Genomic DNA, 144,179 nt, shown 5'->3' on the forward strand with positions numbered 1-144,179 from the left:
GCTTGACACGAAGCACTGAAACAGGCTGCCCAGGGAAGTGGCTGAGTCACCTTCTCTGGAGGTGTTTAAGGGGCAGGTGGATGAGGTGCTGAGGGGCATGGTTTAGGAATTGTTAGGAATGGTTGGACTAGATGATCCAGTGGGTCCTTTCCAACCTAGTGATTCTATGAGCTGGCAATGTGCGCTTGCAGCCCAGAAGGCCAACCGTATCCTGGGCTGCATCAAAAGAAACATGGCCAGCAGGTCGAGGGAAGTGATTCTGTCCCTCTAGTCTTCTCTTGTGAGACCTCATCTGGAAGACTGTGTCCAGTTCTGGAATCCTCAATGTAAGAAGGAGATGGAGCTGTTGGAACGGGTCCAGAGGAGGGCTACAAAGATGATCAGAGGGCTGGAGTACCTTCCATATGAGGACAGGCTGAGAGTTGGGCTTGTTCAGCCTGGAGAAGAGAAGGCTCTGAGAAGATCTTATAGCAATCTTCCAGTACCTGAAGGGGGCCTACAGGAAAGCTGGAGAGGGGCTATTCATAAAGGCTTGTGGTGACAGGATGAGGGGGAACGGGTATAAACTGGAGAGGGGCAGATTTAGACTGGGAATAAGGAAGAATTTCTTCACAATGAGAGTGGTGAGGCACTGGAACAGGTTGCCAAGGGATGCCCCATCCCTGGAGGTGTTCAAGGCCAGGTTGGATGGGGCCTTGGGCAGCCTGATTTAGTGGGATGTCCCTGCCCATGGCAGGAGGTGTTGGAACTAGATGATCTTTAAGGTCCCTTCCAACCCTAACGATTCTATGATTCTATGCCTAGCAGAGCCAATTCACATGGGAGCTTTTCATTCTGTGTTACATGAAAAGATAAGTGAGTGACACTACAACTTAGGTTTATCCTAAGGATTGTCAGCTGTTGGAGTCAAATCTTGTGGATGTGCCCTAAAGTCTAGAGTTGGTATGAATTTTTTACTTTCACAACTTTATAATTATATTACTTAAAGAGGAACATCTTGTACAGTCCTAACTAGTGGTATTCCCATTGAACACTGCATTTATTTAAGAATCATGTTTCACAGATGTTACATTGTTCACAACTAAATGAATCCATATATTTTAGGCAACTATGATAGACTCTAGCCAGCAGGAATCACATTTTTGTCAATTTAACAGCACATATTTTAACTATAAAGCTCAGGCCTCCTGGAAGAGAGGAATATGGATCTCTTAAAATGCCCATAGGCCAAAGTAATCCTATCTGCTCTAGGAGATGACACAGAGCAGAACAAAATAGACTGGTTCAGTTGGAAGGGACCTACAATAATGATCCAATCCAACTGCCTGACTAATTCACGGCTGACCAAAAGTTAAAGCCTATCATTAAAGGCATTGTCCAAATGTCTCTACAACACTGACAGGCTTGGGGCACTGATCACCTCTCTAGGAAGCCTGTACCAGTGTTTGACCACCTTCTTGGTAAAGAAATGCTTCCTAATGTTCAGTCTGAACCTCCCCCATTGCAATTTTCCCACATGTTCTGTCTCTGGCTACCAGGGAGAAGAGCTCAGCATCTCCCTCTCCCCTTCCCCTCCTCAGGAAGCTGCAGAGAGCAATGAGGTCACCCCTCAGCCTCCTTTTCTCCAAACCGGACAACTCCAAAGTCCTTAGCTGCTCCTCATAGGACATGCCTTCCAGCTCTTGCACCGGATTTGTTGCCCTACTCTGGATGCATTCAAGAACCTTCACATCCTTCTTAAATTGTGGGGCCCAGAACTGCACACAGTACTCAAGGAGAGGCTGCACCACCACTGAATGCAGTGGGATCTCCAGCCACTCCTCTCTGCATTTATACTTGTGCCCAGCATTATTCTGTCGAAGGTGCAAAATCCAGCATTTGGACTTGTTAAATTTCATCCCATTAATAACTGCCCAATCTATCCAGATCCTTCTGCAAGGCCTCCTGTCCCTCAAAAGAGTCAATAGCACCTCCCAGTTTGGTATCATCAGCATATTGGATTTGCATGGCAAGGTTTTGGTAACAAAGGAGGGGCTACAGGGGTGGCTTCTGTGAGAAGATGCCAGAAGCTTCCCCCATGTCTGACAGAGCCAGTGCCAGCCAGCTCCAAAATGGGCCTGCTGCTGGCCAAGGCTGAGCCAAATAGAGATGGTGGTAGAGCCTGTGGGATAACTTATTTAAGAAGGAGAAAAAAACTGCTGCACAACAGCATTTGGGAGAGAAGAATGGGAATATGTGAGAGAAACAACCCTGCAGACACCAAGATCAGTGGAGGAGGAGGAGGTGCTCCAGGTGCTGTAGCAGAGATTCCCCTGCAGTCCATGGTGAAGACTATGGTGAAGTAGGCTGTCGCCCTGCAGCCCACGGAGGTCCATGGCAGAGTAGATATCCACCTGCAGCCCATGGAGGGCTCCACACCAGAGCAGGTGGATGCGCCCGAAGTAGCAGACACACACTGGAGCAGCCTCCTGGCAGGACTTGTGAAGCTTGAAGAGAGAAGGCCACACTGGAACAGGTTTGCTGGCAGGACCTGCGACCCCATGTAGAGCCCACTGGAGCAGTCTGTTCCTGAAGGACTGCACCCCATGGAAGGGACCCATACTGGAGCAGGGGAAGAGAGTGAGGAGTCCTCCCCCTGAGGAGGAAGGAGCAGCAGAGACAACGTGTGAGCTCTGCCCTTCAGCCAGTTCTTCACCCAGTGCACTGTGAACCCACTCATCCCACAGTTGGACAACTTGTCCAGAAGGATACTGTGAGCGACAGTATCAAAAGCCTTACTAAAATCCAAAAGCCCCACATCCACTGCCTTCCCTTCACCCACTAGGCAGGCAACCTTGTCATAGAAGGATATCAAATCAGTTAAACAAGACTTTCCCTTTGTGGACCCATGTTGACTGTGCCCAATGACCGCATTGTTCTTTAAATGCCTTTCAATAGCACCCAGTACAATCTTCCCCATAATTTTTCCAGGAACTGAGCTTAGACGAACAGGTCTGTAGTTTCCTGGGTCTTCCCTCACACCCTTTCTGTAAACTGGAACAACACTGGCTAGCTTCAAGTCAGCAGTGACCTTGCCAGACTCCCAAGACCTCTGGTAGATGATAAATATGTGGAATATTTTGATACTTCACCAAGTGGAATATTTTGATTTAAGCTAAAGTACAGTTAAGTTTTGTCTAAGCAGTTGTGGTTTTTTGAAAGTTAGACTGAATGTCCCTCTGATAGCATGCTTCCTTTAAAATGGTGTTTTTCCAGACACTGTTCCTTGAAGATAAGAGTGCCTTGTGTGACGCATGATCTGTGCTGAACAGATGTCTCTCCTTCTGTAATACCCCCCTTTTGGGAATGAACTCTATTCCCTTTATGAGGGCTGAAGGTTTGACAGCCCAGCTGAAGTGCATTTACACCAATGCACACAGCATGGGCAATAAGAAGGAGGAGTTGGAAGCTGTTGTAGGGCAAGGTGACTATGGATGTCGTTGCCATCACAGAAACATGGTGGGATGACTCATATAATTGGAGTACAGCTATGGGGAGGTATAAACTCTTCAGGCGGGACAGGAAGGGTAGAAAAGGAGGTGGGGTAGCCCTCTATGTTAAAGAGTGCTTTGATACCCTTGAGCTGCATTACGGTGAGGAAGGGACTGAGTGCTTATGGGTTAAAATCAGAGGAGCCCACAAGAAGGCAGACATTGTGATGGGAGTCTGTTACAGACCACTCAGCCAAGAGGAAGCAGCTGATGAGCTCTTCTATAAATAGCTGGGGATAGTCTCTAGATCTCTATCTCTTGTCCTTGTGGGTGACTTCAATCTTCCGAATATCTGCTGGGAGTACAATACAGCAGAAAGGAAGCAGTCTAGGAGGTTCCTGGATTGCGTGGAAGACAACTTCCTCACACAACTGGTTAGTGAGCCGACAAGGGAGGGTGCCCTCCTGGACCTGCTGTTTGTGAACAGAGAAGGCCTTGTGGGGGATGTGGTGGTTGGAGGATGCCTGGGACAAAGCGATCATGAGATGATAGGGTTTTCAGTTCTAGGTGGGATAAAGAAGGGGATTAGTAAAACAGTCGCATTAAACTTCCAGAGGGCACTTTGGACTGTTCAGAAGGCTGGTTGATAAAGTCCCATGGGAGACAGTCCTTCAGGGCAAGGGAGCCCACAAGTGCTGGGTGCTCTTCAGAAATGAAATCCTAGCAGCTCAGGAGTAAGCCATCCCTATGTTCCAGAAAAGGAGCCAGTGGGGAAAAAGCCAGCTTGGTTGAGCAGGGATATTTTGGGATGCATCAAAAAGAAGAAGAAGGTCTATGAGCTTTGGAGGAAGGGGCAGGTGTCTTGGGTAGACTACAGGGAGGAAGTGAGATCGTGCAGGGAAAAAAACAGGAGGGCTAAGGCCCAACTAGAAATCAAATTGGCTAAGTCTGTGAAAGATAATAAAAAATCTTTCTACAAATACATCAACAAGAAAAGGAGGACTAGGGAGAATATTCAGTCCCTCTTGGATGCAGAAGGAACAACAGTGACAGGTGATAAGGACAAGGCTGAGGTACTTCATGTCTTCTTTGCCTCAGTCTTTAATAGCAAGGAAAGTAGTTCCCTCTGTGTACAAACCCAGGAGTTAGAGGAGCAGAATGTGTCTCCCATGATCCAAGAGGAAGCGGTTAGAGACTTGCTTCCCCAGCTAGACATGCACAAGTCTATGGGGCAGGATGGGATCTCCCCAGGAGTATTAAAGGAGCTGGCAGATGTCCTTTCCAAACCCCTTTCCATCATCTTCCAGCGGTCCTGGCTGACTGGGGAAGTTCCACTAGACTGGAGGCTGGCTAATGTTGTGCCCATCTACAAGCAGGGTTGCAGGGAGCATCCGGGGAACTACAGGCCTGTCAGTCTGACCTCAGTGCTGGGGAAAGTCATGGAACAGGGCCCAGAGAGTGGTGGTCAATAGAGTGAACTCCAGCTGGAGGCCAGTCACAAGTGGGGTTCCTCAGGGCTCGGTACTGGGTCCAGCCCTGTTCAATGTCTTTATCAATGACCTGGATGAAGGCATTGAGAGCACCCTCAGCAAGTTTGCGGATGACACTAAGCTGGGTGGAAGTGTGGATCTGCTGGAGGGTAGAGAGGCTCTGCAAAGGGATCTGAACAGGCTGGACCGCTGGGCTGAGGCCAATGGCATGAGGTTCAACAAGGCCAAATGCCGGGTCCTGCACTTGGGGCACAACAACTCTATGCAGTGCTACAGACTGGGGGAAGAGTGGCTGGAGAGCTGTACAGAGGAGAAGGACCTGGGGGTAATGGTTGACAGCCAACTGAACATGAGCCAGCAGTGTGCCCCGGTGGCCAAGAAGGCCAATGGCATCTTGACTTGTATCAGAAATGGGGTCACCAGCAGGTCCAGGGAGGTTATTCTCCCTCTGTACTCGGCACTGTTGAGACCACACCTTGAATACTGTGTTCAGTTCTGGGCCCCTCACCACAAGAAAGATGTTGAGGCTCTGGAGCGTGTCCAGAGAAGAGCAACGAAGCTGGTGAATGGGCTGGAGAACAAGTCTTACGAGGAGCGGCTGAGAGAGCTGGGGTTGTTTAGCCTGGAGAAGAGGAGGCTGAGGGGAGACTTTATTACTCTCTACATCTACCTGAAAGGAGGTTGTGGAGAGGAGGGAGCTGGCCTCTTCTCCCAAGTGACAGAGGACAGGACAAGAGGGAATGGCCTGAAGCTCCACCAGGGGCGGGATTCAGGCTGGATATCAGAAGAAAATTCTTCACAGAGTCATCAGGCACTGGAACAGGCTGCCCAGGGAGGTTGTCAAGTCACCTTCCCTGGAGGTGTTTAAGGAACGGGTGGATGAAGTGCTTAGGGACATGGTTTAAGGGAGTGTTAGGAATGGTTGGACTCGATGATCCAGTGGGTCATTTCCAACCTAGTGATGCTATGATTCTATAATCTCAATTGCCTGAGGTTGGACTGTTTTGGCCTGCACTTTCATGCCCAAATACAACCACGGTTGAACACGTTGTACCTTTTCAGGGGCAATGACCAGGCCATAACATTCCAACATTTGTCTAGTGTCCCTTTGCAATTCTCCTAATTGTTCTGACATTGCAGCAGCCAATAAGATGTCATCCATATAATGACAGCAATAGCATTCAGGATATTTCTGCCGCGCAACGCTCAGTGCCTGGGCTACAAACCATTGACAGATGGTAGGTGAGTTTTTCATCCCTTGGGGTAAAACCTTCCAATTATATCTTTTTGTGGGTTCTGCATAATTAGTCGAAGGAACTCTAAAAGTAAATTTTTCGACATTATTTTCATCTAAAGGAATTGTAAAGAAACAATCTTTTAAGTCCATGACCAATATGTCCCATTGCATTGGAATCATTGTTGGGGAAGTTAGTCCCAGCTGTAGTGCCCCCATGGTTGCAAGCACTTCATTGATTTTTTGCAGGTCATGTAATAATCACCATTTTCCTGATTTCTTTTTGATTACAAAAACCGGTGTGTTCCAAGGACTGTGTGACTCTTCAATATGGCCTGCAGCTAACTGTTCTGCCACTAATGTGTGCAGGGCTGTGAGTTTCTCTTTGTTAAGGGGCCACTGATCCACCCACACTGGCTTATCTGTGAGCCATCGCAACCTTAGAGTGTTTTTTTTAGTGCCCTGCAGGATAGTGACCCCCATGGAAAATCCGTTGTGATACGGACTCCCCATTGTCCCAAACAGTCTCTTCCCCAGAGGTTTAAGGGGGCTGGAATAATGTAAGGTCGTACAGTGGCATTTTGCCCTTCAGGGTTCGTAATAATTACAGGTTTTGCTGCAATGAGACTAGTAGCCATACCTCCTAGTCCCATTACTCCTGAAGTTGCAGGTACCACGGGCCAGGAATCAGGCCAGTCCCTTCGAGCAATGATAGTAATGTCAGCCCCTGTGTCAAGCAGTCCAGATATTTGAATGGAATGTGGAAAAGCAGTGTTCATAACAAGGATACATTTCATTTATGGCCTTGTGTCTGAGAGAGGTTGTGACCAACAAATTTGAGGTGGTCCAGTGGAGGTGGTCCTGTAAAATCCTCATCAATTACTCCCACATGAACTAGAATGTTTTGTAAGATAGCACTGGAACGTCCGGTAAGTAAGGCACTGAGTCCATAAGCGATGGGCCCCCACGCTTTCAGAGGGACCTTGTGTACTCCCTGTGTATTAATAGTTACTGTCTGGGCGGTGGATACATCCATCCCTGCTGCTCCGCTGTTTTTTCCTGATAAGAGGTTGCAAAGACCTGGGGCCGCATTGCAGGAGACCAAGCGTTCTTCATGGGCACGGGTATTTGTGTCTGGGCACGCCCCCTCGCACTCTGTCTCCCGTTTCCCGGCTGTAGCAACTCTCCATTTATGTGATATTTGGACTGGCATTGCTTAGCAAAGTGTCCAGCTTTCCCACACCTGAGACATCTGCTAACAGCTGATGTGATCACTGATCTAGCAGTGCCATTATTCTTTTTTTTTGTCTATTTGAACAGGCAGTTTTGAGATGTCCAGTGTGGTTACATTTACAACATCCTTTGTCAGGTGTTCCCATGGCTGCCATAGCAGCAGCGAGAGCAGCCATTAAGCAGGGGTCCTCAGCCCGCTGTGGACCCCCACACTATAATATAATAAACAGCTCCATATCCTTCTTATGTTGAGGATTCCAGAACTGGACACAATCCTCCAGATGAGGTCTCACAAGAGAGGAATAGAGGGGCAGAATCACCTCCCTCGTCCTGCTGGCCATGCTTCTTTTGCTACAGCCCAGGACGTATTTGGCCTTCTGGTTTGCGAGCGCACATTGCTGGCTCATGTCGAGCTTCTCATCAACCAGCACCCCCAAGTCCTTCTCTGCAGGGCTGCTCTCAATCACATCACTCCCCATCCCATATTGAAACCGTGGATTGCCCCAACCCTTACACTTGGCCTTGTTGAATCTCATGAGGTTCTCACAGCCCCACTTTTCCAGCCTGTCCATCCTGTGTCACTCTGGAGAGGTTGCAGCACATTTGCCATGGCCAGGACTTTCTCTGTTTCCCTTCAGTGCTGGTGCCTGGACACTTACTCCCAGCTTTTGGGACAGCTTGTCCCACCCAACAGAACTCCTGTGGCCGGGAGAGCACGTTAGGTGTGCAGATCCTTGTCCAATTGCTCCTTTCAGGGACATGGACAAAACCCATCCCTGCAGCAGGGAGGGCCACCCCAATCCTCCCTCCTCCCTGATGGGTGACACTGGATGACCACGGGACAGCAATTACCGGGTGTGCTGGTAGCCGGCATCGCCTCTGCTCCTTTGGCAGGGACGGGCACTTGTAGCAATTAAAGACACGGACTCTGTGCATGGTGCAAAAAAAAAATCAGTTTATTGTGTGCAAGTAAAAGCTTATATACCATTGTCTACCCCGTTAACAGCTATCCCAGTAAAATTGCACTGCTAAAGTCTCCATGGTTATAGAGATAATGTACAAGGACTAGTGCTAGAGATGTACCCCTTATCTTCTTATTTGTCTTTACTGTTTTCTCAACTCCTACATTCCCACGGGCACTGTTAGTGATCCCAAGGTCTTAAGCTAGCTAGCAAGCTTCAGAGAAATGGCCGCTTGCTCTGTTTTTGCTGCTAATATCCAAGGCATGCCAAGGCATCGACCACCTGCATTGGCACATGCACAGCAGTGCAATCTTTTATGCCTGTACTGATTCAGGGACACAGTCTTTTCTCATCAAATTCAAACCCATACATGCTTTCTCCCGTATCTCCTCCTTTTACTGTTTACAGTCATCACAGCCTTCAAAGAATTATGAATTGCTCATTGTACCATTCGCAGAAAACACAGCAAACGTGATTATGTATAGAAATATACTAATACAGAGTACAGCTATTTTGGCTAAAGATTTTAGAAATCCCGTTAATCCCCAGCTGTTTAGTAAGTTTTCTAACCCAAAGAAACCATCTTCTATTTCTAAATTTTTTGTTCTGTCTATAAGTGTCGATATAGCCTTGTGAATAGACCGAGAATGATCACTTAAATTCATACAACACATTCCCTCAAAGTCCTCACATCCATGTCCATGCACTAGCAACAAAAAATCGGTTGCTGCATGATTCTGTAACGTTCCATGCCTTGCAGAATCGACATCATTTGCCAGTTGTGTCAAAATCTCTGATGTCATGTTTGTCTGTTTGGCCAACCAACATGCCATTCTGTTCAGCTGGGTTAGTGCCTTTGCTGCTGCTGCGTGTGGAGGAAATAGGCTTGCTGCAAATGTCTCGCTGTGATTCCACAGCTGTATGTTGTTGTTGCAGTTACTGGCAAAAGCATGTAAAGAGTATCTTTCTCTCTGGTGGCTCAAAACACAATGATTAAATATCATTGCTGTATTAGGCGTAAGCATGGCTAATTGCACTAGAGCACACAGACCTCCCATAATGCTTGATGGTAAACCTGCCCAAGCTTGATCACCACATACAAAAAATACCCCTGGTGGGAGTTGTCTAGGCTTCATTTCTCCAGGGAATGTTGGTAAGCTCTTATTACACCACAAACTTGCATTTTTATAAACATCATTCTCTGCATTAACATCATTAAATAACTGACAATTATACTGACTCCAATCACCTGTATATGAACTACAATTGAAATTCATACAGTAAACCATTTTTACCGATCCTAAAATCTCTAGTTCTTGCAGCTCTACTTTTGATTCCGGTAGCCGATATGCATTGTGCCCTATGGTTTGCAAACATTTTTCTGTTGTCTTGTCTCCAGCGAAACAAACTGTGGGATCCCAGCCTTTAATTATTCCAACCATGTGATCAAGAGGAAGTGCTACTAGACAAGTATGAAATGACTGAGCCATTGACACACAAAAATTTGTCTGATTCAAAGTTTTCGCTAAAGATACCCAAATATTGTTACTGTGGATAGGAAGAATCAAACCTTTACTTATACCCAGCATCACTGCTGTCCATGTTAGCATTGCCTTCATCTTCATCGTGATTACCATTTCTGTTCAAATATGGACGGACACATCGCGCTGGCACCCACCTTGTTTCAGAATCTGTTAAAACACAAACATAACCTCTTCCCCAAGTGAGTAGGTCAAATGGACCTTCCTAGTGGCCAGACTGTGGTGATTTCACAAAGATCTTGGCTTTGTGCAGTGTTAAGGTCAGAGCCTTAGACTGCAAAGAGGCAAAATGTGAAAAAATTATAGGAGTGTCTGCTACTGGAAGAGAAAAAAAGTTAAGGACATATAATGTCTTATTTAACCTGTTCTGTGGGGGTTCTCCTACCATTCCTCCTTTTTTGTTTTTCAAGCATCTCTTTTAAAGTGCGATGGGCACATTCTACAATAGCTTGTCCTTGCAATGAATGGGGGATGCCTGTGATGTGAATGATTCCCCATTGCTGGAGAAACTGTTGTGTTTTGTGAGCTATATAACCAGGGCCATTGTCTGTTTTAATTTTATGTGGTATGCCTAGAGCTGCAGAGGCTGAGCGCCAACGTTTAATAACGTCACAACTTTTTTGTCCTGAGTATAAGGTGGCCCATATGGTACCTGAAAAAGTGTCCACAGAGACATGAACATATTTTTGTTGACCAAAAGCAGGGATATGTGTAACATCTGTTTGCCAAAGCTGTAATGCCTGAAGCCCTCTGGGCTTAACACCACTTTGAGGTATAGGAGCAAACTGTTGACAGTCAGAACAAGAACGTATTATTTCTTTAGCATCTGTCCAGGAAAGGCCAAATTGTTTGCCCAGTGCTCTGGCACTTTAGTGAAAGAAATCATGAGACAAATGGGCTTGTTGCATAATGTTAGGAGTTGGAACAACATGTACAGATAAGGTAAGTTGATCTGCATGAGCATTGCCTTTCGTCAAAAATCCTGGAAGATTAGTGTAGCTTCTAATGTGAAGCACATAAAAGGGATGTTTTCTATAAGTGAGTAAAAACCATAATTGTTTAAAAAGCAAGAAAAGTTGTTCATGAGTTATATGTTTCAGCTATGATTACTCTAATCTTTGTACTACAATAGCCACATATTGTGAATCTGTTACTAAATGAACAGGGCTGTTGTTCAATAATGTAAAAACTCGAACAACAGCAAAGAACTCAACAACTTGTGGTGATCCTACAGCATAAAAGATCCAATCCTGCCATTGCATTCCATCATGCCATGTGAGCACTGCCTTTCCAGTTTTTCCTGAGCCATCTGTGAACACTGTAGGTCCTGAAACAGGAACAAGATGACACAAAGGAAAAGAAACAACGATTAAGTTGTTACGAAGTTGTAAAACCTTATGTGAGGGAAAATGAAGCTTAACCTCTCCTGAAAATCCTTCAAGAGCAACCTGCAATTCAAAACTGTTAGCTAAACAACAGTGTAAGTATTGTATTGTAATAGGGACAAAAATGTCAGATGGCTCATTTCCAGTTATTTGTACTATTCTTTTCCTGCCTTTAATGATGGCACCTGCAATTATCTGGATTTGAGTAGATATGGTTTTCTTAGGTTGACATGGTAAAAAAATCCACTCTAATATCACAAGAGGATCTGAAAGCGCAGGTACCCATTATGTTATTAGACTAAATGTCTGACAATGAGTAACAAAAACAAACAAACATATTGGGTGATCATCAAGTCGTCTATGGGCTTTCCTCTGTATAATGGCTTTTTCAACCTTGCCCAGAGTTTGTTACGCTTCACTTGTAAGAGTACGAGGTGCTGTCAAAGCCATGTCTCCCTTAAGAAGATCAAATAATGGACTTAGTTCTGCATTAGTAATACTCAAATAAGGTCTAACCCAATTGATTGTTCCTAGGAGCTTTTGCAAATAGTTTAAAGTTTTAACTGCTGTTTGCAATTTGACTTGCTGAGGTTCAATTGTAGCATCCAAAATTTTCCACCCAAGGTATTTCCATGGTGGACAGACTTGAATTTTTTCAGGTAAGACTTGAAGGCCAGCTTTCTCCAATACAGTCTTTGTCTCTTGTACAATCAGATGGAGCTGCTTGGTCTCTTTCCCTGCAAAAAGAATATCATCCATATAATGATAACAAAAAAAAAATCAGAATATTTTTGCCTTATACTAGACAAGACTTGTGCAACAAACTGTTGACAAATAGATGGACTATTTTTCATTCCCTGGGGCAGAACCGTCCAACGAAATCTTTGTAGGGGCTCTGAATTATTTGTAGAGGCTCTGAATTATTTGTAGAAGGCACAGAAAATGCAAATCTAGGGGCATCATCTGAGTGTAAAGCAATGGTAAGAAAAGACTCCTTTAAATCCAGTATTACAATGTCCTAATCTTGTGGAATCATAGTTGGGGACGGCATTCCTGGTTGAAGTGCTCCTATGTCTTTTATTACTTCGTTGACTTTTCTGAGATCATGTAACATGCGCCAAGCACCATTCTTTTTTCTGATTACAAAAACTGGAGTATTCCAAGGGCTATTAGTAGGGACAAGGTGTAGGAAATATATTGGAACAAACTGGACATGCTGTAATCCTAGAAGCCTGCTTGCACAACCCTGCCTATGATGATCAGTAGAAAGGAATGTGCTAAAGTATCAATGTTTAGACACAAAGGCCTATAGTCAGTTCTTAGATACAAAGCCTTAGTATAAGGCTTCAAGGTTGTGATGTTTTCTGAGAGCTTTGCTATCTCATGAGAATGAGGAGGCTGGCTTGATAAAGTCAGAACCAGGCATGGGAACCGGGTGCGTAGTTCAACAGTGTGACTTTACGATTAGAATATGTTGTAAATATTCTGATTCCATGGAAACATGCACTCTGATTATCTGTATAAATAGACCCTCAGATGTTACAATAAACGAGCAATGATTCACACCTCGAGGAGGACTCGTTCATTGACTCCGGGGCTCCCCTCCCCCAACAACAAGGTGTCCTTGCTGTAATTGTTCCTGTACTAATACTTGCAAAGCATGGCTTTTCTCCTCTGATAAGGGCCACTGGTCTACCCAAATAGGTGTATTGGTCAGCCACCTAAGCTTAGGTGCAGTTTGAAGGGCAGGCCGTGCTTCAGTGGCCCCTAAATAAAACATTTTACAGACATAGTAGCTCCCCAAGCACTTAAAACATCTCTTCCCCGTAAATTGAGAGGGGCTGTTGAAATAAAAGGTCTAATAGTTGCTGTTTGTCCCTCTGGCCCAAGAACTTGCAAAAAATGACTGCTTTGTTTTGCTGCCACAGCACCTCCAATTCTTGCTAAGGCACTTTGTGCTTCTGTTGTTGGCCACTGTTCAGGCCAATAACGGGAAGACAAAACAGTGACATCTGCTCCCATATCAACTATTCCCTACAATTTGCCTTCTTTCAAAAATAATTGACAAATTAACAAAGGACAAGTGTCATTTAACATTTGTGCCCAATAGATTTCGGGCAATCCTGTAGAACCTTGGTTCCTCCTTGTTCTGTTTTGTAATGCGGTATCAATACAGGCTCGAAATGGTATTAATTGAGCAATACAAAAAAGTCCTTGCAAAGTAGTACTGGAACGACCCACTAACCAAGCACTTAAACCATCACCAACAGGACCAAAAGCTTGGAGCGCCACCTTGTGGACACTTTGATCCTCTTTTGTGACTGAGGAGGCTGTGGTGACATCCAAGCTGGCACTCCCGACTGTGGCGGGGTGGAGGGTGTGGAGAAGATCCGAGCAGGGACATTTACTGTCATCACGCGCCTCTGCCGCATGCTGGGTTGCTGGCTTCCCTGTTTCCTTGGTGTTAGCAGTCTCAATATCATATTTGGAACGGCAGTGAGTTGTAAAGTGATAGCCTTTTTGACACTTAGGGTGTTGTGGAATTCTGGACCCCTTTTGTTGATTTGGGCAGTTTTTTCTAAAATGTCCTTCTTGACCACAAACAAAACATTTCTTATTGGTTCTCATAACTGCTGCAACTTCAGAAGTGACTGCAGAGGCAACGTTAACAGCCATAATTTACATCCCTTGTGTGACTGAGTTCATTTTTTCACAAGCCTCTAACATTTGTACTACTGCAGGATTTTGTAAGGACATAATATTTTTTTACAATCAAGATTAGCATTTTCAAATGCCATTGTACGTAGCAAAGTTTCACGTGCATCAGGATTTTCAACCTGTTTATCAGTAGCATCTTTTAAACAATCTATGAATTGTATAAAAGTTTCTGAAGTACACTGTTAATGTTGATAAAGGATTGCGTAGGTTTTTTCAACTCAGGGACTGCTTTCAAAGCTTGTATAGCTAGATCTTTATTCTGGCAGCGAATTTCCCGATGCCATCCCACCTGAACATTGGGATCAGTATGTTCACCTGTACCAAGCGATTGATCTGCAGTAACATTCCACAAGAGCACTGGAGGTTAGCAACTGCAGCATTCTGACAGAGCTGGCGCCACTTGGCATCATAAACAGCTATTTGCATAGGTGTGAAAATATTTCCTATAATGTTCATGTCAAAAGGAGTCAAGTCTTCCACAAACACGGATTTTATAAGAGTCTGTGTAAATGGTCACCTGGGGGTGTTGGTTGACAGCTGACTGAACATGAACCAGCAACGTGTCCAGGTGGCCAAGAAGGCAAATGGAATCTTGGCTTGTATCAGAAACGGCATGACCAGCAGGTCCAGGGAGGTGATTCTCCCTCTGTACTCAGCACTGGTGACACTGCACCTTGAGTACCGTGTTCAGTTCTGGGCCCCTCACCACAAGAAGGATGTTGAGGCTCTGGAGCGTGCCCAGAGAAGAGCAACGAAGCTGGTGAGGGGGCTGGAGAACAAGTCTTACGAGGAGCGGCTGAGAGAGCTGGGGTTGTTTAGCCTGGAGAAGAGGAGACTGAGGGGTGACCTTATTGCTCTCTACAACTACCTGAAAGGAGGTTGTGGAGAGGAGGGAGCTGGCCTCTTCTCCCAAGTGACTGAGAACAGGACAAGGGGGAATGGCCTCAAGCTCTGCCAGGGGAGGTTTAGGCTGGATATCAGAAAAAAAAATTCTTCACAGAAAGAGTTATTGGGCACTGGAACAGGCTGCCCAGGGAGGTGGTCGAGTCACCTTCCGTGGAGGTGTTTAAGGGATGGGTGGATGAAGTGCTTAGGGACATGGTTTAAGGGGGTGTTAGGAATGGTTGGACTCAATGATACAGTGGGTCCTTTCCAACCTGGTGATTCCATGATTCTATGAAACGAAGTAAATGAAATAAATAATCTATCCATCAATTTGGGGCTGACTGTGAGAGTACAGTCACTTTTTTGGGAACCTGGAGAAATTGTAGCTCCCTCAGCTTTGGCTCCTGGGATAGCAACTGCAGCAGCCTTGACAAAGCTGACAAATTTTGGATGTTGGTTGACTAAGCAGACTAATGCTACTTCGATTGCTTTGAGTGGCTTGTTAACTGACGTTGATAGTGTTAGGCATGCTACATTGCAAAATAGAGCTGCAATTGATTTTTTAGTGTTAGCGCAAGGACATGGGTGTGAAGATTTTGAGGGAATGTGTTGTATGAATTTATCAGATCATTCAGTGTTAATTCATAAACAATTGCAACAACTGAGAGGTCTGACAAAACAACTGCAATATGATAATAAAGGTCATTGGTTACGGGATTTGTTGTCAGGATGGGGATTGACAGGTTGGATACAGGAATTGTTGATTCTTGGTGATATGTTGTTGTTAGTGATTTTCATTATCATAACAGTGACCCCCTGTTTGTTACAATGTGTACAAAAAATGATTCAAAAACAGATACAACAAGTGAATGCATTGATTGTCAAAAACAAAACAGGGGGAGTTGTGGAAACATTCTTAGAAGCTGGAGGCCACAATGTTTTTAAAGGACCTTGAACGGTGAGATAAGAGAGAGTTGGAGGTAGGAATAAGAATTGGCAGCACGCCCAGAGTGGAAGAAAGAAAACAAGGCTTAAGAAAATGAAAGTTATGATGATAATGTAGAAGAGCATGTAAATATGCGCAGTCAGTCAACCAATTAAGTGTTTAGAATAGGCGTGTGAACAGTAGTAATTAACCAATAAGATTGTAAGCTTGAGCACATGGACAGTCAAGAAAACATATATAAGTTTAGCCTTCTGATTAAAAAGGGGTCTTCGATTTGCACTTGGAGTCCATTATCTTCAATCTTCTCACTGGATCACCTCCCTGTGAGGTGGAAGTGAGGGCTTCGTGCAAAGACTTCCTTGAGACTGGAAATATAAAGCCTTGGTGTTTCCATTTTTTCTTCAAGTGAAATTTAAGGGAATCCTTTCTGTCAGGGTCTGTGCTGTCAAAATATGAAATTCCAGAATGTGTGTGACCAATCTCAGAGCCCTCAGGCCTTACAGCAAGGCAAGGGATGAGGAGGAGAGTGTGGAAGTGCAGAGAGAACGGCTCTGGGGCATCAAGTGCTGGTGCTGCCTGGCAGTGCTGCCATGCCAGGACTCTTTTCCTCCCTCATCTGTGCCCACAGGAACTGTCCCTGCAGCTCCAGAGAGGCCTTGGGGGAAGGAAATGTGGAAAATGGAAGCCACTGAAGTGCCCTTTATTTGCTTAAATACACAGGAGCTCAGCTCCTTATTTAAGCAAACACCAGGCTAACAAATAGAAGCAGAAAGTGAATGAGAAAGGGTATAAAGATTTTAGAATTAAGAAACCAACAAAAAGACTGCCTGTGCATGGGAGGTGTTACATGACAGCTGCTAGGCAGAAGCTGAGGATCAGTTTATTCCTTCATAGAAACATTCATCCATGAGTTTCCAGACTACATCATTGATCACCTTGTTCCTCAAGCTGTAGATGAGGGGGTTCACCGCATACGGAACTGCCACCACCAGATCCAGCATTGGGGAGGAGATGGAGTGGCGTTTCAGGTGGGCAAACATGGCAGTACTGACAAACAGGGAGACCATGGCCAGGTGACGGAGGCACGTGGAAAAGGCTTTGTGCCATCCCTGCTCCAAGGGGATCCTCACCACGTCTCTGAAGATCTGAACATAGGACACCACGATGAAAAGAAAACAGCTGAATACGAGAAAGAGAGTAACCACAAGAAGCCCAACCTCCCTGAGGTAGGAGTGTGAGCAGGATAGCTTGAGGACCAGGGGTATTTCACAGAAGAACTGGTCCACAGCATTGCCCTGGCAGAGAGGCAGGGAAAAAGTATTGGTCGTGTGCATCAGAGCAGTGAGAAACAGAGACAAGGGGAGAAACAGGGAGGAACAGAGTGAGGGTCTAGCTGAGAGGCTAGGGTAGAGGCAGATGGGCACGCAGACAGCATGATCCAGTGGGTCCTTTCCAACTTGGTGATTCCATATTCTATGATAGCGCATAAAGTCCATTCTCAGCAGCAGTCTTTCTAAGATCTCTTTAAAAAGCCCACACGACAGGTTCATATTGAGGATTACCTTACTGATTGTGAATGACTGGGAAGACATCCATCGATTTCCCTTCCAATTGTGTCTGCTCTCTTATCTTAGCCCAGGTCTGAAAAGGATTGCGAGTAGGTAGGGAAATATAAGCAAAAGGGAGGGGAAGGCGCTCTGCTTTTGTAAGCCAGAGTGAAGTAAGATACAGACGTGACAAAATAGGCTCTATTAAAGGCAGTACCAGTGCATTAAGTAGGAATGGATTTCCCTCAGGTGACCGAGGTGCCTTGAGTTGTGCATCGAGGCCATCAAAAGGGTCTCGTGGCGGTGCCGAAGGTTGTAGTGCAGCACAAATTAATTCTTTCTCTTTTGAGTCAGAGGAGGAGGAAGTGGCTGCTACAGTGGCAGTAACAGTTTTACGATCTTGTTTTAACATTTCGAGAGTGTCTTTAATCAATCGCCATGTTGTAAGGAACGACTGTGCACTGCTATCACCATGCATAGCAGCGTCAATCGAAGTATTACCCCCCATTTCCCATGTACTTAATTCAAAAGCATTTTCTGCCATGCATGCTGTTTCATTTCTTCGTAGCCAAACCAGCAGCGTACAACCTTTATGCTCATAGTAAATAACCCCCCTTGACTTTAAAATACGCATTTAAACATCTAAGATAGAACTTTCTTCTTTGGTCATATGCTGACCCATTTTCCTATAATCCCCAGCTGCTCACCTCAGCTCTTCAGAGGCATTATTAAAAAGGCATTGCAACTGGCAGCTCTCTTGTCCCCTGCATTATCTGCTTAGCTGGGTCACCACAGGCTGCTCCTTCGACTTACGCATTTCCTTTCTAGTATACCACAGGCCCTGTTAGCGATTCCAAGGTCATAAACTCACTAGCAAGATTCAGGGCAATAGCTGCCTCCTCTGTGCTTGCTGCTAATATCGCAGGCATGCCAAGGCATCGGCCACTTGCGTTGGCATACGCATGGCAAATGAATCTTTAATGCCCATCTCATCAAGGTCAAACCCATACATCCTTTCTCCCATAGGATGAGTTTCATAGTGTGAGGATCAAGTGCATTTGGACACCCCCTGCTAGACTTGGGAATGTTTGTGCTGGTTGAGTTAAACAGCGCCCAGGCAAGAGAATGGGATTCCCTGCTCTTGTGATCTCTGCAGTTTTTCATCTCTTTTTGACTGCTATAGCAGGAAAATTGTAGCAGTTTGGTATCTGTTGTAATGCCCTCCTCTGTCTGTGTCTGTGGTTGCCAAGTGGCTGTGCCTTTGCTCTTGAGATGCTTCCTCAAATCTCAGCCCACCCAACTGGTCTGACTGAACCAGAAAGCGTTCTCCTCTTCTGCTGTGGAGAAATGCCCTTGCCGTGTCTCCAGGGATTCCCTTACTTCCCTGAACTCTCTTGTGGTGGCCTCAAAGGGTTCTTGCTGGCCCTTAGAAAATAACCATACAGGGCATCAGATCTCAGGACACCCTTCCTGAGCAACAGTTCCTTGGTTGTTGGTGGTTTGGGTTGTAAGGGAACTTAAACATCATCCAGTTCCAACCCCACTGCCATGGGCTGGGGCATCTTCCACTGGACCCACAATCCCATCCAACCTGGCCTGGAACACTTCCATGCGTGGGGCATCCACAACTTCCCTGGGAAACTTGGTCCAGTATCTCACTGAGGAGAACCATTATACTTTCTGAGGGCCTGAAAGGGTCAAAAGCAGAATGATGAAGCCAGAGGCCTTGAGAGCAGTGTTCTGTAGGGCCTGGAAGGGTCAATAACAGAACACTGTGCTGAGATCAAAAGCCGCTCCTCCTGGAAGGGAGGATGTGGACACAGAGGTTCTTGGCAATATAATGGGTTTCTCCCCATTCCAGGGCCCAAGTTAAATGTATACACTCCAGGAACACCTGCAGATTTAGTTAAGGATGTTATGTGAACTCTGGCCAGACACGTAGACCCTTGTTTGTAGAACTTATAGAGCCTGCTTTCTCACGACAAGAATAGTAATAAAGTATGTAAATAGTGCATACAAGTACGATGTTATCTTAACTAGAAGCACTTAATCATTGTCCGAAGAGGAACCAGAAGAGTATAAAAACTCTGTTTGGAGAATAAAATATTACTACTTGCCACCAGAGCGGTAGTCCGTCTGTCGATTTCAGGCGTCCCTGTGAGCTGGTCTCCGTCATCTCACTACACTAAATGTGAAGAATTTCTTCCTAATGTTTAATCTAAATCTTCCCTCCTCTAATTAAAAGTCATTCCCCCTCATCCTATCATTTCATGGCCTTGGAAAAAAGTCCCTCCCCAACTTTCCTGCAGCACCCTTCTGGTACCAAAAGGGCACTAAAAAATCTCCCCAGTCTTCTCCAGGCTGAACAACCCCAACTCTCTCAGCTTGTCCTCATATGGCAGGTGCTCCAGTCCTCTGATCATGTTCGTGGCCTCCTCTGGACACGTTCCAACAGTTCCATATCCTTCTTATATTGAGGATTCCAGAGCTGGACACAGGACTCCAGGTAGAGGTCTCACAAGAGCAGAGTAGAGAGGCAGAATCCCTTCACTCGTCCTGCTGACTACGCTGCTTTGCATGCAGCCAAGGACATATTTGGCCTTCTGGGCTGTGAATACACATTGCCTGCTCATGTCGAGCTTCTCATCAATCAGCACCACAAGTCCTTCTCTGCAGGGCTGCTCTCAATCACATCATCCACCAATTCATGGTTGTTATGGTTGGTACAGAACTCTTTGCACTTGCGGCACTGGGTGTGAGGCAGGCACCTACTTCGTGCCACCTGGACCACTTACAGAAGTGTTTCTGACACTGATCAGAGCTAGCCTGTCTTGCAGCATCTCCATAATAAAATGGGATCTCCCTGGTGCAACACCTTCAGGCTGGGCTCTTCCTCCAAAGAAGCCTGAGGAGCTGCAATCCTGAAATTCCTCTTCCTTCATGTGTTGGGGAGTGAAAGATCAGTATCTGTTTGTGACATTTTGAACACAGTATGGATTTAGGAGTCACCAGCTGGTGGAGATCAAGGCTGCTACTCGAGCGTGAATGGCAGTATCTGAGCAACATTCATAATAACTGTGACTTTAGCAAGAAGAGAAATTGAGAAACGACAGCTGATGGCTCAAAGGAAAATTCAACATTGTTGGAGGAGGAAAAAGGCAAAACGAGGAGCAGAAAATAAGCAAATTCCATCAGAGTTTAATTTACAGCAAGAGAAAAGGCTTCCCTGCACCACCCCATCCCTGGGTACTAACCCTTGTCTGTGCCCAATTACAGCTCAAAGAGGGAGGTGGCTCTGGGAGGTCAAACACCAACTGTTCATCCTGTCTGTGCTACAGTTCACCTTGGAGAAGGGCATGGAGAGGAAGCTTAGGCTGGAGATGCATGGGGAAGTGAAAAGGACTGTCATGTCCCTCCACTGTGGGGATCTATATTTGTACAGCCTGGTGTGGCCCCAGTGCCTGAAACGCTGGAGGACTGATTCTGACCAAGGAAACCTTCAGCAACAGCCACTAATGCAAACAACCCTTCATGCCCTTGGGTGAGGCTCATGCAGTCCTGATTTCCTACTCTGAAACCCATCAACCTACAGTCGGTCCTTTTAGGGTGTCCAAGAAAGCCAGAAGAAGGATAGCAAGAACTTTTCCCACCACAATCCTCAAATCGGAAAGGCTACGAAGAGGCAACAGCATGAGTTAGAGCAACCATGGGCAAATCCAGGCAGTGTGAGGTGATTCCTTCTGTGAGACACGTAGGACTATCAGTGTGGGGAGAAACAGAGGCTCTACTCCACAAGGAACTGCCCAACTGCAGCCTGGGTATCTGTCACAATCAAATGTCAATAAAAAATGAAAAGTTCATTTGACCCAAAACAGTAACTTAGGTGGCACCAAGTGGTGCCTGCAGATGGTGAGGAAGCAATGAGCAGTTCCTTAATCTCCCAGTTCTTGAACTGGAATGACATCAGCCCCAGCTCATCCAAAAAAATATCCAGCCCGTAGGGGAGAGAGGGGTAAAAAACCATCTCCCTCAAACACGTTGGAAACTGTTTTTTTTAGCACCGGGGGTGCAGATGCTGAGAAGCCCTTTTACATTAGGAGCAGTTTTAACTGGAAAATTAGAACACTAGGTCTGCCCACACCATCCCCATGACCCCCTGCAGCAGAGAGGGCTGACTCCTCACAGCCAGCGGGCAGAGGCCCTGCTCCTTCCAGCACATTCAGCAGGCACGAAGCATGGCTTCAGGCACGGAGCTGAATGATGGTCACCTGGGAATGGAAAAGCAGTGGAGAGTGTGCATTGTGAGAAATGGCTTTGATGTTCCTCAGAGACATCTCCCCTAACTTCTCACTGTTCTTTCTTCCTGTGACAATGCCCCATGGCAGCAGATGTCCAACAGCAGCTCCATCACCCAGTTCCTCCTCCTGGCACTCACAGACACATGGGAGCTGCAGCTCTTGCACTTCTGTCTCTTTCTGAGCATCTACCTGGCTACCATCCCGGGCAATAGCCTCATCATCACCACCATTGCCTGTGACCACCACCTCCACACTCCCATGTACTTCTTCCTCCTCAACCTCTCAGTTCTTGACCTGGGACCCATCTCCACGACTCTCTCCAAATCTATGACCAACTCTCTCTGGGACACCAGGGCCATCTCCTATGCAGGATGTGCTTCTCAAGTCTTTCTCTTTCTGTTTTTCATTTCAGCAGAGCATTCTCTTCTCACCGTCATGTCTTATGACCGCTACGTTGTCATCTGCAAACCCCTGCACTATGGGACCCTCCTGGGCAGCAGAGCTTGTGTCCACATGACAGCAGCTGCCTGGGGTGCTGGGTTTCTCTGTGCTCTGCTGCACACAACCAGTACATTTCCCCTGCCACTCTGCCAGGGCAATGCTGTGGACTGGTTCTTCTGTGAAATCCCACAGATACTCAAGCTCTCCTGCTCATAGTCCAACCTCAAGGAAGCTGGGCTTATTGTTGTGTCTCTTTAGTTTTTGGCTGTTTTCATTGTGGTGTCCTGTGTGCAGATCTTCCGGGCTGTGCTGAGAATCCCCTCTGAGCAGGGATGGCACAAAGCCTTTTCCACGTGCCTCCCTCACCTGGCCATGGTCTCCCTCTTTGCCAGCACTGTAGTGTTTGCCTACCTCAAGCGCCCCTCAATGTCCTCCCCATCCTTGGACCTGGTGGTGACAGTTCTGTACTCAGTGGTTCTTCCAGCGTTGAACTCCCTCATCTACAGCTTGAGGAAAAAACAGCTCAAGGATGCAGTATGGAAACTTATGACAGGACTTTTTAAGCAGTGATAAGCTCCTCATGGTCTTCTGCCTGTCACTCACAATAAAACGCACTGTAGAAACCTCCTATGTTCAGTATCTGATTTGGTTTGGATTTTGGTTCTTCGTTTTTATGATGACATTGTCCACAAAGAAATGTCTTTGTTCCTTCCACTGCTGCATCAGTAGCAGTCTTGTGTGACCCAGAGACTATGGAAATGAGGAGCCATTCTCTGTTCTTGTTTAAAGAAAATAAAGACCCCTGCAGCCATTTGTTTTTCCATGGTCCTTCCTCCAGGATTTTCTCAGGAGCTGCTGAGTCACCTCCAGATATATAGAGGAAAAGAGTCTCAACACAGCAGCACTGCCAGGGAGAACCAGCACCTGGTCTTTCTAGAGCTACTCTATTGGCACCTCCATGATCTTCTGAGCCCTTGTGCTAGTGGAAGTGTTTTGCGGAATCAAATCCTATAACCCAAAATGAGTTATAAAGCAGGTATGTTTATTTCCAGCACTGGGGTGCAAGGGGGTTGTCTTCCTAGCTTGCACACCGTATAACTTAACGAGCAGCTATTTATAGTGTAAGACATGCATACTTATAAGCACCTACTACATATTCATAACTTTCCTCGCTTCATATTATAATTAGTTCTGGAAGGTTTGCTCCAGTCTTCTGCCTGTGTAGTGCCTCCTGGTGGTCATGGGCCAGGATCTTATGGATGAAGTAAGAAGTATTCCTCAGGATGAAAAAAGTTTTTCCCCTTGAACTGTGTACAAGCACAGTCTCTTCTGGTTGTTTTCCAGCTTTCTGTATTCCAATGCCCACTTATCAGTAAATTTCTGCTAGCTGGCTCCTTCGTTTTCAACTTCCAAGGTCTTTAAGGCGAACAGCGCCAAGTTCAAGTGAACATTCCCAACCTCCCTGTCTGCTTTCGCTCATCAATTCCCCCATCTTAACATTCGCAAATTCATTTGCCATCTGTGTAATTTGTCTCTCGAAGGGGAATTGGATGATATTTTGTTGAAAAATGACCCTTTTAATGTATTCTCATGGGCACTAGCCATGGAAGTAAAAATTGTTAGTCATTGTAGCATTCTACAATTCCAAATAAATAACATAGCAGAGAAAACAAAGCTAACTAAAACTAGCATCAGAAAGACAGTAATGGGGTGACACAACTTATTTAGAATGCCAGTCGCGATAGGGGATCATCCAAACAACACGTCCCACCAATGATGGTTCACATTTTCTTTTAGCCTTTTTAGGACCCTCTTTCTTTCCTCTAACTCGTGGTGGACTGTTATCAGGGTCTTTTCCCTGCTTTCCTGGACCTGGTCCAGAATTATAATCAAGTCCTGAGGTTTCATTAACTGTTTCATTAATTATTTAACAATGTAAGAATCATTCCAGTAGTTATAGGTGATAGCTGATGGCAGATGACTGGTGCTAGATAAGAAAAGTCACACCCAACAGTCATAACAAGATTACAAATACAGAAATTAGAATTAGAGTGATTCTTACTATACATAATTATCTCATCTATTACTACAGAGGTACAAGCAGTTCTCAAACACACACAACCCTGGCCCATATATACAAGTACAGTCTTCTGATTAGCATCTGGATGGATGTCAAAGTGACAGATGCTTTGCTCAGTGTCGAGGCAGATGTCTTGAGCATCGATTGCATTATTTCGCAAATGAATCCTTGTAGTTCTCGTGTAATGCAAGATTCTAAATTTACAGTTTGTCATTTCCCATTCACTATTCTATGTTCTATGTTCGAAAGTATAGAGCACAGTTTTATCAAAGCTTAATCTTAATACAATAATGGGGTGGATTACGTATATTGAAGCATTAAGTATGACCAGCAAAAAGGCTGTGGCTGTATTAGTGATGGGGTCATAGGTAAAATTTACCAGAGTCTAGCAGGATTGAAGCTTCCTCTCTAAGCCAGTGGCACTGTCTCAAACCACTTTCCAGATTTTGGTGGGGAAAATACCCTCACCACCTTCTCTTATAATTAAAGTGGCCACTGATTGCATCCATAATTGTGCCTGTATACAACTGAGGGCCAAAGAAATGTTTTCTTGGATCACACCGAGTGCATTTACTATTAATTCATGGTCTTGTTCCTCCACCTTTTCCCACTTTGGTAACATTTCTGATAACTGATTTGTTCCTAAAGCTAATAGAGAAGACTGTAAAGGTTGTCTTAATTTGTTAAATCACTAGTTGTGGTGGCCAATTTGTTCATTAGTATTTCTGAGTCAACTGCATTTAAGACCCCCAATCCTGTCTCTAACACTCTGATTAGGCCCCTTTGTGTTCTGCCCCTGAAGGGCACTTGCTTTCACAGCCAAGTTATCCAGCCCTCGAAGGATGTTTTTAGGAAATGAGAGCATGCTGGTTGAATTTCAGAAATATCAGCTTGCATTAGCAGTTCAACACATTTAAGAGACCACTCTGGGTTGAACAGCATTTGCTGTTGGCCTGTATTCCTGATTATATGTGGACCAATCTCATAAATTCTCGGTTCTAACAGGCTTAGCTATAATATTTATTTAAAATTTGAATGAATGTCATTGGGAATAGAGGTCTTTGTATTCTTATCTGTAGGTGTAGTTGAGATAGTAATTTGGGATGCCTTTTTATGGATAGTCCTGTTAACCACTCGGCATCCCACTTTGATTTCTCTTCCTACAATCCCCTGAAGTTGCTGAATCCCCTGTTCTCTATCCACATTCCATTCTTGCCTCATATATACTTGATTTTCATGCATAACCACAGTTAATAGATTTAAACCCTTCGATCCAGAATTTTTCCCAGAGCTCTAGTATATGCAATAAAAGCTTGAGACCAAGGCCACTCAGTATTCTTTAGGCTAGAGGTGCCTGGATTATAATTATAATCATGAGAAAATTAATTTTCCTGGTTGGACTTGCGTGACCTTCATGGAGATCTATGTGCCTTTTTCACTCGGGTGCGATGGATCCATGCACTCTGCTCCTTGATTTCAATTGCTGTGAAAGAGACAAGGAACATCTGGAATGGTCCTTCTCACTGTGGTTCCAGAGTCTTCTCTGTAAGAGACTTGACATATACATAATCTCCAGGTCTCATGTTATGCACATGTTCATCCAAACCCCTACTTCACATCTCAACCTCATGTTTTTCAGTCTTTTGGAGCTGTTTTTCCAGTGCCACCATGTAGGAGGTCATGATTTCATATGCCAATAGTGACTGATCTGTTGTACTACTTTTGAGATAAAATGTGGTCGCCTATCAGGAGACAGTTGCTGGAATGCCAAAGAGTGATATTATCTCCTGTATTAATGTTCTGGTTATCTACCTGTTGTGGTAGGGAATTCCCCCAGCCAACCTGAAAAGGTGCCAGTTAATACCAATAAGTATCAATATCCCCCCCCATTTTCTTGGAAGTTACAAAAAATCAATCTGCCATTATTGTCCAGGCCCGTTTCCTCTTCCAATTTGGCTCATTTCTGGTTTGGGGTAATTTAGGGATTAGTCTGGAGGCAAAGGTCACACTGCTGAGCCACTTATCTCACAATGGTGTATAAATTTCTAGCTGCAATCCCTTTAATTAGGTGTTTATATAAAGCTCCTGCCCCTCCCCCCATGTCTCTTCCTGTGTTCTTCCCTCATCAAAGGCCATGTTAAATAAGGAGGAATGATTAATTTCACTTGTGGAGTGAGGACCCACTCCTCTTTAATATATGACCATTCCAGGTATATAAGTTTCTGATTATCTGATCTTCCTCGGTATATTCTGGCTTACCTTCTAGGGAGATTCACCTGTCAGGGATCAAAGCCCCTTTTGTTTTTACCTCACTTTGGCTGCCAGTTTTGCCTCTCTGTCCGCCAGCTCATTTCCTCTCCCCAATTCCCAATTCACTTTCTGGTGCGCCTTGATGTGCATGATTGTTGCTTTCTCAAGTAGCTCGATTGCTTCCAGCAGTCTCAGGATCCCTCCGCATGCTTGATGTTTTTGCCCTGGCATGTCTTTTATTGCTTAAGACATAGCTGTTTCCATCCGTGAACGAGCCTTCCACATCTTCCATGGGACTGTCTTTCGGGTCTGTATGGCTCAAATATGTGGCCTCGATGGTCTCTAAGCAGTCCTGGCTCGCTGGTTCTCCTGTATTTCCACTGAGAAAAGAAGCTGGGTTGATATTGTTAGTAACCACAATTCCCATATAATGTTCCAACGTTATAGCTTGGTATTTTAGGAACCCTTGTGGAGAAAGCCAGTGCCCACCTTTCGCTTTCAGACTCTAACAGTCATTTTCTGGCCCAGGGTAAATCTTTGTGCCTCCTGGATGTTTAGCACGACAGCTGCAACCGCTCGCAAACAGCCAGGCCCTAGGGCAATCCCTTGCTTCTCATGAGAGAAAAGGAGAAATGGCTTACTCACATCTTGAAGTCCTAAGGCTGGGGGTGACATCAGGGCTTTCTTCAGCTGTTCAAATGCTTGCACAGCCTCTTGTCTCCATTAAAGGTATTTCTTTTTGGTGGTGGTTAGTGCATACAGGGTTTTAACAAGCGGTACATAGTTATAGATCCACAGCCAACACCACCCAGTCATCCCCAAGAAAGTTCATAACTGTTTCACTGTTTACAGTCTTGGGATCTGGTATATGTAAGGGTCAATAACATGATCGATTTCTTTCTCAACATTTCTCATCAGATATTTAGCTGCAGTGCCTGACTGAATTAATTGCAGATGTTGGCCTTAGGAGCTTATGAAAGAGGGTGCAGGGTGCTCATTCTGTACCAGCTTTGGAATGCTTTGTACCAGACAAGGCTGGTGCATAGTGAATATTTTGTACCTGTCTCCAAGGCTCCCTGGTCCCCGTACCTACCTCCCTACTCCCCACCATTGTAAAACAAGACAGGCAAACTAATGATGGGACATAGCACAGACCCACGCTCCAACAGAGCCTGTGGAAGGACTAGTTCATTCATAGTTCAAGTGATGACATCTACTAGTCTTCATCGGGGACCCCAAGTCGTCCACCGCCACCGTCCACTCCCTTGCCTTGTTGAATTATTCTTTGCTTTTTTTTTGAACTCCGAGATCATAGCTGAAAAGAACCATCACACATCCCCTATGAGTGGACCATGACAGTATATTGCCTCTTTTCAGGCCTGTCCCAAAGTCCTTTGTCCAGTTCTTATTTCAAATCCCAAATAGATCACCTTGCGTTGCATTATTTGGGCCTTCTTTTAGATATCCAGTATCCCTGGAGCCCCAAAAAGTTTAACAGAGTCACCATCCAGGTCATGCAAGCGTTGTCTTGGTGGCAATCAAGGTATCATCTACATACTGCAACAGTCTCCCTTCCTCAGGTGGGGCTTCCAGGCCTCAAGATCCTTTGCAAGTTGATTACCAAATATCCAGGTGAGTTGAGTTCTGCACCTGCTTTCAGGGTTTTCCCATTCAAATGCAAATATTTTCTGGCTGGCTTCATGGAGAGGGAGGCAAAAGTAGGCATGCTTCAGGTCTAAAACAGTAAGCCAGGTTAGTTCAGGTATTAATACAGTTAACAGGGTATATGGATTTGCTAACATTGGGTAAAGGTTTTTTGGTTATTTTATTTACAGTCCATAAGTCCCGGGCACAGTGGTGGCCCATACCTCGTGGTATACCTGGTTCGTGATTTCTTTGCTCATTTTTCCTTCCTTGGGAACACTGCCTAAGGATAAACCCATTATTGGTGTATACTGCTGGTCATTTACCTCCAGAGTAATCTCTCCCTTTTCAAATTTGATTATTGCACCCAATTGTTCTAATAGATCTCTCCCCACAAGTGCTTTCGGGTAGTTGGGCATATACAAGAATCTGTGGATGCCCCATTCAATTCCCAGTTTAGATTTTAGAAGTTCACAAAATACACCTTTTCATTTTGGCCAGTTGCCCCTTTTTCCATGATGTAGTCATTTCCTAAGGACATCAAAGCTTGATTCAAAACCAAATACGTTGCCTCTGTGTCAACTAAAATTCTACTTTCTTCTCCTCTTTCCCTGGCTTCATTATAACTAGTGGATCCACTAGGGTGGATTTCCCAGGTCCCCGTCAGTCTTCCTTCACATGAGCCACTATTCCTTTCTTAGAGTAGCCCTAACCCAAAAACCTAGTTGTTGCATTCCTTCTCTTGACCCAGGATCCAGCGGTGTGTTGTGGCACATTATATCCTGGGGACATTGATGACACAGACTCCGATATCTTGGATCGAAGACCTTTATTGCTCTTTGTGAGCTCCTTATATACACAATGTTATGTTGCATCTAAAACTTGGCATCATTTGATTGGTTACAAACAACTGTTCACGCATATAGTTTTTAATACTATTGGTTAGTTGCTACTGTCCACGTGCCTAGATCAAATGCTTACTTGGTTAATTAGCTTTGCATATTTTACATGCTTTTCCCTTAAGTTAACATGATTTCTACTTTTCTAACTTACACCTCCCTCTCAGCTTCTGGGCATATAGCCATAGCTTACTGTTGCTGTCTGTTGTTTCTTCTTACTACACTGTTCATGGTCCTTCAAGGCACCGTGGCCTACGTTAATATAAAATGTTTCTACAATTCCCCCTTTCTTTTCTTTGACAACTAGAGAATGTAGTTGTTGATATTGTTTTTTTATCATTCTTTGGACACATTGTAGTATGCAAGGAATTATCCTTAAAATCACAATGATCACCAATAAAAGGATTCCAACTTTCATAGCTAGTTCTTGAAGCCAACCTCCGAAGCCCCATCCAGACAACAACTGCCTTAACCAATCTGGATCATTGTTATGTTGTAATTGTTTTGTCAAATCCTTCAACTGTTTCGATTGATGGTGTATTGATTCAGAACGATCCGATGAATTCATATAACACATTCCTTCAAATCTTCACACCCATGTCCTTGCACTAATAATAAAAATCTATTGCAGCTCTGTTTTGTCATGTGACATGCCTAACACTATCAACATCAGTTAACAAGCCACTCAAAACAATTGAAGTAGCATTAGTCTACTTAATCAACATCCCAAATTTGTCAGCTTTGTCAAGGCTGCTGCTGTTGCTACCCCAGGAGCCAATGCTGAGGCAGCTACAGTTTCTCCAGGTTCCCAGAAAGGTGACTGTACTCTCACAGTCAGCCCCAAATTGATGGATAGATCGTTTATTTTGTTTACTTCGTTTCTTGTTATAAATCATAGTGAGATTGGGAGTTAGTAACGTAAGCCATTCAAGGCTACATAGCCTGCAATTAAATTTTGACAATACTCCTCCGCACACTTTACCTCCATTAATCAGAGAAAAAATTTCTACAGGCAAAGCAACTGGAAAAGAAAAAGAGTGTGATACTTTAGGAGAGATATGACTATACAAGGCTGTAGCGTTTCTATACACAGGTAAAGTAGCATTTACATTCTGACCTTTCTGAGTGATGTTATAGGTATAATTATACATTACACAAACATCTATTGTTACTGGCCCATTTCTCTGGAACCTATCTTGGACCGCTGTCTGTAATGACACAAGCATATCCTCGTCCCCAGGTTAACAATGGAAATGGACCTTCCCAATTTCCTTCCCGAGTTCTTACCATGATTTTCACTTGATTTTTATGTTCAATCATTCCTGTTGACATGGTTTGCATATGTTTCACTATTGGAGGGATTAAAGTATCTCCTGGCAATCGTAATAAATTCATAACATATTGTACCTTAGCTAACGTATTTGCTGGTGTTTCTCCCTGTTCCCCCGGTTTTGTTTTTGCAAGAGTTTTAATGGTGCAATGCGTTCGTTCTACAATTGGCTGTCCAGCTGGGGAATGTGGAATGCCAATAAGGTGTTGCACTCTCATCTGTAAAAACTATCAGCCCATCTACCGGTGTGGTACTACACTTCAATTTTTCCTCTAGACATTCTTGTTGCAAAAAGGTTATCAACCGATGGCCTGGATGATAAATTTTAATTTGTCCAATAAAATTCGCCAAGGCCACTTGTAATTCTGAACTATTCTGCATACTCCATTGTAAATATCATTCTCTCATTGGAATGACTGTTGTTTCAGGCTCTTTCCCATTCAAATCTTCTATCCGATCTTGACCTTTCATGATTAACTGTGCAAACATTTCTACTGTTGTTACAATCATCTTTGATGGCTGATTAGATAAAAACTGCCATTCTATATATTTAATTTGTCCAAATCGGTTTCAACCCATTGCATTATTAACCCAACAGCCTGATAAGCATTATTGATGATCAAAAAATCGACAGGCCACCCATACACTACACAATGTGCTTGTCTATTGTTTACTGCATTTTCTGTTTATTTCAACATTTGTTCTGTTTCCTTTGTTTGTTTCCTTGGTGCTAATATATCTGTATCTCCTTTTAATAACTCAAACAAAGGTAACAATGTTTGATTATCTACCCCATCAAATTCCTCATCCAATTGATATTACCCAGCAAGATCTGCACATTGTTAAGTGTTTAGATGTTAATTCTAAATGATACCCTTTGTGGTTTGATGGTTTTATCCAAAATTTTTCACCCCAAGTACATCCATGGTGCAACACTCTGCACCTTTTCTGGTGCGATTTGCAATTGATGTTTTTGCAACGTGTCACATAATTCCTGTTTATACCTTTCCAAATTATCTTTCCCCGCCCCTAGTATATTATCCATATAATGATACAGTAATAGCTGTGGATATTTTTTCTAAAAACCTTGTTAGACTTGGTCAACATAAAGTGGACACATTGTTGGTGCATTTTTCATCCCTTGTGGTACATCACCCATTGATATCTCTGCACCGGTCCCTGTCTGTTTGTTGTCAGAACCGAAAAGATAAATTTTTTCACTATCGCTAGGGTCAATAGGTATGGTAAAACCCCAATCCTTTAAGTCAACAACTAAAATGTTCCAGTCCCTATAAATCCTTGAGGACTGACCAACGGCCATCCTTCAGGCCAGTCTTTTTCTGCCATGATGGTGACATCCGCACCGGTATCCACCAACACAGTTATTTGAATTGTTTGATTTTCTAATATCAATGTCACCTTTAATTGTGGTTTTGATATTTGAATTTCTAATGCCCATGTTATCTGTTTATCTTGTCCTGTAAATCCAAAGTCTCTACTCTTCCTTTATTTGTTTTCAGTTTGGGGAGCTTTACTTTTAAAAGGTACTAATTGTGCTATTAGACCAAATGCTGACACAGAGTAACAAAACCAAACAAACATATTGGATGACCGTCAAGTTGTCTATGGGCTTTTCTCTGAGTAATGGCTTTTTCAGTTTTGCCCAAAGTTTGTTGTGTGTCACTCATAGAGTAGGAGATGCTGTTAAAGCCATGTCCCCCTTAAGAAAACCAAATAATGGACATAGTTTTGCATTAGTAATACCAAAATAAGGTTTAACTCGATTGATTGTTCCTAGGAGCTTTTGTGAATCATTTTAAGTACTATTTGCAATTTAACTTGCTGAGGTTCAATTGTGGCATTCAAAATTTTCCACTCAAGATATTTCCAGGTTTGAATTTTTTCAGGTGCGACTTGAAGGCCTATTTTCTCTAATACAATCTTTGAAATGGTATTAATTGAGCAACACAACTGCTTTGGGTGATATACACAGGTGGGAAAGGAATATAAACCATAGCTTGTATTTGTCCAGTAAAATCAGAATCAATAACACCAGGTTACACAAAAAGACTTTGCAAAGTGACACTCAAATGACCTACTAACCAAGCACTTAAACCGTTACCAATAGGTCCAAAAGCTTGGAGCAATACCTTGTGAGCGTTTCAATCCCTTATTATTGAGGAGGCTGTGGAGAAGATCCAAGCAGGAGCATTTACCGTTGTCACACGTCTCCGCTGCATGCTGGGTTGCTGGTTTCCTTGGTTCTTTAATGTTAACAGTTTACCCCCAATATCGTATTTGGAACGGCGTTGATTTGTAAATGTCACCTTTAATTGTGGTTTTGATATTTGAATTTCTAATGCTCATGTTATCTGTTTATCTTGTCCTGTAAATCCAAAGTCTCTACTCTTCCTTTATTTGTTTTCAGTTTGGGGAGCTTTACTTTTAAAAGGTACTAATTGTGCTATTAGACCAAATGCCTGACATAGAATAACAAAACCAAACAAACATATTGGATGACCGTCAAGTTGTCTATGGGCTTTTCTCTGAGGCATCCAGAGCTCCACACTGGGTTTGGATTATCCCAGCTGATCGTCTCTAGTTCAGAAGTGTTTTGTCTGCCGGACTCCAGGACAGGCCTGTCCATCCTTGGGTGTCCAGCTGCTGCCTTCCTGAACCACAGGATGCTGAGGGAAAACTGTGCAGCTGGTGCAGTTGAAGAGGGCAGTGGAAAAGAACAGGGCTCTGCTCCATCAGAAACTTCTGGGAGGGGAGTGACGGGACCTCCGTTAACATCACTTTGTGGTTGGGCTGTGAGACAGCTCGCAGGGTGCTCCTGCAGGAATTCTGACCATGTGAGTGGGCAGCAGGGAGCCCTCACAGGAAGGAGGGGAATTGTTTTAAGCATCAAGGTGAGGTGAGAGTGATGACTGCCCTGCTGAGCAATGTCTGGGTATCCCTGGTCTCAGGTGAGGCTCCTGCTGCATGTCCTGTTGGTGGAGCAGAGATGGGGATGTACAGAGCGGGTGGAAAACCAGTCTGTCCGTGCTCACAGAAATACCTGAGAGTGTTGATGGAACTTTAGGCTTCCCGTTCCCTTCCCTGTGACCATTTGACCACAGTTTCTCTTTCTCCTTCTAGGGATAAACTGAGGTTCTGCAGCATGGCTTTACACTTTTGTGATGTTCTGTTCTATGCCATTCCTGGAGCAGTGGGACTTCTCAGGTGCTGGTGGATCTAGAAGAAAGAAGCAGTGATCCCTAAAGAAGGGCAGGAGAAGCAAGTGTGAGAGAAAGATCCATCAGCCAGACCAGCAGTGTGTGTTACTCAAAACCTGCCACTCTTAGCCAAAGAGGAATGCCAAGAGAGTGAAACCTCGGCCTCCCAGTCAATACATCCCCAGTGAGGATGAAGGAGAAGGAGAAGGAGCAGGAGAAGGAGAAGGAGAAGGAGAAGGAGAAGGAGAAGGAGAAGGAGAAGGAGAAGGAGAAGGAGAAGGAGAAGGAGAAAGAGAAGGAAGCCTGGGAGAAGGAGATTGTGGAGAAGGAGATCAGGCTGGCTCAGCGAGAGCAGCAGCTCCAGAGATGGTGGCAGGATCTGGAGTGGGAGCACAAGGACTTCAGAAGGAAAAGGCCTCCTTCCAGCTTGAAAGGCAGACCCAGGTAAATGCTGCCAGGGTTCACACTGTTGGGGAAGTCATGTCCTTGGGGAACTCCTGGATGTTCCTGGGCCAGCTGCACACTAGCAGTGATTGAGAGATGCCAGCCAGGCAGGGTCTGGTATTTCTGGCTCTTTCTTTGCCTGGGATGTGTGGGGCTGCGTTTGTGGCACCTCCAGAGCTGCTGAGGCTTCGCCAGCTCTCAGGACTGGCAGGAGGGGGTTCCAACAGCCCCAGCTCTGCCCAGTTCAATGTGCCGTGTGCTGGCAGACAGCAGAGCTGAGGGGGCTGGTGTGCAGAGCAAATGCCCTTGGCAGTCCCAGGAGGTTGATATTGACTTTGGCGCTGGCCTTCACCCCATGGGGGCTCAGCTCTGGGGAGAGATCGGGCAGATGGGACATCCTTCTCGGAAACAGACAGAGCTTTGTGGATTACTGGCACCTTCAGCTGCCAGGAAAGCCACTTCTGAGGCCAATAACTGTTGGGCAATGCTGTTTCTACACTGACATCCATCTCCAAAAGCGTTTGTGTGATCTGCCCAAGAGAAGGGTGTTGTTCACAGACAGAAAGAGAAGCCCCACACTGACCCTGCTCGGTGCATCTCTCAGCTAGCTGGGGTTCATGGTTTCATGCCTGTGCCCCAGTCTGTCTGAGGAAAGCAAGCATCCCTCAGCAAAACACGGGCTGAGAGGGATCCTCGAGGCTGTTGTCAATGGCTTGTTTGCACCTCTCTCATTCTGAGGGGAATTGGCTTAGAGCTGGAGAAAAATTAGTTGTCAGCTGCTGGATTGTGGCCTGTAAATGGTTCTGTGTGCCTGAGCAGATGAAATTTGGAGCTCAGCAGTGAGTCCTGGGAAGCAAATCCTCAGGGCAGAGCTGGCTCCCTCCCAGCCTGGCTCCTGATCAGGACAGGAGTTTCCCGAGCACTCAGCAAAGCTGCTGCAGCACCAAGCAGACGTCGACATGTGACGGGCATGGATGCTGTGGGAAAAGCTGAGTGGTGAAATAATGACAAGGACTGGAGGATGAGGAGAAGGAAGCCCCTTCTCCAGGTAGGAATCCTCCTGACATTGCAGAGCTGTTCACAGAGGGTTGAGTGAGGCATTGTTGGGTGCTGTTTTGATCTTCCCATTGAATGCATGGGCTCAATCACATCCCAAGACAGGCTTAAGGACACAAAAAGTCAAGAAAGATGTGTTTGCTCTCACCTTTTTTTGGGGAAGGCTTCCTCTGGCACGTGCTGCTCCAGTGCTGGGTGCTGGCATTCCCCTGCCGGAGAGGCTCGCTTCTCCTTGTCCTTCTGCTGTCGCTGTTGAGACACGACACAGTGATGTGGAAGCGAGTTTCTTTATTGAAGTTACATGGCTGGCCAGCCTCGACTTGATCTTACGTGTGCCTCTTATACCCTTGATTAACACACGCGTCTCCGCATGATTGGATTAGCTTATACATAAACAATCTGTGAATGGATAGTACTACTTTCATGCATGGTCCTATATTGTCTGCCCACTTCCCGTCCCATGATCTCCTTCCGGGTGCAGTAAGCAGGGGTCCTCAGCCCTCTGTGGACCCCACAATTCCCCCTTTTTGTATTCGTGCTAAAGAAAATTGCCTGTTAAAGATTGCCTGTGTCGGCTGCTGCGGGGGCCCTTCGCAGCAGACACACAATGCAGGGCAACATCGACAGCACAACTACAAACATACTCATTCTTGAAACAGGGAAGCAAAGCAGCATCAATACTTGACCGCGCTGAGTAATATCGTAGGTGCATCTGAAAAGTATACAAACATTGACTTATACTCAGTTTCTACTGATCCTAACAGCTCTAACTCGTGGTTCCGATATACGATTTATACTCCAGTTGTTATGGCAGTTCTTTGATGTTAGCAAGGGCTATCCATCACACTCATCTCCAGCTGTTTGATTCTCCACACGTGGCCTCCGTGGCTTATCCACAGCAGGGCGAACACAACGAGCAGGGTACCACCGAGGTCCTTCATCTGTGGAAACACAAGCATACCCTTGACCCCAAGTTAATAGCTTGCATGGGCCTGACCACTGACCACTTTGAAGGTCCTTCACTTGAACCTTCACTCCATCAGAGATAGCTGTGGTAGACTTCAAGGATTCAAAATGTCGAATCATTGGGGGATTCTGATGTTCCTCATTGATAGTTAAGAAATTTAATACATATATCACCTTGTTCAGCCTTGCTTCAGGTGATTCCCCAGACATTCCTGCCTTTTGTTTTTGTAAAAGGCACTTAAGTGTACCATGGGCACATTCTACAAGTGCCTGACTAGTGGGGGAGTGAGGAATACCTGTAGCATGGCTGACACCCCAAGACTGTAAAAATGCTTTCACTCGCCCAGAAACATAAGTGGGACCATTGTCAGTTTTAATTTGTCAAGGAACACCACAGGTGGCGAAGGCTTTTTGCCAATGCCTAATAGCATCTTTTGCTGTTTCTTCAGTATGTGCAGTAGCAATAATGACAGAAGAAAAGGTATCAATTGATACATGTACATACTTTTGTCGGCCAGATTCTGTAATATGAGTTATATCAGTTTGCCAAATTTGTAGGGCCTGTAAGCCTCTAGGATTTACTCCATAAACTGTTGGAAAATGTTGGCCTTGACAATCGGGACATGAGGCAATGATAGATCGAGCTTCAGTAGTAGAAAGCTGAAACTGTGTCTTGAGTGCTCTGTGACCCTGGTGAAAAAATTGATGAGAAGCAATTGCTTGTTGCATAATGTTTGGTACTGGTCCTAATGCTACCGCAGATACTAATTGGTCAGCCCGGGCATTTCCTTCTGCTATAAAACCAGGTAAGTCAGTATGGCTTTTTATGTGTAGAATATAATAGGGTAGGCTGCGTTTTTGTACGGTTTCCCACAGGAGCTTCATAACTCCAAACAAGAGGTGGTTTGTCACTTGTCCAAGAACTGTTTTATCCAACCTCTGCACTAGGCCTGCAACATAAGCAGAGTCGGTTACCACATTTATGGCTTGTGGGAACTGTTGAAATGCCAATGTGACTGCTCGTAATTCCACCACTTGTGGGGAGCCTTGTTGATGCTCAATTAAATGTTGCCAATTTTGTCCATTAAACCATGTAACAGCAGCTTTTCCTGTTTTCCCAGACCCATCTGTGAAAACTGTGGGTCCATCAACAGGTGCTGTTTGGCTTAACAATTTCTGTGCGATAGAGATTTGAGTTCCCAGTTTACAAAGTGGATGGGAAGGAAAATGATACGTTATCTGGCCTGTAAAATTAAGTAGCGCAGCTTGAAGTGCAGAACTATTGGCAAGACACCATTCAAAATATTGAACTTGTAGAGGAATAACAATACATTCCAGATCTCGTGCCAATAGTTCCACACATCGTGTTCGAATTTTTATAATGAGTTGAGCTAACAGCTCATATAATCCTGGAGCAGCCTTTTTTGTTCGAAATGGTAAGAAGATCCACTCCAATATATGGAGGGGGTCTTCCCACCCCTGATCCCACTGCCCGAGCGCAGCATAGGGCATTGTGCCTTCCACAAAGACCAATGCCTGCACAATTTCAGTCAGGTCAATGCACCAGACATGCTTTTCCTGAATGGCTTGCTCTACAAGTGTCAGAACATTTCTGGCTTCCTTATTTAGAATCCTGGGTGCTGCAATATCTGTGTCCCCTTTTAACAGATCAACTAGAGGTTTTATTTGTGATGATGTAAGGCCCAAATAGGGTCTCAGCCAATTTATAATTCCAACTATTTTTTGAACATCATTTAAAGTTTTGATTTCAGTTACTATCTCAATTGCCTGAGGTTGGACTGTTTTGGCCAGTACTTTCATGCCCAAATACAACCACGGTTTAACACGTTGTACCTTTTCAAGGGCAATGACCAGGCCATAACATTCCAACATTTGTCTAGTGTCCCTTTGCAATTCTCCTAATTGTTCTGACATTGCAGCAGCCAATAAGATGTCATCCATATAATGATAGCAATAGCATTCAGGATATTTCTGCCATACAACACTCAGTGCCTGCTACAAACCTCTTTTTTTTTTTTTTTTTTTTGGCAGAAAACCTTCCAATGATATCTTGCATGATTAGTCGAAGGAACTGTAAAAGCAAATTTTTCGACAAGATTTCAAAAAACTGTGCACTGAACAGGCTGAAACATAATTTGTGCAATTTGGGCAAAGTCATATGGTGTCATTACTTCCATAGTTAATAATCAAAGCAATTGCATTGTTGCAGGGGAGCTGGGACCATACTGTGTAACAGTTTTCTGAAGTTCCTGTACTACTTTCCAGGTGTATGGTCTGTGCTCACCCATAATTCCCTGTCCTGGATCCCCCCGGACCACCAGGAATGCCATAGCTGTCACAGGACTCAGGTCACGTTCCTTTAAGGGTGTAGTTATTGCCTCAGACAATGTCCACTGTCCTTCGAGCATAGCCTGTTGTTTTACCTTTTGCCAAAATACACATGGATCATACGGTCTCACAGTAACCTGTGCTGAAGATGAATCCCACGCCTGAGGAGTTTGAGGTTTACCGGAGGAACCCCCAGAGGTTGGCTCAGCGTTAGCCTCGATCTTTCTGTTTTTTTAAAGCAGCCGCCTCAGTGCCCCCCCCCCCCTCCCCCCCCGGGATTGTCCCAATCATCCGGTTCATATGGCAAAGGCGGGAGTACCAAGGGATTGTACGCTTCCGGTGCCCCTCGCTCTTCAGGTGGCAGTGGAGGGGCGGACGGCGTTACGGGGTTAACCCGCTGTCGGCTTTGTTTATATATCGGACAGGCCGATTCTGTTTCATCGTCCGACTCATCAACAAGAAAACATTTTCGCGCTAACCGAGATGGTTTATTCTCTGGGTGCGTTACCGGATTTCTTGAATTTAGATGTTGAGACTCAGATAGAGATGCAGAGTCTGGGTCAGCAGTTAATATAGAAAATTCCTCTTGCTCCATTAACAGATCCTCAGCAGATGGAGGCTCGTCTCGGGAGGCAAGGGGTGAAAGATCTTGCTCTGCCCGATCCCTCTGTTTTTTAAAGTCTTTCAAAGTATCAAACAAAAGGCACCATGTGGTTAACAAAGATACTGACTCTTTGTCTCCATGTGAAGCGCTATCAAACAGCCTGTTCCCTATTTCTTTCCAATTCGAAACAGTAAATGATGTCATTATATCTGGAGTATAACCCTGTCTCTTACTCCATAAAAGCATCTTTTGCAACATTAATTCCTCTAGCTTTATCCCCTTCTTTTCTAGTATTTGCTTCCACATGCTTATAATCATTTCCTCCTCTTTTGTTAGTGAGGCTCCCATCTTTTTTCCCAGCAGCTCACCTGCACTCGGTGGCTTCTTAAAAGTCGCAGATCCGGAATTAAGCAGCTTCTCTCGCCGCTCCTCTTGGCTATTCTTGCCGAAAACTCTTTTAGCAGCTTCTCTCGCCTCTCCTCTTGGCTATTCTTGCCGAAAACTCTTTTTTAGTGGCTGTGCCACCTCGGGGAACCCCAAAATTGAAACTCAGAAAATCGCTCGCTATATCACGTGGGGTCACCAGATGTCGCTGTTGAGACACGACACGGTGATGTGGAAGCAAGTTTCTTTATTGAAGTTACATGGCTGGCCGGCAGCGCATGATCTTACACGCGCCTCTTATACCCTTTATTAACACACGCGTCTCCGCATGATTGGATTAGCTTATACATAAACAATCTGTGAATGGATAGTACTACTTTCATGCATGGTCCTATATTGTCTGCCCACTTCCCGTCCCATGATCTCCTTCCGGGTGCATTAATCAGGGGTCCTCAGCCCGCTGTGGACCCCACATTCTGCCACCGTCCCTGTGCACGAACACTGCAGGGGGAGCCTTGGTCTGGAGAGCTTATAGAATATTTGCCCTTGTCTTGTAAGAGCAAAGCTACCGCGGCATTCCTCTTGCTGTGCCTGGTTTCTTTGTCCAGCAGAGAGGGAGAACCTTTGCTTTGCCTGGATGGGGACAGCTCTTGAGCTGGTGAGCAGAGTGAATGTTCACCAGAACAACCTCTGTGTCTGAGCAGTCTGGGACACCTTTCCTACCCAGGGTCTCTGATGGCCTCTTCCATGACTCAAGGAAATGACTTTTCCTTTACAGATTCCCTATCTACAGAAGAAACTCACAAGAGTCCCCTCCCAGTCTGGGGTCACCGAGTCCTCCAAGGAGAAGAGCCCTGCCCATCCTCAGCAAGGGCACTTGGATTCAGAGCCATCCATCTCCCTGAAAAGAAACAGTCTCCCAAGGATCCTGAAAGAGAAAAGCCCTTTCCATTCCCCTGGCACAACCAAGCTGATGGACCAGACTGCTGAGGAACAGCCCAGATGCCAGACTGCCTCTTCAGTTCAGCCAAAGCCAAAGAGAAGGAGTAGGAGAGGAAAATGGGATGGGGACTGTTAGGTCCCTTTCAGAAGTCCTACAAGTTTCTTAAATTCCAATGGGAACGAGTTAGGATGAAAAGACACCAGCGATCCTCTTCCATGACTGCTTTTATTTGATGTGTATGTTGTCTTGTGTGATGGCTGGGGCTGTTTGGAAAGAGATGTTGGTTTGTTTGTAGGAAAAATAAAGTCATAGAATCATAGAATGTCCTGAGCATGAAGGGACCTTCTCCTAATATCCAAACTAAACCTCCCCTGGCTCATCTTCCTGCCATTCCCTTGGGTGGACAAGGTATCATGTGGCCCGTGTGTGTCTCAAGAACCCATAAACCAGTAGGAACAGGGCTTTGAGGTCACTTCTGCCTCTGGAGGGGGACAAGCCAATAGCAGGAACGTGGCTGGGAAAGAGACTGTGAGTTCACCAGTTTCTGAAGCAGCTGATAGGTCAGCCCTTGACTCATGGCTGGGGTTTGTGCTTTGAAGCTCGCATCTGGCAGTGTCTCTGACAGGCCAGCAGAAGGCATCTGATTGGTTCATTGACTATAAGATGCCATAGAAAGGTCAGGTCGTAGAATGGTGGGGTCATAGAAGACTTGGGTCATAAAAGAACTGGGTCATAGACCGGGCATAGAAGTCATAGAAGTTTTGGGTCAGAGAAAGGTTGCAGAAGAGTCCTGTAATAGAAGAGCTGGGTCTTAGAAGGGTGATAGATGAGTCAGGCCATATGAGGGTCGCGTTATAGAAGGGTCAGAGAAGAGTCAGGTGATAGAAGGTTTGGGTCACAGAACGGCGTGATCACTGAATGGTCATAGAAGTGTCAGGTCATCGACGAGTCATAGAAAGGTTAGGTCATAGTTGAGTCGAGTCACAAAAGGGTCAGATAAGGGTCATATAAGAATGGAGTCATAGAATATTTAGGAGCTAGGTCCTTGAAGTGTAATGGAAAAGTCATGTCATGGAAGGGTCAGGGCACAGATGTGTAGGGGTCATAGAAGAGTCATAGAAGTGTTGGGTCATTGAAAGGTCACATCACAGAGGGTCTGAAGAAGACTCAGGGTATAGAATTGTTACAGAAGAGTTAGCTGATAGAAGAGTAGGGTCAAAAGTGTGTCATAGAAGAGTAGTAAAAAAGTGAGGTCATGGAAGAGTAGCGTCATAGATAATGTTTTACAGAAGGGTTATAGAGGTGTTGCGTCATACAAGGATCAGGTCATAGAAGGGTGATAGAATGGACAGATCATAGAAGTGTTGGGTCAGAGAAGAGCTGGGTCGTAGTACTGTTAGGTGATAGAAGTGTCAGATCACAGAAGGGTCACAGAATAGTTGGGGCATAGAAGAACTGAGTCATAGAAGAATAGGATAATAGAAGAATAGGATCATAGAAGAGTTGGATCAAAGAATAATAGGGTCATAGAAGAGTTGGGTCACAGAAGGGTGATAGGAGAGCCAGGTCATAGAATATTCATGGAAGAGTTGGTCATATGAGAGTCAGGGCATAGAATGGCCCAAACTTAGAAGGTTGGGTCGTAAAAGTGGTCTTGTGGTCTGCACAGAGAGGGAACCAGGACTGGCAGCCAGGCCAGACTGGACACACTCTCCTGGGGAAAGGGATGTCCCTGGAGAAGAGCAAGTGCTCTGCAGCCTGTCACAGCCTCGCACACCAAAACTCTTCAGCTGAACACTGGTGTTTTCATCTCCGAGTCACTTCCTTGGCTACGTTCTTAAGAGAAACTTAAGTTGAAGACCTAAGCCTTCAGGCGCTGCCCTGAGGAGATCCCCTCTCTGTATGGAAAGGCTGTTCTGGAGGCAGCTCTGTCCCACAAGTGCCCACTGCCAGTCCCTGTCTGCGGGGACAGCATTGCTACGAAGCACAGCTGTGACCAAGCTCAGAGCCCTCAGGCCTTACAGCAAGGCAAGGGATGATGAGGAGAGTGTGGATGTGGGGAGATGTCAGGAGAGAGCAAGAAATAGACATGAGTGTTGTTGGGCCTCTAGAGCAAGAGTGCAGAGCGTTTGATATCAAGCAATCCGCTGGCCTGAGAATAATCAGCATTGGTGGCAAAAACAAGAAGGCATGAAAACCATAAGAGTGGTCACAAGGATCTTGGAAAGAGAAGAACATGCTGTGAAAACTTTTATGAAGGACTTGTGGGACCGGTGTTGACATTTTTAGTAAGGTATAAATACGAGCTTGTCACAATAAACTTGGTCTTAGTTTGAAACAAAAACTGAGTCCTTGCTTGTTAATATGCCACAGAGAGAGAACAGCTGTGGGAGATCAAGCGCTGGTGCTTGGCAGTGTGGCCGTGCCAGGACTCTTTTCCCCTCCACCCCTATACACAGGAATTGTCCCTGCAGCTCCAAAAAGGCCTTGGAGGAAAGATGTGGCAATGAAGGCACAGACTCCGCTCAGGGTGAAAATGAAATTGCTTTATTGTGTAAAGGCAAAGGCTTATATGCCCTTATCTGCCTGGTTAGCAGCGACCTCAGCAAATTTCCACTTCTAAGGTTCCCATAGCTACAGAGATAAAGCGCAAGAACTACTGCTACAGATGTGCCCCTTATCTTCATGTTTTCCTTCTTTCCTTGTTTGTCTTACACATTCTTTTCTTACTATCCCACAGGTCTTGTGCTAATGATTCCAAGGTCTTAAGCTAGCGAGCATGAGAGCATCAGCTGCTTGCTCTATGCTTGCTGCTAATACTGCAGGTATGCGAAGGCATCGGCCGTTTGCGTTGGCATACGAACGGCGGTGGAATCTTTTATGCCCATACTAATTCAGGGACACAGTCTTGTCTTGTCAAGATCAAACCCATACATGCTTTCTCCCATATCTCCCCCTTTTTGTTTTTCTGCCCAAAAAACTTGATTGACCATCTTTTGCATCATGCGCTGTAAACAGTGTAAAATACATGGTATGATACACAAAATGACTAAAACAATGACCAATATCATTAATCCTGTTTTTATTAGTGATCTAATGCATCCAGTGATTCCCCATCCATCAAACAAGCTTTCTAACCAATTCCAACCGTTGTCTACTTGTAATTTTCTGACTCCCTCTTTAAGTTGTTGAATACTCTTGTGGATTGATTCTGAATGGTCAGACAGATTCATACAACACATTCCTTCTAAGTAATCACATCTCTTGGGCTAACAGCAAGACATTGATGGCTGCTCTGTTTTGGAGTGTTGTGTGTTGAATAGAATCGAAGACCCATATTCCAAAATTCTGCATTGTCATTACACTCCTTCTCAAATTGGTGAGCAAATCATTTTGTATGGTGTCCTTTCTGTCTAAGATTTAAAATCATTGATGTGTTAGAGGTTAAGAATGTCAATCTACCTAGGCTACATGGGCCTCCTTTAATGTGCAAAGGAATATCGGCCCATGCTCGATCTCCACAAATAAAAAATATCCCTGGGGGTAGCTGAAGGGGTGCATTGGTAGACTGAGACAAATTTGTCGTGGTGTAATTACACCATATACTTTGATTATTATAAACACTTGAAGTAGCATTCACCTACCATGCTCTTGTTTGATTTTTCCTCGTGTAATTAAAATTGATACAGGTGTCCATAAACACTGATCCAAGTATTTTAACTGTGCAAGCGGTAAATACGAAACTCATTGGTCCCAGCCGTTAACAACAGAATGTGGATAATTTTTGTCAATACTTAACACAGTAGCAGGCACTGGCCAGTCATCTATGGGAACGGCAACTAAACATATTGAAAAGGGATTCCCTAGTGGGGATGTGGCAAAGCAGATTGAATCCTGACCTGTAAGATTAGCAAGAGTGACCCAAACATTGGTCTTAGGCTGTTGGGGCATCCACACAGCATTTATCCTTATAAAGCTTACAATAGAACAAATCACTAACTTCATCTTATATACCTATATGTACTAAAACAAAAATATCAGCTCCCATTCATTGGAGTCTTCTGACTATCAGATCTTGTCAACACAGGGGGAACACTTCGTGCTGGTATCCACCATGTTCCAGAATCTGTTGAAACACAAGCATAACCTCTTCTCCAAGTGAGTAAGTCAAATGGACCTTCCCATTGGCCAGACTGTGGTGATTTAACAAAGACCTTGGCTTTGTGCGGCATTAAGGTCAGATCCTTAGATTGCAAAGAAGCAAAATGTGAAAAAATTACAGGGGTGTCTGCATCTGTAAGAGAAAAAAGTTAAGGACACATAATGTCTTATTTAACCTATTCTGGGGAGGTTCGCCTATCATTCCTCCTTTTTGTTTTTCAAGCATCTCTTTCAGAGTGCGATGGGCACATTCTACCATAGCCTGTCCTTGCAATGAACGGGGGATGCCTGTGGTGTGAGTGATTCCCCAGCGCTGGAGAAAATGTTGTGTTTTGTGGGCTATATAACCAGGGCCATTGTCTGTTTTAATTTTATGTGGTATGCCTAGAGCTGCAAAGGCTGAGAGCCAATGTTTAATAACATCATGACTCTTTTCTCCTGAATGTGGGGTGGCCCAAATGGTACCTGAAAAAGTGTCCACAGAAACATGAACATATTTTTGTTGGCCAAAAGCAGGGATATGTGTAACATCTGTTTGCCAAAGCTTCACTACTTGAAGCTTTCTGGGTTTACCACCGCTTTGAGGTATAGGAGCAAATTGTTGACAGTCAGAACAAGAATGTATGATTTCTTTAGCATCTGCCCAGGAAAGGCCAAATTGTTTGCGCAATGCTCTGGCATTTTGGTGAAAGAAATCATGAGACAAACAGGCTTCTTGCATAATATTAGGAGTTGGAACAACATGTACAGCTAAGGTAAGTTGATCTGCATGAGCATTGCCTTTCGTCAAAAATCCTGGAAGATTAGTGTGGCTTCTAATATGAAGCACATAAAAGGGATGTTTTCTATAAGTGAGTAAAAAACATAATTGTTTAAAAAGCAAGAAAAGTTGTTCATGAGTTACATATTTCAGCCATGATTTCTCCAACCTTTGTACTACTTTGGTGACATATTGTGAATCTGTTACCAAATCAACAGGGCTATCGTTCTACAATGTAAAAACTTGAACAACAACAAACAACTTGGCAACTTGTGGTGATCCTACAGAATAAAAAATCCGATCCTGCCATTGTATTCCATCATGCCATGTGAGCACAGCCTTTCCAGTTTTTCCTCAGCCATCTGTAAACACTGTAGGTCCTGAAACAAGGACAGGATGACACAAAGGAAAAGAAACAACAATTAAGTCGTTACAAAGTTTATGTGAGGGAAAATGAACCTTAACTTCTCCTGAAAATCCTTCAAGGGCAACCTGCAATAAAAAACTGTTAGCTAAACACCAGTCTAAATATTCTATTGTAATAGGGACAAAAATGTTAGATGGTTCATTTCCAGTTATTTGCAATATTCTTTTTCTGCCTTTAGTGATGACACCTGCAATCATCTGAATTAGAGTAGATATGATTTTCTTAGGTTGATATGGCAAAAAACCACATTCTACTATCACAAGAGGATCCAAAAGCAGTTACCCACTATGCGATTAGACCAAATGCCTGACATTGAGTGACAAAACCAAACATACATATTAGGTGACCATCAAGTCGCCTATGGGCTTTCCTCTCTATAATGGCTTTTTCAGCCTTTCCCAGAGTTTGTTGTGCTTCGCTTGTAAGGGTATGAGTTGCTGTCAAAGCCATGTCTCCTTTAAGAAGATCAAATAATGGACTTAGTTCTGCATTAGTAATACCCAAATAGGGTCTAACCCAACTGATTGTTCCTAGGAGCTTTTGTAAATCATTTAAAGTTTTAACTACTGTTTGCAATTTGACTTGCTGAGGTTCAATTGTGGCATCTAAAATTTTCCACCCAAGGTATTTCCATGGGTGGAAATACCACCCAAGCACCATCCAATGAAATCTCTGTAGGGGCTCTGAATTATTTGTGGAGGGCACAGAAAATGCAAATCTAGGGGCATCATCTGAGTGCAAAGGAATTGTAAGAAAACAGTCCTTTAGATCCAGTATTACGATGTCCCAATCTCATGGGATCATGGTTTGGGATGGCATTCCTGGTTGAAGTGCTCCCATGTCTTCCACCACTTCGTTGACTTTTCTGAGATCATGTAATATGCATCAGGCACCATTCTTTTTTTCTGATTACAAAAACTGGAGTATTCCAAGGGCTACTGGTAGGGACAAGGTGTCCTTGCTGTAATTGTTCCTGTACTAATGCTTGTAGGGCATAGCTTTTTTTCTTCTGGCAGGGGCCACTGGTCTACCCAAAGAGGTGTATCAGTCAGCCACCTAAGCTTAGGTGCTATACGAGGGGCAGGCCGTGCTTCAGTGGCCCTTAGATAAAAGGAGCTTTTACAGATATAGTAGCTCCCCAAGCACTTAAAACATCTCTTCCTCATAAATTGAGAAGGGCTGTTGAAATAAAAGGTCTAATAGTTGCTGTTTGTCCTTCTGGCCCAACAACGTGGACATAATGACTGCTTTGCTTTGCTGCCGCAGTGCCTCCAATTCCTGATAAGGCGCCTTGTGCTTCTGTTGTTGGCACTGTGTGGGCCAGTAACGGGAAGACAAAACAGGGACATCTGCTCCCGTATCAACTGTCCCCTATAATTTAATTGAATCTGGCTTGCCTCCTCTCAAAAATAGGGGGTGAGTGTCATTTAGCGTTTGTGTCCAATAGATTTCGTGTGATCCCGTAGAACCAAAACCATGATTCCCCCTTGTTCTGTTTTGTAATGTGGGGCCAACATAGTCTCAAAATAGTATTAATTGAGCAATACAACTGCCCTGGGGAATATACACAGGTGGGGAAGGGCTAAAAAACATAGCTTGTATTTGTCCAGTAAAATCAGAATCAATAACACCAGTACATACAAAAAGTCTTTGTTAAGTAGTACTGGAATGACCCACTAACCAAGAACTTAAAGCATTACCAATAGGACCAAAAGCCTGGAGCGGCACCTTGTGGATGCATTGATCCTTTATTGTGATTGAGGTGACATCCAGGCTGGCACTCCCGGCTGTGGCAGGGTGGAGGGTGTGGAGAAGATCGGAGCGGGGGCATTTACTGTCGTCATGCGCCTCCAACGCATGCTGGATTGCTGGTTTGCCTGGTTCCTTGATGTTAATGGTTTACCCTCAATATTGCATTTTGAACAGCACTGATTTGCAAAGTGATAGCCTCTTTAACATTTAGGGCAGAGGCCCTGGGGTTGCGGAATTCCTGACCCCTTTTGTTGTCTTGGGCAGTCTTTTTTAAAAATGTCCCTCTTGACCACAAAGAAAACATTTCTTAGCAGTTCTCATAACTGCTGCAACTTCAGAAGCAACTGCAGAGGCAACGCTAACAGCCATAGTTTGCATCCCTTGTGTAACTGAAACTGTAACATTTTTTCACAAGCCTCTATAATTTGTACTACTGTAGGATTTTGTAAGGGCATAATAAATTTTTTACTATCAAGATTGGTGTTTTCAAATGCCATTGTAAGTAACAAAGTTTCACGTGCATCAGGATTTTCAACCTGTTTATCAATAGCGTCTTTTAAACGATCCATAAATTGCATAAAAGTCTCCGAAGTACCCTGCTTAATAGTTATGAAGGATTGTGTGGAATTTTTTTCAAATCAGGGACTGCATTCAAAGCTTGTATAGCTAAATCTTTACTCTGGCAGCGAATTTCCTGATGCCATCCTACCTGGACATTGGGATCAGTATGTTGACCCATACCAAGCAATTGGTCTGCGGTAACATTCCGCAAGGAATCTCCTTGTGAGGGCTGGAGGTTAGCAACAGCAGCATTCTGACAAAGCTGGTGCCACTTGGCATCATAAACTGCTGTTTGCATAGGTGTTAAGATAGTTCCTATAATGCTCATAATGTCAAAAGGAGTCAAGTCTTCCGCAAACACAGATTTTATAAGTGTTTGTGTGGACGGCACATGAAGACCATTCTCGGTGGCAGTCTTTCTAAAGTCTCTTAAAATTCCACACAGCAGGTTCATATTGGATATTGCCTTGCTGATTGTGAATAACTGGGAAGATGCCCATCGATTCCCCCTCCAATTCTGCCTGCTCCCTTATCTTAGCCCACTTCTTCAGAGGATTGTGAGTAGGTAGGGAAAGATCAGTAGAGGGGAGGGTTCTCCACTTCCGTAAGCCAGGATTAAGTGGGGAAATGTGGAGATGATAGTAAAATAAGCTCTGTTAAAGGTGACATAGGTGTATTAAGCAAAAACGTGTTTCCCTCAGGCGATCAAGGTGCTTTGGGTTACGCACTGAGGCCATTAAAAGGGTCTCATGATGGCACTGAAGGTTGTGGCACACAGAAATTAATTCTTCCTCTTTCGAGTCGAAGGAGGAGGAAGTGACCACTACAGTGGTAGCAACAGTCTTACGATCTTGCTTCAACTTTTCGAGCATGTCTTTGATCAATCTCCATGTTGTAAGGAGCAACTGTGACTGGCAGCCCTCTGTTCCACTGCATTTTCTGCTTAGCTGGGTTGCCACCGGCTGCTCTCCATCCATGGGAATATAGACCTAATCACGTCAGGGTCACCATTTGTGGCAATGAAGGCACGGACTCCGCTCAGGGTGAAAACAAAATTGCTTTATTGTGAAAAAGCAAAGGCTTATATACCCTTATCTGCCTGGTTAGCAGCGACCTCAGCAAATTTCCACTTCTAAGGTTCCCATAGCTACAGAGATAAAGCGCAAGAACTACTGCTACAGATGTGCCCCTTATCTTCATGTTTTCCTTCTTTGCTTGTTTGTCTTACACATTCTTTTCTTACTATCCCACAGATCTTGTGCTAATGATTCCAAAGTCTTGAGCTAGCGAGCATGAGAGCATCAGCCGCTTGCTCTATGCTTGCTGCTGATACTGTAGGTATGTCAAGGCATCGGCTGCTTGCGTTGGCATACGCACGGCAGTGGAGTCTTTTATGCCCATAGTAGTTCAGAGACACAGTCTTCTCTCATCAAGATCAAACCCATACATGCTTTCTCCCATAGTGGAGCAGAGCCCCATTCTTCTCCACTGCCCTCTTCAGCTGCACCAGCTGCACAAGCTGTTCTCCCACACTGTCCTGTGGCACAGGAACACAGCAGCAGGACACCTAGGGATGGACAGGCCTGTCCTGGAGACCAGCACACTGAACACATCTGAACTAAATGCAATCAACTGCGACAATCCAGCACCAGTGTGGAGCGCCGAATGCCCCAGGGCCAATTCCCAGCACACAGGGCCCCAGGCAGCCCCACACCAGACCCAGAGCTGAGCCAGGGCAGAGCTCACACCCTGTAGGTGCTCATCCTGTGCCACCAGGCACTGCCTCTGCCTTCTGGCATGGCTGGAATCCAGGTCCCACCTGAGATCAAGGCACGTCTGGAGAGTTTCAGCTGGGGCTGGACACTTTCCCAGCTTGCTGAAATGTCCCCACAGAGAGACAGGATGGGATTAAGACACCAAGGGGAGATCAGGGGTCGGTCAGCTCTCCCAGTCTGTGTCCTGCATTTGTGGAAGACTCCTGGCACAGACCAGGGAGATGAGGACAAGAAGGAATGCACATATTTGAGTCCCTTCAATAGAAATGAACAAACAAAACACCAAGGAAAGTGAACTTCATCTCTTCATTCACATCAGGTTGCCAGTGCAGCTTGAAGCCATCCTGTTTCTCTGGCCAGGACAAACAACCCTCAGCGGACACATCCTTCTAAGGTCAGGCATGTTTGCAGCACAAGGTTCCTGAAGAAGCCAGAGAATTCTATTGAATTGACAAGCACTCACTCCAGATGTTCAGGGCTCCCTCTACCTAGGATGGTCCATTCTGGGGACTGGCTGCTTCAAGGCTCCACCAGAAGAGAGACCAGAACAACTCCCAAGTGTCTGAGCCCCTGTGCTCTGCAGGGACAGACTCGACTGTGCTGCTGGTCCCTGCCTCCTCTGCCTCCCGACTATAGAGCTTATGCTGTCAAACCCAAAAAACAGTGGAAATACAGGTTGGAATTAAGGACCATTTGGAAAGATCTCAGAGCAAACAAGCAGGCAGATAAATTGGAACAGAGCTTCAGCAGCCAGGTCAGGATGGCTCCCTACGCAGCCTGGAGTCAGCAATACAGCACTCAGAAAACAAATCCAATCAGGGTGAAAGAGCACAGGGCAAGGCTGGCACAGTTAAATGAAAACAGGATCCCTGGGCTGTTGACTACAGTCAACAGGACAGATACCACCTGCTTCCTCCAGATCTTACTGGAGAGTCAGTCCAGAGTGTGCTTGCCCTGAACAGCAGAGAGGTCTCCTAGGACACAGGGCAGCATCACAGAGGATGATATCCCAGAAGCTAAAGCCAGTAGACCTCATTTTGTTGCATAAGTGGTAAAAGGGGGATCCGAATTCTTATAGATAAAATGGGAATCCCATTCTCCTTGGAGGTCTCAGCCTAGTGGAAAAGTAAAATGAATGAACCAGACCCTCAAACGACAAAGTGCCAAATTACGCCAAGAGACTCATCTCAAATGGGCAGAGGTTTTGCTGTCAGCCTAGATGAGGGTCAGGGCAAACCCTGGGCAAGAGCAAAAAGGAGTCCTTTTGCAGTGCTGTATGGAAAGCCATCTCCAGTCATTGGCCTCGCTGTCCCCAAGGAGGAAATGGTTATAAAAGGAGAAGGAATGCTAAGAAAGCTTTTGGTCTCCTGTCCTGTGTTCTGTTCTCCACCTGCCCCCTCTAGATCCTCCTGGAGAGTGAGTCCAGAGTGTGCTTGCCCTGGACGGCAGAGAGGTCTCCTAGGACACAGGGCAGCACAACAGAGTATGACATCACAGAGGACACCCAGAACCATGGTTTGGGTTGGAAGGGATCTCAAACATGCATCTAATCCTATCCCCCGTGCCATGGGCAGAACACCTTCCACACAATCAGGTTCTCAAAGCCCCATCCAACCTAACATTGAACAATACCAGCGATGGGGCATCCACAGCTTCTCTGAGAATTCTGATCCCATGTTTCAGCATCTTTATCATAGAAAGACCCTTCAGATATTGGAAGGCTGCAACAGAGTCTCCCTGGAGCCTTCTCTTCTCGAGCCTGAACAACCCCAGATTGCCCCAACCCAGGTGCAGGACCCTTCACCTGGCCTTGTTGAACTCCTCCAGTGTGTCAAGGTCGCTCTGGATGGAAGCCCTATCCCTCAAGGGTATCAAGTGCATTTGGAGAAGTGTTTTATAGCATGAGAATCCAGAGTATTTGGACACTCGCTGCTAGAAGGATTTGGCAATGTTTGTGCTGGTTGTGTTAAAACGCGCCCGGGCAAGGGAATGGGATTCCCTGCTGTTTCAAGCTGGTAGATGCTCGCTGGCACAATGTTGGCCTGTGCCAAGCAGAGCACTTCCAAGGACTCCTGGGCATTCTTCTGGAGCTGCCATGTTCATGGAAGCTGTTTGTGTGCAGCCAGCTTGGAGAGTGAGAGAATTCATCAGCCTCTCCCCTTGCAATTAGTCTTGGGCCACCAAATCCCTTCCCTGTCTTGGTATCCGCTGTGTGGCTTCCACGCTGGCTCTGGTCAAGGCAGCCCCTGGAGACAGAGGGGAAACAGCGATCACTGATCACTTTTTCTTCCTCTTGAGCTACAAATTGCAAACACAACTCAATGGCCTGCAGAACCCATTGCCTGCCTTTGGGACAGCTGGAAGCGATGAGCGAAAGCAGACAGGAGGGTTGGGAATGTTTACTAGAACTTGGCGCTGTTTGTCTTGAAGACCTTGGAAGTTGATAACGAAGGAGTCAGCTAGCAGAAGTTTACTGATAAGTGGGCATTGGAATGCAGAAAGCTGGAAAACAACCAGAAGAGACTGTGCTTGCACACAGTTAAAGGGGAAAAACTTTTTTAAATCCTGAGGGAGACTTCTTACTTCATCCGTAAACCCCAGCCCATGACCACCAGGAGGCATTACGCAGGCGCAAGACTGGAGCAAACCTTCCAGAACTAATTATAATATGAAGCGGGGAAAGGTTATGAATATGCCGTATGAAGCGGGGAAAGGTTATGAATATGCAGTAGGTGCTTATAACCATGCATGCCTTTACACTATAAGTGGCTGTTTGTTTAGTTATATGGTGTGCAAGCTAGGAGGAGAACCTCCTTGCACCCCAGCGCTGGAAATAAACATACCTGCTTTATAACTCATTTTGGGTTATAGGGTTTGCTTCCACAAAACTTCCCTTTCTTGGTATCCACTGTGTGGCTTCCACACTGGCTCTGCCCAAGGCAACCCCTGGAGACAGAGGGGAAACAGCGATCACTGAGCACTTTTTCCTCCCCTTAAGCTACAAACTGCAAACACAACCCAATGCCCTGCAGAACACAATGCCTGCCTTTGGGAAACCTGGAAGGGGGCACCCATCTCATTGAGGCAAAGCCTCTGCCAGACTCCAAATCCATATTCACGGACACCGGTTTGTAACACACCAGCTGTCTGTCGAGGAGATGCAGTCAGTGCTACCAGGGGCTGACTTGGAGAAGGCCCGGGCAACAAGCTGCTCGTAAATCCGGGGGGGGGGGGGGGGGGGGGGGCTTTCCTCTTAAATCCCATCCATTCCCAGAAATTCAGTAACCTGAAAGCTATTTAGAGGAACTAAGGGTTGGCAGTTGAAGAGAACTCTGTGTCTCCAACAGTGACACCTGTCTGAGGTTTCTCAGGGGAACAGAAACGATGCTGAGCTCCCAACAAGTGTGAAAAGATGCCTTCCTGAATGTGTGATCCTGAGATCCAGAGAAGGAACTCGATACCTACTTGTGCAACTGCACTGTGCTCCACTCACAGGACACATCGAACCCAAGGCATAAACACTTCTATCCATTCCTTTCATGGACCGTGCTGGGTTTTCATTCATAAGTGCAGAAGCTTTGCAGATGCCACATGGGAGTCTGTTTCTTTTGATCTCTGCAGTTTTTCATCTCTTTTTGACTGCTATAGCAGGAAAATTGTAGAAGTTTGGTATCTCTTGTAACGCCGTCCTGGGTCTGGGTCTGTGGTTGCCATGTGGCTGTGCCTTTGCTCTTGAGATGCTCCTAAATCCTCAGCCCACCCAACTGATCTGACTGAACCAGAAAGCATTCTCTCCTTTCTGCTGTGGAGAAATGCCCTTGCCACATCTCCAGGGATTCCCTTACTTCCCTGAACTCCCTTGTGATGGCCCCAAAGGGTTCTCAATGGCCCTCAGAAAATACCCTACAGGGCACCATAGCTCAAAACATCCTTCCTAAGCAGCAGTTGCTTGATTGTTGGGTTGGTTTGCTCCATTTCTTTCCTGGCTGGTACTAGGAAGTGTGCAGTTTGTCCTTGCAGTCCCAATGTCTGTCACAGAAAAGGGGACCCTTCTGCATAACTGTGTCCTTCCCTGCTGTTGGGACTTCCTTGTTCTGGGGTCCCCTGCAGTGGAGGGGAGAAGACCGCTCAGCTGGAGCCCCAGGAGATGGTCAAATATACAGTCAAAGCTCTGAGCTGAAGTCTGGGACTGGGAGACAAAACCAGGTGAGGGGCGGGAGCTCGTCACAGGAACAGGGGAAAGGATGCCATGGAGTGAAAGACTCCAAATCCCAGCATGCTATAGGGTGAAGGAATCCAGCTGCAGCCATAGAGTGGTTTGGGTGGGAAGGGACCTCAAAGCTCATACAGTTCCAACCATGGGCAGGGACACCTCCCACTGGGCCAGTCTGCTCAAAGCCCCATTCAACATGACCTTGAACACTTACATGGGGATTAATGCCTAATCCATATATTCCCCCCTCCAATTTAAAATAATTCTCCTTCATCCTATCACTCCATGCCTTTGGAAAAAGTCCCTCCCCAACTTTCCTGGAGCACCCTTCTGGTATCAGAAGGCCACTATAAAATCTCCCTGAAACATCTCTTCTCCAGGCAGAACACTGATGAACGAAAGCAGACAAGGGAGGTTGGGAGTATTCATTAGAGCTTGGCGTTGTTCACCTTGAAGACCGGAAGTTGATAATGAAGGAGCCAGCTAGCAGAAGTTTACTGATAAGTGGACATTGGAATGCAGAAATCTGGAAAACAACCAGAAGAGACTGTGCTTGCACACAGTTAAAGGGAAAAAACCTTTTTTTTCATCCTGAGGGAGACTTCTTACTTCATCCCTAAGACCTCAGCCCACAACCACCAGGAGGCACTACGCAGGCGCAAGACTGGAGCGAACTTTCCAGAACTAATTGTAATATGAAGCAGGGAAAGGTTATGAATATGTAGTAGACGCTTATAACTATGCATGTCTTTACACTATAAGTGGCTGCTTGTTAAGTTATGCAGTGTGCAAGCTAGGAGGAGAACCCCTTTGCACCCCAGCACTGGAAATAAACATACCTGCTTTATAACTCATTTTGGGTTATAGGGTTTGATTCTGCAAAACAACATCCCCAACCCTTTCAGCCTGTCCACACAGCAGAGGTGCTCCAGCCCTCTGATCGTCTTTGTGGCCTCCTCTGGACCTGTTCCAACAGTTCCATATCCTTCTTATATTGGAGATTCCAGAGCTGGACACAGAACTCCAGGTGGGGTCTCACTAGAACAGAGTAGAGAGGCAGAATCCCCTCCCTCGCCCTGCTGGCCACACTGCTTTGGATGCAGCCCAGGACACATTTGGCCTTCTGAGCTGTGAGCATGCATTGCCTGTTCATGTCGAGCTTCTTATCAATAGCAGCACTAGTCCTTCTCTGCAGGGCTGCTCTCAATCACATCATCCACCAATTCATGTTTATTACGGTTGGTACAGAACTGTTTGCACTTGCGTCACTGGGTGTGAGGTGGGCACCTACTCTGTGCCACCTGGAACCCTTACAGAAGTGTGCCTGACACTGATCAGAGCTGGCCTTTCTCGCAGCATCTCCATAATAAAATGGGATCTCCCTGGTGCAGCGCCTTCAGGCTGATCTCTTCCTCCAAAGAGGCCTGAAGAGCTGCAATCCTGAAGTTCCTCTTCCTTCGTGTGTTGGGGAGTGAAAGATCAGTGTATGTTTGTGACTTTTTTGGGGACACAGTATGGATTTAGGAGTCACCAGCTGGTGCAGATCAAGGCTGCTACTCAAGCATGGTTGGCAGTATCTGAGCAACTTCCATAGTAACTGTGACTTTAGCAAGAAGAAAAATTGAGAAACGACAGCTGGTGGCTCCAAGGAAAATTCAAAACTTGTTGGAGGGGGAAAAGCAAGAAGAGGAGCAGAAAATAAGCAAATTCCATCAGAGTTTAATTTACAGCAAGAGAAAAGGCTTCCCTGCACCCCTCCCTCCTTGGGTCCCATCCCTTGTCTGTGCTCAATGACAGCTTAAAGAGGGAGGTGGCTCTGGGGATGCAAACGCCAACTGTGCTGCCTGTGCTCCAGTTCACCTCAGAGAAGGGCATGGAAAGAAAGCTTAGAGTGGAGATGCATGGGGAAGTGAAAAGGACTGAGTCAACTCCCTCCACTGTGGGGATCTACATTTGTACAGCCTGCTGCGGCCCCAGTGTCTAAAACACTGGAGGACTGATTCTGACCAAGGAAGGCTTCAGCAACGTCCACTAATGCAAACAACCCTTCCTGCCCTTGGGTGAGGTTCAGGCAGTCCTGGATTTCCTTCTCTGAAACCCAGCAACCTGCAGTCGGTCCTTTTAGGGTGTCCAACAAAGCCAGGATCAGGACAGTGAGGCCATTTCCCACCAGGATCCCAAAATCAGAAAGGCTACAAAGAGGCAACAGCTTGAGTTGGGGCAACCATGGGCAAATTCAGGCACTGTGGGGTGATTCCTTCCGTGAGACACGTAGGACTATCAGTGTGGGGAGAAACAGAGGAGCTACTGCAGAAGGAATTGCCCATCTGCAGCCTGAGTATGTCAGTCACAATCAGTACCGTTGATAAGAACTGAAAAGTGGTTCATTTGACCCAAAAATCTGACTTGGGTGGCACAGAGTGATTCCTCCAGAACACGAGGAATCAGTGGGCAGTTCCTTATGCTCCCAAGTCTTGATCTGGTTTAACAAGGTGATACGAGGATGTTCATCATTCCCAGTTGTGCTGCCTCTAGAACCACATTTGGGTTTTTTTTCTGATGCCGTTACCATGGTAACAATGGAATACTGTGAAATTACTGATGTGGTTCCATTGGCCTGGGAAAATGAGGTAGGGTCAGGGTTAGGTCTGAGTTAGTTATCATCTGGATTTGGGTTCGAGTGAGGGTTCCAGAGGGGGTTTACATTTGGATTTGAGTTTCTAAGGAGTCCATCACCCTCTCCTTCATCTTGATAAGAGCATGTTGGTTTTGTTGTGATTTAATTCCTCAACCATCAAGAATCCACTCAGTTTGACTCCTTTCCTTGTTGTAAATATTCATCTGCTATTCTTCCCAAACCCGTGCTAACAAATCTCTCTCAGCGTTAGCTCTTCTTCAGACCCTGCTCTCCAGGCATTCCAGCTTGTTTGCATAGGAGACAGAAGAGCTTTCCAGTCCAGGCACAGATTTTGATCATCTTTCTTATTCTTTTCCTTCAAAATGATGCTGTTCAATGATGGATGCTTGATAATTGGTGCTTAGTTGATGGATGCCAAATCATCACTTGCTCTCAGTGCATTGTGGGGTGACTTATGGAAAAATCCAGTACAGCGGATGAACTCTTGGTGCCAGACTTAGGAGCATTCATTCACATTTCCTATGCCAACCCTTCTTTGGTGATTTTGCCCCATTGCTGGAGCTTCACTGCAGTGCACGATCACTGATGCACAATTGTTCATCCCTAGGGAGTCTGGACCAGCCCAAGGCTTTGTCTTTCAAGGAACTGCCAGGGAGGACAGAGAGATATCAGTAAAGGAAGGAAAATGCTTATGTGAGAGCAAGGTACAGTGGCAGGGTGGATGTCTACAGCCAGCAGGCAAAGGCATGGGACACCACCACCTGTGGTGGAGATGGTCTATGGTCCTGGAAAGGCTGAAAGCCTCAAACAGAAACCAAATGTTTGGCTTTTTCGGTGTCATCCAGCGGCAGGACAGTGAGCACTGTGGTGGGGTGGCCATCTGAGGCAGTGGGGCACTTCCCTGAGATGGGAAAAGCCCAGGAAAACACAGGCAGGAGCCCGGCCAGCGGCGCTTGGCTCCTGACATGAGGCAGTGGACATATACCCCCATATACTTCTTTCTCTTCATCCTCTCGCTCCTTGACATAGGCTCCATCTCCACCACTGTCCTCAAAGCCATGACCAATTCCCTATGGAACACCAGGGCCATCTTTTATGCGGGATGCACTGCCCGAGTCTTCTTTGTATTATTCTTGTTTGGTGCAGAGTATTCTCTTCTCACCGTCGTGTCCTATGACCACTACGTTGCCATCTGCAAATCCCTGCACTATGGGACCCTCCTGGGCCACAGAGCTTGTTGTCCACATGGCAGCAGCTGCCTAGGGCAGACGGTCAATACATTTTCCCTGCCACTCTGCCAGGGCAATGCTGTGCACCAGTTCTTCTGTGAAACCCCTCAGATCCTCAAGCTCTCCTGCTCAAATGCCAACCTCAGGGAGGTTGGTCTTATCATGGTTCATGTCTTTGTAGACTTTGGCTGCTTTGTTTTCATTGTGGTGTCCTATGTGCAGATTTTCAGGGCGATGCTAAGGGTCCCCTCTGAGCAGGGATAGCACAAAGCCTTTTCCACGTGCCTCCCTCACCTGGCCCTGGTCTCCCTGTTTGTCAGCACTGCAGTGTTTGCCTATATGAAGCCTCCCTCTGTCTCCTCCCGATCCCTTGACCTTGTGGTGTCATTTCTGTACTCAGTGGTGCCTCCAGCAATGACCCCCCTCATCTACAGCTTAAGGAACCAGCAGCTCAAGCGTGCAGTGTGGAAACCGATAACGAGATGGTTCTCTGAAACAATGAACTGCTCATGTTATCATGCAACTCATGGCAGGCCCAGACTAGCTTCTGTATTTGTTGGTGGTGCTTCTTTTTTTTCACTTGCAATGTTGTTGTCATCCTGTTTTTAATTCACTGTCTTCTCTTTTCTTACTGATTGGCTGTGTAAATGAGGAGCTGTGCTCTCTATGTGTTTCAACAAAATAAAGGGATATTCAATGACTTTTGTTCCTTGATGTCTTTTTTTCCTAGGATTTTTTGGAGCTGCAGGGGCAGTTCCTGTGGGCATGGGTGGAGAGGAAAAGAGTCCCGGTATGGCAGCACTGCCAGGCACCAGCGCTTGATCTCCCAGAGCTGTTCTCTCTCCACTTCCACACTCTCCTTCTCATCCCTTGCCTTGCTGTAAGGCCTGAGGGCTCTGAGCTTGGTCACAGCCGTGCTGTGTGGCTGTGCTGTGCCCACAGGCAGGGACAGGCAGTGGGTACTTGTGGGACAGAGCTGCCTCCAGAACAGCCTTTCCAAGCCTGTCAGCCCAGCTTAGAGATGTTCTTTGTCCCTTCCTGGAAGGACACAGAACAAATAAGCTAGAGTCCATATTCATACTGTACAGATGAGATGTGAGTGTGTACATCATTGTGTATGAGGTGAGATGAACTCAAGGAAACACAAACAGCCCTTCCTTGGGTTTCATGAAGGTATGAGGGACAGAAAGTGTCTCAAGGTCACTTCATTTTGAAAGCAACATCCCAAGAGTAAGTGCCTGAATGCAGCACTGGGATGGTCTTCCTTGAACTGAGATCCCTGTGCCCATTCCTCATGACATGAGGCATCTCAGACAAGTACAGAGTGGTAGGATACACCACAGGTCTGAGGTGCATCTGATTCTCTGGGAGTCCAGAGAAACCCTGTGACTCTTGCCTTTGTGTGCAAAGGGGGAAAACTCTGTGAACATCCTTGTGTGCATAAGGAGTCCACAAGGCTGCCACAGATGTGGACTCCTGACAGAACCCTGACATTTCTGTGTGCAACTCCAGGAACAAACCCACTGGCACAAGGAGATCCATCTCAGCTGCCTTGGACAGGCTCAGTGCAAGCATTCCTCTCTGCCATGTCACCCTTGCCCATGAGTATAGACTGTGCTCTTAAAGGTGCTAAAGCAATCAGAGAGTTTCTGGGGTCCTTGGAAAAGCAGAGGTCAAACCCTTCTTCAGAAAAAGCAAGAACAAGAACTGGGAGAATTACAGGCAGATCAGTCTACCCCGACCCTGGGAAGGGTATGGCAGACATCCTGCAGCCATTTCCAGGCCCCTGAAGGACAAGGAAGGGATTGCTGAACTAAAACGGGCAGGGAAAGGGCATGTTGTGGACATGGAATATTGTAAGGTCTTAGACTTTGCTTCCTGTGGTGTCCTTACAGACAGAGTCGGGGTGTCTGGGCTGAAAAAGCATCCTCTGGGTGGGAAGTTGGCTGAAGGACCAAGCCCAAATGTCATCAGTGGTACAAAGTCCTCCATGCAGCCAGTTCCTGCTGGCATTGCTCAGTGACCAGCACTTGGGCCAACACTGTTGAACGCCTTTATTATCACCCTGTATGATGTGATGGAGCGCACTTTCGGCTCCCTTGTGGATGATGCAAAGGTGGGTGGAGGCCTTGAACAACCTTATCTGGTTCACCTTGCCTTGAGCAGGAGAGAACGACAAGCGGATGTTCATGGGTTTCTTCAGACCTGAATTATTCTGTGATTCAATCTTTCCCTTGGAGACATTTTTGAAGACAGAATAGGGAAAGGAAGAAGAAATATAAGAGGTAGAAGAGAAGATCTGAAACATAAACACAGCAGTTCCTCTGAAGAATGTTTCTCCACTCCAGACGTTAGTAGGGACCACATTTGATAAACTTACTCTAAACAAGCATAATCTTTTCTGCTCAGGTCTTGGGCCATGAGGAGGTGATGGATGAGTCTGATGTTCTGAGTTCACTTGTGTCTCAGGAACTTACAATCCACTAGGAAGCGCATGGCTGTGGAGGGGATGGTGAGGTCAGTTCTGTCTCTGGAGGTGACAGGGCAGCAGCAGGAACGTGGCTGGGAAAGGACCTCTGTTCAAGTACCCCCAGGCCCTGTCCAGCAGTAGCACATGGGCCTGTGTGTTGTAGAAGCTGAAAGGGCAGCAGCAGTCGTGTGGTTTGCAAGATCATGGTGAGGTTCCTTCTCTCTGGTCCAGTGAAGGACCCCAAGAAGGCAATTCAATTGGCTTCCCTGCTTGAAGGGGAGTTTCTGAGACAGTCGAGTTTCCCTTGGCAGTGGGAATATCTAGAAAATGGAAACAAGTCACCAAGTGGAAGATGAAAGGTGGAGGGTGGCTATCAGGAGGAAGAAATGGCACCAGAAGGGTATTGCTGTGGTGCAAGAGGTCGCCCCAAGGGAATGTGGATGGCCTTGTATTTCAAAGAATAGTTAGTGAGGGTGGAGACCCATCAGGGAAGGTGCAGAAATGCTGGGTAAGAGCAAGGTGAGGAAGTGAGATGGGTGTCTACAGCTTGCACAGAATGTTGGGCACCTGTAGGACCATGTAGGACAGCCTGTGGTAGAGATGGCAAAGGGGGCTGGCAAGGCTGGAAGGCACCAAGAGAACCCAAGTGTTTGTCCCCTTGGCTGGGGCAGTTGTCTCTGCCACTGAGGCCCATGAGAAGACGTTGTCCTCACGGAGCTGGGTCCTCGTTGCTTCCTTATAGCCCCATGGCGAAACTGGAAGTTGTTGTACCATTATTGTCCTTCACTTGGCTTTGCCCACTCCATATCCCTTGGTCCCAGGAAGAGTCCTGAGCCAATTGTGAGGGACAGGATCCCCCCATCCCACTGACTTGAGGTCAGGGCTTGGTCATCCTGCTCCATAAAGTAAAACCCCTATCCAAATAGACATCACCTCAAGGTGAGAGCCCACAGAACACAGCTCGGTAGCCACAAACCCCCAGAGCCAGGGAGGAGCCCTGGGCTAGTGAGATGGAGGGTGGCATTGGATGTAGCACAAGGGTTGGGATGCACGGAGCTTGCAGTTGGCAATGGCCTAGTTGAGAGCCTCTGGGTGAGTATTAAGGAACAGAGAATTAAAATGAATGTCATCATGGGGGTCTACTCTAGGCCACCCAAACAGGATGACGACACTGACGAGTTATTCTTTAAGGAACTAAGGGATGTCTCCAAGTCATCTGCCCTTGTCCTCATGAGAGACTTTAGTTTGCCTGACATCAACTGGGAGTCCCACACAGCTGGGACAAACGGGACCAGAAGATTCCTAACCTCTCTGGATGATAACTTCATAGCACAGGTTTTGAGGGAACTGACCCAGAAATGTGACTTCCTTGATTTGTTGCTTGTTAACAAAGAGGGTCTTGTTGGTGAAGTGGTGATTGGAGGCTGCCTTGGCCACAGCGACCATGAAGCAGCCAAGTTGGTACCATCTGTGGTACCAGGAGGAAAATTGACAGCAAGAACTCAGCTCTGAATATGAGAAAAGGAGACTTCAGGTTGCTTAGGGAGCTACTAAGGAAGGTCCTGTGGGAAGAAGCTTTTGAAGGGGCTGGGGTCCATCGGTGCTGGTTACTTTTTAAGCACCACCTCCTAAGAGCACAGGACCTGGCAGTTTTGAAATGCCAGAAGTCAAACAGTGAGGCAGAAGATGGCCTGGCCTCGCAGGGATTTCTTCTGGAACTCAGGCATAAAAGGAAGGTGCATGGCCAGTGGAAACAAGGACAGGGGACATGGGAGGACTACAGGGAGTCTGTTCGCCACCGTAGGGCAGAAATTTGTGTGGCCAAAGTTCCAATAGAACTGAAGTTGGCCAGAGCCACGAAGGACAATAAAAAAGGGCTTTTTAAAATATGTTAATAACACAAGGCAGGGCAGAAATAACATCGTCCCATTTCTTGATGAGCATGGACACCTCACAGACAGGGCTTTAGTCAAAGCAGAGATATTTAATGCTTTTTTTTCACCTCTGTCTTCAATACAGATGATGGGCTTGAACCTCCAAGAGCCCTGGGCTTGAGGACCAAGGCTCGTGCAAATGAGATACTCCCAACAAACTCCAACCTTGTGGGGCATTTGCTGCTCCAGGTGGGTCCCCATAAGTCATTGGGGCCTAATGGGATTCATCTAGGAGTACTTAAAGAGCTGGCTGAGCTCATAGCAAGATTCTCTCAATGATTTTTCAATGCTCTTGGCGACCTGGAGAGGTACCGGTTGACTGGAAGCTGGCAAATGTCTTTGAGAAGGGATGCAGGGGTGACCCCCAGTAACTCCAGACCTCTCAGTGTTACTTCAGTGCCTAGTGATAATGGAGAAGATTATTCTAGGAGCTACTGAAAAGCACCTGAAAGACAACAGTCATTGGTCCCAGCCAATGGAGGTTTGTAAAGGGAAGGTCCTGCCTGATGACTTTAATTGCCTTCTTTGACAGGGTCACCCACCCAGCTGACCAAGGAAAACAGCTGACATAATCTTTCTGGATTTCTGCAAGGCCTTTTATCCTGTCTCTCACAGGATCCTCCTCAACAAAATGTCCAGCATCCAGATGGATAAACACAGAATGCAGCAGGTCAACAAATGGCTGATGGATTGGGCTCAAAGGGTCATGGTGAATGGGGTAACATCACGCTGGTGACCAGTCCCTAGCAGGGTTCTGCAGGGATTCATCTTAGTACCAGTGATGAGTGAAAGCAGACAAAACACCAATGCTCTTTAATATCTTCATGAATGGCCTGGATGTAGAACTCTAAGGTCCACTGACCAATTTCTCTGATACCAATAAACTGAGGGGAGCTCTTGACACTCTTGAAGGCAAAGAAGCCCTGCAGAGGGATCTGGACAGATTGGACAGCTTGGCAATCACTCACCACATGAAGTTTAACAAGGGCAAGTGCTGGGTTTTGCACCTGGGACACGGCAGCCCTGGGTGTCCCCACAGACTGGGGGGCGAGAGAGCAGCCCTGTGGAGAGGGATCATGGGCAATAAGAAGGAGGAGTTGGAAGCTGTTGTAGGTCAAGGTGACTATGATGTCGTTTCCATCACAGAAACGTGGTGGGATGACTCATATAACTGGAGTACAGCTATGGGGGGTATAAACTTTTCAGTCGGGACAGGAAGGGTAGAAAAGGAGGCGGGGTAGCCCTCTATGTTAAAGAGTGCTTTGATACCCTTCAGATGGATTACGGTGAGGAAGGGACTGAGTGCCTATGGGTTAAAATCAGAGGAGCCCACATGAAGGCAGACATTGTGATGAGAGTCTGCTACAGACCACCCAGCCAAGAAGAAGCAGCTGATGAGCTCTTCTATAAACAGCTGGGGATGGTCTCTAGATCTCTACCTCTTGTCCTTGTGGGAGACTTCAACCTTCCAGATATCTGCTGGGAGTACAATACAGCAGAAAGGAAGCAATCTAGGAGGTTCCTGGAGTGCGTGGAAGACAACTTCCTCACACAACTGGTTAGTGAACCAACAAGGGAGGGTGCCCTCCTTGACCTGCTGTTTGTGAATAGAGAAGGTCTTGTGGTGGATGTGATGGTTGGAGGACGACTGAGACTAAGTGATCATGAGATGATAGGGTTTTCAGTTCTAGGTGGGATAAAGAAGGGGATTAGCAAAACAGTCACATTAAACTTCCAGAGGGCAGACTTTGGACTGTTCAGAAGGTTCGTTGGCAAAATTCCACGGGAGACAGTACTTAAGGGCAAGGGAGCCCATGAGGGCTGGGTGCTCTTCAGAAATGAAATCCTAGCAGCAAAGGAGCAAGCCATCCCCATGTTCCAGAAAAGGAGCCGGTGGGGGAAAAAGCCAGCTTGGTTGATCAGGGAGATCTTGAGATGCATCAAAAAGAAGAAGAAGGTCTATGAACTTTGGAGGAAGGGGCAGGCATCTTGGGTTAACTACAGGGAGGAAGTGAGATCGTGCAGGGAAAAAATCAGGAGGGCTAAAGCCCAACTGGAAATCAAATTGTCTAAGTCTGTGAAAGATAATAAAAAATCTTTCTACAAATACATTAACAAGAAAAGGAGGACTAGGGAGAATATTCAGTCCCTATTGGATGCAGAAGGAACAACAGTGACAGGGGATAAGGACAAGGCTGAGGTACTTAATGCCTTCTTTGCCTCAGTCTTTAATAGCAAGGAAAGTTGTTCCCTCTGTGTACAAACCCAGGAGTTAGAGGAGCAGAATGAGGCTCCCATGATCCAAGAGGAGGCGGTTAGAGACTTGCTTGCCCAGCTAGACACCCACAAGTCTATGGGGCCAGATGGGATCCACCCAAGAGTATTGAAGGAGCTGGCGGATTTCCTTTCCAAACCCCTTTCCATCATCTTCCACTGGTCCTGGCTGACTGGGGAAGTTCCACTAGACTGGAGGCTGGCTAATGTGCCCATCTACAAGAAGGGTTTCAGGGAGAATCCGAGGAACTACAGGCCTATCAGTCTGACCTCAGTGCCGGGGAAAGTCATGGAACAGGTAATCTTGAGTGCTATCATGAAGCACATGCAAGAGAACCGGGTGATCAGGCCCAGTCAACATGGGTTTTCGAAAGGCAGATCTTGCCAAACTAACCTGATCTCCTTCTTTGACAAAATGACTCGACTACTGGATGGGGGAAAGGCTGTGGATGTAGTCTTCTTGGACTTCAGTAAATCCTTTGACACAGTTTCTCACAGCTTTCTATTTAGGAATCTGGCTGCCTCTGGCCTGGACAGGCGCACACTCTCCTGGGTTGAAAACTGGTTGGATGGCCCAGAGAGTGGTGGTAAATGGAGTTAACTCCAGCTGGAGGCCAGTTACAAGTGGGGTTCCTCAGGGCTCAGTACTGGGTCAAGCTCTGTTCAATATCTTTATCAATGACCTGGATGTAGGCATTGAGTGCGCAGAGTGACAGAGCTGGCTCACTTGTCATCATAAACTGCTATTTGCGTAGGTGTTAAAATATTTCCTATAATGTTCATAATGTCAAATGAGTCAAGTCTTCTGCAAACACGGATTTTATAAGAGTCTGTGTAAATGGTCACCTGGAGGTGTTGATTTACAGCCGACTGAACATGAACCAGCAACGTGTCCAGGTGGCCAAGAAGGCAAATGGCATCTTGGCTTGTATCAGAAACAGCGTGACCAGCAGGTCCAGGGAGGGTATTCTCCCTCGGTACTCAGCACTGGTGAGACCGCACCTTGAGTACTGTGTTCAGTTCTGGGCCCCTCACCACAAGGAGGATGTTGAGGCTCTGGAGCGTGTCCAGAGAAGAGCAACAAAGCTGGTGAATGGGCTGGAGAACAAGTCTTACAAGGAGCGACTGAGAGAGCTGGGGTTGTTTAGCCTGGAGAAGAGTAGGCTGAGGGGAGACCTTATTGTTCTCTACAACTACCTGAAAGGAGATTGTGGAGAGGAGGGAGCTGGCCTCTTCTCCCAAGTGACTGAGGGCAGGACAAGGGAGAATGGCCTGAAGCTCCACCAGGGGAGGTTCAGGCTGGATATCAGAAAAATATTCTTCATGGAAAGAGTCATTGGGCACTGGAACAGGCTGCCCAGGGAGCTGGTTGAGTCGCTTTCCCTGGAGGTGTTTAAGGAACGGGTTGATGAAGTGCTTAGGGACATGGTTTAAGGGAGTGTTAGGAATGGTTGGACTCGATGATCCAGTGGGTCCTTTCCAACCTGGTGATTCTATGATTCTATTATTCTATGATTCTATGATCATAGAAGAGTCAAAGAATACTCACGTCATAGAATGTCATAGAAGGCTCGAGTCACAGGAGGGGCTGATCATATAAGAGACAGATCAAAGAATAGTCAGGTTATAGATGAGCCGGATCATAGTGGAGTAATAGAAGAATTCAGTCATAAAAGGTTTATAGAGTTGTTGGGTCATAGAAGTCTCAGGCCATCAAATATTTGGGTCATAGAAGGGTCATAAAAGATTTGAGTCCTGGAAGAGTCAAGTCGTAGAAGCATGAGAGTTTAGTTAGGAAGAGGAAGGATCAGGTCATAGAAATGTCCTAGAAGAGTCAGGTCATATAATAGCTGGGTCATAAATTATTTGCACCATAGAGGAGTTGAGTCAAAGCAGAGTTGGGTCATAGAAGAGTCATAGGGGAGTCAGGTTACAAAAAGTCAGAGAAGGTTCAGAGAAGAGTTTGGTCATAGAATGCTTGAGTCATAGAAGACGTGTTATAGAGGTTTTGGGTTATAGAAGGCTCTTGGAGGAGATGGGTCACAGATGGGTAGGGTCATAGAAGTGTTGGGTTACAGAATTGTGAGGTCATAAAAGGGACACAGAAGAGTCGGGACACACAAGACTCAAGTCATAAAAGAGTCATAGAAGGGTCATATAAGCATCAGGTCATTGAAGAGTCATTAGAGGAGTGAGGTCATAAATGGCTCAGGTCACAGAAAGGCTGGATCATAGAAGATGCGACTTATATAAGCGCCTGGTCAGAGAGGAATCTGGTCAGAGACGTATCAGGTCATAAAAGTGTTGGGTCATAAAAGGGCTGTGTCATAGAAGGATGGTGGGACACAGTCTAACTAAGGGAAATCCAGTCCCCTTCTCTTTCAGACATCTAGAAATGGAATCTGAAGGGTCAAGGTCTAGGGCATAGCCTTTAGCTCCCCTGCTCCTCCACTGACCATTTCTGAAAAGGACATAAAATGTTGTTCTTTTACTTTTCCTGAAACATCAAACACTCATCATGGGGTCCTTGAATGGCCTTTCAAGTTGAGATCGAGTCTCAACCTGGACCCTTGCTGAGCTTGGAGGACGCTGTCCATGAAGACCATCTGTCTTGAGCTCTGTGACCACATCACAGATCTGTCTCCCACAGCGATGGCTCCAGCCTCTCCTGCCTGTGCCCCTGGCTGAGGGCATTGCTGCCTCTTTGGATGAAGGCCTGCAGCTGTGGCACCAGGCAAACTCTTCTATGACCCAACATTTTTGTGTACCTTCTACAACCAAACTCTTCTATGACCCAACTCTTCTATCACCCCCCTCTTCTATGATCCCTCTATGGCCCGAGTCATATAATACCTAAGCCTTCTGTGAACCAAGTCTTCTACGACCCAGCACTTCTCTGACCCTTTTATGGCTTTCTATGACTGAACAACTCTAGGAATCTTCTACAATCCACCTCTTCTGTGACCCAACTCATTTATGAACGGAATATTCTATGACCAAATCATTTTATGACCTAGTCCTTATATGACCTGACACATCTATGACCTGATTCTTCTATGACCCTTCCATGACCCGATTCTTCTATGACTCCTCTATGACTTGACTGTTCCTTAGCACTTCTATGACCTGACTCTTCTATGACCAAAACCTTCTAAAACCCAAATAAACTCTCACACTTCTATGACTCATCTCTTCCATGAAGGATATTCTATGAAATATTCTATGATCCTTTTATGAACTCATTCTTCTATGACCAGAGACTTCTATGATCCAACTCTGCTATGAACTTTCTACAACAGCACTTCTATGACCTGACTCTTCTCACACTCAAGTTTTCTGTCACTCTTTATGACCCAACTCTTCCGCTACTGCATGGAGCTGTGTGTGAGCCTTGGCATCTCATGTAACTCTACAGGCCTGTATTTGGAATTTCATGGAATAACTGCTCCCAATTTCATTTGGCCATGTGAGAACCTTCATGACACCAGCATCATTGTAGTCAAAACCAGAGCTGCCTTCCCAGGGCCTGGGGGTCAGGGCTTGGCTTTTCTGCTTCATCAAGCAAATCTAGGCTTTTCTCAGCATCACAGCTGCCTGCACAGTGCCTTTGCCTGCCTGAAATCATGGCCTCCAGTTCTCTGCTCTAACAAGTCCCTGGGGAGGCTTTGTCAGGAACGATCCTCACTGAGACCAATTAATACTTCAAGATACTCTGAGTTCTGCTTTTGACTTCTTGAGAGGTTTCTTCAGTCTCCTCTCAGTAGATGATGTTCAAGGTCTCAGCAGGAAATCCACCCTGGGTCTCATTAAACTACAGAAAGCCTTAACGAGCTCTTTCTCTGCCTGGAGATTTCTTCAACTCTATAAGCTTTGCACGGCTCATTGGAGTCGTTTCCCAGTGTGATTAAAGAGGAAGATTTCAAAGTGCACTTAAGAAAAACATATTTTAGTTTAATTCAATGCTTTACTTCAATACTTTCAGAATGGAAAGGGCATTGGAAGTGGCTGATCTCTAAGGTCGCTTCCAACCCAAATCATCCCATGATTCTATGATGTGATTCTATGTTTCTACCACTACTACTGGTACTAAAACAAGCCCTGGCACCAGCATGATCATTAGTGTAAGTGTTACTGATAGGAATAGTGTGAGGTTCTATTGTTTTTATTAAATCCATCTTTTTATTTCAACCTTCAGGACTTCTTTACCTTTCCGGATTCCCCTTCCTGATTAAGGTGGGGAAGGAACTCCTTCCCAGTTTGCTGCCAGATCACGGGGGCTGAACTAGGACATGTTGTGCCCCCATCTCACACATAGAGTGCTCAGAGACAGAGCCCTCCCCATGCTCACGCAGCAGCTCTGCACAGCAGCAGTCACAGGGTCTCTGTTCTCCTGCTGCCACTCCCAGAGCTGTGACTGGTCACCCTGCTCTGCCCTCTTCTGAGATTCCCCAACACCATGAGGAATGGGCAGAGACCTCGGTCCAAGGAAGCACATCCCAGTGCTGCACTCAGGCAGTTTCCAGGGGATGTTACTCTCAAAGTGAAGTGACCTTGAGGCTCTCCCTGTCCCACAGGCCTCCACAGCAACACCATGGACATCAGCCCTGTCACAGGGGTGCCCATTGCCTGTTCCTGCCTGTGATCACAGCACGGCCACACCACAGGAGATTGACCAAGCTCAGAGTACTCAAACCTTCAACCAACACAAGGGCTCAGAAGATCATGGAGGTGCCAAGAAAGTAGCTCTAGAAAGACCAGGTGCTGGTTCTCCCTGGCAGTGCTGCTATGCTGGAACTCTTTTCCCCTCCACATCTGGAGGTGACCCAACAGCTCCTGAGAAAGTCCTGGAGGAAGGATCATGGACAAACAAGTGGCCGCAGAGTCATTATTTTCTTTAAACAAGAACAGAGCATGACTCCTTGTTGCCACGGGCTCTGTGTCACACAAGAAAGGGAGACACTAACACGGCAGTGGGAGGAAGAATGACATTTCTTTGCGGACAACTGTATTAAAACCAACAAAAATAAATCCCAAAATGAATCTAAATAAGCTACCAAAGACAGGCTGGTTCTGCAGTGCATTACATTGCAAGTCACGCAGTCACAAGCTTCAGGTTGGCAAATAAACTCAAATAAACCCTCACGCTTCTATGAGTCAACTCTTCTATGACCTGACCCCTCTACGAACCTTCTATAACTGAACTCTTCTATTACTCTCTATGACGCGACTCATGTATAACCCGACTCTTCAGTGACTAATCTGTTATATGACCAGTGCCTTCTATGACTCGAGCCTTCTATGACCCAACTCTTCTATGACTCTTGTATGACCTAACTCTTCTGGGACCCGACCTTTCTTTGACCAAACTGTTCTAGGAACCAACCCTAGTATTAACTGACCCTCTACAACCCTTCTGTGATTCAGACTCTTATATGAGCCACCTCTTCTATGATCCAACACTTCTATCATCTGACTCTTCTAGGACCTGACCCTTCTATGCCCCTTCTATGCCCCGATGCTTCTATGACCTGATGCTTTTATGATGTGACCTTTCTTTGACCCAACAATTCCATGTACCTTCTACTTGAGTATTAAGTCTTCTATCACCCCACTCTTCTATGACTCCTCTACGACCTTTCTCTTCTAAAACCCAAACCTTCTGTGAACCAAGCCTTCTATGACTCAACTCTTCTCTGACCCTTCTATGGCTTTCTATGGCCTCACTTCTCTCTGACTCTTCTATGAACAGACTCTTGTGACCTGACTCCTCTAGGACATGAATGTTCTCTGGTCAAACCCCTCTGTGATCCAACACTTATATGACCCGATGCTTCTATTACCTGACTCTTCTGTAACTCTACTATGACTCAGATCTCTGATCTGTGACTTCCTTCTTCTATGACCTGACCCTTCTCTGATTTGACGATTCTCTGACAAAATCCTTCTAAATCTCAAATAACCTGTCACACTTCTATGACTCGACTCTTCCATGACATGAATATTCTATGATCCTTTTATGACTTCCATCTTCTATGACCCAAGATTTCTATGACCCAACTCTGCTATGAGACTGGACAATTCTATGAACCTTCTATGACTGAACCCCTCTATGACCCATCATTTCTATGACCTGACTCTTCTCACACCCAGTTTTTCTGGGACTCTTTTATGATCCAACCCTACAATGACCCTATCCATCTATGACCCAACCCTTCTGAACCTGCATGGAGCTGTGTGTGAGAGCTGTGGCATCTCATGTAACTCTACAGGCCTGTATTTGGAATTATATGGAATAACTGCTCCGATTCTGGTTCAGCAATGTAAGAATGCCCATGACACCAGCATCATTGCAGTCAAAGCCAGAGCTGTCTTCCCATGGGCTGGGGGTCAGGGCTTGACCTTTCTGATTCACCGAGCAAACTCAGGCTTTTCTCAGCATCACAGCTGCCTGCACAGTGCCTTTGCCTGCCTGCAATCATGGCCTCCAATTCTCTGCTCTAACAAGTCCCTGGGGAGACGTTATCAGGAACGATCTTCACTGAGACCAATTAATACTTCAAAGAACTTTAAGTTCTGCTTTTGAGAGGTTTCTTCAGCCTCCTCTCAGTAGCTGAGGTCCAAGGACTCATCAGCAAATCCACTCTGGGTCTCATTAAAATACTGAAAGCCTTAATGAGCTCTTTCTCCTTCTGAAGTTCTCCTCAGGCCTTCAAGGCTTGCACATCTCCTTGGCATCATTTCCCAGTCTGGTTGAAGAGGAAGATCTCAAAGTGCACCTGATAAAAATATTTATTTCTTTATATAAATCTTTGTATCTTGTTACTTTTCAGTTAAGATCACAGGTGACAGACACATTCTCCAATTGTCATTGGTGCACAGTGTGTCCTCAAGAGGTCTGGAGGCTGGACTAGAGACTCCCAGCAGTCTCTTTCCCACCAGCCCTTCCAGGAGCCTATGCCTTGACCATGTGTTCAATGAGAAAGGGTAAAGCTAGATGTGAAGGTCTCTATATCTTATGTTCACAGGAAAGTTTAGGCCAAAGGGAGCTCAGGTGATCTCTAGTCCAATGCCCATCTCCAAGCAGGGCCAGCTCTGAGGTCAGATCAGGCTGCTCAGTCAATGTGAGCATCCACAGAGAGAGGTTACGCAGGAATCAGGCATCTAAGCCCCCATTACAGAACCAGAGATGAGGCATTTGACCAGCTCTGTGAACACAGTTATTGGTTGCCCACGCTTCCTGTGATTCCTGGGAATGTCCACCTTCTTGTCCTGAGGAGTGGGATCCTTCTGCCAGTCTCCTGGCCATCTCCAGCCCATGGGGTGCTTTAGGCTGGAAACAGAATTCAAACACAGTGACTCAAAAGAAATGCTAAATGAAAAGGAGGTGGATGTAACACAACACCTCCAGGTTCCTGCAGAAGATACAAGGCCTCCAAGAAAGAAAGAGAACAGTTTTCAACAAGCGTTGTGTATACATCATTTACTGTTTGATGGCTCTGCTCCCTTTTCAGTCACTGGGTCCCTAAAACCTCACTGCTTTTCCTTCCTCTCTTCCAAAAACCTGAACAAGGGATGGGAAGAAATGAAGAAGGAAGGTCCTGGGCCTCTGTGAATAAGCTGGGTCTGGCACACGGAGGGCCACAGTATCACTCCATTGTTCACCCCATAAAGAACCAAGCTGGGAAGTGACTCTGCAAGTCTGACTGAACAAGGTCCATGGACAGGTCAGGCTGTGTCTGTGACTGGAGACTTGCACACCTACAGATCAGATCAAGCTGGGGCTGAAACTCAGGCCTGGCTTCAGTGTCTCCTGGGCCATGGACAGAGGGATGAGTGGAGGCCCAGGTGATGCTGGTCAGAGCCATGAAGGCCAATGGATGATCTCAGGGCCCTGACACTGTCCCATGGGTAGAGAGAAAGCAATGAACCACACAGAGCCTTGACTGCAGATATGATGGGATCCCATGGAGAGGAGCCACACTGGAGCAGGGGAGAAGTGTTAAGAGGCAGGAGCAGCAGAGATGTTCTTCACTGATGGTTAGCCCCCTCTTCTCCACCCTCCATGCTCCTCCTGGAGTTAGGGTGGGCAGATAAATTGGGAGCAATGGAGTCATTTGAGCCTGGGAGAAAGAGGGAGGGGAATGAGCTTCAATGTTTTTTCATTGTTTCTCGCAAGCTGAACCTTTTTTAACAGGCAATAAATTAAATTGACCTTCAGCAAGTCCACACGTCTTTGCCAGTGACAATCCCTGACCTCCTTTGCTCTCTCTTGACCCATGAGCATTTCTGATTCATTTTCTCCCTCTGTCCCTCTGGTTCTGGGCAGGGATGGAGCAGCTGAGTAGGGTCCAGCTGCTGGCCAAGTTTAACCCACCACAGGACACATCAGGGCTGGTGTGTCCGGTACAGGGCTCCCAGCACAAGGAAGACTCTGCACAGCCTGGAGCGAGTCCTGCTGAGGTCAGAAGGATGGTTAGGCCTAGAACACATTATGGACAAGGAGAGGCTGAGAGAGCTGGAGGCTGAGAATCCTTTCAGGGTAAAACACTGAGCAAGGCCCCAGGGCAGCTGGGGGATCCCAATCCATGGACTTTCTCAGTGTTTGGTGAGACAAGGCCATAAGCCCCTGATGTGTTTGGAGCTGTGTGAGAAAGGGCTTGGCTGAGAGACCAGCAGTGGCAAGAGCTGTGGGACTGGTGTGCAAGAAATGTCAGTAGGAAATGTGTTCCCTTTTTATTGATAATGGTGGTGGAGTTGGACATCAGACCTCACAGCAATGCAAGGGATGAGAAGAAGAGTGTGGAAGTGGAGAGAGAACAGCTCTGGGAGATCAAGCGCTGGTGCCTAGCAGTGCTGCCATGCCAGGACTCTTTTCCCCTCCACCCATGCACACAGGAACTGTCCCTGAAGTTCCAGAAAGGTCTTGGAGAAAAGATATAAGGAAACAAAAGTCGTTGAATATCCCTTTATTTTGTTTAAACACGAAGACAACACAGCTTCTTATTTACACAGCCAATCAGCAACAAAAGAGAAGAAGACAGTGAATTAAAAACAGGATGACAAGATTATCACAATTGAAAAAAAACCAACAACAACAACAACAAATACAGAAGCCAGTCTGGGCCTGCCATGAGTTGCATGATAACTGCTATGCAGAAGATGATGAGCAGTTCATCAGTTCAGAGAACCATCCAGATATCAGTTTCCACAATGCATCCTTGAGCTGCTGGTTCCTCATGCTATTGATGAGGAGGTTGACATCTGGAGGCAGCACTGAGTACAGAAATGACACCACAAGTTCCAGGGATGGGGAGGAGATGGAAGGGGGCTTCAAGTTGGCAAACCCTGCAGTGCTGATAAACAGGAAGACCATGGCCATGTGAGTCACATGGAAAAGGCTTTGTGCTGTCCCTGCTCAGAGGGGATCCTCAGCACAGCCCTGAAGATCTGCGCATAGGATACCACAATGAAAACAAAAGTGCCAAAAAATAAACAGGCACCACACACAAGAAGCTGAGCTTCCCTGAAGTAGGAATCTGAGCAGGAGAGCTTGAGGATCTGGGGGATTTCACAGAAGAACTGGTCCACAGCATTGCCCTGGCAGAGTGGCAGGGAAAATGTATTGGCTGTGTGTAGCAAAGCACAGAGAAACCCAGCGCCCCAGGCAGCTGCTGCCATGTGGACACAAGCTCTGCTGCTCAGGAGGTTCCTGTAGTGTAGGGGTTTGCAGATGGCAATGTAGCAGTTGTAGGACATGACGGTAGAAGAGAATGGTCTGCTGGAATGAAAAACAGAAAGAGAAAGACTTGAGAAGCACATCCTGAGTAGGAGATGGTCCTGGTGTCATATAGAGAGAATTAGCCATGGATTTGGGTACAATGATGGAGATGGATCCCAGGTCAAGAACAGAGAGGTTTAGGAGGAAAAAGTACATGGGGGTGTGGAGGTGGTGGTCACAGGCGATGGTGGTGATGATGAGGCCATTGCCCAGGAGGACAGCCAGGTAGATGCCCAGGAAGAGCCAGAAGTGTAAAAGCTGCAGCTCCTGCCAGTCTGTGAATGCCAGGAGGAGGAACTGGGTGATGGAGCTGCTGTTGGACATTTGCTACCTCTGGGCATATGACACTGTTCAAGAGGGAGAAAATAACAAGTTAGGAAAGACTTCTTTCAACAAAATCAAAGCAATATCCCACATAACCACCCCCACCTCCAACCCCCATCCCCAAACTCTCTCTCTCTCCTAAGGAAGACCTTTGGCAAGTCGCTTTCACAAGGTCTGGTTGCTCCTAGTTGGAGAAGGAGGCTGTAATATTGGCTGTGCAGGGGTCAGTGCTGTCCTACATCAACAGGGGAATGGAACACACAGTGATCTCAGGATGAATCCACTCCTGATACCAAAGAGCTTTCCAGCATTGTTGCTTCCCATTCACCTCACTGCAAAGCAGAGCTGAGGGGATTTTGGTTTGTGTCTTCTCTTCTGGTTGCCCCAACACAGCTCAGGATGGTTTTGATGACAAAACTCTTGGCTTTTCCGCTTGTACTCTAAGTGAAATCTCCTGGGTCCCAACAGGCAAACAGGCTGTCTCTTCATGCAGAGTGAGCACAGCCGGTCTGTCTGTTAGCCCTGGTCTCAGCTGTCCTGTGCTGGAGGACTTTTGCACTCAGGTGTTCCCCACAAAAGAAATTGGCACTGCTGGGAGCAGAGGAATCCAGTTTCCCAGTGCAGATCTCCAAATACCCTTACCCCGTCCTACCTGAGGGTGATCTCATCTCTCCCCTCCCAGCCAGGGACACAGAGGGCTCATTGCTGCTGCCCCCGCATGGACAATGAGCAGCACTTCCATGGCCTTAGTGCTGAGGTGTCTTCTTCATGGGACTGCTAGATGACACAGAGATACCATGGGAGAGCTGTGCCCTTCTGGAGGGCAGCCTGAAGCAGAGCAGGACCCTGCAAGCAAAGAATCAGATGTCACAAATGCTTGGTGTCTTGAAAGGAAAATCTGCTCATTTGCATTGCCTGAACCTGCCGATTAGGAGAGGGATTGGACTCTTTACTCCCATGGCTACACCTGCATGGCAGGACCCACAGGACTGGTCTCTGAGCTGCAGCTTAACCCAAGCCCCATCCCAGAAGGTCCAGTGATAAGAACCAGGTGAGCAAAGATTGGAGAGGGAGGAGGAAGACATGCACAGTGCTACTGCAGATGGAGCCAGCAGAGACACAGACAGTCAGGGGTTTGGTAATTTCTCCTTTGAATTAGTGAGGGTGCTGAGAAAGTGACTGAACACCTATGGCCTGAAGATGAGAGGTGAGAGAGGAGAGCATGGTTTTGCTCCATGGCCTGCACTGCAGGGGATGGCAGGGAGGTGCCTCAATTCTCCTTCCCATGGTCCTAATGGGAGCAGATCCTTCATCCCTGCCCACATCTCTGCTGCCTGGAGCTTGTCCCTGCTGGGAGCATTTTCTCTGTCTCTGGATCTCCTCCCTGCCTGTGCTCACAAAGCCCGCCTCACCCACTGTGTGCTCAGTTCTGCCCTGCAGACCCCTCCTGGCAGCGGTGCACTGCCCAGGGGCATCACTGGATGTGCAGGGGCTGAGGAGCAGCTCAGAAAATCCTAATGGGAACTGGAGTGCTGATGCATTTCAAGAACAGAGAAATAAATTCCCATCCCAACTGCACCCCCAGCACCAGCAGTGGAAACCTGAAAGCACTGATTCCATTGCTTCCAGGCAGATGCTGACTCGAAGTCGTTTTTCAAAAACATCCTCTGCAAGTGCCGTGGGGGTGACCTGGAGCTGTGAGCAGCCCTGATGCACACAGCACCCTCTTGACAGCAGGACCCTGTTCTGTCCTGCTGGGCGTGGCTCCTTCCCTCCACAGCTTCTCCCACAGCACCATGGGCCGCTCCCCTGGCAGGCTGAGCGCTGATCCTGGCAGGCGGCAGAGTCTCTCTTCCAGCACACAGATCCTATGGTCCCTATGGTGCAGGGACCCTGCTCTGAACAACAGCCCAGGGCACCCCTGTCTGCAACCCCTGGCTTCACAGCCCTTCCAAACTGCCTCACAAGAGGCCCTTCCTCACAGATCCCATGAGCTGGGGGCTATGCAAGCTTTGGGAGATGACACCAGGATCTACACCTGCATTGCCCTGCACCCAGACTCACTGTGTCCAGGAGTGCAAAGATTTCTCCTCCCGTCAGCTCTCAATCATCCTCCCTCTCCTGACCCCCTTTAAGCTCTCTCTGCCTTGCTTATCTCTCTAACAAACCATGGGAGTGCCTAGGACTGGGCTTTGCAGAGTTCGTGGGCAGAACATGAGCTCCCTCAGTCCCAAGAGCCCAGCCCAGCTCAGCAGCAGAGGAGCAGCCCAGGGCATTGTAATGACCCCTCTGGTGGGTTTGATGCAGAGTCCATGAACCTCAGACCCTTAGAGGAAGTTGAACAAACTTCTCAAGAAGTCAAAGTCAAATTCAAGCTCCAAATATTCTTGTAGTGTTAATGGGTCCCACTGAGGGCGCTGCTGAGAAAGCATCTCCAGGGCCCAGTTAGAGCAGAAAAGTGGAGGCAGTGATGAAAGATTGGGAACAGCAAGGTAAAGGTGGCTCTGATGCTGAGTCAACCTGGATGTGTTTCAAGAATCCAAAGGGCCAAGCCCTGATCCCATTAACCAAGTGGAAAAATCTTGACCCATACCCTGGGAAGGGAGATCCTGTCCCTCACTCATTCCTCAGGGTTTTCCTGGGCAGTGGGATGTGAGTACCTGCAATGCCAAGGGCAGGACTGTGGAAAAACACCTCCCAGGCTCCTGGGTGGGGACGAGGATGCCATGAGACCATGGTGCTGTAAGGATGAGGTGTTTCCTTTTTGGCATTTGCATCAGAGACAACAGTCATAGCCAAGGAGAGGAAGATGTTGGCTCTGTTGCAGGATTTCAGCCTCAACAGAACCCTTGACCAACTCCACCACAGGTGGTGATGTCCCATGCCCTTGCCTGCCGGCTGTAGACGTCCACCCTGACACTGCACATTGCTCTCACCTGAGCATCTTCCTTCCTTTACTGATAACTCTCTGTCCTCCTTGTCTGTTCCTTGAAAGACAAAGCCTTATCATAGCATCATGTATCATAGTATCATAGTATCATAGTATCATAGTATCATAGCATCATAGTATAGTTAGGGTTGGAAGGGACCTTAAAGATCATCTAGTTTCAACCCCCCTGCCATGGGTAGGGACATCCCACTAAAGCAGGCTGCCCAAGGCCCCATTCAACCTGGCCTTGAACACCTCCAGGGATGGGGCACCCACAACCTCCCTGGGCAACCTGTTCCAGTGGCTCACCACTCCCATGGTGAAGAAATTCTTCCTAATATCCAGTCTAAATCTGCCCCTCTCCAGTTTATACCCATTTCCCCTGATCCTATCTCCACAAGCCTTTATGAATAGCCCCTCTCCAGCTTTCCTGTAGGCCCCCTTCAGGTACTGGAAGGCCACTATAAGATCTCCTCTGAGCCTTCTCTTCTCTAGGCTGAATAGGCCCAATTCTCTCAGCCTATCCTCGTAGAGAAGATGCTCCAGCCCTCTGATCATCGTTATAGCCCTCCTCTGGACCCATTCCAACAACTCCATATCCTTCTTACGTTGAGGATACCAGAACTGGACACAGTCTTCCAGATGAGGTCTCACAAGAGAGGAATAGAGGGGCAGAATCACTTCCCTTGACATGCTGGCCATGCTTCTTTTGATGCAGCCCAAGATACAGTTGGTCTTCTGGGCTGCAAGTGCACATTGCCAGCTCATGCTGAACTTCTCATCAACCAGCACCCCCAAGTCCTTCTCTGCAGGGCTGCTCTCAATCACGTCATCCCCCATCGTGTACTGAAAATGGGGATTGCCCTGACCCAGGTGCAGGACCTTACACTTGACCTTGTTGAATCTCATGAGGTTCGCACTGGCCCACTTCTCCAGGCTGTCCAGGTCCCTCTGGATGAAATCCCATCTTTCTGGTGTGGCAACTACACTACTCAGCTTGTTGTGATCCGCAAACTTGCTGAGGGTGCACTCAGTCTCGCTGTGAATATCATTGATAAAGATATTAAACAGCACTGGTCCCAGTAGGGACCCCTGAGGGACACCACTCGTCACGGATATCCATCTAGACTTTGAGCCATTGACCACTACTCTATGAATATGATCATCCAACCAGTTTCTTATCCATCTTACTGTCCACCATCAAATTCATATCTCTTCAAATTAGAGAGAAGGGTGTTGTGGGGGACTGTGTCAAAAGCTTTACAGAAATCTAGATATATCATATCTGTAGATTTACCCGTGTCCAGTGCTGTGGTTATCCCATCATAGAAAGCCACCAAGTTGGTCAGACAGGACTTGCTCCTAGTGAAGCCATGCTGGCTGCCATTAATCACCTCTCTGTCCTCCATGTGCTTTAGCATAGCTTACGAGGATGTGTTCCATGATCTTCCCAGGCATAGAGGTGAGGCTGACAGGCCAGTAGTTCTCAGGGTTGTCTTTTCTACCCTTTTTAAAAATGGGCACAACGTTACCCTTCTTCCAGTCACCAGGGACTTCTCCTGATTATCATGACTTTTCAAATATCATGGAGAGTGGTTTGGCAACCACATCTGCTAATTCCCTCAGGACTCTGGGATGCATCTCATCAGGCCCCATGGACTTATATATGTTCAGGTTCCTCAGGTGTTCATGAACCTGATCCTCCTCCACTGTGGGAGGGGGTCTACACCCCTGGTCACCATCTTGCTGTCCCATGACCCAGGAGGGGCAATGAGAGCAGTTATCAGTGAAGACTGAGGCAAAAAATTTGTTGAGTACCTCAGCCTTTTTGTCATCTGTTGATACATGATCCCCATTTCCAGTCGTCAGTAGGGGTACGTTCTCTTTGATCTTCCTCCTTTGATTGATGTACCTGTAAAAGCCCTTCTAGTTGATCTTTACTTCCTCTGCCGAATTCAGCTCCAGCTGCGCTTTGGCCTTCCTGACTTCATTCCTACACAACCGGGCAGCATCTCTATGCATGTCCCAGGTTACCTGTCCCTGATTGCACTGCCTGTGCATTTGCTTCTTCTTTTTCAGTTTAACCAGCAGGTCTTGACTCAGCCATGCTGGTGTCTTCCCTTTCCTGCCTGATTTTCTACTTATGGGGACTGAGTGCTCTTGTGCTTTATGGAAAGCTTATTTAAATGTTTTCCAGCTCTGTTCCACTCCCTTGTCTGGGAGGACCATGTCCCAAGGGATCCTACCGAGTAATTCCTTGAAGAGCTGCAAGTCTGCTTTCCTGAAATTTAGTGTCCTGACTGTACTCCTCACCTGTTCCATATCCCTCTGGACCTTGAACTCCACCAGTGCGTGATCGCTGCAGCCCAGGCTGCCACTGATCCTAATGTCACTGATAAGTTCACTTGTATTGGTGACCACAAGGTCCAGTATTGCTTCTCCTTGGGTGGAGATCTCTATCAGCTGGACTAAGAAATAATCTTTGATGAACTCTAGGAGTCTCTTGGATTGCCTACAGCTTGCCGTGCTACTTCTCCAAAGCCTTGGGCTGGTCCAGCCTCTCTAGACGTGACCAGTTGTGCAACAGTGCTCATGCACTGCAGGGAAGCTCCAGTAATGGGGCAAAATCACAAAAGAAGTGATGTTGAAGGAATACTCATAAGTCTGGCACCAAAAGGTCATCTACTGTGCTGGATTTTTCCATAAGCCACCCCACAATCCAATGAGTGCAAGCGGTGATTTGGCATCAAAGGAAAAGCATCATTTGCAAGGAGAAGAAAAAGAAAGATGATCAAAATCCGTGCTTGGGATAGAAAGCTCTTCAGTTTCATATCAAAAGGAGCTGGAAGGAGATGAGGGTCTGATAAAGAGCTATCGCTGGAGAGTATTTTAGTGCCAGTTTGGGAAGAATAGCTGACAAATTTTTGCAAGGAAAGGAATCCAACTGAGTGGATATTTGATGGATGAGGAATTAAATAGTGACAAAACCAATGTGCTCTTAGGAAGATGGGGGAGAGGGTGATGGACTCCTCAGAAACTCAACACAAACTTAAACCCTCTCTGGAACCCTCACTCAAATCCGAACCCAAACGCTGACTAACTCACACCTAGCCCTGACCCAACCCCATCTTCCAGGGCCAACAGTGCCAGTGTAAGCACACCAGTAATTTCATAGCATTCCAAGGTTACCATGGCAAAAACATCCTAACAATCTCAAATGCGATTCTAGAGGCAGCACAACTGGGGCTGATGAGCATCCTCATATCACCTTGTCATTCCAGTTCAAGACCTGGGAGCTTAAGGAACTGCCCACTGCTTCCTCACAATTTGCAGGCACCACTGGATGTTACTCAAGTTACTCTTTTGGGTTAAATGAACCACTTTTCAGTTTTTATTGACACTTGATTGTGACAGATACCCAGGCTGCAGATGGGCAGATCCTTGTGGAGTAGAGCCTCTGTTTCTCCCCACACTGATAGTCCTACGTGTCTCACAGAAGGAATCACCCCACAGTGCCTGGATTTGCCCATGGTTGCTTCAGCTCATGCTGTTGCCTCTTTGTAGCCTTTCTGATTCGGGGATCCTGGTGGGAAAAGTCCTCGCTCTCCTTATCCTGGCATTGTTGGACACCCTAAAAGGACCACCTGTAGGTTGCTGAGTTTCAGAGAAGGAAATGAAGGATTGCATGAGCCACACTCAAGCGCAGGAAGGGTTGTTTGTGTTAGTTGTTATTGCTGAAGGCTTCCTTGATCAGAATCAACTGTTTTAGGCACTGAGACCACACCGGTACAAATATAGATCCCCACAGTGGAGGAAAGTGACTCGGTCCTTTTCACCTCCCCATGCATCTCCAGCCTAAACTTTCTCCCCATGCCCTTCTCCGAGGTGAACTGGAGCACAGACAGCATGAACAGCTGGTGTTTGACCTCCCAGAGCCACCTCCCTCTTTGAGCTGTCACTGGGCACAGACAAGGGTTGGAGCCCAGGGAGGGGGAGGTGCAGGGAAGCCTTTTCTCTTGCTGTAAATTAAATTCTGATGGAATTTGCTTATTTTCTGCTCCTCTTCTTGCTTTTGTCCAGCTCCAACAAGTTTTGAATTTTCCTTGCATCCACCAGCTGTCATTTCTCAATTTCTCTTCTTGCTAAAGTCACAGTTATTATGGATGTTGCTCAGATACTGCCATTCACGCTCGAGTAGCAGCCTTGATCTCCACCAGCTGGTGACTCCTAAATCCATACTGTGTTCCCAAAAGGTGATAAACAGATGCTGATCTTTCACTGCCTAGCACATGAAGGAAGAGGAATTTCAGGGGTGCAGCTCCTCAGGCCTCTTTGGAGGAAGAGCCCAGCCTGAAGGCACTGCACTAGGGAGATCCCATTTTATTATGGAGATGCTGCGAGACAGGCTAGCTCTGATCAGTGTCAAACACGTTTCTGGAAGGGCTCCAGGTAGCACAAAGAAGGTGCTTGCCTCACACCCAGTGATGCAAGTGCAAAGAGTTCTGTACCAACCATAACAACCATGAATTGGTGGATGATGTGATTGAGAGCAGCCCTACAGAGAAGGACTTGTGGTGCTGATTGATGAGAAGCTCGACATGAGCAGGCAATGTGTATTCACAGCCCAGAAGGCCAAATATGTCCTTGGCTGCATGCAAAGCAGCATAGCTAGCAGGGCGAGGGAGGGGATTCTGCCCCTCTACTCTGCTCTTGTGAGACCCCTACCTGGAGTACTGTGTCCAGCTCTGGAATCCTCAATATAAGAAAGATATGGAACTGTTGGAACAGGTCCAGAGGAGGCCACGAAGATGATCAGAGGACTGGACCACCTCTGCTATGAGGACAGGTTGAGAGAGTTGGGGTAGTTCAGCCTGGAGAAGACTCCAGGGAGACCTTATGGGGGCTTCAGGTACCAGAAGGGTGCTCCAGGAAAGCTGTGGAGAGACATTTACAAGGGCACGGATGGACAGGACAAGGGGGAATGATTTTAAATTGGAGGGAGGAAGATTTAGATTAGACATTAGGAAGAAATTCTTCACCATGAGGGTGCTAAGCAATGGCCCAGGGTGCCCAGGGAAGTTGTGGATGCCCCATCCTTGGAGGTGTTCAAGGTAAGGTTGGATGGGGCTTTGAACAGCCTGGTCTGGTGGGAAGTATCCCTGCCCATGGAAGGGGGATTGGAACTAGATGAACTTTAAAGTCCCTTCACCCCCAAACCTTCCTATGAGTCTATGTTTGCAGCTGGAGTCCTTCACCCCATGGCAGGCTGGGTGCTGGAGTCCTTAAGCCCAAAGCATGCTGGGAATTGGAGTCTTTCACTCCATGGCATCCTTTTCCCTTTTCTTGTGAGGAGCTCCTGTCCCCTCATATGGCTTTGTCTCACAGCCCCGGACTTCAGCTCAGAGCTTTGGCTGCACATTTGACTAACCCCTGGGGCTCCAGCTGAGTAACCTTCTCCCCTCCATCCCAGCGGACCCTGGGAGAAGGAAGTCCCAACGGCAGGGAAGGGCACAGTTATGCAGAAGGGTCCCCTTTTCCGTGACAGACATCGGGACTGCAAGGACAAACTGCACACTTCCTAGTACCAGCCAGGAAAGAAATGGAGCAAAACAACCCAACAATCAAGCAACTGCTGCTCAGGAAGGGTGTTTTGAGCTCTGGTGCCCTGTAGGGTATTTTCTGAGGGCCAGTGAGAACTTTTTGGGGTCATCACATGGTAGTTCAGGGAAGTAAAGGAATCCCCAGAGACATGGCAAATGCATTTCTCCACAGCAGAAGGGAGAGAAACCTTTCTGGTTCAGTCAGATAAGTTGAGTGGGCAGAGATTTGAGGAGCATCTCAAGAGCAAAAACACAGCCACATGGCAACCACTGACACAGACCCAGGAGGGTGTTACAAGAGATACAAAACTTCTACAATTTTCCCGCTATAGCAGTCAAGAAGAAATGAAAAATTGCAGAGATCAAAAGAAACAGATTCCTATGTGGCATCTGAAAAGCATCTGCACTTATGAATGAAACTCCAGCATGATCCATGAAAATTATTGATAGAATCATAGAATCATAAAATGGTTTGGGGTAGAAGGGACCTTAAAGATCATCAAATTCAAAACCCCCTGCGATGGACAGGGACACCTTGATGAGCGAAAGCAGACAAGGGGGGTTGGGAGCGTTCGTTAGAGCTTGGCGTTGTTCACCTTGAAGACCTTGGAAGTTGATAATGAAGGAGCCAGCTAGCAGAAATTTACTGATAAGTAGGCATTGGAATGCAGAAAGCCGGCTGCATTTGGTTCAGGAATTTGAAAACAGCCAGAGGAGACTGAGTCTGCGCAAAGTTCAAAAATAAAAATATTCATCCCGAGGAAGACTTCCTACTTCATCCCTAAGACCCCGGCCCACGACCATCAGGAGGCACTACGCAGCCACAACACTGGAGCGAACTTTCCAGATTTAATTATAATATGAAGTGGGGATAGGGTATGAATATATAGTAGGCGCTTATAACTATGCATGTCTTTACACTATAAGTAGCTGCTTGTTAAGCTATACGGTGTGCAAGCTAGGAGGAGAACCCCCTTGCACTCCAGCACTAGAAATAAACATACCTGCTTTAAAACTCATTTTGGGTTATAGAGTTTGGTTCTGCAAAATAATTTAGCACCCCAAATGGGACACCCTCTCTGCCCGTCTGCAGGATCGGTGGGGAGTGGAACATTCTAAGGTGTGGCCCGGACTATTTCTCCAGAGAATCTCCCATCTCTACCCGACTCCTGCAGGGGCAGAGATAACGGCTCATCAACGGGCAGACCATGTATGTGATTTATGTATGAGATGGTATGATAATTTGGATTTACCTGCAGGGTAGGAGGGGATGAGTCTGTAAATCATGGATGGGACTCCTCACATGATGACAAAGGGTTACGGTCGCTTTGCCAAGATCCTGTAAATCGTGAGGGGGGATATGAATCCCCTTCTTGCGCTTGATGAGGAGGTGATACTTCCCGCCCCTGGGTAAAATAGCGAATTTGCTGTTGTGGTATGGTATGGGTGCTCCCTGCTGTGATAGCAAAGCACCAGGTAAAATATAATCCCAAAATTCTCGTTAGACAGAGACGTGGAGTGAGGGATTATGGTATAATCCCAAGATTCTCGTAATGCAGTAAACGCAGAGTGAGGGATTATGGTATTATATATGGTATTATAGAAAAGATAATATTATTATTGTTTATAGTATTATTATGAATTGCGTACTCCTTGCTGAGGAAGCAGGAGTACTGCATATGAGATGGCTATCATCTTCTACACCTGTTGCAAATCTTCAGTACTGATACCGAGTATATTTCAACATCGTTAAGAGCTCATTTTAAATTTCTCATATGTTGCAGAGTGTTAGTATGTGAGTGCGTGATAGCATGAGACGCACCATTGAGCGCAAAGCGAGTGCAGAGTTCCGATCCGTGTTTCTGCTGTCCTGCAAAGGAAGCAGCCAGAGACAAACAAAGCGAGTGATCACTGCTATACATTGTGTGTTTTATATCATAAGTATATTCTGTGAATTGTTTGACGTATAACAGAGTACCAGCGGAACTGAGAGGGAAGGCTTACCGGGGGACGTTCTTCCTCCATAGACAGGAGCCAGAGGTGGACTGAGCTAAAAATGTTGAAAGACTTGCAAATTGTTTAGAAGCCCTGTTTGTCTTGATCCTGGGAATGCACCTATGAAGCCTTTTAATTCCAAATGTTCATTAAGTAGGCAAATGGGTATATTTACCTCGGATCTTTGGAATGGAAGGCTGCAAAGGATGTAATGTTTAAATACCTAGCATATAAGAAGAGAAAAAAAGGAGAGAAACAAAAGAAGTGGCTGAGAGTGCCCCCCCCCCCCCCCATCCCCCCAATGTGAGTTATGTGAGTTAGGTGCTATCTGTGTGAGTTAATACTTCCCCTCCCGGAATGTGAGTTAAGTGTTCGGTGTGAGAGAATAGTTTGAAAATGTAAAAACAAAAAGGTTTGCATGGACAGGGGGGCCAGAATTCTGCAGGCTGCAGGAATGGATCAGATTTGGTGTTCGGACTATCATAAAGTTTTATTGTGCTATTCAGCTAGGTTGGGATCATTCTATTGTCCTGAGTGTCTGTAATCTGTAGATGGGAATTGTTGTTGTTACTAGTCTTGTGGGAAGTCCCAGAGAATTTAGAGACAGGATGTTTGTAAGTGTTTCAGTGGTTTGTGGAAGTCAGAGAAAGACAGAGTCAGAAGGTAGTATAATGGGGGCAAAACCGAGCAAGAATTTCCTCGGGCAAGCCCATTAGGATGCATATTACAGCACTGGAAGGAATTGGTTGGGGGAGCCAGAGGCTCAATGAGTAGGAAGAGGATTGCAGTACCGTTTTGCAATTAATTGTGTTTTTAAGGAGAGGGAAAGTGGAATGAAGTGTTTTTCACTCTGCAAAAACATCCAGAGTGGCAAAGGGACAGTGGGATTTTGCCATCGCAGGACCCTATGGTACTTGTCCTTGAGCGGGAAAATAACAAATAATTTAAAGGTAAACTGAGGTGGTGTTGCATGACGTGCAGTATTGAGCAAGGGTGTACTAGAATAAATAAAATTCACCAGGCACCAGAACAGAACAAGATTTACCTGATTTGCTTAAGCCTCCCCCTTGATCACAGGAATGGGATGCAGGCTCGGATAGGTCCCCCCCCAAATAGCCCCGTATCTTCCTGCATCAGGGAAAGGTCTGCTTTGACAGTTTTACAGACACCTCTCCAGGAAGACCAAGACGAGAAAAAAAAAGAACAAAGAAAAAAAAAAGAAAAACCAAAACAAAACAAAACAAAACTGACTGTAAAACTGTAGGGGATTTGGAAAGAGTATTTCCCATCCAAGACCAATGTGGGATTCAGACAGATCTACAAATGTAGAAAAATTAGAGGTATATCAGTAGTGAATCTCGAAGGGAATAAAAAGGGCCATTCCAAAACAAGTAAACAAGGTCCCTCTAAATCACCATCTGAATTCCTAAATCGACTGAGGGATATAATGTGCCGCAACACTGCTGGATCCTCGGTCAAGGGTAGGAATAGGTTTTGGGTTTGGGCTAGTCTAAAAGAGGAATAGTGGATCATGTGAAGGAAGATTGAAGGGGACCTGGGGAATCCACCCTAGCAGATCCACTAGTTGTAATGAAGCCAGGGAAAGAGGAGAAGAAAGTAGAATTTCAGTTGACACAGAGGAAACATATTTGGTTTTGAACTAACCTTTGATGTCCCTAGGAAATGATTATATCATGGTAAAAGGGGCAACTGGCCAAAGTAAAAAGGTGTATTTTGTGAACTTCTAAGATATAAACTGGGTGCGGCAGATTCTTGTATATGCCCAACTCCCCAAAGGCACTTTTGGGGAGAGATTTATTAGAACAATTGGGTGCAATAATGAAATTCGAAAAGGGAGAGATCACTCTGGAGGTAAATGACCAGCAGTATATGCAAAGAATGGGTTTATCCTTAGTGTTCCTGTTAGCATAGAGACAAACATATAACCATTCCAGGTAGGTTATATGTGGTGCTTTATTTCGAGGCCCCGGGAACCAGGGGTATTTAAACCCAAATCAGTTTCCAAGACGATCCTGGCGCGTCCACAATTTAACCCTTAAGTGTTTCACAATCTAATGTATATTCAACAGATTACATCATTTCTTCATGCATATGTATTTGAAGATTGTCTCATCATTTGTGTGGACATCAGCATTTCTTTATCTTCAGTTGACTGCCCTTGGTATGCTTCTGGCCTTCACAAATGTAGACTGTGTTCAGATAAGGTTGTTAGTAAAAGCGTAGGCTCTACTCGGATAAGGTTGTTAGTACATTCTTTGTAAGCACTCCCTAATACCATGTTCTTGTGAAGGTTATATGTGGTCTGTGAGAAAACCGTCACTGTCTACAGAGACAGACACAAAGTCTGCACAAACTTAACTATAAAGATCAACAAAATTAAATGCTAAACACAATATATATCAAATGCTAAATACAATATACATAACCTATAATTCTAATCTTATTTAATTGAGCCTTAATTCTTCAACTAAATTAACGTTTTTCCAACATTCCCACAGAAGGAAAAATCAGCAAAGAAATCACAAAACAGGTATGGGCCACCACTGTGCCCGGGACTTATGGACTGTAAATAAAATAACAAAAACCTTTACCCAGTGGTGGCAAATCCATATACCCTGTTAACTGTATTAATACCTGAATGAACCTGGCTTACTGTTTTAGACCTGAAGCATGCCTACTTTTGCCTCCCTCTCCATGAAGCCAGCCAGAAAATATTTGCATTTGAATGGGAAAACCCTGAAAGCGGGTGCAGAACTCAACTCATCTGGATATTTGGTAATCAACTTGCAAAGGATCTTGAGGCCTGGAAGCCCCACCTGAGGAAGGGAGACTGTTGCAGTATGTAGATGACACCCTGACTGCCACCAAGACAACGCTTGCATGACCTGGATAGTGAGTCTGTTAAACTTTTTGGATCTCCAGGGACACTGGGTACCTCCAACAGAGCAAAAAGGCTGTGCAAGCCTTTGAACAACTGAAGAAAGCCCTGATGTCGGCCCCGGCCTTAGGACTTCAAGATGTGTATAAGCCATTTTTCCTTTTCTTTCATGAGAAGCAAGGGATTGCCAGAGGGCCTGCCTGTTTACGAGCGTTTGTCATGCTAAACATCCAGGAGGCATGAAGATTTACCCTGGGCCAGAAAATGACTGTGTTAGTGTCTGGAAGCAAAAGGTGGGAACTGACTTTCTCCACAAAGTTTCCTAAAATACCAAGCTATAATGTTGGAACATGATATGGGAATTGTGTTTACTAACATCATCAACCCAGCTTCTTTTCTCAGTGGAAATACAGGAGAACCAGTGCATCAGGACTGCTTAGAGACCATTGAGACCACATACTTGAGCCATTCGGACCTGAAAGACAGTCCCATGGAAGACATTGAAGGATGGTTCACGGATGGAAATAGCTATGTCTTAAGCAATAAAAGGCATGCCAGGGCAAAAAAATCAAGCATGCAGAGGGATCTTGAGACTGCTGGAAGCAGTCCAGCTACTTGAGAAAGCGACAATCATGCACATCAAGGCACACCAGAAAGTGAATTTGGAATTGGGGAGAGGAAATGAGCTGGCAGGCAGAGAGGCAAAATTGACAGCCAAAGGCGAGGTAGAAACAGAAGGGTCTTTGATCCCTGACAGGCAAATCTCCGTAGAAGGTAAGCTACAATATACCAAGGAAGATTAGATATCAGAAACTTATTACAGACCTGGAAGGGTCATATAGTAAAGAGGAGTGGGTCCTCACTCTACAGGGGAAACTAATCGTTCCCCCTTATTTAAGATGGCCTTTGATGAGTGAAGAACACAGGAAGAGACATGGGGGGTGACAGAAGCTTTGTATAAACACCTAATTAAAGGGATTGCAGCTAGAAATTTATACACCATTGTGAGACAAGTGGCTCAGCAGTGTGACCTTTGCCTCCAGACTAATCTCTAAATTACCCCAAACCAGAAATGAGCCAAATTGGAAGAGGCAACGGGCCTGGGCAATAATGGCAGATTGATTTTTTCTAACTCCCAAGAAAATGTGGGGGATGTTGATACTTATTGGTATTAACTGGTACCTTTTCAGGTTGGCCAGAGGCATTCCCTACTAGAACAGGGAGATAATCAGAACATTAATGCAGGAGATAGTACCATGCTTTGGGGTTCCAGCAACTATGTCTCCTGATAGGGGACCACATTTTATCTCTGAAGTAGTACAACAGATCAGTCACTTTTTGTGTATGAAATCATGACCTCCTACATGGTGGCACTGGACAAACAGCTCCAAGAGATTGAAAAACATGAGGCTGAGATGCGAGGTAGGGGTTTGGATGAACATGTGCATAACATGAGACCTGGAGATTATGTATATGTAAAGTCTCTTGCAGAGAGGACTCTGGAACCGCAGTGAGAATGACCATTCCAGATGTTCCTTGCCTCCTTCACAGCAATCGAAACCAAGGAGCAGAGTGCATGGATTCATCGCACCTGAGTGAAAAAGGCACATAGATTTCCATGGAGGGTCACGCAAGTCCAACAAGGAAAATTATTTTTCTCATGATTATAATTATAATACAGGGAGGGAAAGGCACCTCTAGCCAAAAGAATACTGAGTGGCTTGGTCTCAAGCTTTTTATTGGATATACTGGGGTCCTGGGAAAAATTCTAATTATAAGGGTTTAAATCTATTAACTGTGGTTACGCATGAAAATCAAGTATATGTGAGGCAAGAATGGAATGTGGATAGAGAACAGGGGATTCAGCAACTTCAGGGGACTGTAGGAGAGGAAATAAAAGTAGGATGCGAAATGGTTAATAGGACTATCTATAAAAAGGCATCCCAAATTACTATCTCAACTACTCCTACAGATAAGAATACAAAGACCTGTATTTCCAATGAATTAGACTGTTGGCATAATTTTACATTAGTACAGACCATTAAGGTGATTTATCTCTGGGCCTATGATACCATTGGGCTCTCATTCAAATTTAAAATAAATATAGGGTTTGATTCTGCAAAAAAAAAGCCTCCCACTGCATCAGGCTGCCCAAGGAAACATCCAAACTGTCTTAAACACTTCCAGGCATGGAGTATCCACCACTTCCCTGGGCTACCTGTTCCAGTGCCTCACCACCCACATTGTGAAGAAATTCTTCATGTCTGGTCTAAGTCTGTCTCTCTCCATTTATAGCCATTTCTCCAATTTAAAGCCGTTATGGCAACTAGATCATAGTAGCAAGATCATAGCTTTCTAGTAGCAAGATCATAGTTTTCTATTAGCAGGATCATAGCTTTCTAGTAAGGTTGTAGAAGTGTTTGTACTATGGGTTAGATGACTCCTGCGAATGGAGAACAGCACAACTGCACAAGTAGGTACCAAGGTCCTGCCCTGGATCTCAGGATCACACGTTCAGGAAGGCACCTTTTCACATTTGTTGGGAGCTCAGCACTACTTCTGTTCTCCTGCAAAATCCCAGATGTGTCACTGTTGGTGATGCAGAATTCTCTTCCACTGCAGACACGTAGGTCCTCTAAGGAGTTTTCGAGCTACTGAATTTCTGGGAATGGATAGGATTTAAGAGAAAAGCCCATCCACCCTCCACCCCCACCCTCCAAGATTTAGAAGCAGCTTGTTGCCCAGGCCTTTTCCAAGCCAGCCCCCAGCAGCACCGACTACATCTCATCAACAGCCAACTGGCATATTAAAAATTGTTGTCTGTGAATCCGGATTTGGAGTCTGGCAGAGGCTTTCCCCTGATGAGACGGGTGCCCCCTTCCAGCTGTCCCAAAGACAGGCAATGTGTTCTGCAGGTCATTGGGTTGTGTTTGCAGTTTGTAGCTCAAGGGGAGGAAAAAGTGCTCACTGATTGCTATTTCCCCACTGTATCCAGGGGCTGCCTCTGGCAGAGCCAGTGTGGAAGCCACACAGTGGATTCTGAGACAGGGAGGGGATTCAGTGGCCCAAGACAATTACAAGCTCTCCAAGCTGGCTGCCCACAAACAGCTCCCATGACCATGGCAGCTCCAGAAGAATGCCCAGGAGTCCCTGAAAGTGCTCTGCTTGGCACAGGTCAACATTGTGCCAGCGAGCATCTCCCAGTTTACAAGAGCAGGGAATCCCATTCCCTTGCCTGGGCGCTGTTTAACCTCCCAGTAAAATCGTGCCCAAATCCTTCGGGAGGGGGAGGGAGAAATAGACTGGATCCTCATGCTATGAAACACATTCAAACAGACTTCATATATGTGAGGGAAGGGATGCCACCCAGAGGGACTTTGACACACTGGAGGAGTTCAACAAGGCGAGGTGAAGGGTCCTACGCCTGAGTCGGGGCAATCCTAGGTTGTTCAGACTCAAGAAGAAAAGGCTCCCGGGAGACCGTATTGCAGCCTTTCAATATCTGAAGGGGCTTTTTATGATAAAGATGCTCAGACACTGGATCAGGTTTCTCAGAGAAGCTGTGGATGCCCAGCAGCTCGGCCCAGCATTTACCTGGCTCTGTACTTTGAGCTAGGAGTCCTTTTCTAGCTGCAGCTCCTTGTGTTCCTGTTCCAGATCTTGCCACCACCTCTGGAGCTGCTGCTCTCGCTGAGATGGCCTGGCCTCCTTCTCCATAAGCTGCCACCGTACCTGTGCACGAATGCTGCAGGGGGGATCCTTGGCCTGGAGAGCCTAGAGAATATTTGCCCTTGTCTTGTAAGAGCAATGCTACCGCAGCATTCCTCTTGCTGTGCCTGGTTTCTTTGTCCAGCAGAGAGGGCTTCTCCCTCTGCTTTGCCTGGATGAGGACCACTCTTGAGCTGGTGAGTGGGCTGGATGTTCACCAGAACAGCCTCTGTCTCTGAGCAGTCTGGAACACCTTTCCTACCCAGGGTCTCTGCTGGCCTCTTCCATGAGCCAGGGAAATTACTTTTCTTTTCCTTTACAGATTCCCTATCTACAGAAGAAACTCACAAGAGTTCCCTCCTAGTCTGGGGTCGCTGAGACCTCCAAGAAGAGCCCTGCTTGTCCTCAGCAAGGGCACTTGGATTCAGAACCGTCCATGTCCCCGAAAAAGAACAGCCTCCTAAAGACCCTCAAAGAGAAAAGCCCTTTCTGTTCCCCTGGCACAACCAAGCCGATGGACCAGGCTGCTGAGGAACAGCCCAGATGCCAGACTGCCTCTTCAATTCAGCCAAAGTCAAGGAGAAGGAGTAGGAAAGGAAAACGGGATGGAGACTGCTAGGTCCCTTTCAAAAGTCCTACAAGTTTCTTAAATTCCAGTGGGGATAAATTATGATGAAGAGACACCAGCGATCCTCTTCCATGACTGCTTTTATTTGACGTGTGTGTTGTCTCAGGTGATGGCTGATGCTGTTTGGAATGAGGTGTTGGTTTGTTTGTAAGAAAAATAGAGTCATAGAATCATAGAATGTCCTGAGTGTGGAGGACCTTCCTTTCCAATCTAAACGTCCCCTGGTGCATCTTCCTGATGTTCCCTTCGGTGGACAAGGCATCATGTGGCCCGATTTGTCTCAAGGACACATAATCCAGTAGGAAGGGGTCTTTGAGGACACTTCTGCCTCTGGAGGGGACAAGCCAACAGCAGGAACATGGCTAGGAAAGAGCCTGTGTGGTCACCACTTCCTGAAGCAACTGATAGATCAGACCTTGACTCATGGCTAGGATTTGTGCTTTTAAGCTCACATCTGGCAGTGTCTGTGACAGGCCAGCAGAAGGCACCTGGTTGGTTCATCGACTATAAGATGCCATAGAAAGGTCAGGTCGTAGAATGGTGGGGTCATAGAAGACTTGGGTCATAAAAGAACTGGGGCATGGAAGAATCATATAATAGCAGTTTCATAGAAGGATCAAAGGAGAGCAGGATCCTAGGAGAGACAAGGCATAGAAGTCATAGAAGTTTTGGGTCAGAGAAAGGTTGTAAAAGCATCAGGTAACAGAAGACCTGGGTCTTAGAAGGGTCATAGATGTGTCAGGTCATATGAGTGTCAAGTTATAGAAGGGTCATAGAACAGTCAGGTGATAGAAGTTTTGGGTCACAGAAGAGGATGGTCACTGAATGGTCATAGAAGTGTCAGGTCATAGAAGAGTCCTAGAATGATTAGATCATAGCAGAGTCGGATCACAGAAGTGTCAAGTCATACAAGAGTCATAGAAGTGTTAGGTCATAGTAGATTTGGGTCACAGAAGGATCACAGAAGAGTCATACAGGAGTGGGGTCATAGAAGGGTCAGGTCACAGATATGTAGGGGTCATAGAAGAGTTGGGTCATTGAAGGGTCACGTCACAGAGGGACTGAAGAAGATTCAGGGTACAGAATTGTTATAGAAGTGTTGGCTGATAGAAGGTTAGGCTCCCAAGTGTTGTGTCATAGAAGAGTAGTAGAAAAATGAGGTAATTGAAGAGTAGTGTCATAGAAAACAGATCATAGAAGGGTCAAGTCATAGAAGGGTAATAGAATGTTTAGGTCATAGAAGTGTTGGATCAGAGAAGAGCTGGGTCATAGTACTGTTAGGTCATAGAAGTGTCAGATCACAGAACAGTCACAGAATAGTCGGGTCATAAAAGAACTAAAGAATAGAAGAATAGGATCATGGAAGTGTTGGGTCATAGAAAGGTGATATAAATGTTGGATAATAGAAGAGTAGGCTCACAGAAGAGTGATACAAGGGTCAGGTCAGAGTAGAATCATAGAAGAGTCGAAACATTCAAGACTTGTGTCTCAGAAGAGTTGGGTCACAAAAGGATGATAGGAGAGTCAGATCATAGAACATTCATGGAAGAGTTGGGTCATACAAGAGTAAGGACAGAGAAGGGCCCGAACTTAGAAGGTTGGGTCATAAAAGTGGTCTTGTGGACTTCACAGAGAGAGAACATGGACTGGTAGCTTGGCCAGCCTGAACACCCTCCCCTGGGGAAAGGAGGAGTTCTGTTGCTGAGCTCAGACTCTTGTCCTGGTCTGGGCAGAGGGGCTGGCACAGAGTGGGCACGTGGCATCTACTGGATTGACTGGGCTGCTCTGTGGGGCTGGAGAGAAAGCAGGGCTGTGGAGAGATCTGGGAGCAGCTGGGCTGAGCTGGAAAGTGCCCGGGAGAGGACACCACCAATGCTGGCTGAGCTATGTGACCACGCAGAGGAAGAAAACGCTGCAGTAGATGTGAGGGGCAGAGCCCAGCCCTGCAGGTGCAGGAGAGAGGAGGCTGGTCGGTGCCCTTGGTGGCAGGGACAGACTGGGAAGGGGCCCCAGGACACTGGTCTCTCCCATTGCCAGTTCCAGCACCGGCCACTCAGCCCAGCTGATGGGTGAGCTTTGCTCTCTGTGGCTTGGCTGGGACCTCATCACAGTCAACAACTCCTTGAAGGATTGCATCAGAGGGGTAGATGCTGATCTCCTCTCTCTGGTGACCAGTGACAGGAAATGGAACAAAGCTGCATCAGGGGATGTTCAGATGGGACACTAGGAAAAGGTTCTTCACCGTGTAGTCAGTCAGTGGAACCGGGAAGAGGTCCCTACACCAAGCCTGCAGAGTACAAGGAGCATCTGGATAATGATCTGTCACAGTGTGTTTTTACATAGTTGCATGAGGAGCAGGGAGCTGGACTCGGTTGTCCTTATGCATTCCTTCCAGCTCCAGATATTGCATGATTCTATGATCTCCGAGCTCAAGAGAAGTCCATCTCATAGCTATGTGTGTGTGTGTGCTTGTCTATTTCTGGGGGAGATGAGGTGATACAAGATCAACTTCTGGAGAGATAGCAAATCTAAGATCAGCTCTGAGAGGAATCTAAATCCTCTGTGTCACAAGGATAAGTATTCCCCAAAACCAGAGCCAACCATACAAACAGAGCGACATGGGGCTGGGGAGGTGAGGAGCAAGGTTGTCCTTAGTTATGGACCTCAAGGACTGCTTTTCCTACTTGCCCACATCTCCTCAGGAGACATCCTGCATCAATAGCAGTTGGAGAATTCTACAGCTTCTTCAAGACGCTCTTTACATACCTGCCTTTTCAACTGTACTCTTGAGACCTAATGAATTGAACCAGTCCTGAGGACTGGATGGAAATGATGGAAGCGACATGTCTCTGTCGGTCTTCTCTGATAAATGCAGCCCCAGGCAAACACCTCAGGCACGCTGGGACCTCTACAGGTTTGCACTGGGTGCTGATGGTCAGAGCATGGAGCTCAGCATGAAAACCTGAAAACTGCTCTCCATATTGAAAAAACCAAACCCAAACTCCACTTTTTCATCACCTGAAATGATTCAACACTGCCAATAAAATGTCCATGGAATTTCTGCGCTGCCAAAATATGAATTTCCAGAACATGTGTGAGTTGTGGGAGAAGAATTATTGCTGGTGCCGTTTATTTCAACGTTTGTTCTGTTTCCTTTGTTTGTTTCCTTGGTGCTAATATATCTGTATCTCCTTTTAACAACTCAAAATTTTTTCACTATCGCTGGGGTCAATAGGTATGGTAAAAACCCAATCCTTTAAGTCAACAACTAAAATGTTCCAGTCCCTATAAATCCTTGAGGACTGACCAACGGCCATCCTTCAGGCCAGTCTTTTTCTGCCATGATGGTGACATCCGCACCGGTATCCACCAACACAGTTATTTGAATTGTTTGATTTTCTAATGCAAGCTAGGACGAGAACCCCCTTGCACCTCAGCGCTGGAAATAAACATACCTGCTTTAAAACTCATTTTGGGTTATAGGGTTTGATTCAGAAAATCACCTCCCCCAGCAGGCCAAAGTGTGCCCTCATGCTGTGTCACTCTACCTGAGGGAGGTGGCAAGTGCTTTGGTTTTGGTTCATGTTGGGTTTTTTTCTTTTTTCGTTCACCTATTAAACTACTTTTAGCTCAGCCCACAAGTCAAAAAACATTTCCATGGAGCAGCATGGGCAGGGACCTGGCTGGCTGAGGAGTGCCCTGAGGAGATGGACCTGGGCACCAGGACGCTTGCTTGTTCTCACTCACAAGAGTCCTCCACCCATCCCATGCCCTTTCAAAAAACATTTGTCAAAGAAATATTGATTTTCTCCTGGAACTTCCTCAGCCTGGAGAAGAGAAGGCATGGAGAAGACCTTATAGCAGCCTTCCAGTACCTCAAGGGGGCCACCAAGAAATCTGGGACTCTTTACAAGGGCATGGAGGGATAGGACAAGGGGGAATGGCTTTAAATTAGAAGGGGGAAGATTTAGATTAGACATTAGGAAGAAATTGTTCAGAAAGAAGGTGGTAAGGCTTCCCAGGTTGCCCAGGGAAGCTGTGGATACTCGCTCCCTGGAGGTGTTCAAGGCCAGGCTGTATGGGCCTTGAGCAGCCTGGCCCAGTGGGAGGTGTCCCTGCCCAAGGCAAGGGGGTGGAACTGGATGGGCTTTAAGGTCCCTTCTGACTCAAACCATTCTATGATTATGAAAAGTATGGAAATATTAAGTTTAAACTAAAACATGTTTTAATTAGCTTCACTTTGAAATCTCCCTATTTAGCCACACTGGGAAATGACTCCAAGGAGCTGTACAAGACTGAAGACCTGAAGAAATCTCCAGGAAGAGAAAGAATTCCTTAATGCTTTCTGTTTTTTAATGAGCTCCAGGGTGGATTTCCTGCTGAGTCCCTGAACCTCAGCTACTGAGAGGAGACTGAAGAAGCCTCTCAAGAAATCAAAAGCACAACTCAGAGTCACTTGAAGTCTTAATTGGTCTCAGTGAGGATTCTTCCTGACAAAGCCTCCTCAGGGATGTATTAGAGCCAAGAATTGGAGGCTGTGATCGCAGGCAGGCAAAGGCACTGTACAGGCAGCTGTGATGCTGAGAAAAGCCTGGGCTTGCTTGATGGAGCAGAAAGACCTCCAGGGCCTGGTCAGGCAGATCAGGTTTTGACTACAATGACACCCTCAGCAAGTTTGCAGATGACACTAAGCTGGGAGGAAGTGTCGATCTGCTGGAGGGTAGGGAGGCTCTGCAAAGGGATCTGAACAGGCTGGACTGCTGGGCCGAGACCAATGGGATGAGGTTTAACAAGGCCAAATGCCGGGTCCTCCACTTGGGGCACAACAACTCTATGCAGCGCTACAGACTGGGGGAAGAGTGGCTGGAGAGCTGCACAGAAGAGAAGGACCTGGGGGTGCTGGTTGACAGCCGACTGAACATGAGCCAGCAGTGTGCCCAGGTGGCCAAGAAGGCCAACGGCATCTTGGCTTGTATCAGAAATGGGGTCACCAGCAGGTCCAGGGAGGTTATTCTCCCTCTGTACTCAGCACTGGTGAGACCGCACCTCGAATACTGTGTTCATTTCTGGACCCCTCACCACAAGAAGGATGTTGAGGCTCTGGAGCGTGTCCAGAGAAGAGCAACGAAGCTGGTGAGGGGGCTGGAGAACAAGTCTTATGAGGAGCGGCTGAGAGAGCTGGGGTTGTTTAGCCTGGAGAAGAGGAGGCTGAGGGGAGACCTTATTACTCTCTACAACTACCTGAAAGGAGGTTGTGGAGAGGAGGGAGCTGGCCTCTTCTCCCAAGTGACAGGGGACAGGACAAGAGGGAATGGTCTGAAGCTCCGTCAGGGAAGGTTCAGGTTGGATATCAGAAAAAAATTCTTCACAGTAAGAGTCATTGGGTACTGGAACAGGCTGCCCAGGGAGGTGGTCGAGTCGCCTTCCCTGGAGGTGTTTAAGGAACGGGTGGATGAAGTGCTGAGGGACATGGTTTAGGGAGTGTTAGGAATGGTTGGACTCGATGATCCAATGGGTCCCTTCCAACCTTGTGATTCTGTGATTCTGTGACACTGGTGACATGAACATTCTCGCTTGGCCGAATCAAATTGGGAGCAGTCATTTCATGTAATTCCAAATACAGGCCTGTAGAGTTACATGAGATGCCAAGGCTCTCACACAGCTCCATGGAGTTGTACAAGGTTTGGGTCATAGATGGGCAGGGTCATAAAAGTGTTAGGTCATAGAAGAGTCACGGAAAAGTTGGGTGTAAGAAGAGTCAAGTGATAGAAGAGTTGAGTCATAGAGGAGTAATAGAGGAGTGCAGTCATAGAAGGTTTATAGAAATGTTGGATCATAGAATTCTCATAGCAGAACCTGGTCATAGAGTATTTGGGCCATGGAAGAGTCGAGTCATTGAAGTGTGAGTTTATTTGGGTTTTAGAGGGGTTGGGTCATAGAAGAGTCATAGAACAGTCAGGTCATGGAAGAATCTGTTCACAGAAGGTTCATAGAAGAGTCAGGTCGTGGAAAATAGCATCATAGAAGAGTTAAACAACAGTCAGGTCATAGAATGAAGTTTTATGTCATAGAAGGCTCGAGTTATGGAAGGGCCTGGTCATATAAGAGATGGGTCACAGAAGAGTTGAGTTATAAATGTGTCAGGTATAGAGGAGTAATAGAAGATTTCAATCATAGAAGCTTCATAGAAAGGTCAGGTGACAGAAGTCTCAGATCATAGAATTTTCAGGTAGTAGAAGTGTTGAGTCATAGAAGCATGAGAGTTTATTTGGATGATAGAATAGTTTGGTCATAGAAGGGTCATTGAAGACTCAGGTCATAGAAAGGTCAGGTCATAAATTGATTGGGTCATAGATTATTCAGGTCAGAGGAGTCAGGTCATAGAAAGTCATAGAAGAATCATAGAAGAATTGGGTCATAGAAGGCTTGATTCATAGAAGGCTCGATTCATAGAATGCTCAGGTTTTAGAAGAGTCGAGTCATAGAGGAGTCATAGAAGAGTGGGGTGGTAGAAGAGTTGGTTCATAGAAGAGTTGGATTATAGAAGGCTCATAGAAGAGTAGGGTCACAGAAAGAGTGTGTCATTGAAGTGTCGGGTCGTAGAAGCATTAGGTCATAGAAGTGTCAAGTCATAAAAGAGGCACCTGGCAGCTCATATGTGAGTCAAGTCATACAGGAATGACATCATAGAAGAGCCAGTTAATAGTAGGGTTGGTTCATAGAACAGTTGGATGATAGGAGGGTCACGCTTTAGAATAGTTGGGTCATAGAAACGTTGAGGCAGAGATGATTTGTGTCCCAGAAGAATCATAGAAGACTTGGGTCATAAAAAGTCACATCAGAGAAGAGTCAGAGAATACTCACTTCACAGAAGGTCATAGAAGACTCGAGTCACAGAAGGGTCTGATCATATAAGACACAGGTCAAAGAAGAGTCGGGTTATAGATGAGCTGGATCATAGAGGAGTAATAGAAGAATTCAGCCATAAAAGATTCATAGGGTTGTCGGTTCATAGAAGTCTCAGCTCATAAAAGATTTGGGTCACAGAAGGGTCACAAGATTTGGGTCATGGAAGAGTCAAGTCATAGAAGCATGAGAGGTTAGTTAGGAAAAGGAAGGATCGAGTCATATAAATGTCTTAGAAGAGTCAGGTCATAAAAGTGTTGGGTCACTGAGTGCTGAGCTTGGAGGATGCTGTCCTTGAAGACCATCTGTCATGAGCTCCGTGACTATGTCCCAGCTCTGTCTCCCACAGGAATGGCTCCAGCTTTTCCTATCTGTGCCCCTGGCTGAGGGCATTGCTGCCCGTTTGGGCTGAAGCCCTGCAGCTGTGGCACCAGGCAAGCTCTCATCCCTACCATGAGGAAAGTTGGGACCAAGCATCCAAGACCCTGTGTGTGCAAAGGCTTTGCCTAGAACAGAGTCATGGCTGGGACAGAGGACACCTGAATGTCTTTCTAGCGCCGGGTCAAAAGAGTCAGGATGAATTACCTGAATTCACTCAGTGGAATACATTCTCCCAGCTTGGAGAAATGAGATCGTGTTCCTGGTGTCCTGTCTAATGATAAGACAAACATAAAGTGATTCTCCTGTTCAGCTCTTTTTCTAAGAGGAAGAATGGCAGTGCAGGACAGAAATGTCTCTGCCAGATGAGGGAGGGAACATCAGGGATAGCTTCAGAAGGTTCCCCTGGAGCCCCAGGGACACCTCAAGGGAGCCCAGAGGGGGCAGAGAAAGCACTACCTTAGGCTGCTCCTCTGCTGCTGAGCTGGGCTCCTGGCACGGAGGGAGCTCATGGCAAGTGGGCAGCACTACAAAGAGCCAGCTCTGGCCAGGAGGAGCTCCTCTGCAAAGCCCAGCAGGGCTGAGGGCACTGCCTGCAGGCAGCGAGGGGAGAAGAGGGAGGCAGAGAGAGGGGAAAAGCAGGGTGGGGTGGGAGGAAAGAGGAGGCATCATTTGGAGAAAGATCTTCACAGTCCTTCTCAAGGTGAGTCTATGGGTGCAGAACAATGCAGGTGCCATTCCTGGGGGTGTCTCCTAAAGCTGGTACAGTCACAGCCTGTGAGATACGTCAGGAGGGCTCCTGCAGTTTCTCCAGCAGAGAAAAACCAGGGTCAGCACTCAGCCTGCCCCGGGAACTCCCCATGTTGGGACAGGGTGGAAGAAGCACCTCCGGACACAAGAGTGTCTTTCTCCTTTCAAGAGGGTCCTGTGTGAGTCAGGGCTGCTCACAGCTCCAAATAACCTCATGATATTTCTGAGAGGACATTTCATGATCTTCAAGTGGAAGATCAGGGCAGGGATTACATTAAAGATAAGGAACTTGATGAGCAAAAGCAGATGAGAGGGTTGGAAATGCTCACTGCAACTCATGCTGTTCATTGCTAAAGGCCTTGAAAGTGATAAGAGGAGCTAGCTTGCAGAAGTTTACTGATAACAATGAGGGTTGGAATGCACACCCTAGCAGAAATCTGGCTGCATCTTATTCAGTAGTCTCAGAAGGGGACTGCGCCTGTGCGCAGTTTGAGGAGAAAAAAATTCATCCTGTGGAAGGCTGTTGATTTCATCCCTGAGACCCCAGCCCATGACCACCAGGAGGCACTACGTAGGCGCAAGAATGGAGCGAACCTTCCAGAACTATTTATAATACGAAGTGGGGAATGGTTATGAATATGTAGTAGGCGCTTATAATTATGCATGTCTTTACACTATAAGTAGCTGTTTGTTAAGTTATGCAGTGTGCAGGCTAAGAGGAGAGACACTTCTGTTCTGCAATGTCATTGCATTACTTGGGCAGGAGTATCACTGGGGAGACGGGGGAAAGGGGGCATTGTGCCACCAGAAAGGTGACAGGGAATTATCTGATTTCCCCAAGCTGTCAGAATGGGAAGGGAAAGGGATGTAAGGAAACGAGATGCAAGTCCCATGTGGTCACTGCCAGAAATGGTGGGGCTGGGGAGGTGAGGACCAAGGCTGTCCATGCAGGGTCAAACCTCAAGGGATGCTTCTCCATACTGCCCAGACCTCTTTAGGTGACACTCGGCATCAATACCCACTGGACAATGCATCAGTCACCTCTTCTCTGAAGTGAAAACAAATGAAATATAAACCTTAAACTAAGCATCTTTTTTATTCACAGCACCTTGAAATCTTCCTCTTTAACCACACTGGGAAATGGTTCCAAGATGCTGTACAAAGCTTGAAGGCCTGAAGAAAACTCCTGGAGGAGAAAGAGCTCGTTAAGGTTTTCTGTATTTTAATGAGACCCAGGGTGGATTTGCTGATGAGTCCTTGAACCTCAGTTGCTGAGATGAGACTGAACAAAGCTCTCAAGAAGTCAAAAGCACAACTCAGAGTACCTTGAAGTATTAATTGGTCTCAGTGATGATCTTTCCTGACAAAGCCTCCTCAGGGACTCCTTAGGGCTGATAGTTGGAGGCCATGATTGCAGGCAGGCAAAGGCACTGTGCAGGCAGCTGTGATGCTGAGGAAAGCCTAGGTTTGCTTAGAGAATCAGAAAGGCCAAGCCCTGACCCACAGGCCTTAGTGTTTTGCGGAATAAAACTCTATAACCCAAAATTAGTTATAAAGCACGTATGTTTATTTCCAGTGCTGGGGTGCAAGGGGGTTCTCCTCCTAGCTTGCACACCGTATAGCTTAACAAGCAGCTACTTATAGTGTAAAGACATGCATAGGTATAAGCGCCTACTACATCTTCATACCCTATCCCCACTTCGTATTATAATTATATCTGGAAAGTTCGCTCCAGTCTTGTGCCTGCGTAGTGCCTCCTGATGGTCATTGGCCGGGGTCTTAGGGATGAAGTAGGAAGTCTTCCTCGGGATGAATATATTTCTTTTTTGAACTTTGCGCAGACTCAGTCTCCTCTGGCTGTTTTCAAACTCCTGAACCAAATGCAGACAGCTTTCTACACTCCAATGCCTGCTTATCAGTAAACTGCTGCTAGCTGGCTCCTTCATTATCAACTTCCAAGGTCTTCAAGGCGAACAACGCCAAGCTCTAACTAACGCTCCCAGCCCCCCTTGTCTGCTTCGCACATCACTGGGCAGGCAGGTCTGGCTTTGACTACAATCATAGATTCATAGAATCACCAGGTAGGAAAGGACCCACTGGATCATCGAGTCCAACCATTCCTAACACTCCCTTAAACCATGTCCCTAAGCACTTCATCAACCTGTTCCTTGACCAAGTGTCAGGTCATAGAAGAGTTGTTTACAGAAGAGTTCAGTCTTAGAAGGTTTATAGAAGATTCAGGTGATGTAGGGGTCATAGAAGAGTTGGGTCATAAAAGAGTCACAGGAGGGTCATGCAAATGCCAGGTCATACAAGAGGTCATCCAGTCATAGATGGGTCAGATCAGAGAAGAGGTGGCTCATAGAAGAGCTGGGTCACAGAAGAGTTGGGTCATAGAAGTATTAGGTCATAAAAGGATGGTGAGACATAACATGAGCAAGGAAAATCTGGTCCCCTTCTCTTTCTGACATTCACAAATGGAATCTGAGTGGACAAGGTCTGGGATTCAGCCTTTAGTTTCCTTGCTCATCCATTGGCCATTTCTGAAAAGGACATAAAATGCTGTTTCTTCTGTAACTGTTCCTGAAACAGCAAACACTCATCATGGGGCCCTTGAATTGCCTTTCAAGTTGAGACTGATTCAAGGTCTGTACCCTCGCTGAGCTTGGAGGATGCTGTCCTTGAAGACCATCTGTCATGAGGTCTGTGATCATGTCCCAGCTCTGTCTCCCACAGGAACGGCTCCAACTCCTCCTGCCTGGGCCCCTGGCTGAGGGCATTGCTGCCCACTGGGGCTGGAGCCCTGCAGCTGTGGCACCAGGCAAGCTCATCCCTGCCATCAGGAAACCTGGGACCAAGAGTTCAAGACCCTGTGTGTGCAAAGGTTTTGCTTAGAGTAGAGATGCAGCTGGGACAGAATAGAGCTGAATGTCTTTCTAGCCCCAGGTCTAAAGATCCAGGCTGAAATGCATGAATTCACTCCATGGAACACATCCTCCAGCTTGGAGAAATGAGATCATTCCCTGTCACTTGCCTAGGCTCCTTTTTAATGATGGGGAAAAAAAAAAAAAAAAAAAAAAAGTGATTCTCATGCCAGAGAGCATGCCAAATTCTCATGCCAAAGAAGAGCAATGACACTGCAATCACTCACAGAAGAATTTGGGTTTGAAGAGAACACTGAGCATCCTCTTGTCTCACTCCCCTGCTCAAGGCAAGCTGAACCAGATGAAGGTGGTCAAGGCCTCCACCCAGCTTTGCATCATCCACAAAGCAGCTGAAAGTGTGCTCCATCACATCATACAGAGTGGTAATAAAGACATTTGACAGTGCTGATTCAGGTGCTGATCACTGGGGGATGCCACAAGTAACTGGCTGCATGGAGGACTTTGTACCACTAATGACATTTGGGCTTGGTTGTTCAGCCAACTTCCCACCCAAGGTCACTTCTTCAGCCCAGACAGATGCACTCTGGCTATGAGGACACCACAGAAGACCATGTCTAAGGCCTTGCAGAATTCTATGTACACGACATGCCCTTCTTTCATTGCCCATTTTGGTTCAGAAACATATTTCTTGTCATTCAAGGGCCTGGAAATGGCTGCAGGATGTGCACCATCCCCTTCCCAGGGTCCAGGCTAACATGACCTGCCTGTTATTCTCCCAATTCTCATTCCTGCTTTTCCCAAAAATGGGTTGGACATCTGCCTTTTCCAAGGACCTCAGAACCTCTCTGATTGCTCTGGCACTTTTGAGAGCACAATCCAGAATCACGGACCAAGGTGACATAGCAGACAGGAACGCTTGCACTGGGCCTGTCCAAGGCAGCTGAGATGAATCTCCCTGGGCCATTGGGGTTTGTTCCTGGAGTCACACACAGAAATGTGAGGGTTCTGTCAGGAGTCCCCATCTAGCTGGCCTTGTGCACCCCTAACGCACCCAAGGACGTTCGCTGACAGGGTCTTTCCTTTTCACACACAGAGGCACTTCAGGAGTCACAGTGTCTCTCTGGCTTGTAGTTGTCACTCCCATAGGATGGAAGGCACCTCAGCCCTGCAGTGTGTCACCCTGGTCTGCATTTCTCTGAGATGCCTCACATCATGAGAAATGGACGCAGGGTTCTCCATTCGTGGAAGCACATCCAAGTGCTGCATTCAGGCTATTTCCCATGGGATATTACTTTCAATATGAAGTAACCTCAAGGAAATATCATTCCCACAGGCCTTCATGGAACCCAAGGAACACTTGGTCTCAAGTCTGGTCCCACTGGGGTTCATCTCACCTCACGCAAGCTGGGGTGAGAGACCAGTGCTGGCAATTATGGTTGTGAGAGGCTACTCCAGGATGATTGCCCTGAGACAGATTATCCAGGGTGCTGAATGTACATGGGCACAGACGAGACCCTGCCCTGCTGCTCCATCAGGTTTCTCACGGGAAGCCTGGTTGTAGTAGCCTGCCTGAACCCTGCACAGCCACACTGTTTATCTGTACACTGGTGCTTCCATCTGTGGGCAATTGCTTGACAATGCTCTTAAAAGAATCTTTGGAAGAAGGCTCAAGCCTTCACACCCTGCTGTGAGGAGATCCCCGTGCTTTATGGCAAGGCAAGGGGTGAGAAAGAGAGTGTGGAAATGGAAAGAGAACAGCTCTGGAAGATCAAGCACTGGTGCTGCCTGGCAGCGCTGCCATGCCAGGACTCTTCCTCTCCACACATGCACACGGAAATTGTCCCTGCAGCTCCAAAAGACCTTGGACAAAGGGGCTGAGGAAAAAAAAAAAACCACAAAAACAACAGTAATTGAAGGGCCTTTTTTTTGTCTAAACATATAGGGAGCATGGCTCCTCATTTAGTCACCCATCCAGGGATGGGGAGGAGATTGAGGGAAGCTTCAGGTATGCAAACACTGTGGTGCTGACAAGCAGGGAGACCACAGCCAGGTGATGGAGGCACGTGGAAAAGGCTTTGTGCCATCTCTACTCCAAGGGGATCCTTCGCACAGCCCTGAAGATCTGCACATAGGACACCACAATGAAAACAAAAGTGCCAAAAAATATACAGGCACCAAACACAAGAAGCCCAGCTTCCCTGAGGTAGGAGTGTGAGCAGGAGAGTCTGAGGATGTGGGGGATTTCACAGAAGAACTGGTCCACATCATTTCCCTGGCAGAGGAGCAGGGAAAACGTATTGGCCGTGTGCAGTAGAGCATAGAGAAACCCAGCGCCCCAGGCAGCTGCTGCCATGTGGACACAAGCTCTGCTGCCCAGGAGGGTCCAGTAGTGCAGGGGTTTGTAGATGGAAACGTAGCAGTCGTAGGATATCTGCGAGAAGAGAATACTCTGCTGAAATGAGAAAGGCAAACAGAAAGAATTGGGAAACACATCCTGCGTAGGAGATTTCCTTGGTATCCCAGAGGGAATTGGCCATGGATTTGGGGACAGTGGTGGAGATGGAGCCCAAGTCAAGAATAGAGGGGCTGAGGAGGAAGAAGTACATGGGGGTATGGAGGTGATGGTCACAGGCGATGGTGGTGATGATGAGGCCATTGCCCAGGAGGGCAGCCAGGTAGATGCCCAGGAAGAGCCAGAAGTGCAAGAGCTGCAGCTTCCATGTGTCTGCGAGTGCCAGGAGGAGGAACTGGGTGATGGAGCTGCTGTTAGACATCTCCTGCCTCTGGATGTGAAGCACTGTACAAAACAAAATTACAGTGAGAAGTTAGGGGAGATGTGTCTGAGTAAAATCAAAGCCATTTCTCACACTGTACACTTGCCACTGCTTTTCCTTTCACAGCTGTTCCTTCAGCTCCATGCCTGCAGCCCTGCTTGGTGCCAGCTGAATATGCCAGGAGGAGAAGGGTCTCTGCCCGCTGGCTGCAGGGAGTCAGCCCTGCTCTGCAGCAGGAGGTCATGGGGACTGTGGGGACAGTTCTGGTGTTCAAATTTGTCAGATAAAACTGCTCCTGGTGCAGAAGGACTTCTCAGCATCTGCACTCCCAGTGCTAATGCAAAAGTGTTTGAGGGGCAGAGGTTTTTTTGGAGCTTGCTCCCATGTCAGCTGGAGATTTTCCTGGAAGTGAAACCCCCTCAGCATCCCTGCTGCACTCAAGGAGATGAGAGGGAGTCCTGCAAGGTGACAGCATTGCCTGTGGCTCAGTGTAGAGGGAGGGGAGCTGCTCTGTCCATTGCTCTTGTTCCCAGCAGCCTTGGGCTTGTAATTTTAACGTTAACCTCAAAAGCCACCAGGCACTGAGAGAGGAGAACCCCACTGCTGAGCACTCAGTGTCTCACCCTTTCCTAAGGTCTCAGCACCCACTTTCAGACCACTACACACACAGCCCGTTTCAAAAACCAACAGCATTTTCTCTCTTGTAGCATCTCTGCGCTTCTCCATGGGGCTTTCGGGTAACACCAAGATGTGACAGGACAGGTTTGCATCCTGGAGGAAAGCTCATAGCCTACCATCGCAGTTGCACTCACCATCATAAATACCGTAAAAAAGTAATCCCAAGTCCATGCACCAAAGACATACATTTCAAATATTGCCCAGAAAAAAAAGAAAAGAAACAAAACCAAAACAAACCACAAAAAAGTAGTAAGAAAAAAAATAAACACATCAAATTCATCATCATGGGGAAAAAACAAAAAGTTCCCTTTCTTGGGAGCTCCTTGGGTTAGGTAAAGCTTCTTCACAGTCCTTGTTTAGCCTATGAGTTCTTATTTAACCCTCCCTTCCAACTTAATGAGAGGCAAAGCTTAAAACAGGGGAGAAAAAAAAAAGAAATGCATTTTCTGGGGGAGAATAAAATTAGCACACTCAGCATTCCCAGCTGCACAACTCTGAGCTGGATCAGAGCCACAGCTCTTCATGCAAACACAAGTCAGACAGAATCCTTTTAATTACAAACAGTATGGTGTGCCCCGAGCATCCAGAAAGCATGTTGAGAACCTGCAATCAAAATACTTCAGATGCTTAAATATCTGAATAGTTATGTGGAATATCATAGTTTCTGGAATATCAATTCTGGAATATCAATTCCAGAAATCCCTCAGGGAAGCACAGTCCATGCCAGAGGTCTGTTTGTTAAAAAACCCTGGAAGGCAGCTACTTTAGTCAACTGAGAGCAGAGCAAGTAAATCCTCTTTGGAAATTCTGGAGAAACTTCCTGCCATTGCAAATATTTCAGCATAACTTGGAGAGGAAATCTTATATAATGAGAGCAGCTCCGGTTCAAAGAAGCCAAAAACGGGTGACAGACATTCTCGCCTACAGGAAAGCTTAGAAGCATAGTGATAGGATAAAGAGGAACAGTTTCAAGATGAAAGAGGGGAGATTTAGATATCATCTTAGGAAGAAATGTTCAGGTTGCCCGGAGCAGTGGTGGCTGCCCCATCCCTGGAGGGGTTCAAGGCCAGGTTGGATGGGGCTTCGAGCCCCTGATCCAGTGGGAGGTGTCCCTGCCCATGACAGGGGGTGCGACTGGATGGGCTTTAAGGTCCCTTCCAACCCAAACCACTCCATGATTCAAGGATCCATTAGTGTAGGGGGATATACACTACAGCTCTACAACAGCACAAAACGGAAAATACCACCTTTCTAGTACTACAGAACTCATACAGCAGAACTTCGTAAGGAACTTGGTGCAACAGGAAACACTCCAACTATTTTGAGACATCTCTGAAATAGAGTTGTTTCTGAACGGTGCAGGTAGGCACGTCAACAAATACTTCTATCCCTTGGTCTCAGCATGCTTGGCTGGGCTGGGCTCTATGGAAGGGACAACATTTTACCTTAAACAGCTTCTTTGTTCATCAGAACCTCAGGCATTCATTTCCTCCTTTGCAAAATTACACTGCCCGGGCAGGAGAGTCTCCCCCAGTCAGTAAAAGGTGCACATAGTCGTGCAGCTGATATACCTCAGCACACACTGCCTGCCTGCAATTTGGGTTACTTCAAGCTAGAGACAGACACTGTAAATTTTCCAGAGGACAAACAAATCAGAGAAGATAACTTACAGCACCTTTGTCATTAAAATTACTCTTTCCATATTGAAAACAGCTGAACAGTAGAAAACTAAATCAGTTGTAAGATTAAATATGATTAGAATAATACCTTTAAGGTTTTTATTTCAAGAAGAAACATTTCAGAAACTTTTAAAATGAACAGATTCAACAAACCTCAAAAAAGCATATTAAAAAGTCACAGTGAAAGCTAAAAATTTAGTACATTCAGGATACCACAGTATTTGAATTTGGGAATAAATATTAGTACAGCAAAGCCTAGGAAAGGTGTGCTTACAGAAAACTATCTCTGTGTTTTAATGTGACTGATGCAAATATTCACTATTTCTTTCATTTATGCATCAAACTCTTGCAGCAAAACCAACAGATGCTTGTGATTACTCACAAGAAGTGGTTTACTAAAATTAATGATACTTAAACCCAAAAGACATAACTGCTTCATTAACATAACTTGTGCTTAAAGACATTAATATTTAAAGAATTTCTCAATTTTAAAGAAACTGAAGTGCCACGCACCTGAAAAATACTAATAATGTTAGCTTTCTAAGAGCAATGAAAATACAGAGGAAGCATTAGCAAAACCTGGATATTTACCTACTCTGTTCATAACTACTGAGAATCACCTCATCTCCAAACATGCAGTCCATGATTGCTGTACCTCACTGACCTCTCCCTCTGCAGAGCTATAAATGATCCCATGCGGTAGTGCAGAGAGTGCATCTCGCTACTTGTAGACTGAAGAAAAGGAGAAAGACTTCAAGATTTAGATTAGCAAATTTATCTCAGACATATTTTCCAGCTATAGACACATCTGTGCGGAAAAAACCTGTCTTGGAAACAAAAAAGAATATTAAAAGAAAGAATATGAAGTTACCCTTAGCAAAGAGACTAAGTCAGAGAATATCATATGAAAAAGACCAGCATTGCTCCTACCATTGGGAGCGGGGGGGCATTATATATAGACTATTTAACATATATAATAATTATATTATACTTTTCAATATAATTGAGACATTTTAGAGCATCTAATACAAATTAATCACTTAGTGTTCAGTGGAAAATATTTAAAGTTCTAAAATAAGCCACTGCATCATTGAAAATTAATTAAAACCGCATATATTAATCAAGTATATATTACAACAAAATTTTCAAGTCATTGCTCACATTGCACAGTTAGAAACAATTTGATAAACTCATTTACTCCTCTATACATCATAATTAATATATTGTCTTGTTTAAATAGTAATGTGAAAGAAAAATTAACATTTCTTGAAATATTTTAATCAAATTATTAATAGAATTGTTGCATAAGAGTGCAATTCAGCATTTTATTACATAATACAAATTTTCAATGTAAAAGTCATAAGCTCTAAGACAGCCATATAAAAAAACCCATCTAATTAAATACTTACAAAATTATCTACAAATCCAGCTAAATTTTTGTATGTTAAATTATCCCAAAAACTTAACTAAGCTTATATATGTATTAACTTACTTTTCTCATCAGAATACAGCAGTAAAAAAATGTTGCTAGCCAGTCAGATTGATCATTTCTCTACGAAAGCGAGCAAAAAGCATAGATTCAAACTAAGTTTAAAACAAGAAAATAAATGAATACAAATTTAGTTTGCTGATATAATTATACATGTATACAATTACAAATATTACGAAACCTTGTTTGTATGATAAGTCAGTGTTTTTCACTGTTTCAAGTTATGGAAAGACTGATAGTCCAATTTCTCCCAATTCATGTCTCATTTACGACAACGTTCTCAATCTCTGAGTGACTTAATAAAATATTTACGCATCTTCTCATTAGCAAAATGATAAGTATAAAAAGGTACCTGTCAGAATACTAATCTAAAGATGCCCCATTCCAATTACTTATTTTTCCTTGCAAAGAACTATAACCTTCCAGATAAACAAAAGCCTACCTGCAAAAGCAAGGCAAAGACGTCGCAGTCAATTCCAAAGCTATCACTTCTTGAAAAGTCAGCTTTTTCCCTTGGCACACCAACTTTGGAAAGAGCATATCTGCTCAGAGTTAAAACAGATTAAGATAAACAGAGAAATATATCCTTGACCAAGAAAACTGATTGGGCTTCACTTTTGTAGCTTAAATTTAGAGTGTATGGATATCCTAAGAGCTCTAGAACTTTGCTTTAGGAACTCTCCTATTTTTTTAAAAGGAAATGTAAAAGCAACATTCACTAGACCAAAAGAAAAGCTATTGCAGTTCACTTTTTGTTTTGCCATGAAACTGTTCAGAACGCAGTTCTGCCATCTTAATCATTAAATGATATCCTCTTTGTTTTTCCAGGAAAAAAAAAAAAGATCATTTAAAATCAGAGAAAAGAATTTTCACTCACTGTTTTTGCAATGTGATTTACTCAAACGATTTCATTTGTGTATCTATACATATTGTACAAACTATTCTAAAGACAAAGTATCAGACGTTCTCCATAAGACCCAAACAGACCTTTGCCAAAGGCTTTTTGGTGGAAGACACCAGGTTCATTATCAAAGCACCTCACTGGAAGTTACCACTTTGTACTGAACTACTGCCAAGATCGCCTTCTCGGAGCCAGAAAGGTACTTCTGCTCAAAGCTAAAAGCACAACCTGGCCCTGGGAGGAGGAGAGGGAAACACCTGCACCACCACAAGCAACAGCAAATTGACAAGAAAGCTTTTCTGGTATTCTACAGAAAGGGACTTAAATCCTTACCATAACTGATTCATACCCTGGACAACTTCATCCTTCTGTATCAAAAATCAGTATCATACTCTTAGGCTAGATTTCTCCAGTGACATTACATTTTTGTGCTAATTTGCATGTAGAAAAATATTATTTTAGACATTTTGCTTTAACCAATATTATAAAAATATGCAAATTTTAAGTGGATGAGAATATTATCATGTTTCATTCCAGAAGCTTAATGTAAATATTAAAGAAAAAAACATAAAGGAAATTAATTTAATTGCAATAACACTTCCCTTCTAATACAAAAGACTAGTCACAAACGCAAATCAAAGTCCGAGGAACACAAGTGCAATTGGACAATATATAGCTGAACACTGGATTGCTTATTTGTAGATTACTCCTGTTTACGTTTATAATCCAAGAAAAAGATATAAATTATTCAAAAATTTCCAAAAGCGCTGGAAAGTAATGCATGTTGGTAACGGAGCTAAAACGATGAACAAAGCCAAGTTCCATACATCGCTAAAGCTCCTATCTAAACTTGACACACGATGATACAACACCCTGCAGGACAACAGCTGAAGAGGGAAAAAAAAAAAAAATGTAAATAAAGCTGAAGAATCTCTTTCCCACTACAGATGTCCTGAAACAATTAACAGGTCACTATCTGGTTAGTTAAGGAATGATCACTTTAAAGCAACCCTAACCCCCCTCCTTTCGCCAGCAGCCAAACACTTGCTAAAATGACAGAATGTGATTCATACATCGCCAACTTCATTAGCTCATTCTCATTTTAGTCCACCATGTCAGAGCAACAATCCTTTCACTAATCCCATCAAGGGGATATATATTTTTTTTTTTTTTTCAAATTCCATCTCTCACCGACTCAGATAGGGGAATCAAATACTGAATAATACATTCCATGAGTTAGTTAATTAGCTGGGTGAAGGTGAAACTGAAACAGCTGAGTCAAATAATGAGATGCCAAGCACAGCAGCTTAGACCAAAGAGGGATTTGAAAGCATTCTTCCCGACAGAAAGAAACACACGGTATTTTTCAAACACAGAATATTAAGGGATTTAATTTTTCCATTTCAGTCCCTCCAAAAATATCAGTGGGTGGGGGGAATGGCAGAACTGAACTGACAAGAAGAAGGAGAGCAGAAGTCATTCGCTGTACAGCAAGCATCACTACATACTCACGGTCAATTTCCAAGTTACCCCTGCAGAACAATTGCAACCTAAGATGATGATTAACCAAGTAGATTTATCCTCATTTAAGGAGAGGCTTAATTCTCAAATATATCACATGACTAAGCAAAATGTTCGCTGATCTATTAGTGAAGTGTATTTAATTCCTCAGGGTGCTACCCCGAGTCGTAGCCTCTGTGTCTTTCTGCCTTTAGCAATAGTTGCGGACTCTTGTATAATCAGACCTTATCTACTACAGTTAGAACTAGTTAATGAATTCGTGCTTTATTCCTACATTTGAACAAAGGGCTTGATTTATCCCCACCCTGCAGTCTCTAAATGATGTTTTTGCCAGTATAAAAGACCATAGCATTACATTTGGACCCACGGGGATTTTTCCAAGGGCTCTGCTCAAGAGTGTCTGTCAAGAGACCCTGGCTAATGGCAGATACTCAAAGCGCTTATTTCCAGTGGCACTGATGGTTAAAAGGTGTCAAACGTTACAAAATAGTGAGTTTCAACTCAAAAAACCACCTGGTTAGTCCTCAAACCCCAAAAAGATACCTGTAATATAAACCAATAAGGTGGTTCATCTTCTGACTTTAGCTCCTCGCAGAAGACAAGCTACAAAATAATGGTATTTTTAAATTTTCACAAAGTCCAGTGGATACAATTGACATTGGAAAATCCCCGGATTCCACTGTACAAATAATAGTGTCTGCAGATCAGTCAAAACTAATTTTACAGTAAAAGTAAGCAAAGCGGGAAGAACATATAACGGGTGTGAATTATGTGTCGTAGGCTACAGGATTCATCAAATTCATGCAAATTAGAGACCACTGAACACTTATTAAAAAACAAAGAGGTGGTATATCCCTCCTGCTAATCCAAACACTATTCAAACTGATGTTCTACAAATGACAAGCTCTACAAAAATAACAGTAAGAGCCAGTGATAATCCCATGGGTTACCAGGTCACCCATCATCACTAAAGTTAACAGCTGTGAAAATATAATTGTCTTCTGCAATGGCAATTTAATAAATCCAGTCTTTCTGGACTTCATTCAGTTCGATTCTCCCACTCTGCACCCACGCACAGCTCTCAGTTTCAAATATATACTAAATTTGTCAAGGATTTTTTAAAGTATTTCCTCCCATAAAGTGTGGCAGATGTATAGAAATATTAATGTACAAACAAAATGGCAAATTTTCATAATGTCAGAAATGTAGCAATTATTTCACAGTCTTCATTTAATCTCTTGCACATGTATGCAGATAGATGTTAGGTTATTTACCTGTTGTATCACATATTCTTGAGATATGAGCACGAGGCAGCTCCATATTACAGGGGGTTTATAAATTAATTGTGACAACAGCTAATCTTTGAGAAAATCCAGACTTATTGCTATGTGGACCATCCAGTCCAGGCACGAAATAAATTCTGTGATAGCTTTGTATCTTAAAAGACCTCTTGGCACCACAGTATTTCCCATGGCGACCCTCAGGCTCTACTGAAGCACCTTTTCCTGAAAAGTCCATCATCTCTCCATACTGGAAGACTAACAGAAGTGAGCCAAGGGACATCCGGTCATCCAGTGTTTGAAAATACACTGATCCTCTTCAGTATGCCATGGAGTCTTTTTCTAGTGGCAAGCACTTTCAGAACAAGAAACAACTTAATGTACACATGTACATTATTTACCTTGAAACCAGTGACCTTCAAAGAAAGATTCATCACATTAAAATAGTAACTATAAACATAAACCTATTTTTTTTAGATCTTCCAAAACATAGGAATATAAGAATAGTTCATTAAGTTTAGTAAAATTTGGATTCCACTTTTATTTTGCTTTCTCATTTACAGGCAATTTCTGCTACCATTTTTTAATATTGTTTTTCCGTTTACTAATCCAGGAAATGGTCACCTTCAAATTTCAAACATTTTGCACTTCACAGCTTAATGTCTTTTTCTCTCACCTTAATATTGGATACATAAATGTCTAAAAATCAAAAGTGTCATCTTACTAGATCTGCCTTTACTGAGCTATGACACCGATGCACGCTATAGATGTAATGTAGAACAGCTTTGGAGAGTCTCAGGAGCTGTTTCCTCAGGATTTTTCCAGATGCCAGGGCAAACACCACACATTGTGAAATATCAAACACAGGGCAAAAACCTTACAGATAAAAACTGTAGAGTTACAAAAGACTATAAAATAGTAGTGACTGCTAGGCACCATATTAGAAGATAAGTACTAGGACTCAGGTTTTAGCACCTCCCTAAATGACCATATAATTTTATTAATAAAAGTAAAGAGCATTTTAAATGAAGGGCTGCGTAATAGTGAACTTGGAGGTTTGCTTACTTTACTCTTTTCCTCCTCTTTAGAAACAAGAAAATTCCTCAGCTAAACTGATTAACGTCTAGAATATAATTGTGTGACGATGTATTTTCTTGCTTCTTCAGTTACAATAAGAATGTAAAGTTTTATTTCTTAAATTAAATTAACAATGTAAAACTGTGTACAAGTGTTACCACATAAGCAAGCTCAAAAAAGTAATACTGATGTAGTGAATTATTCCATACTGTGGCCATTTGACTTAAGGTAAATGATTTATGATTAGACTCATAAATATCTGAACGTGTGCCTCTATTAGTTGTCAGAGTTATCAGATAACATAAACTTTACATGGAATCGGAACCAATTTCTGCATAGTGCTACTGCAGTAAAGGCTTGCGACAACAATGGCAGACGTATCATTGAATGGGCAAATGTAGAAACATAATTAAATTAACTGATAATCATCTCTCTTCTTCTATCCAAACTCTAATTTAATGCACTTGCAAATGTAATGAGGTTCACTGAATTGAAAAATACTGTGGAAATAACAGAAACAAGATTAAATTAATGGCAAGACATACTGATAAGAAAGCTTGTTTCAAACTATGTGAAGCATATTTCTAAAAGCCATTTAAAGGCTGGTCACATATCATGCACCTTGATGACAAATAACACATTTTAAATTATTTTTTTTACCAACTGGAATATCCGCTGTGCTTTGTGTGGCTCTGTGCTAATTGGTTAGCGTCCTCTTGTCTTCAGGTAAACAAACACATGAGAAGGAAAAACTAAAATCTGGTCAACAATCAAAATTATTTCCACTGCAATCATTTCCATGCGACTTTGCATTATAAAATTTAAGATTAAGACATACTAAATGCATTTATACTTTGACTGAAATATTATGCTTTTTTTTCCCTGAGCAAAAAAAAAAAAAATTAAACTTCTGCAAACAGGAATAAAGCATTCATTTTGAATACAAAATAACCAGTCCTTAGTTCTGCCTAGAAGTCTTGAGATCATGCAAAAAATCTCTGAAGAAAGATCGAACAACCATGAACAATCTTCAAAGATTCTTATTGATTTTTTTTTTCCTCAGAAAACTGGAAATGACAGGAATTCTCTTTAGGTACCCTTTCCAAATACTTTACTCCATGTAATGCTTTAATTTAAGAAACAACGAAGTCATTATACAAAAAGGCATTAGACATTTTAGATAATTCACTTGAAAGGAAACATTGCCTGCTACCCGCCAGCAGACTAACATTTCAGACACTAGTGGGAGCTACAAGACACCCAAAGTCAAGTATTTTAGTAGAATTAAGTCATTGCAATTTTATATTTCCTCATACCAAGATTAACAACAAAGGATTTACATTAGCGTACCATGACAGGCCACTTAAGCTCTTGTTCCCCTGACACTTCTGACAGCATTGTATTCTGAAGGGCAAACAGAGGGTTTTAATAAGGGTTTCTTGTTTTAACACTGAAAAGCAGACAACAATAATGTTAACTTGTGATTTCTGACCAGCAATATGCTGTGGTGACAAGAATAATACAAAATCATAGCTTGCCAAGACAGCCTCTGAGCTAGAGAGGAAAGGAGAAGGGAGAGAAACTTGGAGAAATGGTATTAAATCACAGGGTATTAAATCTTCTAACGTTCAGGGCATCCTGGTCCTAAACCAAGGCAGTTTTAAGCAGACATTTTGAAGAAGGTGGGAATTCCACTAATACCAGTTTAGTTGACGAAACAGAAGCTAAATGATGAAGAGGCTCAGAAGTCAGAAAATTCTGATGACACTAAACTTCTTCCATGATTCTCTCAAAGGTCTTTGTAGAAAATTACCCAAGCGATGCTGAGTATTTTCTCTTACAGGCTGGATTCATCTCACCTGGCTTAACTGTCTACAAGTTAGCTCTGCCGCGCAGCCAGTCACATGCTGTCATTAACAGAGACAGACCTCTAAGGAGAAAGATCCTTCGCTGTTGACACCATGAAGAAAGGAGCTTAGTTTGTACTGTAATTAACCCTTCCTTTTTGGTGACTTCCAGATATTTTATTAAGCATTTCTATAGAGTTCTATCTATTTTTGTCTAGTTTCTATACTTTTATAAACACCAAATTAATGATGAACTTTAATAAATATCACCCACAAGACTTCTCATAGTAAAATTGGTCAGTAAGCACTAAATATCACATTCTAAAAGAAGAGAAAGTTTTGTGACACGAAAGGTATATGGATATAATTGGAGAGAGAGTTCCAGGGGAGTTTATGTAGTTATGAATAACGCTTCAAAAGGGAAACTTAGTGCTTATAGCATATCTCTTGTTACTTATAAAAAGTAAATACTTTACTGGAAACAGACAGCTTCTCAAGGTGGTCATATACAACTTTATTTTCTGTTTGCAACATGCCTTCAATAAAACTTCAGTTCTAAAAGGATCTAGTCCAGAGATCCATTAAAAACTGGCAACAGAGTAGGAACTGGTGTTAATTAGTCTGGGCTTTCTCCCAAATCTATACCAATTAAACAAGTGCTTAGTGCTATTAAGCTTACACGTTATAAATCTTTATCTGCATAACAGTATTAGAAAATGGAAGAGGAGGGAAACAGTGAGGTGGGGAAAAAGTAAAAAACAACAAATAAAGCTGAAATTTAAAAAAAAAAAAAAGAAAAGAAAAGAAAACCAAAGATCAGCTGCTGCCTTTTCTTCCTCTCTAAGCTTATCAGCACGAGTAGACATTTCAAACGCCATAATTCTGTGTAAGATGAATATTAGTGTTTTGAGGATTAAAAATAAATTTTAAATGTCATGTAAGACAGCAGACAAAACCGAATCCTCAAAGGGTGAATATTTCTCCACACAGAATCATATATTAATTGTACCGTTTATAGTATAAGACAGTGAGTCCAGCAAAAAAGAGATATGCTTTCTAATTTGATTCAAGACAAAAATAAAATATGGGAATTTGTATGCGAAACAAGGAGCCCATCACACAGCACTAAATGAAATGAAATACCAAACAGAAAATAGTTTTATGTTGTCAGTTGTATGAACAAAGCATATGCTTTAAAGTGTTGGCTTACATTAATGACCCATCCAGTTCAATATCTCGTCTCTCCCTCTGGTCATACCAGATGCTTCAAGGAAAGACAGAAATAAACAGAAACTATTTCCACAAGTGTTTTAATTCTCCAAATCAGTTATGAATAAACTACTACTGACATAAAATACCTATTTATATGCACTTACATACCTATACAAGGGTTTACAGGAAAAAGTCATTCATAATGTATTTCTAAGCAGAAATGATGTATGTATTTTTTTTCAAACATTCCCAAATCTTATGTATCTAAGAACAGAGATTCCACAGTCTCTCCCTTGCTCCACTGTTCATGTAATCTTTTTGTCAATATTTTTCTTCCTAATATCCGAGGAGAATTTCCCGTGTTGCAGCCTGGGTCTGTTACCTCTCATTCTTTCCTTGTGCACTGCCATGGAGTCTGGCTCCAAACCCCCCCGCCAAAAAAAAAAACCCAGAGGAAAAAAAAAATAAAACAATGACCCCGCACCCCCAACAACCTAAACAAAATGCACCAACACACAAAATTGATTTAGGGTTTCAAGTTTCACCTTTTGAAAAAAACAGCATTTACATTTTGACAAGCAATAAAAATGCTAGCAATCAGAAGCTTACTAGGACACATGAACTATTTAAATTACAGTCAATCATAACTCAGAAGTTTTCCAAGTATTTATTCAGTATTCATAAGCAAGCAATTATTGTCACAAACTTATCTGTATCCAAAATAGGTCTTTGCTAAAATGCATTTTTCTTATTACTTCATTGTAAGGTCTTCTGTGTATGCAGCACCTCAGTTGTGTTCCTGAATTATTATTAATCAAACAAATCATATCTCTCCACGAGCAAAAAATAAATTTCCTCTGATGGAGATTGCTGTTTCATTAGTTTGCCTTATACAGTGTGTAATCATCCACATTCTTTCACCATATGACCCATTGTCAAAATGGTGAATTTAAAGCTTGTAATGGTATTGGACTGCAGAAGAACTGTCTGGTTAAAATATTCAGATTTGTCCTACTAGTACTGATTTTCCAAGAACGTATTTATAAGCAATGTTAACCCTCCTTCATGCTAAATTATAATGTGCAGATGATAAATTATTAGTAACTACTATCATGGCCATCAGCTATCAAATGATAGAAACTAACTTATTTATCAAACACAGTATCTACTGAATTAAGACAATGAAGGGTTTTGAGAGAATGCTATCCACTTCTTACAGAAAATATGAATACATTGCACTGGGGGCCAAGTAAAATAAGTAGTCTGAGACTACTGCTGTTGCTTTCCATAAGTTAAAGGACAAACGAGAGCCCTTTCCGCAGACACAGCTGCAGTCCTGTCAGTGACTTTCCAGAGTCTCCAGACAATAAACATAGCAGGTTGTTCACAGCAGTGATGATTGGAAAGAGGCTGAACCCGAGTTACAACAGGTTTTCTCCTACATGAGTTGGGTTTGATTTTCTACAGCCGGCATGTGCATATAAAGACAATGCGTTGTTAAGGTCTTAAAATGAAATTGTTGTAAGTTTTTAGCCCAAGCTTTAATCATAACCTGAACTAACCCACCTACTATTACTTACTACTTACCCACTTACTACATTACTAATTTATTTCTAAAACTGAGACAAAGACAAATATGCATTTCTAAAAGCTTCAAAAATCATTAATTTATAAAAAAAACCACATGAAACCAAGTAAGGTAAGGGCTTGCTTTGTTTCATGAAATTATCCTTAAATAAGCACATATGGACTGAAGATATCTTGCAATACGTCACAAATTTAGACCGGACTTTTGCTACGTAATAGTCTCCATTAGAAACAAAGCTCTATTCTAATTCAGTTTCACTAAAAACAGAGCAGGTTCCTGTCAGCACATGAGGGGGGTTCTCTATAGAGAGTGATGGTAGACACGCATACAAAATATATTGTAAAACATATTTGAGACATGGGAATCTTCTGAAGCAATTGTTAAGATCAAGAATTCAAATCTGCTCTCTGTGGCTGAGAGAACAATTTGGTCTTCCTGTAACTTTGGAACAATATTTTTTTAAGAAATTAATATTTTCTTGGAAATGTCTCAAAAAGAAAATACTATGCACTAACAAAGTAGACACTGATTTTATACTTCTCATCAGGAGCATCCTCAAAACCTAATTTGAGGGTGGATAGGGTAGTCTCCGTAGCAGATGTTCACGGAGCCCATTTTGTTAGCAAAAAGCTTGTTTTTTTCAAAAGCCGCCAGGATGTCTAAATTAACGTCTTTCCTCCTCCCCAGCTTATGAACATCTTGGTTGTCTATAATTTATTGCTTTAATAATTCATCATATTGTTTTAAGTCCAGGATTTAAAACCAATTATCTGAAACAACTCACACTTGGATTAAACAACCAAATGTGTAGTTCTTTTATTGCAGTTGCAGTAAAAGCCTTTCTAAAGGGGAATAAACAACCTAAAGAGAAAAAATTAGCTAGCCACTGCATACCTTCTAGCCATTTGTTATGTGAGTAAAAGAACACTTCTACCTCTCATCTACAGCTACTTCAAGGATTCGTTTATAATGAAACAACATGACTTGTATTTGCATAGGAACAAACCAACAAACTGAAACAAAAAGTGATAAATTTATATCTGTGAAACAAAAGAAAAAAAACAAAACTCTTTTTGTCCACGATATGATTTTCATTGTTCCCTCAAAGACCACTTCTCTGCTTCCTGCTTCAAAATACTGCAAACATATTTTTATGGCAACCCTTCTCCTTTGCCTTATGGTAGAGATTCTCCCACAGTTCATTCTTCTGTAGACTGAACCTTATGCCCAGTGGCAATAAGCTGCTTGATGACAGATGAAAGGAAACAACAAGGGATGCCAGAAAGACGGCCAAGTCGAGGTTTTCATTTTCTGTCTCAAGCATCAGAGGTCAAAATGCCACTGTCCCAGTAATCAACAACAGTTTGTCCTTCTGTCTTTAATTAGTTATGATCATTCTGCTGTGTTATTTCAAGTTCTACATACATTGCTGTTGCACTACTGTGTGGACAGCCCTTCACAAGGGAGTAGTCATCTGCATATATTATGCCTACACATACACCGAGGAAGCCAGAGAACATCTAATGCAAGTGCTTGACAGCTGAAGTTTGTGAAACAATGACACATTCGGGTAAAAAAAAAAGATGGGTTACTGATTAGCTCATACAAATTTTGTAATTCAAAGATATTGAGAGTTATACCCGTCAAACCCTGTAACAGAAAAGAATGAAGAAAAGGGGGAGTCAAAGAACCATTATGCATTTTTTATAATTCATAATTGCACTGCAGTCTGATGTTATGAAAGCTGGCATGAAAAGTGAAATACAAAGTGTTGGCAACAAAGCTGTGAGATGAGACTGTTTTGGTACAGTTTGGCGGTTTCTAATAATAGTTTTTGCTAAAACTCACAAATACTTGAAGAACAGATATTTACGCAAATTATAAAGTCGCTTTTAATAATTAGCGTGTTAATATTGTGCTTGCAGGGAATAAATAACATTTTAGAATAATTTGCTTGTCAGAGGGCGATTTTTCATGCTGCAATTCCCGCTGCATCACAGATTTAATAGAAATGCTTATAAACGTTAAAAATACAACTTTTACTAATGGACAGTTTAGCACTGAAGCATAGAAAGCCAAAACACAAGACATTTACAGAAACAGTTACAAGATGAAATCTAGTATGCATATTGCCTGCTCTGAACTGATGCTACGGAGGGGCCACAACTGCCTTCCCTGCTCCCAGGGGGGGTTTCATCGTACACGTGGCTTGCCGAGGTTTGAGGCCGTGAAACCTTTTACAAAAACATGACTGTAAGTGTCACAGTTCCGGGGCTTTTCTGACTCCTTAGTAGCCCCAGAGGCAGCCCACTCCAATCCCAAGCCTCCAACCATAACCTTTGTTAAGAGCTCTCCCCCCAGACAGAGGATTTGGATTACAATTCACTTTTACTACTGCAGCAAAGCTGACACTAGATCAGCATTTGCAATTCTTGCCCGAGTAAGACACAAAACTGTTCACTGGTGGTAATAACTCAATGGCTTTCTGAGAATAGAGTGCCAGATATTTAGGACAAGCCCAGGACAGAGAAAACGTATAAATCAATGTACGTGGTCTCCAAAGTTTACCTTTCCCAGTACTACCCTTTGGCTGCTTATAATTCTGTCAGGCCTATTAAAAATAGCAAATCTCACACTCCTCGTCCACAATAGTGTTTTTTTTTCATGTCATTCCTTGCTTTATCTTTTACCAGACTATTTTATGCAATGTTTCATGCTTAATTTCAAGGCATTTATCTGGTTCATACCAGGTGGCATCAGGGGTAGAGTCTCTCTAAACTCAATTTGTTTGGGATTGCAGTGAGTTACCTTCACTGTCTCTTTCACATCATGTTTTTACTGGTTTTGCATGAGCTCACCCCGAGGAACTAGAAAACAATCTCTGGTCCACCTAAACCTTTACAGACCTGATGCAGTAGATATAAAAGAAATAATCACACCTATTACATTGATACAAATCTTGTTGTGAAATCTGCACATACACTTTACCTGTTTATAGACTGTCACTTCAATTATTCTCTGCTTGGATGCTAAACCACCCCTGAAATGGATAGAACTTGATCTTCTTTTGCAAAAGAATATGACACATGCACAAGTCCAGGTTTAAAATTTGAGTTTTTCTGAGCAGAAGCCCAGCCACAAACAGAACAAATTTCTTTCAAGTAGGTTTAAATAACTACTTGGTTCACATATTCTTACTCTTCAACACAGTTTAAAAACCTACAGAACATTATCAATATAAGGAGGGCAGAGAGGGAGAAAGGAGGGAAGGAGAGCAAGAGAAAGTGGGGAGGAAGGAGAGCAAAAGAACAGAGAGGGAGAAAAAGAGCAAAGCCACGGTTCCCATAAAATGTCAGAAACCTGGCAGTAAATAAACACAAGATAGACTGTCCATAATAGTGGAAGAAAGAAACAGGCTTTGGAGTTTATATTAATTGGCAGGGCAATTAATGAGACATATAGCACATGGTAAAATCAGTTCTGCCATCTGTGTCAACTGTCCCCAAGTGGAAGGAGTGCATGTCATGCTGAGTTCATCAGCCCTGAGATTGCTACTCCATGCCAAGTCATGTTTTATCAGCTCCCATTAGTTTCAGTGCTGAAAATCTATCTAAAACTTTTCATAACACTACAAAAAACTCCAAATAAAAATAACAAAGCCATATAATACTGGAATTCATGTCTGTCTTTACTGACTTCAGGGCAAGTAATATCCTGTCTTGTGTTTGTAAATTGATTTTCATAATTATTTACAATTTTTTACACTTGTTAAAAACACTGTATTTAATGTAAGTTATACTATGAGAGTGGCAGAAGTACAGAGTGGCTTCTCTGAAGCATATTTAAGACCCAAGACAGGAAAAGGTATAGTATACTTTAATTGAAGACGAACATTAAGATCATGTGATAAAAAAATTATCTTGTTTCTCTTTTAAATGCCCAAGTAATTGCAGGATTTCTTTCTACAGGCTTTTTTTTTTCTCTGATTTTCAAATATCCTGTGCTGATAAGGCCAAAGGGAGCAGTTATGAGTACAATCAGTCACACTACTTTATAAACAATGACCTGACTTAATTCTGAGCACCAAGATCAAACTGTTTGGCTTGCAGTTCACATCTGCCCTCTCCTCGCTTGACGGTGAGGCACAGGGAAATGGTTGGCGTCCCCCTTCAAGCAAGCAGAGTTCACTGGACAGCATTGGGACAGAAGATTGTTTGGCAGGTCAGCACAGCAGCACGCGACGCGTGCACAGAGCCTTCCTGCCAGTGGCATGAGCTGCAATTCTTCAACATCCTTTGCCTAAGGCATCGGGGATGACATATGCATACATGTACATATGTCCTTTTGCAAATCCACATCTGTCTTTTCTGTGATAGCCGTGTTATCTCACTAACACTAGTTATTTGGAGATAGATTTATTCTGATTTTCATGGTAGCCTCTGTATCTTGGGAATCATGAGGCAATTATTTTCCCATTGCATTATTAGCGTGATAGCTAGAGCTGCACATAAAACTCCCTCACACCACGAGCAAAACAAACCTCTGAGAAAGCACAAGAGAGATGATTTAGTTTCATAAGTGAAAAGTTACTTTGTGGGAGCTGCTGTAGAACTTCCCACTTAATGACTCACACAGCAGTCACAGGCACTTGTCACAGAATTTACTTCTATAAACACCAAACAACAACTGTCTTTAAATCAGACATATTAACTGCACTACATCTTCTCTTCAAAAGCAGTTATGTTCTGTAACACCTACACATCCAGAATAAATTAGCTTTTTTATTCAATGGTGTCAACAATGGCAAGCCCCAGAGAAAATGTGAGAAAAATTAATGCTAGACTCTGCCAAAATACTTATTAAATACACTTTCCTACAGATGCTTTTCTTGTTGAAAGGCTGTTTCATGCCACAGAAAATAAGGAATAACACATAGTCTCTAATAAAGTATTTATGCCACTGAGCAACAACTTGGAGATTGCCTTTAATTTTTACTTACTGTTCATTGAAGCAATGTTCAGCTATACTAAGGGAGGATGAGATATTATCATTTAAATTTTTCTCTGCACAAAGTCTACTGCCAAACACCTTAGAAGAATCTAATTTAAGGTCAAAAAGGTGACTCCGCTATTGTGTATTTAACTGTTGACAACCCCACTGAGACTGTCAATAAGAGTACCCAATAGGGTCAGCTGTGACACCGTGTTGTGTAGCAGGCATCTGCCCATTACCAGCTGGATAGAAAACCTCAATTCATTTCATAACTGCAACTCAAGAGCTGTCATCTGCTAACAAATTGTTATTACTATCAGGAGTGTATTTGAATTCAAATTAATGACCTGGAAGTACAAAATTCCATATTCTGTAATCCCACAAGCCATGCAATTCCCCCTCTTAAATTACTACTGAATATCTATATAGCTTTCTCTGCTGCTCCTGTTTTAATATAATGCTATAAACAAACCTCCTTAGTGAACAGGGTCATGGGAAGATTTACAGTTCTTTTTCGCAGGACTGGGGGTGAATTTATTTTACCCAACATATCCATTTAGATCTATTTTACTCAGAACATTACGTTTGAAAGACAACTTAGCAAATTCTTCAGCATCAGATAGAAGTCGCACTAAGTGGTGCAAAGATGACAAGGTCTCCTGCATGACCTTAATCGGCAGTTTAAGTGAAGAATAAAAAAGAGAACCAAACCTAGAGCCACTATCACATCTACCTCTTTTAAGTGTCAAGGAGACAAATGTTGTTTCTTAGACATGTTTCTTAATACTTCTCTCATAAATCTCACTAACTAGAATTTCCAAATTATGTAACTCATCTCAAATCTCCGTATACTGGCTGCGAGTCAATAAAGTAACTTGGTTTTATAAAGCATTTCTTCTGAATATTTGGCCTCTGGCCTTACAATTGTAGGCAAAACATCTAATAATGTAATTCTTCTTTCCACATCCACCTGAGCACAAAACTGAGCTGATTAGTTTTCAACATTATATAATCAAATCACTGGAAGCTCCAACTTCTTATTTTGTAAATAAAAACAAATTGAAGAAAGAGAACATTATTTCTGGCACCACATCAACCCAATTAAACCTCCATTTCATTAGAGTTCAGAAACCAGCCAAAAATAATCTAATTGAACTAGACTAATCAAAGTTGGACTTACTTTTCCATGGTGGCGAGAACGACATGAAAGTGATTTTAAAATACCCAGATAACTAAACAAGATTAAAAAGCAGAACTTTACAACCTACAGAGGGATAATGAGAAGACACAGAAGCACCAAACTTGAAGAATACTTGAGAAAATAACTCTGTGGTTACGCAGAGGCACTAATTGAAAGAGTGGAGGAAATCATTGACCAGCAGCTGGTATTGCGAACAGCAAAAGGTAAAGAAGAACTCTTCAAGCAGCCACAAACATCAGGTTTTTTAACAGATATAGGACCCTTCAGCCTCTGTGAGGATAATCCAGTGGCCAGAACAACCAGAAACTCACACTGACTTGTAAACTTCTGGACAACTTTAACTCTGGATGGATAATGGTCCTTCTGGAACATTTTATGCATATTCCCAAAATGAATCCCAAAATTTGAATCTGCTTATAACAGAAACAAAAGGAATCCTGAAAGCAATGAAAACACATGGATGAAATAAAACTGACTTATCCGATGGTTTTGACTACTATCCAGAAGCTGGAAAACAAAACTACACAGCATGATCCTGAACAGATACACTACTATGGTAACGTCTAGCAAAGACAAGTCTTGAAGACTGCAAGTAGGCAGCACATAAGTAAGAGAGGACACAGGGAGACTGCTGAAACTTGAGGAGACAGAAAAAGCTTTTCTGAAAATTGATCTAAAAGACCGGAGCAGAATAAAGCACTATTTGGGAGGAAAGCAGAGGTTTCCATTAAAAAAAAATTAGCTGAATGCACTTAATCAACTAAATCTACCAGTAACAATGGTAGATGTTAACAATGTCTAACAATGTAAACTGTGACACAGTTTGGTGCTGAATGCAAAACTAATATTTATATAAAAGGTTGTCTATTTAATACTAATAAAAGTAACGGTAATTAGTTAGTAATAAAACTCTTTTTGTTTGTGACAACAGATGATCATCCACAAAGGAGGTTTAACCTTTTTCACTTCTCCTTAGTAATACAAGGACCTGAAATGTACTGTAATAAACCTTCTTGTGTGTATTTTCATATATATATATATATATGATTCCTTCTTTTACATATATATATAAAATGTTCCTATGTAATGTATACATACAGATATATATATAGTAAATAAATACGTTAATCAATAAGCACTATTCATTAGTAACAGAAACCCTAACAGGAAAATAGATAAACAAGAGAAAATAGAAGTCAAACTGAACAATGCAGAGACTAGGTGAGATACCTGCTCTGTTTCAAGCAATTTCTTTTTGCCAGCTTATTAAGTAAGAATGACTGAACGTTTTGAGAACAGTCGCCTTGTTAAAGAGCCAGAATCCTCAGCAATTTAACTAACATGCACGGGTAACAGTATTCATCTTCTAAGAACTCTCCGTAGCAATACGTCAGAATTGATATTCTCAATGATCATGAATCTATATAAAATAATGAAGAAAAAGGAAACAGAAACACTTATAAAAGCTACTTAAATAAAAAGGAAGCCTTTCCCTAGCTGATAAAAGCACTCGGTAGCACATTTCTTTATGTAATCCCTCTTCAGACAGTAGAAAAAAGCCACTGAAAAAGTTTTTTCAAACAGATGAAATATGAATCACTTAATCTTGAAATTACATAGCATAAATGCAAACTAATTGGCATCCTTAGCAAACTGCAAAGTTGACAAAGTGGCTCTAAAGTCAGAAGATATCAAAACTGTTAAGCAGTTCTTTGTTAGAGCAGCTATAACCCTTAATATTTCTCAAAACCAACACGAAAGAAAGCTGGAGACATTTATATCCATTAAATGAAAAAGCCATGGTAGAGATTTGAGAGTAACTGGTTGCACTGCAATCAATAGGTTACTTGTTCAATAGAGGGCATGCATTAATTTTACTCCAAGACAAATACACTGGAAGTTATGTTTTGCCTCTGTCATTGAACACCTCTTTCTCATCCAAGCTTCTGTTAGTCTTTTCTTCCACAGAACAATGAGACTAAGACTTTTTGATGACTAAGGGGAGCCTTCATTTTTCAGAAAAAATGACTGCCCCTCATCTGACATTAAACACCACTTACAGATGAAGCAATGGTATGAAAGGTGCAACAGAAGCAAAATGCAACGGGGGGGAAAAATAAATTGCAGTGTAGTCCCTATTTATTTAAGGAGTAAACCATTTAACTCTGTTCCTTGCAAGACTGGAAAAAACTGTGCAGGTAGACAGAAAAGGCGAGAGAGAAAACAAGTGTGGCTAACTGAGAGAGGCAAGGAAGCCGGGTGGCAGCGGCAGTACGGACAAAAGGATCAGGATTTAGCTGGAGGAAAATAAATAAGGGGCTCTCTTACTTCTAACAGCAACCCCACTCCTTTCCTATTTCTCCCCCTCCTAACAGAAAGAAAACATGTGTCAGAGGTCTTCATATCAACATCAGAGGATGGAGGTGGGTTTTTTTTTTGTGAGCACAGAATGTGATTTTGGCATGCAGGATCTTTGATAAGGGCTGAAACACTGACATGAGCGTAAAAGGTATCCACAACACCATGTTCTAACAGGAGACACACTTGAAAGCAAAACGAAGCTACAAGAAAAGGTAAGGAAAACAAAAGGGGGGGAGAAGGAGTACCTTCCATGGGCTGAAGAAGGTTCACTTTATGTCAGTCAGTAATAAGCCTTGAAGCACAGTTAGAGCACCCAGCAGGACAAGTCAAACGCACAACCGTTACAGCAACAGCATCATCCCAGGCAGGCCACAGAGCCCATCCATCAAGCGAGACTCTGAGCTGTGCCCTACTTAGGCACGCAAGAAGGACGAGGAAGAGAAGCTGAAAGTGACACCGTATTCTCTCTCCAATCTGAGGGGACACAGGAATAATACTGTGCAGATCCACTCACTGGACAAGTGCTAGCTACCTACTAAGTACTTACTTGAATAGAGCTCCTTAAGTGTTTCTGAACGCAGAGATACCGGAAAGCTGCAAACACATGGAATTATGAAAATAATCAGCCATATGCAATGTGTGGTTTCTTGCATAAATTAAAATAGAGCTGAGGTTTTCTCAAGACTCAAGGAGCCTACAACATGTTTTAGGCTTAAACTAAAAAAAGAGAAAAACAGAAACTGGTACTACAAAGAGCAGAAGAGGTAACAGATTGCCAGAGAAGTGGCTGGAGGTGGAACTGGCTTGTGCCAGTTTTGACTGATTCACAACGTGCTGAAAAGAATGTGTCCAAACTAAACGGTATCAATGCAAAGCTTCAAGTTGCACATTATTCTTTGTGATTATATAGGAGCAGAACATTTGTTACAGTTCTTCCAAATAAAGAGATCAAATGGGCTAGAGAAGAGAGAAAAGCCACATACAGGAAAGGTGGAAGAAGAGCAATGTTTAGGAAAGACATAAATTTGAGCCCATCATTGAAAGACAGCTCATTATTTTCTCTCGGAACACATGATCACAATAATGGTTACTTGAGATTATGAATATCTTTATACACAGGAAAAGGGATGTCTGATCTTTACTACACAGGAAAAGGCATGTCTGGCAATCTCCTCAAACATTACAGTTAGCCTTTTCTTCACGCTCTTCCAATGCTTTACCCATTTTTTAACTCTTTAGTCTGCATGTTTCAGGACAGCCCCTCTGAGAGTTGAAGTCATTTCTCTAGGCTGAGCATTGTTCAAAAGTGCAGTGGTGACCCTCTTCTGTTTAGCAGTGCTACATCATCCCTCTTCAATGACTGGTGTAGTCAGAAGGACATGCAAATCCTTTATTACAGTCAGCCATGAGCACCAGCAAGGGCATTTCATTAAAAGAAGCAGCCTTAATGCTCGTTTGTATCATCCTGAACAGCACAGGTTACCTTTCCTTTACCCCCATCTGTTATACTCCAGGACACCGAGCACAGAGTGCAATCAGCATAAAAAGCCCAAACTCTCCAATGCTATGTGAGATCAAATTTTACTTATTTAAACATGGAAGGTCACTTTCCCATCCCAAACAACACATTCTATCAGTTTACCACCATACCAATTCCCAGTGCTGGAGATACAGTGATTCAAAGCCGTAACCACAAATCAGCTCTAAATCCTAAAAACTGATAAAAAGCAGTCGATGGAAGATTCTGTCATTATTACCACTTTACATCAGTATTTTGAATTACAATCAGTGTCCATAGCACACTGCAGACAGTCTCTTTAAACAACTGCAATCTAAAAGTAGATGCAAGAGAGATGCAGTTTGCATCTGTTCCTCAGATGACTGCTGCCCACACAACATCCTAACTCATTCTCAGGTGGATGCAAATTACTACTGTATCAATCCTGTTACATTAAATTACAGTATTGTCAGTATTTGCTGATATTCCATCCTATCTAATCTCCCTCCCCCCCCCCTTTAAGTACAGAATGTTTTGGTCATGGAAAATAACCTCAAACTTACAGAGAACCAAGGAAGACCAAACACCCTAAACTAAAGGGGTTTAAATAAATGTGCAACATACTGCACAATATAATTATTGTGATATAATTTGAAAACAAAAATTCTAAGCTGAAAAGCCAGATGGCAAGTACATAGGAACAGAGTCATTGTCCGAGTGGAAAGAAAAATTTATCTCTTAGCCTGAAATAAATACATTTGATAAAAGGTGTTTTACTGACACAAAATGTGTGTCTGCAAGACAGGACGTGTTACTACAAAACCAAGCTGACTGAAGAGTAACTTACCAAATGAGGACATGTGAGGGAAAAAAAAATATATATATATATGTTTTATTGCTTTGAAAGACATGTATTGTAAACTATTCTGCTGAGAGCCAGTGGATGTTACTGCATGTCCACTGGGAATGAAGAGGTAGGTCGGCACACAACTACCACCAGTACAACCTGCCCCTGGGATAAAACACCCAAACGGTTTCTGTGAGACTGAATGCCCTTAACTTTACTGTATCACCTTCTGTAAGTGCTCACTTAAGCATGTGCTGTTCACAATCAACTCTGGGAAAGAGCCACTGTATGAGGGCTACTGTATGCTCGTTACGGGGGCACAGCCAACTCGGCCCATTTACATCTGACCACAATGCAGGTACAGAAGGGCTTGTAAAACACTGCAAAGAATTGCCTCAGCATTTAGGAAACCCACCCAAACCCCTGACTTCACATGTGCCTCAGGAGCCTGGATCCCTGGACAACTTAAACAGCTTTACTCTTGCCTCAAACAAGGAAGAGATTATATAGCCTATAACTAAAAACTCATGATAGTATTACTTTTGCTTCTTGAAATAACAAATATAATCATACAAATGCCTGTGTTTAGACTTGGGCATCAAAATACCGTGCTTACCCATGAATCAGAGATGTTCACACAGCTTTTTTTTCCCCAAAGTGTCTTAGTTGTAGTTATCCAGGAACAAATTTTTAGAGGTAAAATATCTTTCAAAAGTCCTTCTGACCAGGAGAGCAATGCTGAAAATGTTACTTTCCTGTCATTTAAATTATTTTAAATATAATTCTAGTACTTCTAAGCAGTAGATTCTGAGACACGGTTCATCGCAAATGATGTTTAATTTCATACTGGATGACCTGGCATCACCCGGGCAGCTTGGTTTACATCTCGGATCTCTCAGGCAATTAAAACACTCTTCCCCTGTTGTTGTTACAAGAGACACTTGAGGTGACTGTTTGTTTAGCATTAGTGATTAAAGGGTTAGTTCATTTTGTCCAGAGCGTGGATGTTAAACTAAAACTGCTGTCTTCTGATGGGCATTAACAAGAGACGCAAGCAAACGTAGTGACCTATCGCTTTTGTGGGAAGCAAGTTACCATACAAGCCAAGCATTCCAGCTCTGCTCTTAAAATAAAAATGGTATTGAAATACATATCATAGTGCTCCATAGCAAACAGTGATCGCAGTAAAAATCATCTCAGTGTCTGTATGCCCTTTCAATACTATTTTACTTATATTTATTCTTGCTTTCTGTTTTTACTGTCTTCTTCAATATCCTTCCTTTTCTCCTTTCTGACTGGAACTCTGTAATTCTCTACTGCGTCTTGAACCAACGCTTCTTTGTTGATTGCTCATCATTTACTCCATTTCTGACCTGTATGTGTCTCTACTGCAAAATCAATACAGTATTTGGATTTAAAATAAAAAGTGAGCACTAAAAATGCTTTACTCTGTAGCTAATAACAGCACCATATTATTACTATTTATGCCCAATAAAAAATAAGAAACTACAAACTATGACAAGGCAAAACTAGAGTATGATTCTCAGAAAAAAAAAAAAAAAAAAAAAAGCCTTTAAAAGCCAAAAAGTGCTATGCACTGTAAGCACCCCACAACTGACTTTACTGTCCACAATACTAGGTTTTATATACACGTCACGTCCACTGTTACAAATTACTCTCTGGATACAGAGTACATCATCTAATGTTTGCCAATACCTCTACAGAAAGGCATAGAAGAAAAAGCAGCTTGAGCCCAAAAATATTCTAAATGAAGCACACCAGAGAAATTATATTGACAAAAAACTTAAAGAGCATGGGCCTAGAAAGAACAACATGATATTCTGCTGTACATGTAGATCCCCATTGCCAAAACACAAGAAAAATGGGACTGGTCTTGCATAAGGCAATTCAGCAAAAACAGATAAAGCCAGCTGGAAAGGCTGAGAAGGAGGTTGGTTACTTCGGCACAAGATGAGGGGAGAAGGAAAGAGCAGCTGGATTAGACTATAGAAGCAGAATATGTTCACTCAAGAGAGAGACGATAGTTTAGGAGAAAGAGAAGCAGAAGATGAGATGCTGAAGCATTCAGGGAAGATCTTCACTGATAAACAGAAGCTTAACATCTTTTGGTGTTTTGGGTTTTTTTGACTATGTTACATTACTTAAAATATAGCCTTATGTAAAGATGTGTAGGAGTAATACCCTTAAGAAAACCAATGTCCGTGAACATGAACTGAAGAGGATGTATAGGTCCGACAAAGTACTGAAAACATTTCACTACACACATTATCTGTGAATATCTGCATATATACACACACACTGTGTGTAAATTTGGATACGTGCTATATATACTTGTATAGAGATCTTGTGAAGCTTACTTAACAAGTAATATATCATAATAATTACATTATAAAACTGTGAAATTATCCAAGCCCCAGTGGAGATCTTGTTTTATCAGTGTCTTCCATGACTGATGTTAAGGTAATGTCCCCTCACGTCCCTCTTTGGGAGATTTATTCAAGTAAATGCACCTTTCACTGACTGTGTTTATATATGTTACTTGTACTTCAAATTGCTGATTCAATACTCAAAGAGTCAGATTAGTAAGTCTCAGAGCCATATTCTTCTTTTGCTTCAAAATTGGCACTTGAAGAGAGACACACAACTTAAATAATAAGACCTATTTTCTTTACATAGCAGTATAGTCAGCACTGGATGATGTATTTGTCATTCTTACTGTAAAATTTCAACATGTTGATATGCAAGTCTTAGACAGCTAAAGGAAAATATTTGTCCTGCAAAAAACAAAGGTCGAAATTCTGGGGTTTTGATACAAAATTTGGCAGTCCAGAAGTAGTTAATTCAATGCAGATCAAGTCCTTAGAAGAAAAATGGTGTTAATAATTACAGGAAAAATTAGATATAGTTGCATTTAAACAAATGCCACATGAAACACATTTGGCCATCTGCTATAACTGTCTTAGGGTAGGATGTTGGCAGATTTTGCATAATCATCCGCATATGACAGATAATTTTAGCCAAATCTAAATAAAAAAACCACATTCTGATACTTCTGAAGGAAAAGAATACTAAACTGCTTTGCAAACTTACCACATATCTGAAGCGCTACTTAGCATTAATACTGGCTGAATTCCAATAAATACTGTGTTATAAACACAAGAAAGAGAAAACAAGAGTACCTTTTTTATTGTTTTCTGTGTCTTTTGAAACACAACCTGTTCTACCCAAAATGTCTCATGTATTTTATCCCATTAAACCTTTTAAAAGCAGAGCCTTAGAAAACCAATTAACTCATAAAACACCTCTCTACTCTTCAACCACTCTCCAGTACAAGGACTATTTGTTTGTAGAGCTTAATGCTCTGGAAAGCAAGAGTTTAGGAATACCTCTGGAAAGGTATTTTGAAACAGAAAAATATCCACAATTGACAAAGGTTGTCCTTATAGAACATGTGGAGAATTTTCTCACTTTATATAGAAATGTGTGCAGTCATATCCCACTTAAATGTCTTTGTTGTTGCCCAGGGAAGCTGTGGCTGCCCCATCCCTGGAGGTGTTCAAGGCCAGGTTGGATGGGGTTTGGAGCCCCTGATCCAGTGGGAAGTGTCCCTGCCCATGACAGGGTGTTAGAACTGGATGATCTTTAGGTCCGATTCTATGATTTACAGTCAATTATTTAAACAGTGCACAAAAAAGTACAATACAACAAAATGTGATCAGTACCGAAGGCCATTCTCTAAATAATTCAAAGAAACATGTTTCCTAAAACCACCTCTATGAAAAAGAAGAGGAAAAAAAGAAAAAGGCCAAATTATTTAAAGATCTAAGAAAAATATTGTTATTGAAGACAACTGAATTTCATAGTACTTATTCTAAGCCTACTATGTATGAAATCTAAATTAACTGAAGAATTTTTATTTTCCCTAACTATAGTGGAACAGTTGAGAAGAAAACCTGGTAAACTCATTACCTTTAAAAAGAGAAAGTGCAGCCCTTCAGGACCGGATTCATGGGAAGGCCAGCATTCATTGTCAGATGCGATCAGGCCTGTGCCATTACCATACCGGAACGCTGCCACATCCTTAACTACGCAGCTGGCAAGGGAACTGGTGTTTGAACCATACAGTAATCGAGCTGGGAGGGAACGTCTTGATGCCTCTAGTCCACCTTCCTGCTCAAAGCAGGGTTGACATTCAAGTTGAAGCAGGTTGCTCCGCATTTTGTTCAGTGAACTTCTGATGATCTCCTTGGAGAGTTCCAGCCTCTCCGAGCAGTTCCTGAGCTCACCCGCCCCATTGGGATCCCCTAGGTGACAGCTTGTGACTCCTGCTTTTTTGCTGTGCACCTCTGGCATTATGACCAGAGGTGCATAATCCCTCCCCTTCTGGTAGCTGAACACACTAATTCACCCTAACAGTGCTTGCATTCTTTTTAAATAAATGCTATGTGGATAGAAGTAAATCCAGAAACATATATATATTTACCTCTGACCTAACACAGTTCAATAGTCACTGTTCCACCTTTCGGTCTAAAATATTATTGAATCACTACAGGACTCAGAGCAAGCAGCATTCATCCCACCAACATAAACATCTGAATGAGGAAAACTAAGCTTTCAACCGAGTGTTCATGCTAAGCATCTTTTCACATTATCTCTCCTTGAATTTCACGGCACAATTCATTTGCCAGTCCTGTGCTCTATTATTTTCAAATACACCACAAGGTTAGGAGCACTAAGAGACTCTTAAGAATATTGACTTGTCTACAGCTCTTTGGAAAAATAGTTCTTATCAGCTTCTGTATGAAACAGTAAATACTGTCGGCACAAAGAGTGCCATATTGGCATAATTATCATAGGCTCCTTTACAGTCCTAATATGGTCCAAATACATCAGCTAGTGCTTCTGGCCTAAGAACATCTGAAATAACTGCTGGAAGATTCTAATCAAAAGAATCTCTATTCTGAAAGTGTTGCAAACAGCATCGTAAAGCTTTCTAATAAAATGATTATTTTGTTGCAAAAAGCTTTAAATTGAATCAGATAATAAAAATGAACACACAGGTGAAACATAAAGAGAGGACATTCAGGGAGGAAAAGAAAGCAGAGAGAAGTTTGCTAATGATGTAACATTTGGCGACTGAAGGGTACAAATGCCACCGCCGTCCTGCGCTCCACAGGCTTTACACAGAGTGCAGAGATAAAGAAAAAGCCTCAAAGGAAACTGTAGTATTTTGCTAAAATAGGTACAAGATGTCTTAGGAAAAAAAGAAAAAAAAGAAAAAAGAAAAAAAGTTTGTGGAAAGATGTGATAAAGAAATTCATGGAAGAGTTGAGGGTCACGTCCCCAGAACAATATAATGGAAACATCAGAAGCAAAGATTAGTGAAAACAAGTGACTAAAGAAACATTAAGTTCAGCATCACTGGAAGAGTGCAATGAAACTGAATCAGTGGAAAGGCAAATAACTCCAAGCAATAGCTTTGGCATTGCAATTTTCCCTTGGATAATTTTACTGCAAAGAACAACTTAATTCCTACTCATAATGACTATCTATTAGACCAATGGCTCTTACTACTGTCACCTGTGAAAACTATGCTGTGCCAGGCAAAACTACTCAAGTGTTTCTTAGAAACAACAGTGTTGCTTCTTTCTAAATATAACAAAAGCAGAGGTATTCACGCATTTGTGAGCTAAAAAAATTAAGATGACTTTTAGCCACTTTCAGTCAACTGCCATCCTACCCGCACCATATTATAGATGGAGCATCAAGAGAACCCAATAAAAGAACAGCAGTCGACTGTGAGCGGTAAGGTCGAACGGCAATATTTCAGTCACCCACACTACAACTGGCACGTATGCAATCTCTACGAGTTCATCATCAATATTAACTATTGCTAAGCAGTACCGTACCATCAGCTGCAGCACTGGGCAGGGTCAGCCGCATCTACCACACACTGTTCATTCCTCACGTCTGCGTCTATCAGCGCTTCAAAAATTCAAATGCCTCCCCGGCACAACTGCTCATTCTTTACGACAGAGCTATTTGGCTGGGAGGAAGACAATGAGGTGACTGCAATGCATTTCTCCCTCCATTGGTCTAAAACTCTCTGAAGAAAATGGATCTTTAGGCACAAAGAATAATGCAGTTTCACTGCAGAGAGCACAATTCTGCCACTAGGTCTAACTTTTGCCTTTGTTTGTGCTTTTTCTCTTTTTTTCGTATTTAGAATTTCAATGCTACTCATCACAAAGAAAAGAGATAAAACGAAGTACGTGCAGTGAGTTACTTATAAAGCCAAAAGCAGTATTTTCTCCTTTCCTCAGATTTCCTCTTTCCTCCACCATACCTTCAACCAACGCAAAAATAGCAACTGAAGCGTGTAAAACCTCAGAACCAGAAAACTCACATTTGCAATAGTTTTAGTAGCAGATCACAACACCAGATGAGAGCTCCACTTTGTGTTAATCCACCATGTTTCCTTCATATCAAAAAAATTGCATCAAGCTTAAAACTTCTAGTTTAGTTTAGGCACAATATTATTCTGAATAAATAGTTACATATAAAATTATATCTTAACTGACAATTTAGAATATTCTACAGAGAATGAAAATCAATAAAAATGAAAATGATGCTGTAATAAATGCATTATCAGTGAATGCTTCTGAAAAGGTCCTTCCCGAGATCGGTAGGAAAGAACAATAAAAACAAACACAGAAGTCCCAGCGCAACACATTTTGACCCCAAATTATCTCTCTGATCAAGTATACTCCTGGCACTTTGCAAGAACCATTCAAATTTGTTGAAGTGGTTGCTGTTCATTATATCAGCTTAATAGCGCACAGCATAACTGTTTTTCAGATGTGCACAGCTGAAGACATTCTACTTTTTAAATATATCACAGTTAAATCATGTATAAGCTTGTTCTAACAGCGATTCACAGCTTTTTGATTTCTACCCTACTAATGTTACAGAGTTGAGATTAAGAGTCCTACAAGCTCTATTGCTTTCAGCACTTTCAAGGTTCGCTCCTGCAATGTTGGATCTTATGGCAGTTTTTCTGTGTCCATTCCTCTGATCCAGCAATGTAGGTCATTGTCACCTCAATGCCTTCGTTTGATTCCACCACCTTGGCTTTTATTTGATGACTACATAGTGGAATGATTGTCGGTGCTTTCAGTGCAGAATACCCATACCAGACTGTCTGCAGTAAAATGAATTTGAATTAGTACTTTCAGTGGGAACCAAGGCAACAGAAATCCCCTTTTTACAAGTTGTATTCTTCTGCATATCAGGTTTACATGTCAGTTATCCGTTGGACGTGAAATTTCATCTCACACTGAAGTATGTTTCCTAGTTACAAGATAACCAGTTACAAGAACATATAAGTTTTATTTACTACAGCAAATAGATAATTATAAAGATCAACATACAGGTGGGGGAAAAGCCTTTTTTTTTGTTCAACACACTCAAACTATTTTTCCATTATAGCTACACTATTCCAAATATATTAGTTCTTTCAAAACACCGCATTGATTGGTGCACTCTTCTACAAACAAAGCTTATTTTAAAGGGCTATTTGACTATCGCTCAAATTGTGTAAATGTAGAAATGTAACTGCAATTAATTTCATTAAAATATCAGACCACCGAATATGATATAACTATTCTATTAGTGTCACTATTACATCAAACACATTGAAATATATCGCTATGAAAAAGCTTAAGACTGTATGGTTACTAAAGATCTTGTTTAGAGCCCTCTGGGAAACAGAGATACGTATGTCACCTAAATACTGGTCATGAAGCGTAAAGGGACTGTAATCTGAGACTGGGTGCAGACACAGTATTGTCATTCTACTTGTCGGGGCAATCACACGGCACCCAAATGAAGTGGCTCAACTCTTCTAAAGCCACCTCCACCCTTGGCATCCTTCAAGGCTCAGAGAAGCTTTTGATCTCTTTCCCTTGCTACTTGTCCAGAACACAAACAAGAAGAATTTACAGTCTCATATGACTCTGCTTCTTTTCACCTCTCCCTTTCGCCACCTAATTCTCCCCTTTGTCCGCATCCCCAGTTACTTAGAATATTATTGCTTTACATTTACCTAAATGTGATGTACTACGTTACGAACAGGTTCAACCACACAGCGACACTCAGGACCTTTATGACCTTAACCTTAAATATCTTTCCGGGAAATTTCTATCAATCCATCTTGTTAAAATAAAAGTATTAGTTAAGGTTATTTTAACAAAATGCATTACACTTGACATAAAGAAAATGACCAAAATTGATGTCATGTTTTCCAGCACAAAGGTGCTTTTATTTACCAATATGTTATTGATGTAAGCTTATGAGAGTCCTGCAAATTTGTAGTATAGAATGGGCACAAAATGCACTGACAATGCTTCCAATACCTGAGGTAGATGAATTATGCTGAATGATGAGAAGGCAGCTTGGTCCCTTGGCACATTTTTATCTCAGCCTTTATTTGAGAATAACGGTGATAATTATTGTGGAAAACACAAGATACTTGTGCATGTAGGCATTTTTGAAGTGGTGACACAGAAAGCAATATTTCCAATTTTCTAACCCTATTTAATAAGCCAGATTATACTGCCGTGAACATTAAAATATTTTAAATTACACAAAATTATTCAGAAAAACTACATCTTGTCTAAGCAAAGTAGCACTTCTACCTGTTTTTTGCCCATAGTCATGGAAAATAAAAAAAGAATTCTATAAAACCAGACAGAAATAGATGAAACTGTAGAAGATGAAAATAATTTAATAGGGTATTCTCTCAAGGGAAACTAAAAATCAGCTATGAAACACACTCACCATTAATTTATATGATTCAACGACATAACATAATGTTGAAATCTGGGACACAACTTGAACTGGGACAAGTAATCATTATTTAACCTAGATTCTGTAAATTCACCTCAGACATTTAATTTTTTCCTAACAGCAAATATTCACTGACCTGCCACAAGACACAGAACAAAAATATTGTGAAGAATAGAAATATAGTGTGAAAAATATAGTATTTTCTTCTTTCCATACCATGTAGTACCACAAAGGCTGTCACAGAAGAAACCTGAATGGGACAGCAACATCTAGAAAGGGCTTACATAGGTAACAGCCACAGAAAGATGGAAATATTAAAAATTAAGCAGTCCAAAAATAATTTTGCTACCAATGCCTTACTAGAAATAGAAGGCAATGTTTACAATGAAACTGGAATCAACTGAAAAGTTTATAGAAGTCCTCTGCCTATGTGAGAGCAAAGGCTACAGCAGCACAGTTAAAAAAGATGGTGATGATGATAATAATTGTACCCAATTTCTACAGAATCACAGCTGAAATTCTATTTAATGTGCAGGTAAGGAGAATATGAGCACAGTTTGGCCATATTGATTTTCCCATAGGGTTTCAAGTGTAGGATCAGAACCTCCGACCATGTGACATGGACACCCAAACAGAAATGTGCAGTCACGTATACATAAGCTACCGCCCTTAAAGGAAAACTGGCAACTAATCTGGCAAGAAAGGTTCAATATAAATGCTAACATCATATCTAATTATTGCAAACTGCCTTGGAGAGCTTCATGTCAGCAACAGTCCCCGATCAGCAGCACAGGGGTTTTTTTTTTTGCATTTTTAGAACAAGTTCTTTGTAATTTCCAATGTGGTTTACTAGAAAAAAGCCCCAAATTTTATAGTCCCTGAACACCGCATGAAGCAGCTGGATATTTTGCATAATTTTTTGTGAGGCAGCCAGGCACGAAGCTCTTAAATTTTGTTATGAGGTACTAACACCACTTAGAACAGAGCTTCTGGGTGCTGTCGACTGCTTCTGCAGCGCAGATGGCCTTCTCCATCACCTGTGGTCGGTTCTTATTTCACTCCCACTGTAGCTCCCTTTCCCAGACAGCACTTATGACCTTGCAGTCATTGCAGATTCTGAGCTCTCTCCTGAAATACCCATCAATCATGGAATTAAAGCCTTTTACTTCCACTTTAGGACTCTAGCCAGGTTGAGACATATGTTACTTAGGCATTTTATTGAAACATTAATTCAGTGCAGACTTTTGTTTATCTCATCATGATTACCAATTTTTTTTCTGCACGCGTGTCTGCCAACTATCGCATTTTAACACTAACTGTGTGCATAGAATTTAACAGTAAGAGTCCTTGACACTGAAGTCTTCCTATCAAATTTTCCTCATATTAATTAAAGGTACAATGTTGTCAGTTGGTTTAAAAATCAAGATGGTGGATAATTGTTCTAATTCACCTCTTTCTTGATTATGCCCTTGCCAGTCAGTTCATAATTAATGTTTATAGTAATTACCATCAGCTGTTCTATATCATAGAGGGCACAAGGGGCAAGAAAGCTAAGGAAGAAGCTCATCTTGCAGTGGCCACATCTGTTCTGTGCCCAGATGACACAGCTCATGTAACTGTTGAGGAAAGATCATGGCCATCACCTAGCAAAGCATCAGAAGACAGTGACATATGTGTGCACAGCTTTCAAAGTGCCTCTTGTCTTTACAAATGTAGAGTTCAGTGATGATGAAACAATGCTCAGAACTACACTGGTACTCAGGCTGAAAATTATGGCTAGAGGTTATAATAACCGGATTTACATACAGTCAGATGTCATATCCATTGTACCTGACAGCGTACGACAACACAGGCAAGAGGGTGCTGCCTCCAGGAACCACAGATAAGACTACTGTATATCACCTATATGCTAAAATACAAGAAAAGAACAAATAAAAAAAACCTCTATTAGGTCATGTCCCCCTGAAATCTGCTCTTTATTACACTAAAACTGATCAATAATGATCTGCAAACACAAGCAAGTTTCCACAACCATTTACCAAGCAAGAAGAAAGTGCTGTTTAAAACATTTCCTCAAACACAATGTATTATAAATCAATTGAGGGAGTATTATCACCTAAACCTTGTGCTTTTCTTAAATGTAATGAAACAATAGTTATTTAAAACAAATCTGTAATCAAACAACTATTATATATATAAATATTTTAACTGTGTTTTCTTGCCCACTTCTAAATGTAAACTGGTATTGGTCAGGCATATAGGGAATCACACTTAATTTTGCAGCAGGTGAGCACTACACTTCTTTTTCCTATCTGTTCTCTGAATTCATGAGCCAATACCACGGAACAAAGCACCAAAGGATACTCATCTTTAAAATACTCCGGTATATCAGTTCCACTTGTGTTTACATGTTCTTTTTTCCTAAAATTACCACTTTTTAACGTTAATATAATAGCAAAAAAAAGCAGGGAAAGTTGTTACATTTACAACGAGGAAGTCAATATGTGAAATGGTATTATATGCCCTTTAAAACAAAACAAACCAAGCGACCCAGAGTGACTTTATCAAAGGATGCCAAAGACAAGGACAAAAAGGCTTGCTGGAAATCCAGTTCTGACTGACAGAAATCAATAACACAGGCACTGACAGCACACAAACACAATGCTCTACAATGAAAAACATTCCAACAAAGACACAGATCTACAAAGAATACATGTTTTTTACCTCAGAGATGGTATGCCTTAAGACTTTCTCTGCTGCAATGCTTTTCCTGGCTCTGTACAACCCACACTTCTTTTCTCATTTTCTGACCTTAAACTTTAAAAGACACATTTAATGTAAGAATACATGGCGAGATCCATTGAATTAGAGTTTTGGACGAGGATGAAATCCAGGTTTGCCTGAATTGTGGTGTGCTTCTGCATCAGAATTGTGCCCGTATGCACTCTCTCCCTCTCCCCTGGCCACCCAGAACTCTGCATAACAATCCAGGAAGCTGCATCCTGATCCAGCTGAAGATGCTGTCACCAGGCCACTTGCAAAGGAAACTCACCTACCAGACAGAGACAAATTAGCAGGTGCTACTTGGGGGTTTCCCTTGTTAAAACGTTAACATGATAGCTTTTTCCCATCTTATGTTTCACAAGGTAATGCAAGGAATCCTAGCTCTCTCAGCAGTTTGCTGCTGGAAGGATGAATATCACTCCAAAGCAGCCTGCAAGCATTCTTGCATAACTTTATCAAGTGGCAACAGCTCAACTGCAATGCTATGTTCAAATGATTTTCCCTTTATAACAAAATATCCACTCAACCTCATATTTTACTCAGTGGCAAAAACTGCTGAAACAGTCTAGAATACTTTACATTCTACGACAGATTAGTGCTAAAACTGAATGGAGCCTTAGTGAGGTATCCAGTTGGAACTGGATGATCTTTAAGGTCCCTTCCAACCCAAACTATTCTATTATTTGATGATTCTAAGAATGCCAGGTAAGCACATTAAATCATGGCCCTCCCCAACTATCCGGGGTGCAGTCATTTTGCTGTTGGTTTATTAATTTTGCGTTTTCCTAAGGCCATGGTTTCCATGAAGATGGTTCAATGGGATGCGATTAAAGTGACACACGCTGAGGTGCTGCAGAATCACTGCAGAAGACAGATGTATACTGTGTGCTTGGAACCAAGCAACGTGTGAGAAACAGAAGCTAACTGAATTTTACAATACTATATTCAAAAAAATTAATCCTCCAATATTTTCCCTTTTCAAAAAATTACACAATTGCAGTAATCACTGAAGAAATTCTACAACACAGTATCAAGTACTTAAATGCACATCAACGTGCTCTCTCTCTAGTTTAATCTAAAAGAGAATGTTAAAAGAGAATCTAAAAGAGAATTCTGTTAAATGAATCCATCTAGAAAAGTAACTTGAAGTGAATGACAGGCATATTTCTTTTCCACAGCACAAGTTCTTTTAATATTTTGTTGAATTTCTTTTAACAAATTAGAGCTCTGGTGTGAAGTGTTTTCCTTTTCTCACCTTCACTTAAATTGATTGAGAACTTTGTGATTTTTATTCAGCACTTTTCACCTCTTGTCAACATCATCACAGAACCAGTCGGACCACACAGTTCAAACAACATCTGCTCAGTCTGAAAAGATACTGTCACTGAACAACAAACAGACTTTAAGTAATTTTAACTTTGAATGACAAAGATCTTTTTTTCATTTTCTGTACGCACACAGAAACTGTGATAACCACCTGAAGAAACGCTGATAAAAAATAGTGCAGTACTACAGACAAAGGAAATAATTCCTCTAAAATATCAAAGAAAGGTAGCATTTAGTGCTACTCCTGTGTTAAATATAATAATGTAAGTGCTCTGAATTCAGTAGATTTAAGTGATAATTTCTATAACGTTTTAATTCTCAGAAATACATCACTTACTTATAAATTATGAAATTATGTAGAAAATACATTTCATTCACATCTGTTGTGAGGTTTGGGATTTTTTTGTGTGTGTGCAGCTCAGTCGTTTAAATAAGTTAATTTCAGACACTCAAATACCTACAAATAGTATATAATCCGTTATAAGTAAGAAAGCTCAGAAAATTATATTACAGCTAAGAAAACACTAAAAAAAAAACACCAAACCCTGGGTTTTGTGGAATGAATGAATGAATGAATGAATGAATGAATGAATGAATGAAAAACAGTGGACCAACATGTTCCACGTTTACCTACTTTTATTCGCCAGTATGAAACTTCGGAATATTATTCACCATAATAAATAAGGAATAGGAGAGATATTGCATTAAAATTAAAGATACACCAAAGATGTCTCAAAACACTTAAAAATCATTATTGAGATCCAACTCCGTTAAAAAGAATAAGCATTAAGAAAAAAGCTTTCTTCAACATAAATTAATCGTACCTACTGGTCATATATACTTAGAGCTTAATACACACCCCATGGTCCGGGCATAGTAAATACACTGGTTCCTTTCAATGTAGTCTAGAAAACAACCGTATTGATCAGCTTATGGGTTTGCAGTCATTCCTCTAGCAAGTAGCA

The sequence above is a fragment of the Cuculus canorus genome, chromosome W (genome assembly GCF_017976375.1).
Source record: "Cuculus canorus isolate bCucCan1 chromosome W, bCucCan1.pri, whole genome shotgun sequence".
Taxonomy (NCBI): domain Eukaryota; kingdom Metazoa; phylum Chordata; class Aves; order Cuculiformes; family Cuculidae; genus Cuculus; species Cuculus canorus.